We start from the raw sequence: 126027 nt of genomic DNA on the forward strand, positions 1-126027 counted from the left end.
ATCATATTTCGGTGCTCATTATAGTGTAGTATTGGGCCTGTAAATTCAAATATCTTTAGCTGTCCAGTGGTTAGGTGAAATCTGCCAGTTCAGTGTCTGCTCAGTGTTGTAGTTTTGAACAGGAAGAGCCTGTTTCCTCTCTCTGGCTGTGTTCCTAACTTAGCCTGACCATCAGGAAGCTCCAGCTCTCTGAGATTCCAAGGGGCAATTTAGAGCCCTGCTGTAAACATCCGCTTTGACCAATCCACCGATAATCTCCACTGGTCAAATAGATGTCCCACTTTCAGGATTAGGCCAAACATATTAGCCCTCAAAGGGTATGGGAATAAAGCTATACATGCACAAAGTGGGCTGAGATAAAGTTTACACAAAGCTGTTTTTATTATGATTCAAAAGCAGCAATCAGTACACAAATAAACATCTTGTATTGTTACAGTGTAGTAAAATAAGCATTTTGTTGGGAAAAAAAAACAGCTCTGCCCTTTTCATGTTTACCTCAATTAATCTTTAAAAAAAAAAAAAAAAAAGAAATATTTCATCATCAGTAATGTAACATAAAGAAAACATCCTTCAAATGAACAAATGTGAGGGGAGAAAAACAACAGCAACAAAAGGACTAGTTTCTTTGGTGAGTGAGTTGCCACCGCTGGTTGTGTCCGCTCATCCTTTCTCTGTAAATAACAAGTGTACACGTTGTAATTCCTCAAACTCTCCAAACCCAGTAACACTGCAGAACAACAGTGTGTAAAAGGTTGTTACCTGTGTGGACTCTGACCTTGGGGCTGCTTGGAGTTCACACGATGGCACAGGAGCGGGGTTCCCTGAACGGGTTGCTCCCTGTGGGAACACCAACCAGCAGAGCATCCTTGCCTGCGTTCTGCAGACAATACTGCTGGAGCTCTGCAGCGGCCTGGGACACCTGGGGACACAAACAGTTTAACACAAAGTATACATGCTGTGATACTCTGACAGTGTAAGCAGCCATGCATCATGCAAGTAGCATGCAAATATTTCGATTGGCCTACTTTGAAAATGTGAGCTATTGCTCTTTTGGAGAGCTGCATTGCATTCTACAAAGTATCTTAATCTGAAATACATCACCCTTTAATGTAGCAACTCAACAGGCTACATAGCATTGCAAAAAAAAAAAAAAAAAATTCTAACATCACTTCTACAATCACGATTTTTTTTAGTCCTTATAAAGTGAACACAGTATAGTTTAGTGATTTTCATTTGTAAACATTTTGAATTAAATATTGTGATTGCACACATTTTCACGTTCTCTCAAATCAAATAAGCTGCTGTCGCACTTGTAAAGACATCACTATATTCCTTCTTTGCTTCCCCCCCCCCCCCTGTTCGTTTCCGTTACCTTGATTCTCTCCACGCTGGCCTCCAGCTTCAGTTGTTCCACCAGCCGTCGCATGTTGGATAGATTGGAATTAGAGGTCATGTTGGTGGAATTTGTTTTGGGAGAGAAGAATTCCTTGTAATTGCCTCTTCAGTCTTGACACAGCAGCAGACTTCACTAATGGGCAACAAATGCTGACCGAGATTGGCCGGGTTTCCTTCCAAATGGCTCTGGTCTGGTCCCCTCCACCTTCCCAGTTAAAGGAACAAACAAAGAGAGAAGCACGCCGAGCTCCAACATTTGTTTTAGTCTGCTTTGTTTTAGGTCCTGTTTTACTACTTTGGGCGTGAAAGCAAACTGTATTTAGAATATTTGTACAACATTTAATGTAAATTCCTACTCGCCTCAGAATTATTTGGACATATTAACATTCTGTGTGTGCCGTTTTAGGCTTGCTCTTGTTGACTTTTAAAGTACTACTGATGGGAAAAAAATCAACAAGCACAAGAGAGGTTGTTACATGCTCAAATTGGTGGAGGTTAGCTGCAGTCTGCAGAAACAGACATGATGTATGACACTTTGATCCAGAGTGGCGCACAGGGACAGAGACTTCAGTGCCCCATGCATGGACATGCAGGGTTTTAACATATTGTTTATAGTCATAATTTCATTTTTAGAGATGTTGAGTATATTGTTTTTGAGTGAAAATGCTGAATGCTGAAAATCTTTATTTTTTACAAGTGTTTACTCTGGATCTCAGTGCAGGCTTGGGCAGAAAGCTATATCATAGCCAAGCCATACCATATTTAATTATAATAACACTAACAATAATAATAATAATACACTTTGTTTATATAGACCCTTTCCAAAACAATTAGGCCCGCAAAGTGCTTTACAGCAGTGGTTCTCTACCTGGGGCCCAGGGACCCCCTGGTGCCCTTGAAGGGGGTTCCAGTGGGTCCCCAGAAAAATGGGGAACATTTTAATTTCACTGTTATTTCATTAACTGGAAGTTAGCCCACTGAGAGAATGTGTAAGAAAGACTATTCAGTTTATTTGTTACCAGTCTTCACTGGTAATCTGCCCAGAGACAGTAAAGACCAGAGGCAGACTCAGACTGTTTGAGGGGCCTGGGCCAAAAACTAAAAAGAGCAACTGCTGCACAACAGGCGGTCCCACCTGTGCACAAAAAGCTATGATGCATCATGTATGATGAAATCGTCTTCATCCATGATTATGATTAACATTGTTATTAGATAATCCAGATTAAAAAGTAAAACGCTGGGAAAATACACAGGGAAGTGAGAACCTTTCAAATTTTTATTCAAAAACACCTCTGAAGTAAAACACAGAGGTAACTACTAACACACACACACACACACACACACACACACACACACACACACACACACACACACACACACACACACACACACACACACACACAACCCACTCTTAAATTAAGCAATTCACACTGAACTTTAAAGTTCTGTAAGTTTTTTGTTCAAATTACTCTAAAATAATTCCCTTAGGGAGGGATTTTTACATTTCTGCTTGATTTCCTAATGGAGGTAAGGTAAAGTAAGGTAAGGTAAGTTAAAGTAAGGTAAGGTAATGTAAGGTAAGGTGAGGTAAGCTAAGGTAAGGTAAAACTTAAATGTCCCTGTGGGGCAATTTGGGTCACAACCAGCAGTAAAATACAACATTCACATAAAGATAACAGTGTACAATATACAGTACACACAACACAGGACCCAAACATCACTCACTGGTAGATCATACAATAAATAAATAAATTTAAAAAAAACAGAGAGACCTGACATCAGTGCTTATTAAGAACAACAACAGCAGATGGGACAAAGGATAATCTATACCTCTTGGTGCTGCGTTTAGGAGGGCTGAAGCCTCACCCTGAAGGCAGCACACAGCACACAGCTATCAGCTGATCTGAAAAATAAATCGACAGGCACATTGCAGATTACAACAAAATGCTATCAAGACATTAGCCTAACTTTCTGGCCCTTTGGAAAAATGTATAGCAAACACTTAACAGCGTGTTTGGTGGCAGCGTTGGCCTGCTGTCCCGGCCTCACTTTGTAAAGCTGACCCTACACCACACCTGGAGTGGGAGAGCGCTCTGTCGCTTTTTTTCCACTGGTAATTTTTCTCTCCATTGTAAGGGCACTTCATGGTGTTTTCTCACTTGGAAGGGCAGGTGAGAGGGCACCTGGTGTGTTTTCTTCATCAGAAAGACACCTGGGGAACCTCATGTTTCTCCTATTGTCAGGGCTCCTGTCCTGCAGCAACACATTAAAGAGTGATTTTCTCCACTGGAGGGCCACCTCTCCATTAGAGAGGCGCCTAATTTATTATAATTTATTATCATCATTTATTTATTGCATGAAAGGGCAGCCTAAAGGACATCCAGTCTTTTTTTCCCATGTGAAGGGCAGACAATGGGGCACTTCATCTCATTTTCTGGCACTCTGGCAGGACTTTAGCCATGCTTTTAAAAACACGGGGGCAGCAGGTGTGCAGTACAGACAGTTATGGAATAACTACATCTTATCAGATGGGGATCCCTGAGATCACACCTTATGTTGAGTCAGGGTATGCAAGGTTATGTGAATTGTTTAGACCTACTAGTCACAAATCAGTCTCTGATTATGGTTGGTTTGCATGAAGAATCATTTGTTTGTATGCACTGTTGCTTTGTTTTATGCTGTGGCTTTTTTCTGGAGGGTAAAAAGAAAAAAAGGACCATGACAGACACAACATTTTACCAAACCAAAGCATAGATTTGGAGAGAAAAATTCTGTTTGTTTCTGTCTTCACTCTCTTTAACTGTGTCTTGTTTTTGTGCATTTTATGCTGTAATAATTTTTTAACAATAGTTTCCTCAGTACTCAAGAAACCTTTTATCATTTGCCAAATATTTGATGCGAAGCCTATTGTTTCTAAGCTCAACGCTACTTTGTCATAATTATTTTATTTTCTGCCAAATGTTATTCTGAGGCTAATAAATTATTTTGAAACTTTGAAGAAATCACAAAGATTGGCTTTTTGGACAAATAGTTTGTGTTCAACTAGAAATTAAACAGAACACTTTGCAAAAGAATTCAAAAGAATTCAGAGCCAGCAACACCAACAGACTTAATAAACTGATCAGGAGGGCTGGCTCCATGATTGGCTGCAAACAGGACTCTGTGGAGGCTGTGGTGGAGAGGAGGTCACTGAACAAACTGTTATCCATCATGGATAACCCCGATCACCCTCTCCACCACACACTGGACAGACAGCGGAGCTCCTTCTCCAACAGACTGTTACAGCTCCACTGTCGAAGGGACAGATACAGGAAATCATTCCTGCCACAAGCCATCACACTGCACAAGAACTCACATCTGTCTGACAGAGACTCACAACTCTCTGCAGTATAGTTCTATTTTAACACTCCATTACTCAGCACCTTAACTGTTTATTTATTATTCATTACCCAGCACCTTAACTGTTTATTTATTATTTACATATTATATCTTAGGTTAATATACATTCATACTATTTTTTATCAATTACAACCATCTGTATATTTCACATACCATTTTTATATTTCATATTTATTTACCATTTCATATCTCATATTATTAGGTTAGTCTTTATTGTATATATTTCTGCATTTATTCTATTCTATTTAATTTTTATGTTTCTATTGATATTTTCTATTGGTGCTGTAACATAAGAATTGCCCAGTTTGGGATCAATAAAGTAAATCTATCTATCTATCTATCTATCTATCTATCTATCTATCTATCTATCTATCTATCTAAATAACACACAAAGGGAGCCAAGATGTACAAGTGGAACATCTCAAAAACTGCAAATAATCACAGAACACCAATAACCTAATAATTAAAATGTACTGTTTTTCTTTTTTTTAGTCCACAGTTGTCTCAATATAACCTAAATGAGTGGACTGTTCTCTGCGCACGCGTCAGGCAGATGGCTTTGGCTTCTCCAAACACTGAAACGAAAATCCGGTCCTTGAATGCACCACGGGTTGCGGTTACACATATAAAGCTCAAACTTACGAGCTGACAAGCAGCGTGTGAAGGCATCTCGCCTCTGGGCGGGTTCGCTCCGTGAAGCCCACGTGGTAAACGAATTACAACAGCACCTCCGGCTGTCCTCATTGGCCAGCCGGCGATTATCGGGATTGCCCTTAAGTCGCTTTTGCAGAAACGTAAACAATATAGGAAATTCCAGCTCCTTCATAAGAGACCTAAACACACCTGACCGCCGCAGGTCAACTTTGCGGTCAGAGTTAACGTGGAATGCAGGCTAAGCCAAACCGGGGGGCTTAGCTGTGACCCGCCGTGGCTCGGGGCTGACAAAACTTCCAGGACTTGTAGAAGCTGAAGTGCGTTTCGGGGTTTGCAGACATGGTTGAAGTGTTTTCCGGGCGGACACTCTTGAACAAAGAGGGGGATTTTGTCGATCCCGAGGAGGCTTTGCGGAATAAAGTGGTCGGGATCTACTTTTCTGCAGGATGGTGCCCACCTTGTCGAGACTTCACGCCCATCCTGTGCGATTTCTACACGGAACTTGTGGAGGAGGGCGAGCCCCCTGCTCAGTTTGAAATCGTTTTCGTATCATCTGATAAGTCGAGCGATGACATGGTTGAATATTATCATGATATGCACGGAGACTGGCTGGCTCTGCCCTGGACGGATGACTACAAACAGTGAGTACAGATAGGGAGTAGACTACCAACCTCTAACAAAAAAAAAACAACAAACAAACAAACGAACGAACAAACAAACAAACAAACAAACAAACAAACAAACAAACAATAAATAAATACTTTCAAGGGAGTATAGGGTGCCTGTAATTATCAGTGAGTTATAGCAGCTTACTTTAGGATGTTTATTTCAATGAACAGTGTATTACAAAAATGTTTAACTCTCAGTGTTGCTGCCACATCTATGTACCTCCCAAAAAGTGGGCCTATTATAATCATACTGTAGACTAGTTATTTTTTTCTTAAGGGCAGGCACATTATACCCTTTATCATATTTAAACATTGATATAACATTTATAAACCCTATCTTTTGCTTTGTTTTAAAATATGATGGGGCTGCAGCACTTCTTTCTACATTAGTTCATTAGATTGCAATCCAGATTATGTAAAATGCTTAGGGCAGGCTTAGTGTCACCCTCGCAGGGATTAGGTTTTAAATACAGAGCAGACAAAGTTTCCTTCCACAAGCTAAGGGTGAAAGACTGATGCCCCTCAGCCAAGCACAAATAGGCCTCTTGTCCTCATTTTCAAATGTTGAAAATGAGGTCAAACACATGATTCCTTATCAAAATCAGAGAAAGTGAGAGGTTGATTTTGTGATTATCATTGTATTCAGTAGTGAATTTTTATATAAAACTCTCTCTCTTTGTGTTTCTGTCTGTCTGTCAGTGAGCTGAGGCAGCGGTACAAGATCACAGCAGTGCCTAAGCTGGTGATAGTGAAGGAGAACGGTGAGGTGATCACAGACAAGGGCAGGAAGCAGATCCGGGACAAAGGCCTGGTGTGCTTCAGGACCTGGCTGGAGGCTGCAGAGGTCTTTCAGAACTTCAAGGGCTAGGAAATGCGTGTGAGTGTGAGTGTGTGTGTGTATGGAGGGAAGACACGGGAAGACGTCAACACATGGGTTTCCTTGTGGCTATATAGGGCTACCATAACAACATTCGCTGACTTTGCAGGCGGAAGATAAACTAAACTGAGCTTGCTGGAGAAAACATAATTTTGCCACTAGAGAGCTGAACAAAGCCAAAGTAAAATCAAATCTCATTGTACATTCACCGTAGCTGCTGACTATTACAAAAAATCCTATGCATAAAAGACAGACCTCAGGCCGTGAAAAAAAGGTATTAGTGTGTAATGCTCTGCCCAAAGGAGACATGACGGTATGTTGAACATCAGTTTTCAACACCAGATTTTCATGACACAGACAGAAGCGGATACTACATACGCCTCCACCTTGCCTGTATCTGTCTACCACATGTTGACTTTACATAGAGCTTGACATGCAATTCCAAAGGTGTGACTTAACCATATATTCTAAGCTGCTTGTGTATTTTTTATATATATTTTCTTTTATATGAGTTTGTAGTACATGTTATTATTTTTAAAAAAAAGACTATGCTGTGATTTTGGACATATTTAATGCCATTGTCAGTGGTCACTGTGTTAATATATTGATCTTTACCTGAAAATCTGTTTGTCCTACTGTGTTATTGTGTTGCTATGGTGTCAAGGAGCCTCTGTAAGCTTCACAGAGTCTGTGTGCAAACAGAGACTGATTCCCCTGTGTCTTGTTAACCTGCAGAAAGCCCAGAGGACAGTGTCTCCAACATGTTAGCACAGTCACCTTGCTCCTAATTACTGTTTTCCCCTGTGTATGCTGTCAGTGCTGTAATTACTTTGTGAATAAAAAAAAAAAAAAAAATCCACCCAGCATGGCAGTGTGATTCTGTACAGGCCAGTCCCACCAGGTGAGATTTACAACATCAAGTGTAAAGGATGCAATTAACAAGCTGAACTCAGCAAAAAGCGTAGTGCACAGGGGCAAAATGCCAAATAATGATACTGTATGTAAAGAGCTGCACACCAAACAAAACATAAGTGCACATATAAATATTGTAAAAATGCAGCTGAAGATAACATTAAGTGGTGCAATTCTGCAGTGCTGCTTGCACAACACAAATGCAACACCATTAATGCCCATAGGCTTCACTCACATGAGAACTTGTTTCCTAACATGTTCACAAGAGGTTTGGCAGAGGAGCCAAGTCTGATAAAAATAATTGCATATTCAAGGGGAAAATGTATTTATTTCCTTTTCAAATTCAACTTAACTGTAGTTTGCATCATTATTACTTCAGAGCTTTTTCACAGAACTGTGGTAGGTGCGGTGCCAAACCATGTGGGGGCGCTATAATGTCATTTATTAGCGGACAAATGGCCACGCTTTCTCTCAGAGTTTTACAGCACAGTTCAGGCAGCATTTCTCCTTCCCCCGCTCACCCTCAAGTACAGATTGGGCCCAGGCCCAGTGATTAAATTAGGGCTGATTACAACGCTTAAAGCAGGCACGACGCAAACTGCTGAATCAATTATTTCCTCAAACACTGAACAAATGGGGTCTGGTCGATTTGGAGGAATTTCCTGTTCAGGCTAATCTAGATGTGCATGTACATAACTTCTTATGTTCCGCTGCCTGTTTAGTGTAACAACCCAGTGAACCTGGGTGCAGTGTTGTGGTCTCTCTCAGTCCCCTGCTACAGACTCCAGTCTAACAGGGAATGGGTGCAACTGCCTCACTATTCCTATATTTTTCTTGTATCTTCTTATGAGTTGTAAATATGTGGAGTGTTGCTCATCCCAACACCCCAACTCTCTTTTAAAGGTCCAAGAAACCACAGGAAACACTATCATCTCAAAGACCTCGGCTGAAAGATAGATAGATAGATAGATAGATATAGATATAATATTTTAATGTAATTTAACATGAAAGACTGCACAATTAAAGGCAGTATCCAAACTTCAGTCTTTCGTGTCAAGAACTGAGGTGAAGGAAATCTCACGCCAGCTCATCTAATATTTGCAGTGCCTTTCGACCACAGTCCACAGAGCCCGGCACGCACAACCTATCGGCTCATACGGGATGGATCCTCACGTCGACTTTAAATTTGGAGTGAGCCGGACTTCTTGCCGGCATTAGAATGAAAGGCAGTAGTGTTTTCTCGTGTTGTAACGGCGTGCTGAATCAAGTAACAAGGCTGCCTTTATGTGAGAGCGGGGAGGGAGGCGGAGATGGGTGGACCAGGAGACCCTGCACGGAGAGAGCGAAAGTGGGCTACAACAGGGTTAAAGCTGATGCACTGAAGAGCAGTACTTCCCCTCATGACTTTCAAAACAAAACCCGTTGTTAGATGCTCCCTCTACATGGGGGGTCAACTGCAGAACAGAAGCCTCATATGTAGATTGAAGGGAAATTTACAGTCTCTAATCCACCTGATGTAGGTATTTAGACTGTTAGAGGAAACCACAGAACCTACAAATAAGATGGGCTGGCAAAGGGGCGGCATGGGGTTTTTGTCGGGTCACTTAAGGGGCTAATGGGTCCGGAAAAAGGTCATCCTCTAGTTCCAGCACTGTAATGAAACCTAGGTTCTTCCAGCTTTGTAATCCACCAATTTTGAGCAAACCAAAAAGTACATTTAATGATAAATTCATACAGAAATGAATTTAAGCATGGCTAAATTGTTAGTGGTTCCCAGCTCACCAGTGTGGAGTGTGCTCTCCATGAGCTTGTGTGGATTTCTTCAGGGTGCTCCAACATCATCTGCAAGAACATACAAGACTATCAGAGACTGACTTGGGTGAGACTGACAGTGTGTGTGATGGACTGCCTTCCCCTCAGTGCCTGCTGTGGCAGCTTCCAGCTCCAGGTAAAGACAAGGACCGCAGGGTGGCACAAAAGTTAAAAAGAATGCCTTTCATTTTTAGACATGTATTTAGGTTATACCGTGTGCCATGTATATTCTCCCTGCGTGCTTCCTCAGCTGCTGCTCTGTAGCTGACGCTGACCCCCCTGGATGTGAAAAGAGATTTTTTTTCTCTTCTAAGGATCAATAACCTAAGGTATCACATCACATTGCTTACAGCTAAAGTCCATATTGCTGCGATTTCAATTCTGAGAAAGCCTGTTTTGTTACCCTGTACACCTTATAGACATAGACTAGTCTAACTCTTCTTTTTTATTGCCTCAGTTCTATCACTGCTGGTCCCATCAAAAAGCAAACTCAGACAACCAAACAATGTGCAGTCATACATGACACTGTGAGAGTCACTGGGAGTAAATAGATTAACTTTTACGCAAATGACTGTAATTAGATTACTTTTCCTGGTAATGAGGTAATGTAAGGGATTATGTTTTCATTTTCAGTAATCACATTACACTTACTTCTCTAATAAAACTCTCATTACTTTTATTACTTGAGCACAGGACAGATTTTGATTGTCAGTGGGGAAAATAAAATATCACGCACTGAGGCATCGGCCTAGTGTGCCTCCTGCCTGTTGGTCTAGGATCAGAATTTTTATATCTTATTTTTTATTATTATTATGTGAGGTACAGGACATTACAATGTAAAAAGGCTCGCCTTGGAAAAAGCCTGATCCCTGCAGCCATTGCTGCCTTAAACAGCAGGCCACGCTGAGTGCACAAGTTTGACTCACCTGTTGTGTGTTACTGGGTGGTGTGATGTGCTGTGTTGATGTGATGCTGTTGTGCTGTGATGCTGTTGTGTAGGCTATATATGTATTTTATTGCTGTTGTGCATATATGTACAGTGTTGTGAAAAGGAATTTCCCCTAGGGGACAATAAATCTAAATTTAATCTAAATCTAAATCTAAACTCATCCTGTATCAATGATGTGATTTCTTGTCCAGACTTGCATTCTCTTTCTGATAAGAGATAATCTGGGTTATAGAATGCTATACAAAAGCAAATAAATTAGTAATCTAGTTAGTTTTTAGAAAGAAGAATTTGTAAAGTAATGTTGTAGAAAGTAATGAGTAACTTCATTTGATTACTTTTTTTTTTTTTTTTTTTTTTTTTTTTTGGAATAATTTAGGATTAGGGGATGTAGAATCTTTTCACCGCAGGAAATTTGTGCCGTTTACGGTTTTATTTTGAAGGCAAAATTGCTTAATTTCCGGCGGTGTTCCTGCTATTTATGTGTGACTTGACACGCCTCGGCAGTGCATACCCTCACACCGGCCACCGCGCCTCTTCACTGCAAGTTGCGCCCGTAGACCGCGCGGAGCTGCTGGACCAAGCCCTTCAGGCTGACGCTCCGCTCCGCTCCGCCCGGGAGCAGCGAGCCGCTGGACACCCAGAGGTAAGTTGGCCCGGCACGAAGGTGACGCTGAGAGCCAGCAGAGGATGTGGCATGCCAACAACCTCCACAACATCAGCACTCCGCTCCTATAGGGGACACAGCAGCGTGTCTGTGGTACTCTGTGGGGAGTTTACAGTAACCTTGCCGTAACCTACTTTATCTTATTTTTTTAATCTTCTGCGGTATCACTACAGGTTTTCCCTTGGTGTAGACAACACGTGTAAGTAGAAACTTTGAAGTTTTGCTGTGGTATTTGAATAGCTCCCCTCGGAAATTTATTTCAAGAGAACTAGACGTGACGGAGGATGCAAGAATGTCCCCCATCACTTTTAATTAAAGCGGATCACGATGTTGCTGCTCAGAAAGGGAGAATCCTCGTTCATATGATGAGCACAGGTATACTGATTGTTTAAGAAAATACACAGAAGGGCAGGCTGGAGTGAAGTAAGTGACTTCAACGTTAGAATAGTTAAGACAGGGTGCAAGGTACAATGGCATGCGGAGAAAGTGTGTGTGTGTGTGTGTGTGTGTGTGTGTGTGTGTGTGTGTGTGTGTGTGTGTGTGTGTGTGTGTGTGTGTGTGTGTGTGTGTGTGTGTGTGTATGCCAGCTTGCGTGTGCTTGCTCGAGCAGACCTGTGTTGAAGGGTTTTTTTTCATGCGGAAAGTGTTTTGTTTTTGAAAGGGCTTGTCTGTTTACGGTAATGTGCGTGAGCAGAGGAGGGACTTGGGCTTTGTTACCCGTTTATTAGAAAGCTCAGGTACCAAGCTGATGGATCATGTTTTAGGTAGCCCAATATTTTCAATTTAATGGCAAACACAGCTGACAAGATGAAAAAAAAAACGCCTCTCCTTAAGGATTTGCAGATCGACAGATATTGACATTAAAAAAGAGTAAAAGGTAGGGTTCATGCTCTTAAAATCAAGGTACACCCGCGTGCACGCGCACAACTCGTGCACGCGCGTGCTCGCACACGCACGCACACCGCATGCTGATGGAGCTTGAGGTTTTCTCAGGGAAACGTTTATAATCCTACTTAGTGCGCTCACCAACAGCCACCTAGCACCCTGAAATATTTGGTTTCAAAGCTCTCGGTTGTTTTTCCACATATTGAGGAGTGGAACCGGAGATTATGTGGGATGGTTTGAATTGTTTAACAAGCAGAGCTAAAGGGCTGACTTCATGGAGTGGGATACATGATGCTGACTGAGGGTAAATAGTAAGAGCTTGATGTAAATGAGCACCAAACTGATGGGAAATTGGTAACTTATGATGTAATGTGTGATGACATACATGTGCTTTGTGTGCCTGTAAGATAAAGGCACCCCCTCTGAGATGCTTCTCTGGTGTGTGTGTGTGTGTGTGTGTGTGTGTGTGTGTGTGTGTGTGTGTGTGTGTGTGTGCGTGTGTGTGTGTTTTCTGCAGCACAACCCCTGTTTTCTCATGTTACACAGCTCATATAACAGACTCTCACCAGACATTTATCCAGTGACATTTTAACGGCGGTGATATAACATCCCTTGTGGTATTGACAACTCTTACCTCCGATGATATGACAGTCACACTGGCTCGTCGAGATGATGCAGTTTTATAGAAATCTATTAAACAGAGAGCCATAAATGCCACCAAAGGCTGTATTGCCTTTAGAGCTGCCTGTCGGTTTCACCTGCGATAACCAATATAAATTGCCTTATAAATAACACAGCGTAACAGAGCTGGGTATGTTGCAATTTCCCCCTCCCAGGCAGTCTAACTCCACAAACCTAATCCACTGGCCTTAACCGTGCATGGAAACAGACCACATTTGTTAAGTCCTGTGGCTCAGCGTGGCCATAGTAATGGTGAAGCCTGTGTGGTACTTGACTATCCAGGGAGAAAAGGGAAGTAATGAGCTCTGGACCTGACCGAATGTAGCTGGCACTTGTTCTAAGAGGCAATTTACTGGAAACCCGCCACACATTTTGCTAGAAATAAATATGTGGTGATTATTAGGGTGTGTGTGAGTGTGTCCGTGTGTGCATATGCGCGTGTATGTTTGTGTGTGGGCGGATGAGATTGTGAAATCTATTGACACACTTGAATAGAGCTCATGTTGTCTGCTACACGCTTTTTGGCGTGGTTGCCCAGACATTAACAAGAATTCATTTCTTTGTATATCAATGTCTGCTTCCATCTTTCGCCCACTTGTCATGTCCATTGTCTGCTTTTGCATAACGTTTGCCACTGTCAGTTGCCATGAAGCGACTGGAAGAGGGAGTGCCTTACCATACAAACTATATTTTGTTATGTTGTCCCCAAATTACATAGGGATGAGCTGTTTATCACAGTTATGATGTGGGTTTTTCATTGTGCTTTGCTCAATAAGAGAGTACCTACTAATTTCCCCTCTCCCTGTGGTCTTATAAATGGGACACAGTACAATTGGGTGGTGACTGGTTATTGTATTGTTGGAAGATATCAATCTTTTTGTGTGTGTGTGTGTGTGTGTGTGTGTTTTTCTGTGGATCGTTTCAGCTGGGGCATTGTGCTGGCAAACTACGCTTGATTCCTTCAGGCACTAACAGCAATGTTTGTATTCCCTGCTGTCCATTTTGGATGAATTTTCAGTGACTCGGTCATGTTGAGTGTTCTTTGTGAGCCGACTGCATGTTTCTCTATTTACTTTCATCTGTAAATGCTAACAGTGTGCAGCTGTTGTGCAGCAAAAAAAATTATAGGGATGCATGATATTGGGTTTTTTGCTGATATCCAATTTTCCAACTCTTGAGGCTGATTGCTGATTCTGATACCAACATATGCACATATTTTTTCCACCTAATTGCACAAAAAACATCAAGTCTCTCCTGTAGTGGAATTAACATCTTATTATGCCTACTCTTATTGTGACAGCCCGCTGGCAGATGCAGACATAAAACACAATGCTTTTCAAAATGTACACATTCACCACGCAAAATAAGAAACCTACCTCAGCTTAGGTTATGCAAAACATGCCCTGTTTTATTTTTATTTTCTTTCGAAGGAAAACTGTAAGATTCATCCTATTTAAACAGTCTTGGATGATGCTCTCCCTGAGGCAGTCCTGACACTCGCCACAACCAGGGCAAATTTGACCTATTTCACATGTCAGCATGTCATATCAGCAGAAATTTTCATTTTGTGCTGATAGCAACATTTCATTTTAAAGCCAATTTTTGGCTCATATCGATGATGTGCTGATATTATCATGCATCCCTAGTAATTTACAGTGCATTTTTACACAAATGTGTAAATTCTGCACATGTGCTTGCTTCTGATTATCTATTAATGTGAAAAGCTATAGGCATTTGATTCATGCTCAAATTTTCATCAGAAATGCTCTATCTCTATCTATCTATCTATCTATCTATCTATCTATCTATCTATCTATCTATCTATCTATCTATCTGTCTATCTATCACTGTGTTTGTCTGTCTGCCTGTCTGTTTAATTTGTTAAATTATTCTCTGTGTATCTGATCGTTGCGTTTAATCCACGAATTATCTTAAGTACGTGCTATTTGTTTTATTCCTCTCTGTAACCCATCCTCTGCTGCAGCAATGACCCAATTTCCCCATGGGGATCATTAAAGTTTCATCTGATCTAATCTAACCTAACTGCGAAGAAATGGAACGCGTCGAGAAAGTGGGACCGGCGGAGAAAAAGGGAGAGCACGGGGGGGACGAGGGGATGTTAACACAGGGTGCTTGTAGTGAAACAGAAGAGCGTAGTGTGCGTTTAAGGGGTTTCCAGATGGCACATCGGAGGGAAGGTTCCGGGCAAACCAGCCCCTAATGAATGGGAGGGAGAATCACCTGGGGGGGACCAGAGACATCAAAGAAACCTTTCTCTACTCCGCTCTACTTCTCTCCCTCCCACTTGCTTGCTTTATAGTGGCCTCTCCCTTCCTTTGCTTTGGCTTCTTTATTCTCTCTCTCTCTCTTTTCTCCATTAAAATCTCTCCTATCGCATTTACTCACTCAACATTTCCCCAAAGTACGCCCTCAGCAGTTTTAGTGGACTCCCAGCCACATTTCTCCACTCATTTAAAATTTCTCTTAATTAATGTTCCTCTCCTCTCCTCTCCTCTTCTCTCATCTCCACTCCTCTCCTTTCCTCTCTTGCTAGATGAGACATTGAATCCTCCCCATGCGCTGACCTCCCTGCAGGACATTCTTCATTTTTACTGTGAGGTTGCCAGAGGGCTAGCGCAGAACTGTCTGAGAAGAGGCTCTGATATTCATTGAGGGCACCGCATTCACATGCACATAAACAGCCCCTGACCCATAACAAATATAAAAACCCCAAGAGAGGAAGCAGGGCAGAGATACAGACATACAGCGAGAAGCAGAAAGAGAAAGAGCGTGTGGAAAGGAGTTGCTCTGCGGTTTATCACGTCCTTTGTGATGATCAGTGGCCGCTGCTTAAAGAGAAAGAGAGAGAGAGAGAGAGAGAGAGAGAGTAGGGCTGCTGCTTAAAAGATTTACTCGTTCATGCACTTTCACATAAACATGTGCACGTGTCTTTTTCACAGGAGCATTTGAAGCTGTGAGATTAAAGAGGCTGAGTTGGTGTTCTGTGGCCTTTTTGTTACGGAGATGGAGATATGCTTTTTTTATTATTATTATTTTGTAGGGAGACCATTCCCATAATGCGACGGCAAAGATGCCTAGGTCCAGTAAAATATCATGCAGTTTCTCTATGCATGTTCTCTGAGAATGACACCTCACAGCACAGTTTAAATGCCAGTGTGGAGCAAGGATAATTTACTCTTTGGTAGACAAAATATTAGATAAGTACTATATTTCTCAGATAAGCTACAAATATTAGACGGCCCCAAGGTTTCACCTCGAATACCTTAAAGGCTGACCTGTGCACGCTGGTGTACAGAGCCACACACAGCCACACAGAACCTGTCATCTGTGTGTGATTTCTGATGGAGCAGTGTGACTGTCGTCCAGGAATGGGACGGAGGATCGCGAATAAATGGCTTGCCGCATCTTTGCATCCGCTCTTTCTGTTTTCACTTCCCTACCGGTGACCTTACTCATCCTGTCACCTGTTGTGCCCATACAGGCTCCTTTCTCTGCGGCTTTTGAGCGCTCACTGTTACAACACACATTTACATAGACACAGACACACACATACAGACGCTTCGAAGCACAAACACACCGCTCTCGCCAGGTGCAAGGGAAAAGCTAGATACAATCACACATGCGTACACACATTCACACATGGATACACTTTTTCACACTCTCTCTCTCTCTCTCTCTGTCTGTCTGTCTCTCAGACACACACACACACACACACACAGAGCGAATGCCCTGTGGGCAGGAAGCTGCAGTAGGAGGTGCGGAAGTGATTTCTGTGTCTTTACCAGATGCTCCTGGAGCTCAGCTCTGGAAATGTCTCTGATCACCATCTACTACTAAATCATTCTCTTTCACTCCTGTCTTTCTCTCTTTGTGACAGTCTGATTGTTATTTATTCCGTCTCTCACTTTCCTTCTGACCCTCTCCCTTTGTGCGTCCCCGCATCTCGGTTTCTATTTCTAGCGGAGGGAATGAAATATGTGATGAGGGGACAAAAACACATTTATCAGCCGTGTCATTTCAGGAAGTGGAGAAAATGCATCCTCTGCCTTGTTTCGCTGTTGGTAAACAAGGTTGACAGTGTTTATATTGCGGTAAACTATCGCAGTGGGGATTTATTTTCGGTTATGCAAACAAATTTTAGCCAAAGCAAAAGGCAGGGAAACACAGCTCCATGAGATATTTAGTGGAATCTGGGACAGAGTCTGATGAACATGGTGAAAACAAACAGTAGGAAATTTAGTAACGTTAACAGTCCAAACGGCCATGGAGAAGTCACTGCACCAGCAAAGAGAAACAGGAAATATTGCACTATATTTCCATTCCATGTTGCAGGCACTGTGGGTTTTTCATCGGTTGAAAAAGGCTGCATATTGTAGAATATAGTGCCGAACAATAAGATACAAAGCTTTTCTTTCAGATTTGAAGCATGTATGTACAATCTTAATTGTGTTAACTGGATGAAGTTAAGGTGCAGAGTAGTGTTGATGATGATCCAACGACATCATTTCCTCTTTCTCAGCCAGTATGCCAGTTTGACTTACTAGAAGTCATGTGGAAATCTGTGGTCGTTTTGGTTTTGGCACAACGGTTCACCAGGCTCAAGAGAAGCTTATAAGATAACAGTGGTGGCTTAAATGGAAATGCACAGTAATTGCTGTATGGATTGCTTGGTTATTTATAATAGCTCTTTTATGTCATGTAAAAAAAGAACTGTACATACCAATCTAAATGTTTTGGAATAAATAATGACAAGATAACATGGGGATTGTATTGAAACATGTACAGTAAGCAGCGTGGAGCAGGGCATAACATATCCCGGTTTAGACGTTGCACCATCAAAAAGACATGATGATTTAGCCGTTAGTGTTCCTGTACTGTAGCCATGCCTATCCCCATGGGGAGTCAAATAACCCGGCCTGAATCAACTCATTCATATCCAGTTAGAGTCAGTGGTTTGGCTCCGAGTCTGCGTTCATAAATCTCTCACCAGCCTCCTTTCCGATGCCGAGTCTTTCTCTAATAGCTTTACAACAAAGATAAATTGCTTCGCCACAGAGACTCTTTACACTTTTTGTTGTTATGACACCTATGGTAAATGTTTCAAATTATCTTAGAAGTGTGTTTAAGAGATATATAGCGCTGTCATAAACAGTTGTGCATCAGTTATGTGACAGTATCTATGAGATTACTATCTATCATGTTGTATTATTGTATCACGTCTAGTATAAGTTGTGTTGGTAAGAATGTGCTATAACATGAAATTGTGTTACATTAACTTTGTTACCCAGTTATCAGTGGATAATCACATCAGATTATGGTTAACAAACAGAGTATAACTATGTAGGTAATTATCTTATGAAGGACTTCATGATGATATGTAGGGATGTGCATTTTTTCAAGGGTCACTAGTTAGTTGTGTGAGCAATTAGTCGGCCTCAGGAGAGACTAATATTTAAATTAGGCCGCGTTAGGCTGAAGATTGAGTTTCTTGACTGTGTCGATAATGAATGCTTATCAATTTCCTCGTTAATTAAGAAAAAGTGCGACTTTCTAATCTTTCCAAACGTGATCCTGTAGCCTCCGTCTGCTTTCCCTGCACTGCGTAATAATATATTTTAGATGAATGATGAAACTGTAGAGGGAAACGTTTAAAACAGCTCTCCACACAAGCCTTACAAAATTGGAGGAATTTGGGAAAGATGAATGAGCCATATCATTTTATTGTATGTATTGCCGCAGTACAAAATAAATAGAATAGTAAAGCGGTTGGCTGTTGACCACTTTGTGAACTATTGAGCTCTTTCTGGCCCATTCCTAGTAGTTTGTATATGATATGTGTGGTGATATGTCGTTCTGTTGCTAATTGAGAACAGATTGCCCCAGCAGAATATTAACTCTGCGCCTTAGTGCATGTGCTCCCTCAACATAAAGGCAAGCTGACCTTCACAATGTCAGAACTAACTACATCCACTCATCACTTACTCAGGCATCAGAGCTTGCTACGGGAAGCAGTGAAACCAGGAAAGTCAAAGTCATCTGGCAGAGGTGATGTAATGACTCGGAGGAGGAGGTCCTGTTTTCCTCCAAGCTGGTGACCACATGGCAATGAGAGCAATTAGAGCCACTGGTAAATGAATGAGCGAATGTGGTTAAATAGACGCCACAACTGAATCTTATTAAGGCCGTGGCCTATTTTTATAGGGACCGGCGCAATTACATCATGAACTTCTCGTAACCGGCTGCGAGGACGACGCTCTGCACAGCGGTCACGTTTTTGCTCCGCAGCTCCTGCTTTTTCTCCGAGCATCTTCTCGTCAAAGATTTTCTATCTCAGCACAGCGGAGGTCCTGCTGGAGCGACGCCCTGTCTGCCCTGATCCAGCCGTCAGTCAGAGCACAGTCCAGTATTCACTCCTGCCACATACTAATCCTTTCATTAGGACCGGCTTCAGCTTGGCCTGTCAAAGAGCTAACTGTGTGGGAAGTCAACAGAGACTCCGGCTGATACACACACACACACACACACACACACACACACACACACACACAGATACATTTACAGATACATACAGATACACCAACTCAAACACTGAGATGTAAACCCCACAAATATGGATACATTCAAAACTCATAATCATATGCACTCACTTTTCCTGCACATGCGTCACATATAAACCTAACATACAGTAAACGTCTTCTTTCTGTATATTAAGGGAATACTCCACTTTTCTGACTTACCCAGACCGACTCAAGATGTTGGATCCCATTTTCACCTAGCATTTCATGTTAGCTTAGCATAGAGACTTGAAGTCTATGGGAGTCGTTAGCAGCGTTGTGTATTTCAAATACACGCTGCAGTGTGTCAATGAGACAGCTTCGGAGTCGCTGTAAGGTTTATTTTCTTGCTTTGATGGAGCCAGGCTAGCAGCTCCCATAGACTTCAAGTCATTATGCTAAGCTAAGACAAAATGCTGCCCATAGGAACAGAACCACTGGACGTAATTATGGTATCGAACGTCTCGTCTCAGTCTGGATAAGTCAGGAAAAAGGGTATTTTGCCCGTAACGTTGGAGTATTCCTTCAATATTATATTTGTTTGACGTTAAGGCTGTGAGAGCAGTGTAGCCTTTGTGAGTGTGCTTATGTGTTTTTGGGTATATGTGTGCATGTGCGTGCGTGTGTGTGTGCAAATGTGTGTGCCGTTGCCCCAGTTTCTTTTCCATTGTATCCTTTGTATTTGCCTTAGATGCATACACACACACACACACACTCATGCACGCACACACCCTTGCAGATTGCCTCATATTCTCTCACATCAGTGACAACATTGTTTTTCAGGAGCTGTAGTCTTGGAGGAATGCTTGGCTTGGCTTACACAGTTAAAAACAAAATCTCGCCTCGCAGGCAGGCCATTGTAAAGTTACATGTCCGCGTGGCCTGGCCTGTTTTCTGACCTGTTATACTTTGAAATGATACAAATAATGATGAGTAGAGGTTAGTATGAAATGTCTCTCATGATAACCCCCTCTCTCTCTCTCTCTCTCTCTTTCTGTTTCTCCCCTCAGAGCTGTCAGAGACACCATGCAGTACATGAGGAGTCCACCGGTGACCACAGAGGATCTACTTTCTCATGGAACATAGGATTCCTGCCTTGTGCATCAGCCTGCTTCATCCAGGCTGATGTGTCATCACAGGCCTGCATCTCAACACTCAGCCGTTCCAGCACATTCAGCTCGTTCCCTCTGACACCCCGTCAGTTTCTCCACACAAGCAGGCAGACAGGCAGAGGACATTATGGACCGATGGTTAGAGTCAAAACACATGTGAACCCGATGAGTCATAGATGAGTGAAACGGTAGGTGATTCAACCAGTGTCTGGGACAGAGACGGCTCGCAGACTATGGAGCTGATTGGACCGAGCAAGAGAGTGTTTCTTGACTTCTGACTTGGGAAAATTTATTTTGCTGATGACACAACCCGATACCCTCCATGCCAGTGGAGAGGCAATGACCTAATTCCGATAAAATGACCTCACGCTGATAAAGTAGTCTGCCGCCACACTGGCTGCTCGACGATAAATCGCCAATGTAGTCTTATCTTTGTGGCCCGGAGGTTGTGAGGCTGCGTGACATTTCTACGTGTGTGTACATGTTGTGTGTCCAATCACATGTGTGGGGGGTTTAACTCAGAGGGCTGAGTGTTGATGTGCATGGTGATGTTGCGCCGCGGTCTCCTAGCCTGGGTCTCCCGTGCAGGGGGGTTGCTTGTGCTCGTCTGCTGCTCTTTATCCCTCCTCTATGTAATGACCTGCAGCCCCCCACACTCTGATGACCCCCCTCTGAGTCATGCTCTGCCCCGCGCTGTACCCAACCACCCTAGCCTGGGGGGCACGGGGCCGGGGGCTGGCGCAGGTGGGACGGGAGGAGCTGGAGCCGGTCCCGCCCAGAGTGGCGGGCCGCCTGGAGCTCAGTCTTACCAGATGCTCCTCCAAGAGCGCGAGGAGCAACACCGCCTCCACATTTCCTCCTTGAAAAGGCAAATTGCTCAGTTGAAGGAGGCCCTGCAGGAGCGCAGCCAGCAGCTGAAAGGAGTGCAGGAGAGCCTCAAGAGGGCAGCTGGAGCCGCAGGCCCGGGAGAGGCCCAGGAAGCCGGGGCTGGGTCTCGAGGAGGCGGCCTGGGAGAGGCCCAGGGAGCCAAGAGCCAGCAGGCCGACCTTCAGGAGTTTCTGAAGAGCCAGCTGTCGAAGGCCGAGGTGAGCGCCGGCGCCAGGCTGCCCAGTGAATACGCCGTGATGCCCTTTGAGAGCTTCACCCTGCAGAGGGTGTACCAGCTAGAGATGGGGCTGACACGTCACCCTGAGGAGAAGCCTGTGAGGAAGGACAGGAGGGAGGAGCTGGGGGAGGCACTGGAGACGGCGCTTCAGAGCCTCAACACGCCCCCGTCCCAACAAGGCAGCAGGGGCACCGCCGAGAAGGCCCAGACCAGCAAAGTCTACACGCCGTCTGACTTCATAGAAGGTGAGAACACACCCAATCTCAGGGCTGTCAAATTTTAAACTGAGTTCAGAGTGAGACTTTGGCGGCGGCAGCGGGGGTGGGGTTTGGAGGGTGAGGGTGGGGGGGTCCTCTTCTGTAACTACTTCAGCGAGCGTCTGCATCAATGTGTCAATTGACGTCTTCTGTAGCTGCTTCAGTGAGCGCGTGAATCAATTTATCGTTGGAATCAGATTGTAACGTTGTTGTAGCGGGAATATCTAAATCTTACCCGGATACAACAATGCTATTTTCTGATTGGCTGTTCGGTAGCTATACTCTTTTTATTTGATTAGCTGCTGCGTGGCAGGGCCTTCTGAACTCTACCTGGAACTCACTTGACTCCTCTACCTGTTCCACTGTTATAAAAAAATAGCAGTGCAACTTGGGCGTTATAATACAAGGTGTGGCGTGCGAGTGTGTGAACGTGTTGAAATGCTGAGAGCTTTGAAATCTGCATCCCACAGACTGCATGCGCCTATTATTTTGTTTGTTTAAGTTTCCCAACAGTAGAACAATGTACTTAAAATTTCCATGCCGGGATGGGGTTTTAATTTTGTGATGCGTAATGAATTCTTGGAAGGTCAAAAGTGTAATTGCGTGTACGTGTGTGTGTGTGTGTGTGAGAAAGGGGTGGGGCAGTAGAACCTTGTTATTGTTTCGTGCAATCCAACTTAAGCCAGGATATCCTCTTTGTTTGTTCTGCTCGGCTCTGATCACGACCGTAGGAAATGAACACAGCTGCTCCTCATTTGGAGGGTAGCATCTCTGCAAACATGGTAGCGCTGTGTGTGTGTGTGCACGCCTTTACGTACGTGTGTGTGTATGCATGTGACCTTGTTTCTAAAGGTCACCATCTTTAGTGAGCGGGAGATTAAGGTCTAACTGAGCAATGCAGGTGTGTGCTGAAGCTTTTACAATGTGTGCATGTGTCTGTCCCAGTGCAGTGTGTGTGTGTGTGTGTATGCATATAAACAGCCCATACCATGCTTCAGCAACGGAGGAGAGTTCAAACTGGACAACTGAAAGGCAATCTAGATGCATGCACAATAAAAGTCTCCATCTTAAGAAGTTATTTCGTATCTCATATTCAGTATTAATATTTTGTTTTGCAGAAAAAAAAAGCAAGAATATCTCCCAGTGGGATGAGATAATCCCACTTGTCTCCACTATTAATCATCTTGTTTTCAGAAAATCAGTGTCATTTTTGTTGCTATTTGCGTGCAGGGCTGCTTTATTTCACCATCTCTGCTCTTGTTCCCAGAAATTCCTGACACAAGTGAAACCGCACTGGAAACAAGAGGCAGTACCTCATCCTGCTGTCAGATTTTTTTTTTTTTAAGAAAAACAAGATTTTAAAATGGAATATGAGATGAAACGCCTTGTGGAGAAGGAGATTTTTTTTTTATATGAAAAACATCAAACACCGAGCACACACACACAATAAACTGTCATTCACTGCACTGCTAGTGGTCGAGGCAGATCCATCTCTTTACACAAGGAAATGGCCCTAGAAAGAATACAGTACAAATGAGAGAGAGAGAGACAGAGAAAGCAGCCAGACGAATAGACAGAGACAGGAAGTGAGGGCGTTTAGCCTTAATTGGCCAACATATTTACTGAATGAGAGCCTAGCAGCTCCCTCTGGGAAATGAGGCCTGGCATCACAGGAAGGGAGCCATTTTGATAGGAGGGCCTTGCTCGTTCCCCCGGCTGCCATCAGGCTGCCAGTCTGTGGTCACAGAGGGCTCTCTGCTCCCTCCCTCTGTCATTTGCTGACTCTTCTGACACCTTCTCCTCTTCATGTTTCCCGTTTTTCTTTCTGCCATTCTCTCTTGTTGCAGTCTATCCAACAGCTTTTCTTTTTTTTATGTTTTCTCTGTTTACTTCTTGTCTTTTGGACTCACTTCTCACTTCTATTTCTTTTCCTCTTGACTTCAGTTCATCAGTCTGTGCCATTCAGGAAACAGCATGGTAGGCTAATATTTAAAAAAAAAAAAAAAAAAGAGAGAGAGAGAGAGAAAAAAAAGCATGACTCTCTGGAGAAGCAGGCTCATGTAAGGCCTTCAACTCTGGGAAAATTGTTCTGGACTCCAGCATGACCTCTCTCTCTCTCTTCCTCTCTCTCTCTTCCTCTCTCTCTCTCCCTCTCTCTCCCAATGTGTGTGTGTGTGTGTGTGTGTGTGTGTGTCTCCAGCTGCTGCGGCTCTTTGCCCAGCAGCAGCAGAAAGTTGAGTCCACAGGGACAGTGTCTCCTGTGGCCCCGCCTGTCCCTCCCCTCTCTCTCTCTCTCTCTCTCTCTCTCTCTCCCTCTCTAAACATGCTGATATCCAGTGAAATGATGGTAGCAGTGTGAATTATGAAGGGAAAAAGGGGCAGATGTTTATTTTTTTATTTTGGAGCTAAAAATCCATATCTATTTTGAGTTAATGATAAAAGGCCTGAGAGAGAGAAAGACTGGCTCATAGGGAAAAAAAAACAAAAAAAAAAAAACAAGAAAATAAATCTTAAGGGGCTTATAAAATACCTCACCCAAGAAGGAACAGGAAAAAAAGTCAAGATGACTCAAAAAGACAAAGTTGAACAAGGCGCAGACACAAAATGCTCTGAAAATCAAAACTCCACACATAAAAATAAAAGCTCGTCTGAATGTTTTCTCAGTTCATTTGCGACTCATTTCATATTTTTCAGAGGCACAGCAACGAGCCAGCGCCATTTATCTCTCTGACGACATATGAAGCCACTCTGCAGTCACACTCTCTTACTTACACTCCTTTGTATTCATGCACCTCAGTTTGCAGCTTGATATACAAACATTTTATTGTTAAAAAGCCACTGAAGCTCACTCTAAGATGTCAGCACTACAACACACACACACACACACACACACACACAGTATACAGTACATATACTGTGCATGTGTACATCTGTGCATGTAGTTGCTATTAACCTCAACTTTATCATAGCTCTTACACTTTTTTAATACTTGTACCTGCTGCCTGCTTTATCAATTTATCTTTTTTTTTGTTTGTTTTGTTTGTTTGTGTGTATGTGTGTGTGTGTGTGTGTGTGTCTTGTGAATACCCATCTGTAAAACGCATTGGACTGACTTTTTGGATGTCTGCAAAGGAAATACTAAAAACCATACTTGAAAATACAGTTTGCATAAATCCTAGGATCCCACTCCTGCATCACGCATTGTCGCTGTCAAGACCAGTCATTTTTCGCAGATTTTCTTTTTCAAGCGCATTTTATTGTTGGACAAAATGTTTGAGATCAAAGTTTTAGGGGTAGCGAATGAGAAGGAAAAAGAGAAAAAAGAAAAAGAAAGACAAAAAGAAAGAAATAAAGGGAGGATTTTCAACAGATGTAACTTGTCTCTGTCCCGTCCTGCAGGCATTGCCCGGACAGAGAAGGACAAGGGGACGCTGTACGAGCTCACCTTCAGAGGCGAGTCGGCTCATGAATTCCGGCGCCTGGTCCTCTTCCGCCCGTTCGGCCCGCTGATGAAGGTGAAAAACGAGAGGGTGGACACGGCCGGCGTCCCCATCAACATCATCGTCCCGCTGTCCAGACGCACGGACAAGTTCAAGCAGTTCATGCACAACTTCAGGTCAGACCCAGTCACCCCAAACTCACCCCAAATTCAATAATCCAAGAAGGTGCCGTGAAGCAGATCTCAAACTAACACACATGACAGAGATGTGTTTTCGGCTCTGCAGGGATGAGTCGCTCTGTTATTCAAATCCAGTTTTGGTTTCGTTTTGTTTGCGATCGAGCAGAGAGGGACATAGACTAGGCGAGACTGATGAATGAGAGGCAAAGAAAATAAACGTCAGAGATGCTATCAAGAAGCTTCCATTTTAAAATGATGTAACTACACTCACTACACAACACTACACTTAATACATATTTTTTGCATGGATTATTATATGCTGTTTCGATAATAATTGAAACATGAAGTAGTGTGAAGTAGTACACACAGGTAGGCAACAAAGCTAGACATGATTGAAGGATTCTGGGTAAGAGGTGTGTAAAAAAATGTCATTAACCCTATGAAGCCTGAACTATGAAAGAATTGGCAGAAAATTCCAATTTTTTGAAATTGAACCCTTTATTTAGTCCTACAACAAAATATACATTAAAAAAAATAAAATAAAAATATGTAATTACACGACCTTTCTGGTGTATGATATATGATATGTACTTGAAGTGCCAATGGTATGATCCAGGGTGAACAGGGGAAGTGTTCAAAGGTATACAACAGTATTTTGGTCAAGTGTTGATTAAACTGAAAACGAAAAACGGAATTGAAAATGTGTATCATTTATGATTCAAATGGCTTTATAGGGTTAAAATGCAGAATGAATAAATTTAGCTGTTATTCTTGTACTAGTCTTTTGATCAATAACCTTATTGGTATCTGAAGAATCGTAAGCACGGGCATAAGATAAACAATTTAAGTATTTTTCTAAAGAAAACAGTGCAAAGCTCTGAATTTAAGTTAGTGGAGGTCTGCAAGGTGGAAATGATAATAACATGAATCATCATTATTTGATTCAAATTCATATTAAATGGAGCAGTCAAAACTCATCAGCACACACCAATATGCTTGTTACCGTGCAGCACTCTGTCACCATCAGTTACGGAAACATCTTAGCTAGTGTCTGATTTATTGCACTCCTGCTGCTGCTTATCACAGCTCTTTTTACTTGGTAAATCCTGCTTAGCAGCAGTCTTGTAGCCCATTAAAATGCCCCCCGGGCAGAACAGCAGTGGTTGATATACAGCATGGCAAGTGTTCCTACTTTAAGGACTCACTGAAGTTGCTGAGCCAACACTTTAACCCCATCCATATTAAAGGTGTACCAAAGAGAAGTCATGTGTGTGTTTGTGCGGGCGGGTACGTACGTGCATCTGTGCATATTTGTGTGTGTGTCATGTGTTCTTCAGTCACGTGACCGGTGGAAAATGACAGCTTTTCAGATGCACTGTGACATATTTGCCAAGCGCAGCATATAGGAATGGCGTGTGAACAAACATTTTTCAGGCCACAAAAACACACACATGCACACATTGAACCGACCAGCACCCAGCCCGTGAGGAAAGCTATTGAAAGCTATTGAATAGCCACGAGAATGGCCATTCAATCCTGCACAAACTGAAAGATAGCACATCCGACTCCAGAAGAGAATAATTTACTTCTGACACTGCCGCCGTTTAGCTTTTCACAAAGCGGCACAAAAAGCCAGCAACTGTGCCTAATGACAAGAGAAACTCTATTAGCCATGACGAGCCAATATCCTCTGCACACGGGCAGCCATTTGTTTGTTTTGAGTTTTATTAGCATTTCAGTGTTTTTGCAAAAAAATAATAATAATAAAAAAAAAAAAAAAAAATGTTGGAGCATGCTGCAGCTTCATCGTGACCACAGAGCACAATTTTAGCAACACAGACAGTGCCAACAGAGTCGCCATGCATGTGCTTCGTGGAAAAGGACAAGTGTGTGTGTGGGTGTGGGTGGGGGGTGTAGTTATGGGATTGAAGGTGAATGATTTTCAGTATGTATGCCACATTTTTTGGCATGTCTCCATCAAAATACCTGCAGCCTTCTTCTTTCACCAGCTCTCTCCTTTACAGTGTCTCTCGTTTCCATTTCTGTCTTTGTCCCTTTACTTATTATTGTCATTTTTTTTTTTTTTTTTTGCTTCCCATCGGCACAGCTGTGCTGAGTGTGGTGACAAACTAAGCAGAGTAAAAAATGAAACTTTCAAACATAGCCAGGGCCTCTAGTTTTTTTGTTTTTTTTTATAACCTCGTTTGATCACAGCACTCTTCCTTCCTACAACAACACCCCCCCTCCCCGTGGACCCGCTGGGTATGAGTCCGCTTTCATATATTGTTCCTTCCTCTGTGCATTTACAGGGAAGTGTGTGTGCGTCAGGACGGCCGGGTCCATCTGACAGTGGTGTATTTTGGGAAGGAGCAGATGAGCGAAGTCCGCAGCACTCTGGAGAACACGTCCAGGTGGGTGGAAGCGCGGCCAAGATCGGAGCCTTGAATTAGACACCAAACACAGAACATGGAATCTAATTATGCAATGAAATGAGCGCCGTTGCTGCTGCAGGCACATGTGGCCACTCAGTAGCACACACACACACACCCACACACCCACACACTTAACAGTCAGCGATATAATCTTCCGCTAATATTTCCTCTGCAGGCACCTCCGCAGACATACACCCACCCACCACCACATATTTCTCTCTACATTCAGACACAAACACAGTGGGGCTGAACAATTCATCAAAATATTATCAAAACCTTAACATGGCCAAGTGCAACATCCAAATCGCAGCAGCTGCAGTTTTTTGATAAAGGTAAAGAGCGTGAGAAAATATTATAAATGATGTATTGCGGTGCGACAGAAACGCCCCGGCCTGCAAATCGTATTTTTCCAGAAAAAGAAAAAGAAAAAAAAAAAAAAAAAAAAAAAAAAAACAAGACAAGTTTGTTTTGTTACAGCAAAAATCACGTCATCATCATTTTCCAACTAAAATCACGCATCATACCACAGTCTATCAAAATACACTGAACGTGATTTTTTTGTACCGTGTCGCTCAGCCGTGAAACACAGACAGACAGACAGACGCACCCGCACACACACACACCCCTCCTCGCGTGGTGTCCCGCCACGGCCTGTCTTCTGTCTGATGAATAATAGAACAGTGTGCCACCCATGCTGGGGAGCGGAGAGCCCAGCCACCTCTGCCACCGGATACACACACACACACACACACACTGTAATAGGCCTGCGGTCAGCCCCGGCTCATATTCCTCTCACACTGAAGCCCAAACCGCCAGAGATAATCAGAGGGAGCTGATCGGAGGTCAGATCCACTGTTGATTGAGCTGCAGATTCCCTGAGGGGGTTGCTATGGAGATGTTAGCCAGTTCCCAGCTCGAGGGTTTTGTGTGGCCATGCATCAGTTGGAGTATCTCAGATAACACGCCATCTCTCTTTATCTTTCATTCATTCTTTCTTTCTTTCTTTCTTTCTTTCTTTCTTTCTTTCTTTCTTTCTTTCTTTCTCTCGCTGGCTGCCTCACTGAGGATGAGAATAATGAGGGAGCCACTGTTGTGTGTTATTATTCAAAGGTTTCTCCAATAAAAGAACTCCCGACATCAGATAGACCCAAAACGTGTACGAGATTAACATTCCTGACCTGTGAATGTGAGAAAAAATGCAAGATGCGTGTGATATGAGGGCTTGTGCACAGTAACTCGCGTATTTACACAGCAAACCTGCGAAATGATTCAGGACGGCGTGTGAACAGCCTTAAAGGCGTGATTGTGAAGGTTTGAAAAAAAAGAGAGGCACTGAATGAGGCACGATTACAGAGAGGGAAGACAGACAGAGAGAAAGTGAGCGAGAGAGAGAATGGGTTCGATTCAAGTACACCGTCCAGTAATTTTTCTCACTGAGCCGCGCTGCCGCCTTGAACTTTTTCGAGCTTTTTGTATTCCGCACACAGCCGATAACAGCGCGTTCGTCGTGTTGCGTAACCGTTTATCTGAGTGTGAATCAGCCGCTCTAATCAAGCTCTGAACTCCTGGAAAGACACAGGCTCTTCCCTGCTCCTCACTCTTCTTTACTTCACTCTAAATCAGGAGTTGGGAGCCGGTTTCCGTCTTTACAGTATCCTTCAAGGGCCATAGAAAATGATCAAATCAGAATGCATCACAATCATTCTATTCATGTTTTAATGTCAGTGATAATTTATTTGTTAAATTACCATGCGTTTTACTGGTCAAACTTCACACTAAGCTTAATGTGATGCCTGGAAGTGCTTCTGTTTGGCGAGGCTCTGATGTCAGATGGCAGTGATGATGATGATGATGATGATGATGATTGGTTTTCCAAGTTTGGGTCAGTCGGTCTCACCGTGGCAGGTTGTCCCAAACAGAGATGCACTCCTTCACAGATTCTCCTTCTGAATGAGGTTTCAGCTTCTCAGCGTAAAACCTCCATGCATAACATTGTTTCTGAATGTGGTCTTCAGAAAGCTGCTCGTTGGCCATGCGTGCTTTATTTTGCGCGGCATTATCTCGTATGAAACGCCTTGCGAGCCAGATCAAACCGTCTGAGCCCGAGCGGCGTCTTCAGTGGCTGTTATCTGGCAACCCTGACTCGCATGTACGGATGGACACACAGATGCAGACGCAAACGCATACTGACACACACACGCGGGCTCACAGAGGAATGTGTATACACCGAAATGCCCTCCCCACCTCCTGCACACACACACACACACAGACACAGACACAGACACACACACTCCCACAAACACATCGATATCTGTTCCCAGCAGCATGTGGTGGATCATTAGTGGCTGATCTGATTCCACACTGCCCTTGCCACAAATTAGATCCACCTCTATAAACTGGTTTGGTTTGTGCCTAGTCCAAAATAACCTCCAGCTGTTTGCGTAGGTTTCCTTGTGAAATCACACTCTGCTCTCTGCTTTTCAATAACACACACACTGTCCCTGCCCACAGATTTCCATGCAAAGTCTGGATGACTAGTAATAGCTTATTTAAAACTGCGGGAGACAAATCTTGAGTTTCACTCGGATTTGAGATGAGGAAAATGATCAGTGCGCCGTCAGAAATGATTTAAAACGTCTAAACTCATCTCAGATCAAAATTGCCTTGGATATCAGCTGCATTTCTTACCCATATGCATTCCTCAGGGGTGAAATAAGTGTAAAAAGACGTTGGCTGGTATTTCAGGTGCTCGTGTTTAGGGCGTGCTGAACCAGTTCTACTGTAATGACGGCCAAGACCACAAGCACGTTCAGTGTAGGAGGCAGATAGTGGAACCCCAGCCTGTCAGTGCCTCAGTCTTCAAGCAATCAGCGAGACACCAGGCGTATCATATAAAATAGATAAACTCGGCTTCTGAACTTTCATGACTGCTTAAGTATATCTATTACGCATCCAAACTTCAAAGTCTGAACTTAGACTCAAACCGTTTGGGGGCATGAAAGCTCCTGCGCCTCAGTCTCTGTGAGACAGCAGGCTTATCATTTCAAACAAAGACAAGAATTATCATCCAGAGTTATAACGGAGAGAGACAGACAGAGAGAGAGAGAGAGAGAGAGAGAGAGTTTTGAAGAATGTACCAGAGCTGCGACAGCGTATGAAAATATTTATGTAATAGTGCCAGATATCCCTCATCCCCCCCAAATAAGAATAGCAACAGAGGCAAAGGCATAGACAAGAGAAGAACGGGCAAGCCTCTTACGTTACTGATATTAAAAATAGATCTGCTACTACTATGAAGTGTTGCGATCCTGAGATTATTGTGAAGCAGCGCACATTTATACTTAAAACTGATAGAACTGACATTCTGGACACACTCTCTTCCTGACCGCAAAAACAGTCAACTAAATAAATGACGAAATAAATAAAACACAGCGACAGTGCTGCAAATATGTGAATTGGAAAATAACACTTCTCACAGAAATAAAACCCAAGCTGCAAGACAGTGTGGAACTAAATGGGATTTGAAATCAAACGTTGAAACAGTGATTACATGAAAATGAAAAAATATTACAACCTCGACTTCCCGCGTCCTTGCAGACTTTGTTGTGTTAAAAATGAGGAGGGATTGAAAGAGAGAGAGAGAGAGAGAGAGTCACTGTGTGTAAAAGAGAGGGAGCAGAATGAGCTGATGGCTGTTTGAACCAGCCGATCAGTCAATACATATAAATAATTACAGACGAGATTCGCAGCAGAGAGAGGACGGCTGAGGATGGACAAAGTCAAAATGGGAGAGGGAAGTTGAGGCAGAGACAGAGAGAGGAGAGGGCAGGAGAGGAGCATCGACGGGAATCTTAAAGGGAGCGAGGAGAAAGGCGAGGCGGGCGAGGAGGGGACCTCGCATTTGACGGGGACGCTTGCGTGTGATCGCCGTGTCGCTCTCTCAGCAATAAGCCTCCCCGTCCAATTCCCTCCCGGCTTTTAATGCTGCCTCTAACCAGGCTTTCATGTTATTGTGGTGTTTCATTCAGTTCACGGACAGGTCAACAACTCTCAGAAGAGCTTTGATGGTGCTGTGGAGGAGGGAGGGAGGGAGGGAGAGGAGGGAGGAGGGGTGGCATGTTGAAGAGAGGGCGAGTGAGAGAAGATGATGGGCGGATGAAGTGATGAAGCAAACAACAGATGAGTTCGGACGGCTATTCAGCATCCACATAGCAGTTGGCGTGTGTCTTTATGCTCCATATCCGTCACATGGACACATCCTTGAAATTAACCAGAGTTAATTAGTCGTCTGAGGCTGTCTTGCCCGAGGGCTGAGTCGGAGCATGATCACAACAAGCCTGCATTTTTAATAACGTGAACTTCCGCCGCTCTGACATGAACAGACCGCTGGCCCCATCACTGTAAAGATCAAGATCAGTTTTTCTTTTTTTTTTTTTTTTTTTTCAGATGAGATTTTTTTTTATTTTATTTTATTCATAATTCTACACAGTAACCCTGCGAGGTCACACCGCATTCCCTTCTCTGCAAACAACAGGCAGATAAAAGACAGAGAAATCGACTGACATGAAAAATTACTTTTTAAAAACCGCTTACAGACAAAAGAATTCCCAGGTTTAAAAAAAAAAAAAATTTAAACCAACTTGGTTTGCACAAAAGATATTGCGATAATACTTGAATATCATAATTTTCTTTTTTTTTTTAATTATTTTTGATGTTTTTTTAACGACATACACACATAAACATTAATTAGTCATAATTTCCCTTTTAACTGGAAAAAATAGCAAAATAAGGATGATGTGATTGATGTGATTGTGGTGTTTGCACCACAAACCTTATATTGTTTTTTTTTTTTTTTTTTTAATGTTTGGACAATGTGATTTGTAGGCCAGGGCATCCTCATATATAACGGTCTACTGCCACATTCAACCTTTGACACTTTCATGGCACTAATAAAATTGCTTCAGCGCTATCGAGTATCAAAAAATGCCAGATACCGGAATTTCAGTAGCTGAGAGAGTAAATCTCATCGGCATCAATGAGCCAATAAGAACGCAGCATGCATGTACCAACATCTAATAACACTGCCGATTGGTTGTCTACAGACGTTATCAAATGGATTTTATAATGAAATTTCTCAACAATACTAAGCCCTTCTTATATTATATAATCCATATTATATATTTATATATGCATATTGCGATTTCAATACAATTGCAATTAATTGTGCAGCAATACCAACAAGGTTCCTGTCATGGTTAGGTACATAGCTGCAGGGATGTTGCGTCAGTGTGTCGAAGAGAAGCGCTTTGGCTTACCTGTCTGTAATTTATTTAGGAAGCACAACGGAGCTCGCTCGCTTCACGGGTCTGATTCATCTCAGTGAGAGCATGAGAGCTGAGAGAGGCCGGGATATACTGGATATACTGGTTACGGCCTGATTCAGTTGGAGCTTTTCACTCTTAATCAACACAATGAATGTCTGTAACCAATGATCTAGTCATAATGCAGACGCAAACACAAACAAGTGGCTACATGGAGACACACACACTCACGCACACACACACACATACAGAGACTGACACAGAAAGAAAGAGACACAGAGAGAGGAAATCTGGTTTCCTCCCTCCCCGTCCTAAGCAGAACTAACAGGATCAGGCCTGCTGCTAAGTGGGAACATGTCACACTGACAAAATTTCAACAATTTATCCTCCACTAGGTACGAGCTGTTACGCCCACAGTAAACAAATTGACTATTTTAAGCCTTAATAAGTGTGCCAGCAAGCCTGGGGAATAGAAGCAGAGGGAGAAAGAGAGGTAGGCGCAGGAGATTACGCTATTGTACGCTGGATATATATATTTTTTTTTTAAAAAGTATGCGAAGCTGTAATACTGTAGGGTGTAGCACTGAGTTTCCAGCTTGACTCACATTATCAGTGTCTGTACATACATATTTTAGCACACATAATGGAGACTCAGAGAATGGTTACACATACATACAGTGTCACTGATACTTTGCGCGTGCACACACACAGACACACACACACACACACATAGTTGTGTGCCAGAATTATTTAAACAGCTAATGAGATCAGCATACACACTGTGCATTTACGAGGATGAATAATACATAAACCACCGGCCTCAGCTCTCTGGAAAAACAGTGACAATTAACTTTTTTTCCCCCTAAGTAATATTGGTAATCATCGAAATAAGAGCAGCCTAAAAGTGCTAATGAATTATTTATAATTGTACTTCTTTTAGACATGATAGAGTCACAGGTAAGTGCACAGCTTAATTTATAATAGGAGATAGTAATATAGTGAGATGCTTTGGATAACCTGCAATATATTCCCATTATAATTTAAACCTTGATCATGCAGAATTTCATTTTATGACACACAGAGGAACCTGGCGTTCTTACACAAACAGGAAAAGGCAATATTTTTAGTTCTGTTTGTTTGCTGGGAGAAAATAACCTCCCTAATCCCACAGTCGCCTTAAATTTTGAACTGAATCCAAGCTCTTACATTTTGCATAAGTGAAATTTATGGCTTTGTAATTTGTTGCTTTGTAATTACATTCTGGCGCAGTGCTCGTTCTACATTACTGTAACATTGTTTGACACAAATAGTGTAATTTGTGCTCTGTCTCTTCAATCTGTGGACAGTTTAGTGCCCGTGGGTGGATCCCCCTCTCCTGGGACCCTGTGTGGGCTGTGGAACAGATAAACTGTGTTTGGATTCACGCACTGCAGATAGCACCGGAGGCTGGCCTCTATCTGCTGACATACAGGCCGACAGCACGCAAAAATACAATCAAGCAAGCACGTGCACACACACACACACACCGGGCCAACTGATAGGACATGATACAGAAATACTGTTGCATGTGTTTTGAGTGTTGTGAATTCTAAAAAGTTGTCACGCATGGGCAAAACACGGCCCGGGGATCCAACTCTCGATTTTAAATCATGTTAAATAATAGAATCTAACCCCCTTGCCCAAGTTATTTTTGATTAGGAAAGCAGTTTTTGTGTTTATTTCACACAGGTGCAATGGCGATGGCACTATCAGATGTGAGTTGGGTTCAGCTTGACATGGTCGGCCAGTCCTGTAGGCGCTGTGGGCGGCGCACGGCTGAAAATGCCACCGCCAAGTTTCATGCTGGCTCGCCAAAACCTGGAGAGCGCACTGAAGCACTCTGGGAAACTACATGCACCAGGCACAGTTTCAGCGTTTTGCTTATTTTGTTCAAATTGAACTGAACTGAACATTTGCGCGCCATACTGAGGATTTCCACTTCAAAAATGCGACTAGACTTGAAGAAGCTGAGAGGGAGACAACTCAGCATGAGACACCCCGGTGATCATTTCTGAATGTATGAAAAAACAATAATCAATCAACTGATTAAAAAAGGAAACATATTTTAATGTAACCGATTGCGTTTTGAAACAAAATGCATTGGTTTTGAGACTTGGTTACAATATATTTTAAGCTTGGAACGCGGCCCCTCACCTGGTCCTCAACTCTCTATCCGGCCCTTGAACTAAAGGTTGGCCACCGCTGTTCTAAATCATCAGAAATTTATGGGATGTGAAAAATTTGCCCTGCTAGGGGTGTTATACAGAAAAATACATACATTCAGTTTCATTAAAACAAGCTTGCAAGCGCCCATATGTTTATGTTTCTATAGGATTTAAGCTGCTCAGTGTTTTTCAAGGTCGTGTTCATGGGATGGGCTGAATAGCCGGATGAGAGAGAGACGAGTGCTTTTACACAGTAATACACGTAAATACCCTGTCTCTGTCTGTGTGATGCATCGCATTCGCAGACACTCACACATACACACACACAAACCCACACAGCAGAGAGACGGAAAGATGGAGAGGCTGATTCAAGCTGCCCTTGGCCAAAACAAACCATAAATTTCCTCTGCATATCCTGGTTTCCCTTAACAAAGCTGTGTGTGTCTGGCTCTGCTCGCCTCCCCTGTCCACCTGTTTTCTCTGTTTCTCTCGTGGCTTCTTTCTGTGTGTGATGTGTCATCAGACTGTCATGAAGGACTAGACTTGATCCCGTTAGTTCTGCCTGGGACAGAGAAGGGTAAACCGGCTTTTTCCCCGGCCGCCGTGTGTGTGCATGTGTACGTGTGTGTATGGGTATGTCATTGTTTGTGTCTGTGTTTGACCGTGTGCATGCCTCAGTAGAGGATTGGACACAGTTAATGTGCACAGTTACAGTTCAGTATAAAGCCCCAACTGTACAAGCCAGTATCCAGCTGTTCTGCCTCAGCTCTCAGCAGATTCTCATTCACAGATGCAGACCCTCAATTAGCTCACTAGTTATGTTTCTTCATAGTGTGGCTGAAATCAGAGCGGAAATCATAGAAAACTATAGTATGATGTCAAAACTGACTGCAGTACAGCCTAGACTATAGCTTATTGCCTTACCGCCTATTTAAAAAATGACATGACAACTAAAGTAGGTAATTGTACATTTCATAAACCCATGGTTGTCATCTAATGTAATAGTTGAGAGACTTTCATGACAGAAAAATGAATATTAATGGAACATTTTATATTCTGGCATCGATCAGTGCAATATGTCTCTAGACCAAATAATTCTGGTCATGTAGTCCTGTCTAACCAAAGTGGCATTTTGCATGTCTTGGCTGAAAAAGATGTTGAAATACCCTGCAGATATATAAAAGTTAGCATGCATTCCTCTCCAGCTTGTAGTAATTACCACAGACATTTAAATGCATTGTTGGTGAAATTTATTGACCAAAAAAATGACCAAAAATCAGTTAAAGAGTCACAGAATTGCTTTTGAACTCACGGATTAAACCAGGGTTTCGCCATTTTCGCCCCGTTTGGGATTTTTGTGGTCTAAACTGAGCCTGGCGGCGCTGAGATGGGTTGAGTGGCGCAGCTGGGTGTGTTTGTTATGCATATCACAATTTTAGTGCCACTCTGGCATTATATAGTGCTATCGCCCTCGCCCTCCCAAAAACAGGTCTTAGTGAAAGCAGTGTGCACTGTGCTGTTTCCCTAGCGGCAATTGATGGAGGCACAGTAAATATAAATATTTTTGATTATCAAATTGAATCATGCCCAGCCTATTTAATGAGAACTAGCTAATTGTTTAATGGCACTGTGTCAAAGGTTATATTAAGCAACAAAGCTTGTGTGAATCTGCTTCTGTTCAGTAACATTAATAAGCATGAGCAGGTGTGTAGTGAGCCGACAAAAATGTTTTCAGTAAACATACAGCCTTTCAGCCCCGTGCTCAGCTATGTGTTTGTGACTGAGCCACTTCATCTGTAATGGACTCTGAGTTTTATGATGATTGAAGGGAACAACTGTCTTCTCCTTTTCTCGTTCCATTTCCTCCCAGTTACTTCCTTGTGGGGGCCAAGAGTTAGCGAGGGGGGGAAGAGAAACGAGCTGAAGTGCAGCAAACAGCACACACCCCTGCTTATAAACAAGATACAGGGTCACTATGTGTTCAATTTACGGGTTTTCCTCTCCAAAATAACACGTTCAACTCAGCTAATATTCTCTAAGACCTGCCTTCTGTCAGGCACAATCAAGTGAAGCCAGCCGTTAGCAAATATCCCATAATGTGGTAAGAGGCACTGGAAAATGTTCTACAGACAGTGATCTCAAACAGTGAGGGAATACAGGAAATGAGCAAAAATTATCTCAGTTCATTCTCTCCCTCTTTCTCTCTCTCTCTCTCTCTCTCTCTCTGCAGGGAGGCCAACTTTAAGAACTACACCCTGCTGCAGTTGGATGAGGAGTTTTCTCGGGGCCGCGGCCTCGACGTCGGGGCCAGAGCGTGGAAGGGCGGCAACGTGCTGCTTTTCTTCTGCGATGTGGACATCTACTTCACCGCCGACTTCCTCAACACTTGCCGACTCAACACACAACCTGGTGAGAGTCGCACACACACACACACACACACACACACATACATGTTGCTGTCAAAATCACGGGTTAGTGGTCTGACGGCCCTCTTCCTCGCCCTCTCAGGTAAAAAGGTGTTCTACCCGGTGTTGTTCAGTCAGTACAACCCCACCCTGATCTATGGAAGCGCCGACCACATCCCACCTGTGGAGCAGCAGCTGGTAACACACACCCACATCTATTTTACACTCCCTTTGCTTTTTGCAGCACATGCAGCAAAACCGCCTCTGGACAATATCATGCCCAGTGCTGTGCGACACTGCTGAGCGGTAGAAATATTAACCAAAAAGTATTGGTACAATTTCAAAAGAACCATCTTGTAATCATTATTTGCATAGCTTTAATATAGCTGAATATTTTTAATTAGGCTTTTGAAACTTTCAACTTCGGCCTGTATCGATTTGAATCTTTAAATCGCCACTTGTGGCTATATTGATTTACTAATTATTATAAGCAGTGGATGCAACTTTATAATAGCCATCCAAATAATGTTTCTAGATTTTTATAGATAGATTTTATAGTTTATAGATACACCAGTTATTACCCATTAACACTATGTTATAAAATATCTGGTCCATCCATGTTTGTTGCTGCATAACAAGCAATTTCTTTACAGGTCTACAAATCATTTGGTAATCATTAATAAATACTTAATATGTGTATAAAATGTTATAAGTGTGCAACAATAAACTGTAGATAAACAGGTACCCATTATTAATAATCATTCCATTGTTTGTTAACTGTAAAATAGCTGTTAACCTAAGTTTAATTAACTATCAATTTACCAATGATGGTTATTATAAAGTGTTGCCACAGTATTTTCCCTTTCCAGTTACTAGGGCTACAAATTCAAAGCATGTTCCCAAGTATGTGCCTCCCTGCCATGTGTGTTTTGCTGTGGTTATTACTCATAAACTTACTAAGTCATGTGGCTTTTCCCCCCGCAGGTGATTAAGAAGGACACGGGGTTCTGGAGGGATTTTGGTTTCGGCATGACCTGTCAATACAGGTCTGATTTCATCAACATAGGTAAATATTACAGCACGACATGTACGGCACGCACAGCCTACAGCAGTAGACTTTCTAACGGTCCCACTGCATCCCAATGCGGAATACTGCAGGAATTTCTAATCAGTTGCTGTTGGGCGTTGATTATCAGCGCAGCTTTACATAAATCAGCCGGTCCACAACAATATGTGCTATAATGTCGCCATAGATTACATTACAAAACATTATAGCACTGCTGTATTAGTCTAACATATCACTTGTCTTTACTCAGAGGGGACTTTATTATATTAATCTGAACAAAATAGCTCTGAGCTGCTGCATGCGCTCCATATTCCATACCCTCATATCCTTTCTGTCTTTATTATAACAACGGAGGTGAGGAGTATTGGCTCTCCAGACTGATTTGCATCAATGTATTTTTCCTCCAAAGTGAAATCGATTACGTAAATTCAGAGGCTGTAAACAAATCCAAAGAATTACTTTATTGTGGAGGTCTGAAATGCACAGTCACACATAAGGCTCACACATTGTACACAACTGTAAAGCAAGGCTTCGAGATGGTACAAACATAAAGAAAGAGAGCTATGGTTTTAAAAACCTAATTTGGTTTCGCGGTTCTGTGTTTTTCTTCTCTGCAGTAGCGTGAGAAATGGTAAATTGCAACAGAATATATTATCTTTAGGCCGAAATTGCATGCACACACATACACAAACAACTCTTCAAATTCCAATCTTATCTCTGTTTAGCCCTGAAGCGTATCATCAGAGAGAGAGATAGAGAGAGAGAGAGAGAGAGCATAATCAAAATAAACCCAAACATGTCTACCTATGTCACTACAAGCCAAAGGCATACACAGACCACAAAAGATGACTTGCGTAAGTGGCTCAGCCTCTCTAAAAACGCAGGTTCAAATATGTCTGGTCACACGCTCTCGTGCGCTATCTCATCGTTTCTGCACCACAGCATCATCAAACAACAAACCAGGCAGTGTGAAGGAGAAATTGATTGCCATCGCTTATTATTGTAATCAGGACTCCCGACCCGCATTCCTCTTAGAGTCGGTGAACGCAGCAGAGAAGACATCAATGACTGAGAAAATGTTTGCATTGTAAAAGGGTTTGTAATCTCCGGTTCAAATAGCAGCACTAAAGATGCTGTGTCAAACCTCGACGCCGACGAGAGCCCGGCCTTTGAATACATGCACAGAAAAGTTTCAAGTCCCTCTCCAGCGATTTATCGAGCCCATAAAAAGTAATCTCTGATCATCACTATTACATTTTTTTCCATGAAAAAACAACCCACACTACCGCAAAACTGCCTAAAAATGTTTTCCCTCATTAAAAATATGTAGATCTATGAACATGCAAATAGCCTCCACCCACCTCCCTGCCTGCTGGCACAACCAGAGCTTCACAGAACGCTGAGTCCTGTCCCACGACATGGTGAATATAGTGCTGAATTTAATAACCTAACCATGAGAAAACATATTTTTTTCAGTGTATCTCTTACTTACACTAATATTGCTCATTTGAAGCAGCCATTTGAGTTGGCCTTTGGAAAATAAAACACTGGTGTGGGAAAGAATACACTGACAGCGACCGCGAATGGTATGCAATAACAAAAGCATTTGCGTCAGATGTTCTTAGGGGACATGAACATAAGAAAAACACATTTTTGAGTAGCGGGGGACTTTGATATTTCTTGCAAACTGTGTCAAAATCCCCTGATTGAAAAGCCATATTTTCACTGCCCTGTCATGCCGTCTGATCTCCAGGAGGTTTTGACGTTGACATCAAAGGCTGGGGTGGAGAGGACGTCCATCTGTACAGAAAGTATCTCCATAGCAACCTCCTGGTGGTCCGCGCACCGTCGAGAGGCTTGTTCCACCTGTGGCACGAGAAGCACTGTGCGGATGAGCTGCCGCCAGATCAGTACCGCATGTGCATGCAGTCCAAAGCCATGAACGAGGCTTCGCACGGCCAGCTGGGCATGCTGTTCTTCAGACATGAGATCGAAGCTCACCTCCGCAAGCAGAAAGAGCAGCAAAACTCCAACCCCAAGAAGACCTGAGGACTTCCTGTCAGCCAACTACAAGACATAAAGTTGTGCTGGATTTACAAAATCTTTTACTCCAGAATGTGAAGACTTGTTCTTTTTAAGGGCTAAAAACCTGGCTGGTGTGGTGTTGCTCTCAAAGGGACAACAAAAAAGTTTTACTTAGGAGACTTTTCAGGGCATTCACCTACACAGCAACTAAATCCGCTGCAAAGTGTGGATTTCTCCTGGACAAATAAGCAAAGGATCTTCTGTGTCCGATGCTCCCGTCTGTATATTCCTCTGTACCTATAGCCTGGCCTTTCACGAGAAACCATGGGGCCTAAAAAGTCAGTTGCTCACTAAACCATGTGCCTTGTATGACTAATACCTACAACAAGATCTCTTCAGGATGGCCAGTGCAAAATGAACTTATTCACATTTTAATCTGTGTAGACCAGTAGAGCCCCCTAGTGGACAGAAAGTGAACAGTATTTTGACAATAAAAACATATAAATAAAAAATGAAGGACTTGTTTAAAGCTTGGATGGCCTTGTAAAACATTTTTTTTTAAATAAATTATTGCCCATTAATCTTAATTTGTTGTATTTATGTTTGTTATTCTTTTGCAAATTTTACGATATGAATTATTGGGTTGTGCTATGTGATATCTTGCCTGGGCAGTATTATTCTGTTGGCCATTCCCCTGTATAATGAAGTGAGAATATTATGGAGTAAAAAAAAAAAAGAAAGAAAAGAAAAAAAAAACATGCTATATGAATTTGAATGAACTATGAATTATCAGCAGGTATTTCTCAGCATATACTATGATGACTTTGCTGTTCTCAAAAGCCTTCTGTTTGAAGAAGAATGAGTTGGATGTATGCCAGTAATATGTGACGATTAATAATTAGGACGTGAATGTGGTTAATTAAAAAGACAAAGTCCGCATACCAGTTTGTGGACACAAATGATAGAGTGAATAAAGGAACTTTTTTTTGACGGGCGGTAATGCCATTTGCTGAGCTGACAGATTGACGATGACTTGACAAGTCTGAATGAGCCTATTCAATCTAATATTTCTTATTCTGTCAGTCTCATGCCACTCCTGTGCACACAGCCATAAATACACAGAGAGAGAGAGAGAGAGAGAGAGAGCTGAAAAAGTGAATATTGTGGTGTGATCCAAAGTGCAATATATGAAAAAATAAAATGTGACATTGTGCATAGTGCATTGCTGATAGGTCGCAAAGACTGGATCTAGCTCCCTGGCAGCAAATATTTAAACATGTAAAGCCATTTTTTTTTTATCAACTGCCAGTTGATTACAATAACTTACAGTCATATTGTTTCATGTAATCATCATGTTTTTCTGTCTTAAAATCTGTTTCCTGTACTTCAGTCTTTAGAAGGAATCAAAATGAGCTGTATTTTTGGTGGATTGCCAAATCTACAAAAAAGGCACTTTTTGAGTCATGTTTTTCTTGTTAGCCATTGAAACCTTTCTTGAAATGTCTTTAGGTTTGAGACTTTTTTCACTTCACTTGAATGACTTAAATAAATCATTTATTTGTACACTGTGTCTCTTTTTTATGCCGGTGTGTTTGCTTATGTTAGTCATAATTTTTAGTTACTAGAATGCTAATTTATACAATTGGCCCACAATATACACACCTTAAGAATGAGCTGGAAATCACAAGCTACATCAAACTCTGGGCTCCACAACCGTCCGTTATGGTTCAGCTATAATCGGATCTGGTGATTTTGGAGGACACAGGAGGCACACAACCTCATGAAACCAGTCCTTTTTTGGCACTCCTGCTTTGTTAGACAGGAACAGTGGAGAGAGACAGGAACGGCAGGGCAGAGAGAGAGAGTGGGCTGATGACTGGCGGTAAGGCCTGTCATCGCCTGTTTAGCCTGTTGAGCCTGTTTAGTCTTAACCGCAGCAGCTAGGCCAAACGACACTTCTTTCAAAATCCAGTACACCACCACAACAGAAGAGCTTGGCCTCAACCACCAAAATATTAATTGGTATTAGCACTTTACCTCTTCCTCCCGTCTGCCATCAACCCTCAGATCTCCTCAGCCATGTGGAGAAACTCTGGTAGTTGCTCAGTTTAGACAGGATGCAAGGGCCTTGGAGATAATATAGGAGAGGACCAGCAGAGTGGAATTCAGAGATATGTTACTCCTCTCATATGCAGTGGTGTTTGCAGAGCAATAATGTAATAAAGGAGCCCAAGTTGGGCACAGGATCATCAACAGGAGGCATCTAGAGGTAATGAAACTTGACTTCCACCCACTCTACAAGCTCAGGAAGCCAGTTTTTCTGCAGCCATCTAGGAATCAAGATGTCCTGATGTGCCTGGGGGTCCTCCCTCTTTTTTGGCGCTGGTCACGTGTAGGGTCTACAGAAACAATAACTGAGTTTGATGGCTAGAAATTGGTTGGACATGTGGCAGACTATGCAGTTTGAAAGGGGAGGGCACACCACTCGGGTTCATGACAAGGCTAATAACCCACAGAATTAATGAAAACACTTTTAAATGCATGCCTTGCACCCAGTGTTTTGGTGTCAAATGTACACAAAAACATAAACAATGGAGCAACATGCTTTTATATTTTAGGTTATGATGGGGTAAAAGAGTTATCTCAGTCACATGCAAGTCAATCATCGAAGATTTTATAGTGAAAAAAAAAGGTTGCAACTGAAAGCTGCACAAGCAAAAAAAAGTGTTCACTCTGCTTTGTTCATGATGCAAGAATTGACACAAGCTGAAATGTAATCTCAACACATACCTTAACATAGAGCTGTGAGCAAACACCAGTGTCAGTGTAGCAGACACTGGTATTTGCTCACAGCTCTGCTACTTCTGTCTGAGTGCCCACTCTGTGGCTGACTACCTCTTTCACTGCTTTGCTTTGTAGCTCTCCTTTCTTTGTGATGAAGAGCCTTTGAATGTTTGAGTTCCCTTTCATCATCTGACCTCTCTTTCCATATGCTTTTATATATGTAAATATTCAGTCATGCAGAAGTCACTAAAAGACTGGGAGTAGCTCACAGATACCGACATGTGTAAAGAAAAACCCTTGATAGTGTCATATTACTCTACTTTCAACAAAAATCACATCTACTCAGTCATTCACACAGTGTAAACATCTCTGCCAGTATCAGCCTCAAGTTGACTAGCTACCTAATATCTTGCTACTTAATATGCATTTATGCATGTTTGCGCACCGCAATTTTCTATGCCACAAAAAATCAAGATGCTTGTACCTACACACTCAACAGGAATATATAAGGAGAAGCTGCAGTCCCAGAGGATTGCAGCGAGAGGATAACCGTATGCATTGTGGATCTTTAGTGGGGAGAAAGGATGATTAAGTATTTGTTCTGACTAATTTACTAACTACTGATTAGGAATAAATAACTACTGATTAGGAATAAATGTTTCCATGATTTAATTGTTCATTGTCTCCTAGGCTTTCCTTCAGTTCATGATACTTCAGGAAGATGTCTGTGTGGAAGTAAAATGGTCTGCTGACTAGGCTATAAGATTCACAATATTGCTCTAAGTTTACATGTGAAGCAGAAATTGGGTCCAGAATCTATAACAACAGTGAATTGTTGCTAACAGAAGCATCATGCAGGCTGTCACGACCACAGCCAGTACCTCTGCTGCTAAATCTAGCTTACCTCTGGTCTCTCTCACTCACTCACCCTCTGCATTTTCTGGCATTTGCTTTTGCATTGGCATGTATGTAATTCGATTTTTGTGCTCTTGTTTTGTTTTTTGCATTTTTAGTCGTCTTATTTTGTCAGTGTATGTGAGCTTCAGGATCTGTGTAGTTTTTCAATTAATAAACTATATTTATCTATGTATCTGCACACCTGTTTGTCATTCCTGTGTCTCTTACCTTCCTTCCATGTATTTGTTTCAGCTTTTTGTCCCATCCTAATTGCCAATCGTCCTCTTCTTGATCGTCTTAGCCTGTTTCCTAGTTTGTTCCCACCTGTCTGTGTCTGTGTCTGTTCTGCCTGTTTGTGATTCTGACCCAGTTTTGGTAGTTTGTTCTTCATCTTTGCCTCCTGTTTGGGTACCTCTGCTTGCTGGATTGCCATACTATTTATGATCAATTACCTGCCTCTCACTGTGAAGTGCCTGCTGTCTTCAGTAAGGTTTTTGACTGGATCCCTCCTCTGCCTCCTCTGTCTGTGTCTGAGGGTCTTAGGCAGCCCTAAAACTCAGAGTTCTGCCTAATACCCTGACAGCAGGCGTTGCAAAAAGTTTTTGCAATGTCTGCTGTCTACCCAAAACATCCATGTATTATGACTTTTTTAGACATTATCTCTGCAGTAAATCTACCTGTCAAAAAAAAAAAAAAAGAAAAAGCAACTGTACTACTCCTTTCTCCAATTTCTTCTCTGCCTCCTCCTTTCTTTTCAATTTAAACCCATATGACACACTTCCCATTATATTAAGGACATAAAAGACTTCTATTTTAAGTTGCAGCCGTTAAGTCATGATGGATGAGTTAATACCCAGCAGCAGCAATCAAAATTGATACTGACATTTCAACTTCACCAAAGACTACTAATAAATACTTTTCATGAATATGTAATGTGTCTTTAGGACAAGGTGATTAGATTTTTTGGGACCTAATCCAGGGCCATTTTTGTTTAATAACCCCAATTAATTGAGTGTCAAAGTAATATAATAAAACTGGAGATACAGGAGAGCCTTTCAAAGTTTGGTGCACTGTCTACTTGTTGCTGAAGCACCGACAGTTTTATTTTTGGTGGCTTCCTGTTCAAAATAAACGTAGGCTGGAATTCATTTTTTTTACCTGCCTCCAGCATACTTACAGGTAACATTTTTAAGTAAGTATAGATACCTACACAAAATATTTGCCCATGTATGGATATCAGTGGGGTTAACAATTTTTCTGTGGAGAATGGCGGAAATCTAAGCTTCTGATGGTCCATTGAAATGGCATGGTTTTTCACTGTCCAGCCCTCAGCATTGATATGCAATGATATAATTGCTCTCGTTGTTAAATTAATTTTATAACCAGAGGAAGTCCCATAATTATTTAATGTCTCTGAAAGAGGTGGGAGCAATATATCAGGCCTTGTAAGGTATTTTACTCTTCAGAGTTAGGAGCGCTGTAAAATGTACAGAGTTTCATAATAACTCATGGAGGTAGTATTAATGTCACTGGGGTTATTACTGCAAGAATCATCTGGTTTGATGGTGAGTATTGCAAATTTGTCATGCCTGCAGTTCGCCTGCTTTGTTTCCCTATTCACACCATTTATGCCTCATTCTCTTTATTTTATTTTCAGCCTTTTTTGTCAACACTGGATTATTTGAGAGGGACAGATAATTGCCTATGAAAGAACCAACAGAGAGTAGTGGTTTACAACAAGCTGGTTACAGCTGGTTATCTATGTCAGCGAGGTCCCCCAAAGAGAGGCTGCAATGAGCTAAGGGTGATACATAGCCCACCATGTGGTTCATTGTAACAGCAAAGACAGGATAGTCTTCAACTGCTCCTTCAACCACAAGGAGAGCGGTCTGCATGAACATCTCCAGCACAGATCTACTTCAGCTGTTCCAGGAACGTCCCGTCACTATCAGCAGTCACATAATGAGGATGTTCCACCAGGTGCAGCTCATCCCAGAAGTTCAACCATTTCTTAGGCTTTTATAGCAAGCTATGAAGTGCAGGACCCTCCTCAGGATGTGAGCATATGAAGCACCTGCTGTGCCATTTATGGACCACAGGTAACGTGTGCTTTTTTTGTGAGAAATTGGTGTCAAATATCTGTCAGCAGAGGATTTCAGACAAGCCGAGCAAGAAGCCCTTAGAAATGTTCAGAATTTGACTGAGAGGCCAAAGCAGTATAGGTGGAAGATGCCTTCATGAGTACAAAGATCTTGGCTGAGACATTCATCATCCACTTGTGCTGGATTTGGCTCGCCCTGGCTGGTTTGCACCATTATGATGAGCAGTTGTATCACTGTGGTCCAGAGTAGGTTTGTGCAGACACCAGGAGACATTTTTGGATCCTATAAAGCAGACAGGCAATTTGCAGTTCCAGTACAGCAGCCTAGAGTGGCACAAGTGACACAGGAAACCAGATATCCCCATAATGGCTGACCTGCATCAGTCCAGCCTCTTTCAGCCAGTCTTTTACTCAATAGGTATATGGACTGTTTTGGATCATTCTGTGTCCAAGTTGGGAGATGAAATGAGCTATTTGGGCTTTTTTTCTGCTTAAATACAAAAGCAGAGCACAGTGTCCTGCTGACAATTATGGGTGCAGACTCATTTCTAATGTTGCTGCGGCTATTCATTGCATGGACAGGCAAGTCTGACAAGCTGCTCTTGTTACCACTGTGGTTACCTAAACAGACACCACCACCTGAGACACAGACATCCCAGCAGTGTTTGAGACAATACCCTTTGTGCTTTCGTACAGTGGATAGTGTTCCCCTTGTGCACCAGCAATTCAGGCCTCTCAGTTTGGCCATTTCAGGACTTGCCAAACTCACAACTTTTAAAGCCGATACACCGCTTATTAACATACTGCAAACTCACTGACAAAGCTGCCTTTGTAATTGAGATTCGGATACTTCAAAGTAAAAGTTCTCTTTCATTTGGTGTTTATTTCATTTTTTTCCAGCCTCTAGTATATTTAGTTAGTTACAATTAATTACAGTAATTATGGCAATCTATCTATTTAACTGTTTACGTATCTGCCTATATTTGTGCAGGCTACCATCAATAGCAATTCCCCCTATTGCTGTGACCATGAACTGTGCACAGTAATTGGTGCTAACAAACTATAGATGGCAGCATTGTGTTGCAGTAGCTAAAGCAAAAAAAAAAAAAAAAAAAAAAAAAAAAAAAAAGAACAGCAACCCTGCGGCTATTTTGATCATTGTGTCAGAGATATGTTCTTGCTGCCGGGCCTATGAGTTTAATAATTGTCTCAGAGCAGCTCTGTGGAATTCCAAACCCCGAACAGCTGAGTATAACCTAAATAGAGAAGTGACTCACAGTAAGTATTATTAGAAGAAGCTGACTCACATGGCTGTCATTGCAGGTACAAAATTTAGTGGCATAAAATGAAAAAAAAAGTTCATCACTTCTCAAACTTTTAAATGTTATATCACAGAAATACCTCTTCTCATAGAAACTTGAGGGAATGAAACCTGAGAGTTATATAGTTTCATTAATAGATGTTGTTGCAATTTATCAACTTAATGGCCCAGATATATGACAATCCATAAGAGATGATCAGCCATAGCAACATTGTGGAGCTTATCTGCTGCTATGCCTCGTAAATTCCTTTGCTCTTGGGAGAAATATGTTATTTGTCCAATTTTTATGGGTGAAAAATAATCTGAGGATACCTTTTCAAGAAGCTGACCCAACCCAGATACTTGGGAGCTTGTGGTGTCTCTGTGGAGCCAAAACCTGTTTATCAGTGCAAAATGCCCAGTTGAGTGGGTTTTAAGTGAGACTCTCAGATGGATGGTAATGGGAGTGATCAGCAACATCAAAATAGATTGGCATATTTGCTATCATTGTGGTATCATCCCAAAACCATCCAAAGTTCTGAATAATGCCTTTATTAAATTTTCATACAGTATTATTAAAATACTACAGAGGAAATCTTTTACAGATGGTCTTCCCCATCATGTCCTATTTGGTTAAACAGCATCTTTAAGGCAGATGCACATATGCTTAAGAATGAAAAAATTGCCAAAACCCGGTATAATCACAATTAGCCAAACAATTTCCAGATGGGATTTTGTCTCATAGGAAAACCATTATAGAACACTGTGTTATTTGGTTACCACTTATCATTGTTACATTTTTGGCAGCACCACTGTCAAAAAAAGAAGTGGATTTGTGGCTCCCACCTGGTTGGACATGAACTTGGCTTTGCAGACAATCAATCAATATATTAAAAATGGATTAAAGCTTAGACTGCCTATACTATGTCTGGGCTCCTACAACAAAAGCAAAACATCAAATGCCTATGCAGACATTTACATTTTTCCTTTTTAAGAACTTATTAGACTAATGACACGATTAATAACACTAATGAAATTTTGCATAATGTATTTTTCAAATCTAGGTTAAATCCAACTTTTGATTATTCCTATAGCAATAAAATTCGCTAATATCAAAGCATGTAATATATGTGTTTTATATATGTATTTTCAAAAGATTAAGACATCAGGATTATTGTGCCACTGAAGCGTTCACTGCTTGTCAAATTTACTTTGTGCTGTGCTTAACCTCCGAGGCGGTAGATGGGGATAGTGAGCCAACATCGGCGTCCTGAAGAGGAAAGGGGATGGGTTGGAGGATTTGCTGCATTCACTACAAATGGGAACTGCTGGGGTTGGCTGCTTTCAGAGCCGACATCAAATGCATGGATTACTCGAGGTACAAAAACAATGCAAGGGTTGAAGAGCTTCTGTGAAAGTTTAGCACTAATATAAACTGAACTACTTCGCCTCATAATTGTAAAAGTGTCCATCTGCATTGGATCTTAAAGTTTGTCACAATTACAGACTTGGAAATGCTATTAAAAGCTTAAAACGTACTTATTAATTTTGCCATATTGAAATAGGTTTATAGGACCCAACAAAACCACGTGTAGGGGAACGTGGTGGGACTTTTTTAATTTTTCCGACCCGGCACTGGAATGTTTCCCATTTCCCAGCTGCACTGAACACATCATTGATAGTGCGCTGTTTGGCCGCCCAGATGTAGCCTAATAAAGTTGGGGCTTTACATGAGCGTATACATTAACGAGTGCAGGTAAAAGTGCGTTTTGGTAGTAACTTTTCTACAACTTGCAGGCTAATAAAACATTTGTTAGAACAAGCATGCCTACATGGATCTGGTGTTGTTTATTGTCTTTCATACATCCTCAAATGTCGCCATGCAAGCTGTTGAGTAACACTCACGAATCAAAGTGGTGCACATGAAGGCGATTTCACTTTGCAAGAGGGACATTTGCAGGCTGTGTTTTGGCCATGATTTGATCGTGCTGGCAAACTGTGTGGACCCGTCAGCTGCTATTATGAAACCCTGCTGTTATGATGCCTTCACGGTCTCCTCATAAGATGCTCTGTCGCTGCTGCCACTTGGCTGGGAAATCCATCGGCCTTTATATTTTACCAAACATGTTGCCACGTTGTGCTGAAGCTGCATGATGGATATGTGTATCATGCACACTGGATAGGCATTTTTACTGCTTGTGTATGATGGTGTATGACTACCACGCCATTTCAACTCGTGTATCTTCAAACATCTCGGTTCGTCTTTACCCCCCCTGTTACGGCTCCTCGTGTGCGCGAATGTCTCAGTGGCGATATTTCCGGGTGCGTTTGAAGGCACCAGCAGGCCTTACTCAGGACGCCGTCGGAGGGGTTCGGGTCCGCCAGACTGCCACCGATTACACCCGTCGGCACTGGGCAGGTGTCCGTCCAAATGCTCGCCCCTCCGTGACAGTGAGTAGGCTTATTTCAGGAGAATTACACCCAGGCTGGCCAGGCATCGGCCCCGCTGTGAATGAGTGCCGCTTGTCTTTTAAGCGGGGATACGGGCTCACGCATTGTGTTTCTCCTGTTGACCCAGGTCTGTTAATTTGTAACGAGGCCACCGCGCTTCGTGCTGTTTTTTTGTAATTAAATCTGCTCTTATTTTGCCGATCTCACTCATTTCACGGAAACGACTGCGACGTCCCAAGGAGGAGCATCCCGTACTGTTTATTACAGGCGAGGACGCGCGGCTCAGGGACAGAGGGGCAGAGAGAAACAGCAGCAAACATGTTCGACACCAGAGGGATCCCCTTTATCCTGCTTGACATAGCCTGTCTTATTCTAGGTATGTACTTAAACACTCACTACGGACTGTTATTGACTTGTGACTGTTATTATTTGTATCCTTTTATTTGTGACCGGAGCGATTCCTGCAGTGTATATTATGTCCTGACAGCTTGCCATCACGTGAAGGGAGTGGTGTACTACAGCAGCCGCGCTGATCAGCTAAAATGATTACAATAATTGCATCCCCGTAGAAACTTAAATTATGGCTGTCCTATTCCGAAGTGAAATTATTGTGACCTTATCGTACCTTTAGGCTTGGTTTGTTTATCTCCCGTTGCAGACTTTGCATTTGGGCTGTATGCTTGTACAGTTTCGCAGGCTATAGGAATACTAATGGCAGCCAACGAGGAAATTAAAGTGTTTTTTGTATGTTTTCAAGTGTCTAATGAAAAAAAAAAAAAAAAAAGCATGCCATCGGAAGTTATGGCATGTTTAATGATTGAGACAATGCTACATTATTCATAAGATAAAGATACAATGTAACAACACGCCTATATTCACTGCATGACCCAGATTAAAAAAAAAAAAAAAAAAAAAAAAAAAAAATATATATATATATATATATATATATATATATATATATATATATATATATATATATATCTATAGGCTACATCTATCTACTCTCATTTTTTAATATTATTATGTGTTTTCTATATGTAACTTCTGGCCAGCACCAGTTTCCATGCATCATTATCATATTTTCTCTCAGCTTCAGTGTTTATAGTTTCATTCAGTTGAAAAGCCAAATTGCCTCTATGACTGTAATACATATAGGCCAAAATATGCCTGTATTAACACACTGATTCATTCTGCTGTGGGCCAAATGTAGATTTAGACCTATGACTAATCTCCTGATCCTACTCTGAGGGGTGTTGCTCAGAAACTATGTGATAATTGATATCATTCCCTTGCAGGCTATGTTTTGAAAGCATGTACCAGTGCTGCCACAGCCCGTATACCCACCCAACTTTCATATTTCATGTAACTACATGCCTTTGTCTCAGAATGTAAAACCATTACCTGCCTGCTTGCTGTCAGCAGTCTTCCTCTCACTGCTGAGTGGCAAGAGATAATGTCTGCGCCTTCTCGGTTTGTTCCTTCAGAAAGGAGCATTGGCTCCCCCCGAAAACACTTTGAATCAAAACATAAAGCTGAGGTCTGTGCTCAGGATGAGAAGCGATGATATGTAACTTGTGCTTGTTCTGCCAGTGAAGATAAGAAGCATATTATTTAATTAACTGATTGTTACTTATTCAGTGCTTTTTCTCATCCCGAGTGCAGGCCCCTGCTGTGTATATAAATGATGCTTTCCCATATTTTTGCTTGTTACGACTTAAAGTACTTAGAATATATCTGTAATTTATGTCGATACTGTTTTTACAGGTTAAATAAATTATTATTACAAGGGCTTAACAACAGATGTGGAAGTTCAGTGTTTGTACAAAGTTGATCTACCTCAGTTTTTCTTCGCTGGTCTCAAAAGAGATTTGAACATATGTGACACTGCATCTTGAATTATTATAAGGCTGTCAGGTGTCGGTTTTGCAGAGTAGGCATAGGCATAGGCTCTGGGGTTTTAGTGTAGTTCAAATCTGATTATGAATGGAGGAGATCTGCCGTGACTCATAAAGCTATAGCTGTCCTTGCACACGCCTCCAAAAAGAAAAAAAAAAAAACAACACACACTCCCACGGCTATTGATGTATATTGTATGGCACAGTTTGCAAATGGCGAAAGCTGGATCGCCTAGAACTTGGATGGTTGATGAAGTCAACCCGTTTCTGTCCATAATTAACTATAACCAAGTAGCTCTAACCATCTGCCTCTAGATTGCATTAGTTTCCCTCACTGAGGCTGTGCCCAATTTAGTGACAAACATGTCACCGAAAATTCACATTAAAGTAATGAGGTTTTCTTTTTCCTCAAGAGGATTTCTTTTCTTGGCATTTTGGTGTCTTCACTGGGCAGTCGCAGTGGAGAGCGACAGCACAGGCATGGCAGAGAGAGAGAGGCGATGACATGCAGCGAAAGGGTCCGGGCCAGAATCGAATCCGGTCCACTGCAACAGGGACTTTGCCTTAATGATGCTCACTCTACCAGTTGAGCCACCAGGGCGCCAAACGTAATAAGGTTTAACCCACAAGAGCACAGCTTATTAGGCATGTATGGGAAATCGTACTATTTTCTGAGCTGTGTAATAAGCAGAGATAATGTGTATTTGTTCTGGTTTGCTTACACAGCTGACTCCATATGGTCGCGATTAAAATTACTTAGTAGGCTGCCAATAAATCCTTCATCATCTTATAAATCTTCCTCTTATCAAGATTCATTGTATGTGTAGCGTGGCTATTCATGTTAAGACGTGCACATTTGACTGTGTGTCTGTGTGTTTGAGAGAGAGAAAGTGAGGGGCAAGGGGCAAGTGAAAGTGCGACGCCGCTCAGAAAGTGATTTGGGAATCCAGCGTCATGTGCTGTTGTACAAACTTGCATCTGCTGTGGCCAGTCAGCTTACCATAGCACTTGTGACAGATGTAGAAACACCAGGCAAACAGAAACACCAGACAGTGTGGAAGAAGTCCCTCAGAGGCAACATGTGAGTGTGTGTGTGACACTGTGTTTGTGTGAGTAACAGACCTTCCCTTGCAGCATTAACAGCATCACAGTCGGACATTGGACGGTTGAAATTAATTCGTACAATCTCTTATCTTTATGGTGTTTTGTTTTCAGAGGGAGCGGTTAGCTCTGTCTGTAGCATCAGGTCTCGGCCGCAGAGCTTTTCAATACTCCTGCACAGAGATGAGCTCATTTTCTATGATAATGAAGTCACCGCTATTTAATGTTTTCCTCACAGGGATGTTTCTGTCACAGATAAATGATGTTGATGTTAAATGTTTGACTGACCTTTTGCTGAGGCTCATCCTGTACCTAGCGGGTAAAAAAAAAAAAGTCTTTGAGTCTGGTCAACAAATTACCAAAAATCTGTTCTGACACTTGTTTATACACACAGTGTGTTATGAGGTTGTGTCCTCTGATAACAGCTCACCTCCCTCTCTGAAAGATGACAGAATTGAAATGTGACCGCAGCCCCTTTGGTTAGGGGCTGTCTCTTTCTGTGCCATGTTGTTTTGACCTCTGACCTCTTCCGCTGGTAACCCCTCCTGGTCTTTTCCTCCACAGGGGGCCTGCCTCTGGCGGCCTTTAACCTGGGTAAGATCCGCCCTTACCAGAGGGGCTTTTTCTGTAACGATGACAGCATCAAGTACCCTTTCCACCACAGTACAATCACCTCCACAGTGCTCTACACTGTGGGCTTCACCCTGCCCATTAGCTGTGTAAGTAGAGAAGAGTCAAGATCAAAGGTGTAGAAGTTCAGGAGGTCCAAGTCTGTAGCCACGGCGACTGTTCTTGCCGTAGCTACAGACACACTGGACCTGCTCATACAGCTGGCAGCCACTGCACATGAATGAACAAACAAATATCCTGTGCTTAATTTAGAGGGGACAGCCGCCAGTTAGATGTTATAAAAAACCCCTCAGCTGTTCATTTGATGTTACAATGGGAGAGTTGTTTCGCATCGGTATTAAAACCAAATATGTCTTGTTCTGTTCGGCCGTCCCGTCACTTCCTCGTGTGAGGTCGGCACAGGGCGCTGACGTTACCGAGAGCGGTGAATGAAATCCGCTCTTACAACACTTGTCAGAAAGACAAAGACAAAGGAGGATGTCCACTTAAAAAGAAACAAAAGAGAATTTATCTCCTTAATAAATGCTCCATTTCCTTCCTCATTCCACCCACTGCAGCAGGCTTTGCAAAACCTCAAGTGAAAATTATTTTGATGAATTGAGCCTTGCGTTTTCTATTAATGCCTGTCCTGCACTGAAAGTGCTGGTTTGGTGGGAATGTCAAACAGGGAACAGGCAGAGATAGGATTTAATTCTGATCATCCTCTCGGTCTGCAGGGGATACCAGCGGTCACGGTGGCAGGCAGGGCAGAAGCCCACTCCAGCGGGCATACACATTTTGACAGATTTACAGATTTCAGTGTCAGTCCAAACATGACGCACCAATAAAACCATCCTCCCCTCTGCGGTTATTGACTCAATTTATGATTCACACATGCCTTCTCAAAGTCAGCCTCGTACAAAAGATTCATGCCACCTATTAAGCCGAATGTTGGCTCCAGTGAGGAGAAGAGCGGCTGTCTTTTTGTCCGACTTTGATCGAATATGAGAAACGCGGAAATTAAATGAAGCGAAGCCATGTTTTTATCACTTGTACTTTAATATTGAAGTGGAATTTGAGAGTGCTGTTGCTAATTAGTGCAACAGACAATGCAGGCTGCCTCTCCGTCCCTCTGCTCCCTAAAATAGCTGGAATGCTCTCCTGGAACACTGTGATTAAGTTAACTTGATGCAGATTGTATTCGGAGAGCCACAGACAGAAGTGCTGCTGGCACACTCTGGATTTTTGATGAGTGTGTGTGTGCGTGTGTGTGTGTATCTTTATGCCTTCAGGAGCCCTCTGTTACTAGCTATTGTCTACGGCCCAGGACTGAGGCCACAGTTCAGTCAGAGTGTGTGTGTCTGTGTGTGTGTGAATGAAATCAATAATTTATCTCTCCCTTCCTGGTGTCTGTAGTCCTTCATGTATCATGTGCAGCCACTCTCCTGAGCAGCAACAGTTTTCATTTTTAACCCTTTATAGAGCACTCATTGAAATACTTTGAAATTCAAAAAAACAACCCTAGACTGATATTAGAGAACATGACAGGACTTTATTACTTCTATAAAATTTTTCTAAAATTTTCATTTTGTAATAGAAAATCAAAGCCAATGAGATTGGTCAAATGCCACAATCATGTGACCTGGGATGTAGAGCGATCTTTGCTGATTGGCTGGGTGAAGACCAAATGATTATTGAACTAACTGAGACAGGGGATGGGCCTGATGTGTAAAATTTCTGAAATTACCAAAAATAGTCACTTGCCCTATAAAGGGTTAAAGGTTGTTGTGTCCTAATTTTTAACAACTCCTTACTGTCCTAATGTAAAAGATGGCTGCTCATTTATTTATGTGTGCAGCAACAGTGACAGTATCTAAACCAGAGGCACGTTACTGTGAAACTTTACCTTGGAGCTTCTGTCCAAAGGAGGACAGAGCAGGGGACAAGAGCAGTTGGGGATGGAGATTGAGTAAAACACAGTGGGCAGGTGTGTAGGTGGGCCACAGGCGAGAGAAAATGAAGCTTTTTCTGGAGGAGAGACTAAGAAAGAGAAAGCCAAAAGGTCAAAATCGAGGTCACAGAGATGGGCTGAAAGAGAAAGTCGGCGTGTAACGTGAGAGTGCGTCAGTCACTTAAGTGCGTCTGTGTTACCACGAGTTCCCCTCTTGCTCGCTGACAGCGTGAGAACGGCGTGGGTCCGTCACTGAGAGCTGAATGATAGGAACAGGAACCAGCCCAGAAACACAATCCCTGATCGATCACAACACGCCTGCTACTTCTGTCCCAGAGAGAAAGACAGAGAGAGCCATTAGCACTCAGACCTGACCGCACTAACGAACCTGCACAGAAATATCCGCTCAACCACTGCAGACAGTTGCACTCGAACACTGCAAAGAGACCAGCGAGGATGATGAGAAGTCCAATTTTGAGTCAGCCAGTTTCATTTGATGTGCAGAGTCACCATGCAGCACGGTCCCAATCAGACTCACTGTACTTTTATATTGTTCTTTAGTTTTTGTTTTTATTTCCATTTCCAGAATGGATTTGCTTGTTTGAGTTTAGTTTGCATTTTTTTAAATGTTAAGTTTTACTTTACGTTTTTATTAGTTTCAGTATCAGTTTTCCTCTAAGACAAATTGGGCCAAATTGACAAAGACCAAAACTAAAGACATTTTCTGTAAATTTTTATGTTGTTTTAGTTAGTTGTGTAAGTACATACTATCATTTCAGTTACTATCAGTTAGTTTTAGTTTTTTTTTTTTTTTTTTTTTTTAAATTTCCATTAACTAGCATATTTTTTTCAAATCTAGTGTTAGTTTTTAGTTTTAATTCATTATAATATCATTGGTCACAATATATACTTTCCAATTCCAAGTACAAAACATACAGTAAACAAATAGAATAATAAATATTAAATAAAGAAAAAAAATCAAATAAACATCAATAAACTATATAATTACAACAATTAGGGCAGAACATACAGCAAGCAAATAATTAAAATAAAACAAACTCATTAAAATAAAATAAAAAAAAAAAAACTCATGTTGAAGGAATGTTAAAAAGGTGTGGAGCTGGCCAAGTTGTGGTGTCGGTGCAAACTCTGGGTGTTGGTGTCGGGGCAAACGTGTTCACCTCCGCTTTGGGTTTTCTCTGTTAACACCCTCTCTTCACCAGCGAGGAGCTGTCTGTTGCCATGCCAACATTAACCGTTTCCTTTTCACTACTCATTCCTGTAAGGTGGCGAGCCTGCGTCTTTTTCCGACTCCCTGCTTGTTCGTATCCATGAGGCGAGGAGGGAGGATGCAGATTTCGCCAATGCTCTCATCTTTTTTTTGTGGTGTTGCATTATGGGTAGTGCTCTTGTAACCTGTATTCTCCTGTTGTTGTTTTTTTCTCTCATTGCTTCTCTGCTAGCTGGACTCCCATTTGCAATACTCACAGTGCAACACAAACCTTTCCAGCGGGGCTTTTTCTGTAATGATGATTCAATCAAGTACCCGCTTAAAGAAGACACCATTTCCTATCAGTTGTTAGGGGGCATTATGATACCCATCACAGTACTCACTGTAAGTGCATCTGTTTTGTTTTCTGCTAACACCCAAACATCCTTGCTCTCACTCTTTATTGCCTCTGTCTCTTATACACAGTCTGTCACTCCTTAGCTCTTTTCTCCAACCCCATGATTGCTGCTAAATACATTATTTCTAGTAATAATGTATGTGTAATTTTGAATTGCTTGATTTAGTAGTCAGAATCACTCACTGTAAATGTTTATTTGCTTGTTGCATGTTAGTCCTTATTTTCAAAAATTAGAAATGTCTTCCACCTTGCTTGAAAAAATATAGAGAAGTACTATAGTCCTAAAAGCATGCCTAGCTACCGCAGCTCCTGCAATATTCTACAGTGGTAAACTGCAATGGTTAAATTCTGAAATGTCTGAAAAAAAAAATGTATAAACAAGTTCTCTAGTTAATATCCTAGAGAGAGACTGGCAGTCATTCAAATTCACAGAAGGAGGTCATGGCTTAGTGCCCTGATCTTTCACAGTGGGGTTTTACAAAATGTTTCCTCGGCTTATTTTGACCGTTATAAATAAAGGGAACAGAGATGAAAGCCAACTTCCTGTTTTTTGCACATGTTTAGCCGCAGGAAGTGTGTCTCTCGGTCCCATATCGTGAATGGAAATAGATACACTCTTCGGTGGCGTCCCCATTACCTCCTGATGCTTTTGAATACCTTTTTTTTGGTCATTCAATAATTGCCCCGTCGTCTCTTTTCCATATTTGAGGAGTTTACAGTTCAAAATAGTTGTTAACTCTCCAATTCATGGATACATAGATACAGCGATTGTTAATTAGCCACATGACAAAGGCCGGCCGAATTTGTTTTCAGTACAGCTTGTAAAACCCTGCAGCGCAATACATAAATGGATAACAGCAGACGATCCACATATTAACCCGACATAATGCAGCGATACAGTCACAAAATTCAGTGTTTTCGAAACGCTGTAAATTCTAGAGAGGCAGCAGTAAGAAGCTGGCAACAACGTTTTAGTCAGAGAGCAGAGCAAGCCCTCCAGGCCTGTCGTTTAGGAGCAAAACAAGCATATTCACACACACATGCACACACCTTAACCACAATGTTCACATCAAAAGGAATTGAAATCCACAAGAGTTAGTCGGCTGATGCGTCATAGGTGTGGACGTGCATGTGCACATCTTCAAACCCTCGAGATCTTAAGAAATATGTTTCAGTTTGAACTGATAGATCACAGCGTAAATAGTGCGTATCGTGGTGTGTGTCTGTTTTCCCCTTTAAAAGAGAGAAAAAAAAAATATATATATCATTTTAAGTGGACATCTTCCTCTGGCCATGATCTTTTCCCTAAATTCAATGATATTTACAATCTTAGGGGTGATAGAATAAGTAAGAACTGCACTAACTTTGTCAGATGGGCACTCCTCCATCCTGTCAAGAGTGCTGTTTTTCACGCCTGTTTCCCAATCTTCTATCAAAGTGAGTATTTCCTAATATGACTTTAGAAGTTTAAAATGTTGTAATCGGCTGTATACACAGTTACCCAAGCCCATCATTTTAGATCATGTAGGAGGAAAATACACAGTGAGAACAGGGACTGACACTCTAGGTGTTAAGCTCATGTGTTTTTTTTTTTTTTTTTTTAATCTTTATGTGATGTCTGATATTTGTGAACTAACTTTATCTGTCCTGTCTGTCCTCCTTTGCCCTCCCTCCTCTCACAGATGATCTTTGGGGAGTGCCTTTCCGTTTATCTGAACCGCATCAAATCCAAGTCGTCTTTCTGCAACAATTACGTTGCCTGTGTTTACAAGGCAGTCGGTACCTTCCTCTTCGGTGCCGCCATGAGCCAATCATTGACTGACATAGCCAAGTACTCCATCGGCCGCCTCCGGCCGCACTTCCTGGATGTGTGCAAACCCGATTGGAGCCATATCAACTGCACACTCGGGGATTACATTGAGGACTTCACCTGCACTGGAGACAAGAGAATGGTCAATGAGGGCAGGTAACTAAGGTTATTAACCTAGATTTGCATAAGATTCCCAAAGTGAATGGATGCATGATGGTAACGTAACACTAATATGGTTAGTTGAAATTAGTAACTCATTTATCTTGTTGTTTCTTGTTGAGTTGTGCAACATGTCACACACACACATTTGAAACTGACGAACTGCCAATTTGAGCCTGCTAAAGGCTTTCCCCCTGTACTTTGTCCTCTCCGTTGTTTTGCAATATCCTGATGGAGTAAGTACAAAGTGCAAAGGTTACATCTGACAATTACCCTTAAATAATGATGGTAATAAAACTAATATAACAGGTCCCTGTGTAGCTGCGTGATAAATAGTTCCTGGATCATTGAGTCTCCACAGACAAGGCTCATGTCTTTGGCCAACACCTTGTCACCGTCTGCGCAACATAGGCTCGTACAATCCCGCAGGAACGAAAAAATGTTATTGTGATAGGAGCGCCTATTCTTTATCAGCTCGGAGCAGCAGGAAGTATAGAGGAAGGAGAGGATATCCACGTCACATTCTGATTCACTCATCAGCGTCCAAACCAGTGATAATTATAGCCGCAGAGGCCTAAACAGACACATCAGCTGTGCCTGTCTTATGGAGGCTACACTTTTCTGCTCTGCTCTGTTCTATTTTGCAAATAAAACAGCTGTGGACACAAGCCACACCTTACCGGCTGATGAGGCCGAGATTTGATTTCACTGACCTTTTGACATCACCCACAATCGCTGACCTTTCATCCTAGCGGCACACTTAAAGGCCAGGGACAGATATAATGGCGTGACTCATACACTGGGTCATTCATGCATTACTGTATATCCTCCTGTGCGCTGAGCGTCATCCGTTTTCTTCCTCTTTTCATGGGTGCGAGGCTGAGTCCTAAGAGCTGAGCGGTGATGTGTCTTACCTCCATGGTGGGCTGTGGCCTCACCAACCTTCTGTCTTCAGGGTCATCTACTGTATATTTACCGGGGTGTGGTGCACTGGCATTGATGTTTCCTGGACACAGAGACTTTAGTGTGCTGCTCTGGTGGTGGTAGAGTCCAGGTACATGCCTCTGGATCGGGGATCAGAGGTTTTTCTTTTTTTGGCAAACCGAGCCAGGCATTTACTAGCAGAGCCACGGGCCAATGTCTTTCTCGAAAGCATTCACAGGCCAGGATATATTCTCAGCTCCATCTGTACACGTGTGTGTGTGTGTGTGTGTGTGTGTAAAGCTGCGCCTGCTAGTCATTATTAGTGCAAATAAGTGCAGCAGGAGAGGAGGGCAGAGGTCAGGGTAACCCGACCTGGATCATCTTACTGTAATGTGAGCCCTAGCTTAGCTTAGCTTCCCTTGGGGAGAGGAGGCCTACTGTCAAAGCTGTGTGTGTGTGTTTGTGTTGATACATAAGAGAGGGAGGCTGATTATGTACTTAAAGCCTGCGAGTGTGATGAAACCCACGCCAGTTGCCTTGTTAGATGAGAACCCATGAGAAACAGGCTTACAACGGATCGCGCTTCCCAACCCAAGGTTTTCAAGGAGGACTGATTGTTACCCCCCCCCCGCCGCCTGCCGATCCCTCGCAGAGCCTGTGTGTATCCCGTCTGACAGTCCTGCACTTTTAATCCGTTGCCACGGGGGAGGTATAGAGGTCTGTATTGTTATTGCATTGGCCAGCTGGGTTGTGTTACCGTGGGCTGTTTGGTTAGCCCGGGATCCCCACCAACACTGTGCTGGACCTCAGGGGACCCCCACCCCCGGGTTGACTTTCCCCGCTGTCTTTGCTTGTATCAACATTTCTCTCGTAATGCGAAAGATCAGGAGGGATGCGGCGGAAGGAGCAAAAAATGAATTTTCAGAGGGAAGCTTGAAAGGAGGCAAAATCCCGAGAGGGCATGCTTTGACAGAAGAGTCCTGGAAGCTGTGTTGTACGTGTCTGCTGACTCATTGTTGCCGTTTCCACTGTACAGATGAGTATATGTAGCCAAGACTTAAAGGCTAAGAATAGAAACTCACCTGACCTCCCTATACTGTGACTCACATCCCTCACTTTACCCTCTCACACACTATGCACATGCTCCCACAGAGGTCTCCAACACCACCCACAAGGTGTTGTGATGTTTGCAGTGCACACACTTATCAGCTTATCCCTCTCTTACACAACTCCTGATGGGTGGTAAATATGAGTATAAGTATGTTGGAGATTCTGAAGTATTATTCAATGGCGAATACACAGACAGTTCATACGGCGTCACGGTAGAATGGATAGTCAGTGTTTACAGTAATGTTATAGCCGACTCTGTGTGTGTGTGTGTGTGTGTGTGTGTGTGCATGTGTCAGTAACTGTAGACAAGCCATTTTGGATCAGACACAGTCCTGCAAAAGCACAGCACAGCACTGCTAATATAAACAGGAAGTTACTGGGAGGACGAGGGTCTGCTTCTCATCCCTCAGCGCTCTCCGTAACTCCGGCAGAAACAAACACGCTCAAACGAGAATGAAGATCAAGCCAGACACAAGATGATTTTCTTTGTGTGTGTGTGTGTGTGTGTGTGTGTGTGCGCATTAAGGATTAAGCGTCTGCCTTTCCTGTTCTGCGTTTCATTGTGAATTTGTTCAAGTGCTGAGCCTCGTCTCTGTCCTTCTGTTGCAGGCTCTCCTTCTACTCGGGCCACTCCTCTTTTTCCATGTACTGCATGATGTTCCTGGCTGTAAGTACCACCATCACTTATCTGTGCCATCACTCATGAAATGAATCAGATGGCAGGCGGTGTTCAGTGACATGGAACAATAAAAAAAAGCCCATTCAAAGGGCATTTTTGTGACGTGTAAAAAGTGTTGCATCAAACATCTGAGTGAAGATAATATTCCTTTGATCGGCCCAGTTAGTTCGGCATGCGACACATGAGACTCTCAGTGTCTTCCGCAGGGCCTTTGATGATCTTCTGACAGTTAGCAGTGGCACCGTTCCGCTCCGAGGAACCCAGCTGCTCCGAATATCCTCTGTTGTGTTTGTCCAGAGCTGCTCTTGCTGCCCGGCCCAGGCGACTTTATAGGCTGCTGACTCACAGAACTGCCAGCTGATATAAATAGGCACAGGGACAAAGTCCTGGCACCGACAAAAAAAATCTCTCCCTCTGCTTTAAATGGAAGTCCAAGTGTCTGTAAGAGCACCAATCACGGCACAGTGTTTGCGGCTGAATTAAAGGCCGAGAAACCCCGGGGCCTTTGCAGCGCCTCTGCACTCGCTCGTTCCCAAGTCAAACAAAAAAGAACGGACACACCCACCACGAAAACAAACAAAACGACCCTTAAGGGCGACAGATTTGCGCCACCGAGTACGGGGTTATTTTCGTTGAAGATTCCAGCGTGATAAGGCATCCTGTTGGCGAGAGCGCCGGCACTAAGGCGGCGTAATTGTTACTGAATTGTTAGATTAGATTAACACGGTGCTTTTTTAGGCAGGGGACAGGCTATGCTGAACTGATTACATGTATCAGCGAAATTGATTATTTCAAGGTCACAGTCTCCATGAGTGAGCCTGTCTTTGACTGTAAATTTGATGGCCCTGTAATTTGTTTGGTGAGGCAGGAGGCACCGTTACCCGTAAAAGGGGAAGTGAATCGGAGAGCTCGGGGTGACAAGTTAATCGTGTTCCTGGTTAATTGCTCAAGTGCCCTTACATATGAAAATTTTGAAATGTCCGTTGGTTGACCATCAGATAGTGAGTCATGCTGATCACTGTAACTCATTTGCACCGTTTCTACTGTCTTCTGCTCTTTCGGTCTTGTGCTCTTTCTTGCTGTTAGAAATTATCCGGTGACATACACTACTCACAAAAAGTTAGGGATATTCGGCTTTTGGGTGAAATTTCAGGATGAACCTAAAATGCATTCTAACCTTTACAGGTGAACTTAATGTGACCTTCTGTAAACTTTTGAATGCACATGTCCAACTGTTCAGTGTTTCAGTACTTTTTGCACAAGTTGCTGTTCTCTAACAAGGAGTTGAACGGCAAAATTCACATCAGGTGTTTGATGCTCCAGCTCATCGAGGTCGTATCATTAGGGAATGGCTGCTGGAGACTGGGGTACCTCAAATGGAGTGGCCTGCACTTTCTCCAGACCTGAATCCCATAGAAAACCTATGGGATCAGCTGAGTCGCTGTGTAGAGGCTCGGAGCTCTGTACCCCAGAACCTCAATGTCCTGAGGGCCGCCCTTCAAGAAGAGTGGGATGCCATGCCTCAGCAGACAATAAATCGACTTGTGAACAGCATGAGACGTCGTTGTCAAGCTGTAATTGATGCTCAAGGGCACATGACAAGTTATTGAGACATTGACATTTTTTGTTGTGGTATATCCACCACTGTTGTTGGCTTTTGTTTCAAGAAACTGTTTGAGATGAGGAAATCACCAGTGTATGCTTCTACTTAAATGCCCTACTTTCATGATATAATATCACTGTAGCGTGAACTTTTTACATTTTCCATAAATTTCACCCAAAAGCCAAATATCCCTAACTTTTTGTGAATTATGTAACCTGTAACCTCAGACCGCTTTTCTGGATTTCACACAGCAATCAAACAAACCGAATGCTCATTGCTCTGTGTCTCCCTCAGCTTTACCTCCAGGCGAGACTGCAGACTGAATGGGCCCGGCTACTGAGACCCACACTCCAATTTTTCCTGATTGCTGCATCGGTGTACACGGGATTGTCCAGGGTTTCAGATTACAAACACCACTGGAGTGATGTGCTGACCGGCCTCCTGCAGGGTGCTCTCATGGCGATCCTGGTGGTGAGTGCTGTATCTTGCCTTCACAGTTTGGTTCCGGATCCATCGTGTGCTTGAGGTTAATTACTAAATTGGATAAAGATGGAAATAATTCCTGTTTTGCGTTTGCACCATGCAGGTCTTCTTTGTGTCAGACTTCTTCAAGAAGCGCGTGGAGCCCCAGAAGGAGGCGGAGATCCCCCACACCACGCTCCAGGAGACACCAACTAATGGAAACCACTACGACAGCCCCAACTAAGCTAAAATCAAAGGGGAGGATACCTCTGCGCTATACAAAAAAAAAAAAAAAAAAAACGCACATCCTGGATGCCAGCTCTCAAGCCTTTCACCTGACGCATATTCTCATCTAATACCCTGCATGGATTCACAGTGTGGAACACGGTTGTAAATGTGCTCCCATCATCCTTGCTTCTTAAGTGGCGTGAGAGAACGGATGAGTGTGCATCTCAATGACGTGGGTGCGAGAGGAGAGATGCATGAACTTTTCGGAAGCTACACCCCAGACTGGTTTAAAGCCGACTTAAAAAGCCTTCAGAATTACAGGCGAGTTGCTGTCTTGCCTCCTGCTTTCCCCATCCTGAGGGAACGTTGTAAGATAAGCTCTCACCTATCCAACCGTTTCAGATATACTCAAATGCCAGATGTAGGTTAGGGGCTAAAGATTTTTTTTTTTTTTTTTTTTCATGACGGGAACCATATAGCATGTACCTACTGAGCCAGTGGGAGACATAAACTGCATGCACCCACTAAAGGGTCTGACCACTGCTGGGGGGAGAGAGGAGGGTGGGGAACCTGTGAATGTAACCCTGCTTTGTGCTTTTCCTGACCTGGAGTCAAGTCAATCTGCTCAGATGCTGCTCTAGAGTCAGTGTTAGGTTAACTCCACCACTGAGTTTCGTAAATTTCACAGAGAATGTATTGTCTTTGGTCCGGTGTTTAAGGGCTAATTATCAAAGTAAAACTACTCGCTGATTCTAGACTTGAGGGCAACGCTGCTCTGCATCTGAAGCTGCTGACTCCAGGATGTTGTCACTGCAATCATATTCTCCAACCTTATAACCTGATCTTAAAGGAAGAAGCCTGTGTGTGTTTTTGTCATTTGGTTACAGAGCTGGGAAATAAGATTGTCGGTTTGAGTCCCGTGTTGCCTTTGCTGGACTGCTACTGCTGCTAGCACAGCTCCCTGTGTATCTCAGAACTATATAAACATCAAATTATCTCTAAAAGCAAAAAAGAAAAAAAAAAAAAACTTTTGTATAATCTGTATGTACAAAGAAATCACTATACAGACCTTTATTGAAAATTGTTGCAAATATGTACAAATGTCTTGATGTTCTGCTCTGAATGACAACTAAAATAAAAAAGAAGAATAAAGCCATTTTGCTTAATAACATGAACTCAAAACGTGTTAACGTGTCATTTCAATTTAAAGCATGGCCTGTACTGTTCACATGAATTTGTCATACAATGTACTTTTCTTATTTAAGAAATGTTCAAAGTGTTTTCGTCACAGAAGATGCATTTAGTGATAAATAAAAAAAAGCCTCTGTATTCTTAGGCAGATTTAGCCCCTTTAAACTGTATAATACGTTTAGCTTGCATGTCATACACTTTTCCCAGTGCTTTGAGGTGTGGCAGCTGACTGCAAGGTATGCAGCATGGAGCATATGCCGAATGCATACACAGTTCTCCATTCAACAACACACATCCAGGCTCTCCTGGATGACAACAGGGTCCAGACATGATCAGAAACATTAAGAAGCTCGGGGGACAAGCTGTAAGTAGATACTGCTTAAAACAGAATCCAAACATCCAAGTGACATTTTTTCCTCAACTACGAGGGTTTCAAATGGCATACAAAATACAAAACCAACCCATTTAACACTTGGAAACTACATAAAAAATAAAAAAAAAAAGACTAGTCCGACAGCAAAGAACTGTGGTAGTGGTGGCAGAATGATCAATATTTTACACATAGTCTCTTTAGAAAGGTCAAAAACAGGTACTTATGTTCCCACAGCCACTGCCCATCCCGTGTTGGGCATCTGGGAGACACTTATAGGTAGAGACTGGCAGCAAACACAATGTCCCTCTTGATTTTGGTTATTCCTGTAGAGACACAGAAATGCATACATGAATGAACTTTGAACAACATGCACAGTCGAGAATGCTTGTTCGCTAATTCAGTCAATACCAATTTTAAAAACTGCTTCACTACTTTTTTCCCCAAAGTCTGCGGGTGGCAGTGTGTTTTGTCCTGTGTGCATGAGGACTCGTGTTTGATGGCGGGGTTTTCAGGCCGTATTACGAGCTTTCTTACCTTCAGCGAACTTGTTCTCCAGCTCCGTGTTGCCAATAGCTTTGGCTGCAGAGCACATTTGTCTCAGCACCTCCTCCAGACGACGCATACAGCGGATGATACTCCCTGCAGAGATACGGAACCACGCGATGTTTAGCGATGGGATACACAAAAAACTATAAAAAAAAGACAAACTATTTAAACTGGATGCTAAGGCCAGGCTTCGTTATTTATTCACAATGGGAGACTACGGAGGTCTTGGACAATATCCAACATTTGGCTGTGGTTCACTGTGGACTCAAACTAAGCTCGCTGCGGCTACTAACCACCGAATCAACCCTAACTTGTTAAACTCTTTCCCAAATCCCCGATGCCAAACAAACACGCACACAAATATGAAGATTGTTTTGAGTTAACAGAGAAATTTGCTTCCAGCCAAGTAATAAAAGCATTTATTTCGAAAGACTGTGAAAGACTGTTATACAGAAATGTCTGTTCTCATTCTGTCCTCCCCTCACCCACATGGCCAGCGAATAATCCTTTGTTTTCTTAAATCAGCATCACCCCCTGATTACAACACATCCCATAGTTTACAGCTGAGGTTCTTGTTGGGAGTTAAAGCTGGGAAGCAGGATGAGGATAACACTGACCTCGATCTAGATTTCAGTTAACCCTACACTGCTCAGTAAACACACGAGGAATTCTCTCACAGCCTCTGGGTGGCTGCAATAATCCATATAAACTGTTTGTATTGCAGCTTTCAGACAGGGAATGAGGCCCAAAGTGCTTTACAGTGCACAAAGTACATTCCCTGAGTGTATAACCATACTATATATAATACTGTATCCCCATTTAACAACAGTGAGGACCAAGACACACACAAATCTCTTACAACAATGACCATTGAAGCAGATAACTCTGGTGTACTTTTAGCTGCTGGTTGGTATTAATATGAACAGCATACCTTCAAAGACGTCAGTCATTTTGCAGATCTGAGCGAACGAGGCTCCGTTAGCCCAGGTGTAGACAACGTCCATCAGGTGGGGCTTGAACTGGTTTAGATAGGTCTCCTCATCCACCTCCAGCTTGGCGTCTGCAGACACCTTGGCTATGCGCTTTGCACACTCCTGAACACAACAGCAACAGGAGATTTCATTTTTTTTTTAACCAAATCCTATTAGTATCGACTAATAGACTCAGTTTTTGGGATTGTTTTATGTTGTGTTACCTGCATTTGTCTCAGCGGTCCAGCTAGTTGTTCAGTTAGTTTTGGCATCTCACTGGCCTGGAAGAAATTAGACGTAACATTACCATCACCTAGCAAAACACACTCTGAATGACCTGACAGCAAAACACTGCCACAAATCCACATTTTCTTCAGTATACGTGCTCCTAATGCGAGAGCTCTGCAACAACTGAGGCTTATGAAAACTTTTCAAAACCAACTGGATGAGTTGGTTGCTAAAACAAGGCTGATTTTCTTAGTTTCTAAAAAGTTAAAACTTTGGAAATATCAGATTTCCCCCTGAAAGCAATGATATAAACTAAAGGCGCTAGAAATTGGCTAAATTCAATTCCTAATATTACATGTGTTTGTGATTGCAATAGGTCATTTTTTTAAATATTAAATCAGCCCCAATTGTATCTCTTCTATATACATTTAAAAGTATACCATTAGCTATGTGTGCACTCCTTAAGTTTACTGTGCACTTACATTAAATGCCAACTACATCTCCTACATTGCACTACCACATATTAGTTTTTCTGGTCTATATTCATAGACAAACATAAAATACATCCCTGCCTGCTTTCACTCTAGACATCCGATCATTGACTTAGTCTTGAGATACCAAGTGAACACATTTTACTGGCTGGCAGGTTAGAAAACCAGCAGGGTTGTGGTTCCAGGACCACAAAACAAAACAAAAAAACAAACTTGTACATTATGACTACCCTGCCTGTTAGTATGTGTTACTGCTTCTCTTCCATACCCTTGTTATCTCTATGCAACATGGAGGCATTTACTATGCAACAAGGATGAGAGAGTGACTACTGTTGCAGGCACAGAGACTCCGACATCCACAGTTTTAGACCAATACTTCTAAACTGGTTAGATAGGGTTAAGATTAGGAATGGGGACATTAAGGTTAGGGTGAGAGTTAGGGTGGCCCTAATTTACCTGCTTAAGGGCCTAAAACTGTGTCTAAAACTGTGCTGGTTCTTGTGTCTGCCTGTCTGGGCTGGTTAATAATGTTATTTTGTCAAAACCCATGTAAGTTTGGAGAGCTGCTGCCAAAGCTCTCTCAACTAGCGACAGGTGGAAGCACCCTTTAGTGACAGACAGCAGCTGCACACACACAGGCCTTTGTATGGCTATGACAGTCTGACAGCTGTCTGTCTCAGCTCCTCCCCGCTGACAAAAGTAAAAGGGTGCGAATAGGAGAGGGCAAGACACCGAGAGAAAAAACTGAACAGGGAGAGAGAGAGCAAAGGAGAGAAGGCACACAAACACATCTGAGGAAATGAGCCAAAGAAATTCTATGAGACAAAAAGCCTAAGTCTGGCAGCGAGAGGAATTATTGAGTTCAGAGACAGAAATGTGTCCTGTTCAGAGGGCTAAGAGCTGATATGGAGCCAAAGCAAAGGTTTATTGAACCATCTGACGCTGTATTGCCTCATTGGGAGAACAGACTTGATTAGTCAAGATAAACACACTTCAAACTCGGGTTTCTGTTTTGGTTGCAGTGGATGGAAAAGCCCAAGAATGCATTTTGTGCTCAGATGTGTGGGAATAGGAATGGGCTGTTTATCTCGGCATTCAGGAAGGGAAGGTCTCAGTATTTGTTTGTATGGAGAATTAAGGGAATTACCCTGTGTGCCTGTGTGTGTGTGTCTGTGTGTGAGATACGTACGTTCTCCTGGAAGACAAAGCAGGACAGCAGGGCGGTGGCTTGTTCAGCTGTCAGATCGTTGAAGAGGCCGTTGAACACCATCTCTGTCAGAAGCAGCTCATCAGCGCTGGAGACACATGCACAATTAATTAACACGAGGCGTTTTATTAGTTCAGCAAGAAACACCATGTAAGACATGTCTCACTTGTTCCATTAAACTTGGTTGAGCAACGACATAGAAACCTGGCCGGGGAGTCAGTTTGAGAGCAGAAGTCATTAGCCGGCTTTCCACTGTCATGCCACTGTGTTCTCGGGCTATCTTCGAGGCAGACTGTCTAATGGGCCGCGGCCTAAAACCGCAAGAACAAAAACCATCTGCGTTTCCACTGTCATGCCAATAACACCGCAGTCTTGCCCCATAACCTGCCCATCACATGCAGCCTCAGAGTGAACGTCACACATACCACCCATGCACGCAGTAGGAAGTAGGAAGCGACTAACTACTGCGGAGTGGACTGCTTTAAATGCCTTGTATGGAGACTTCAGTTTTTTCAGTTTTTGGCGGACCTGTCCCATTGCGTGTTAGATTACCACCACTGCCGAAATACCACTGATCTGACGATGGACATTATCCTCTGCCCAGATAGTGATTAGCGCCCACATGTCCTCGTTTGACCAGGACTACTGGTTGTTCTCAATTTTTTCTTTTCTCCATTACTTTTCTGCTACAAAGGCAAGCTGCCGTGCTGACATGTGGACATCTGTACCAGCTGCAACCATCTCGCCGCCCAAAGCCAGGTAAGCCCTGCCTATGACCCTTAACTCCACCTGACCTCAGTTAACCTTGTCGGTCTTTGCACGTACTTTGCATATGGTGTGACAGTGGAAATCCGGCTATTGGAGTCAACATGTGAGCATCTGCACTTACTTAGAGTATGCTTACTCGCTTTCACTGATAAGACAGTTTCATAATCAAAGACCTACAACAGACTCACTGCACCTTGAGTTAATCCACAATGTGCATATTCAAAAACTGTGAGTTCATACACAGCTGGGAGTTGGACCCAATTATTTGGGAAGCAATCACTTTCTTATCCCATGCTTCAAGATGCAGGGATCAATCACAAGCTGGAAGGGGGGGAAGAAAGAGTGGGAAAAAGTTGGGGGGGGTGGGGAGTAAATAATAACTAGTAATTTAAATAACTGAAATAAAATGAAGCAAAACAATCAAATCAAACAAGTTTATAGTTATATGTGATTTAAATCCCACTGCATGCATTATGGATCTTCAACAACCTTTTACCATTTTTTTTAAATATGCCCAGTAGATTTTAGGTTTAGTACTCCACTGATGTTAAGATGTTAATCCACAATGTCTCATCCAATAACATCCAAAGTCGACATCAATTTCATCAACAGGAGGCTTACAGAGCCAACTGAGCCTGCTCATCATTTCTGACACCTCACTGTGTCAGCAAACACCACTTTAGTGACGTAAGTCTTCATTTATAGTGCATTGTGTGTTCCATCCATCCAAACCTGCTAATTTCACAGGCGACCCGTCCTTTCATCTCGATGACATCAGAGGGAGTGGCGAAGCCCAGCCGTCGCAGAACTCTTTTCCTGCATTTTAGCTTGTCCATCTGCAGGACCGTCCGTGCCTTTTTCAGCTCCCGCTTGGCTGTTCTGACATCTGCTGCAATCTGACACACACACACACACACACACACACACACAGTGTGTAAGTACTGTTATACCATGCGGCACTCAGGTAACTCAGGGAAGCCCATTCTGTTTTTTCTCGTGAGGCTTCATGTTGTGGATTGTGACAACGTTTCCATTCAAAACCTGACGTGAGCTGCTTTCAGTCAGTCCAGAGTCCAGTGAGCACAAATCACTGAGTTGTTGTTTGCCAACACACATTCATCCACCTAGCTATCTGCACTCCACTAACTCCATTAGCCGCTTCACCCTTAACCCCTAAATCCTTACAACACACCTCAGTGCCAACTGCATCAATGTTATGGCAACATTAAAGGCATGACTGAAAAAAATATTTACACTATAAGATTTCAGATAAACAATTATGAATAATGTGGATTTGATGACCAAGCAGGTCGAGGTAAATAATATAACACCTAGAGCAGTTTAAGTTCAGAAAATTGCATCCCTGTATTGTAATGCAGCCTTTAAAACTTGGAAAAGACATTCATGGCATATCACAATATTATGATATCTAAAACCTTAGACAACATCTAGTCTTGTATCACAATATCAATATAACATTGACATATAACCCAACCCAGGTATACAGAGAGAATACTGATATGCATCATCTATATTATACAAATGCTGAACAAAAGTGACAAAAATCCCTAATGGTTCTTGAAAACAAAAAAATTTAAAAGAAGTTGATGAAAATTAGGTGAAAGAGGCTGTCATATCTAACAGTCTGCGCATCACACAGGGCTAAGGGATGGTGAGAAAATATGTAGCATCTTAGTCAAAGGTGCTAAAAACCAATGTAACCAGGAGACAGAGCTCTCTCTCAGAGATCTGTTTTGCTAAACAAATATGGTGGTGGTTGTAGGAGTGGTGTGAGTGGAGCAGGTAAAACGTGGCTGGAGTGGGGCACAACTGGAGAAACGATATGGAGGATTCGACCCCGGTAACTATTCAGGGAGTGGAGAGACACTAATGCAGAGGCAGGTTCATCTTTAACACTCTCACTCTGCCCGTCAAACAGAGCAATCCAGTTTAGACTGAGCAGCGGAACGTCTCACAGCACACACACACACACACACATACACAAGGAACCAGTTTGACAACCGGTTCTTTGATGTATTTGCATCTCAAAATTAGGAAACTGGAGTGACAAATCTAATCTGTGATCAAAATATTCAGAACAAAAGAAAACAAAACTTCGAGCTGATTTTATCTCTCTTCGAAAACCTTTTATTCTCTCCTTTCCTTTTTATCCAATCCAAAGAGGAGGAGCTCTGCTAGGTGACTATAAAAGTTGCCGAGGCCCTCTTCCAATACGGCTCTTGCGTTTTTCCTGTGTTTGTTGTAGGAGCACACCGCCACAACCCTTCCTGCTGGGCAGGAAAAGGCATCGGAAGGTCATTTATTATTAACAGGTGCCAATTTGAATCAGTAACATACACAGACACACACAGAGTTTCTCACCAAGGCTTTCTTCTCACAAAGTGAATAGACATTCTCCAGGTTGGGGTCGCTGTGCAGCGGGTGGGAGTACATGCGGTGCTCAAAGGCTTCCATCTTCTGAATGACTTTCTTCAGTCCAGGGTCTTTGATGCCCATGTCGTCCATGGGGTCCAGCAGAGGAACGCCATCTGGGAAGCGCTTCTGCACCTCCTGCAGGCGAGACAATTGGGCAAAAGAGAAAAAGGAAGAAACAAACAAAAGACTGTTAAGGGAAAACAAAGAAAAAAACATCCTGGATAAGGATGCATGTTTAGCTGAACCTGTTTCAGTACGCTGTTTTCAAGATAGCTGTTTTTACCTGTACAGACTTCAGCATGAGCTGTCTGTTGTCGTAAGACCTCAAGTCTTTGGGAATGTAAAGGCGAACTGAGCTGATGGAAGACAGCAGGTGGAGCATCACTGGTACCACCTGCACAAAAACCAAATAGTGACAATAATCATCATGACACTGACAACAGACATATACAGTCAGATGTGTGTGATGTATCAAAGTGTTGTGTTTGTTGAGCCCACCTGCATCTCTCCAGTCTCTCCCGGGGCAGCCGGTTGGGCAGCCTCTGTAGCAGCATCCTTTACACTCTCCTTACTGCAGTGAACCAAAGCCTCCACCACATACAGCGGCTCTGAGTCTGGACCAGCCTAGAGAGGGAAATTAACATTGCTTACACACACACATACATGCAAATACATGATACTTGCAATAATGTGACAGAAGCATACCTTCACATTAGCCTTCTTAGAAAAGTTAACCACCACGCCCCATCCAAAGTCAGCATCTTCATTTTTCACCTGTGGGATTCCACCAGAGAGCCATTAGTTGATACTCGAGTATCCACTCCGGCTGTTTTGTCATGACAAGCATGTGCATGTATGTGTTACCTTGACGAGTCGCCCAGGCTGTAAGAATGGCAAGCAGTATTTGGGTTTGTGGATGAACTCTTGGATCTCTTTACCCAGCCTGGCCAGCTGCTGTCGGATTTTGTAGTAGCTGACCACACTCTCCTCATTAGGAATCTCAATGGCATGATACTGCTCCTCCAGCTTCTTGATCTCTGTGTAATGTATACACATTGTATGTAAGTTTAAATAAAATCTACTTCAGAGCACATTTTTGATAGAAATACTAGACGTTTTGTGTCCGTGTCCTCCTCCTCTCTGTTGCATCATCAGATGCCATTTTAATAGAGCACAGGACATTAAGCAGCATCAAACACTGGAAAACATATTTCAGAAAGGAATCTTCCAGCGACCCATCAGGTTATTATCCACCTCATTACACACAACTAGAACATTTGGTTGCTCACAACCCTGTGGGTGTATCACCCAAATGAATTGTGAAATAGTTTTTACCAGACTTGTTTCTGTCCAAATTTTTAGCACCTTGGGGTTTTTGACAAATTACCAAATTACCATAAATTGCCAAAGGTGAGAAAAGGGACATTTCACACACAAATACACACACAAAATTAATTAAATTTTAAAAATTTAAAAATTGACAAGAGCAGCAGCTAATGATTATTTCCATTTTCAATAAATCTTTTGATTATTTTCTCAGTAAATTGATTAGTTATTTGATCCAGAACATGGTGAAAAATGTTGATCATAATCTCCCACAGCCCAAGATGACGTCCTAAAATGTCCCAACCAACACTCCACAGCCCAAAAATATTTAGCTTACTGTCACAGGGGACAGATAATATTCACATTTCAGAAGCTGGAATCAGAGAATTTGGACTTTTTCTTCTCATGATGTTGATTATATTAAAAAAAAACAGTTTAATTCAGGAGGAGATTAATTTAATAGCTGGATTATCCAACTAATTATTGCTGCTCTAATTATGACCCCTAAGGCATTCAAAAGGGGTGTGTGTGTGGGGTGGTTATAGTTTAGAGCACAAAATTGCACTCTGCTCAGGCAACACTGTTGCCATAGCAATGACAATCGATAGGCTATGCCCTGTTTATCTGCTTCCTCTGTAATTTGTATGTATCTGTGGTGTTATGAGTGATACGCCTGGCTTTGTCCCATGTCTGTCTCTGTTTGGGTCCAAGTTATGTTTCCAGCAGAAGTTCTAGTGTTAAAGATGTTTTTAATTACAATAAAATCATTACATCCAACCATCTGGACTACACTTATTTTAGTTTTAGATAATAATAATAAAACTAAATTATGTTATATTCAGTTTCTTTCAGGTTCTTGCAGTAGTGGTGGCACTGCTGCCAAATGAAAAGAGGAAACACTGGGCGTAGTGGCCTAACCATTCCATATCCATACCAAATACTGAGAGGATTGGCCAATCTGATATTCATATTTTTAAAAATTTCAGAAGGTCAAACATAAACTAAGAGCCTCACAACTTTCATTTACTGATGAAATGTCTGATCAATGACATTTTCTCACCATTTTTTACATAATGCACAATACAGTCTGGAAGCGGCTGTCTGTCTGTCTTCATAGCTTTTGCCCACTGTACAGCTGAAAATAACTACTACACACACCAACAAAGAGTGTGTAGCATGCTAGAAAATTTGGAAATGTCCTTACTCTCCACTACACCAGGTAAAGCCCTGTAGTGCTGGAACTGGTAGAAAGACTTCTCCAGCATGTACTCTGGGTTGATCTCCTCCACACGCAGCAGGTTGAGCACCATGTTGTAGGTCAGGTGGAAGGCGCTGTTCAAAGGGTCTGCTGAGCCCTGCACAGCACAAGGAAACCAAGAGGGTTACATCTAAAACCTACATTGTTATTTTAGCAATACCAGCTCTGACTAAAGACACATACTGTCAAAATAAACAGTAAACATTTTGCTAGGGGGTCTAGTAGAGTGTAAATAAATACAGGCTAAGGCCTGTCTCTACCAGGACGCTGAGGGGGGGCTTAGCAATCACAACTTTGAAACCCCAGAACCACAGATATGTGTTAGCCAGTTTTATCCCAGAGAGCCTGGGAGCGAGCACTGTGACGATGCCAACAAGCAGTTTTACATTTACACAGCCTCTTTCACAATCCATGTAACTCTGACAGTGCAGCACTGTCGAAAGCCAAGGGCAGAGAGAAATGAAATTTACAAACTAGCCAGTTAATTCATTCAAATGACACACGTTTCTCCCCCAGAGCCATAAATGTGTCGAGCGAAGGACCAAGACAAACCATTTCTTCCCCCTGTGAGCCATGTCTGTGTCGGTGTGTGTCAGGCAAATTCTAGTTAATCATTCAAACTAATAGCCAGTGGGAGAGTTAAGGTGTTTCAGCGATGAGGTAGTCGGCCTGTTTTGGCAGTGGGAGCGCTGCAGGGAACTGGGATAGATACTGAAATGCTAAAAGGTGGAATGTTCAACACCTTCCAGAGATAAAGCAATTTTGCCATTTCACTGACGCTGTATCATAGAAGTGGTGTAGAACATGTGCAGTATGTTAACTCACTGACATCCTTATCTGTGACTTTTAATCCAACATTATCACACGTTTGGACTGACAGCTCCATGGCAGACAGATGCAAAGTACCTTGAGTAGCTGTTTGCCAACAGCCGGGCTCATCTTCTCATCCACCATGAAAATAACAATTCCTCTCTTGTCCATTCCTCTCCTCCCAGCACGCCCAGACATCTGGATGTATTCACCTGATGTGATCTAGACCATGTGAAAACACAAATATAACACTAAAAAACAAAGCCATTTGTGTCACATGCATTTTTATAAATGGAGTTTGAGGCATTTATGTGGTTCTGACAAAGACGGCAAAGAAAAGCCTATTCTCCTATGAGAAAAACTTGGATTAGATTAAATTACTTAGATTTCACAGGCGTACAAACTTCTGATGGTGGAGGGAAAAAACAAGTGTACATCTTTGAGTGAAAATGGAACTATATGCTGTGCTAAATATGAATGGTATTTCTATAGCAAACTTTTTTCCCATTTACTTTAATTATGGTGGAGACATTACATAACAAAATCAAGTGACTTAAATATTGTGTTGACAGTGCATAACACAACTACTCTATTCACTAACCACATATGCATTATAAATGTACATACATTTGCATTTACAAAAAAAAGATGTGAATAATACATAAAACGAATGTGGATCCAGAAAAAAAATTGATCGCAGTCCATTTAAACCTACTATGATCCAGATTATAACTTTAACCACGCCCCATCCATATTTTGAGTTCTTTGAACTTTTAAACTATAAAAATATAATTAAATCTTATATAGAATTGTGTAAAATTGTTGTTTCATTCCCTTTTTTCCCCCTTTCTTCTCCCCTCTCCTTCCCTTCTTTCTCTTCCCCTAGATATCAATACACGAGATACAGGAAAGAACATATTGTGGCTTATTCAGTGTTTAAGATATTAGCATATAAATCTACAAGTGAGCCTGTATGGACAAGTTGGCTACTGTGGACCGAATTAGCAGGTTACCTGGAGAGTAATACACAAACCATGCATCATGTTATGCTAAATGAATATATCCACGACATAACTTGTGTCCACTGCAGCAACACATCCACAATCTCCACAAAATGTAGTTATATACTCTACAATTTGGCTATAACTAAAACAACCCATTTTAATCCAGATTAGTGTATTATTTTTGTTTTGTAAAATTTTAGAGTAAAAAGTTTGGGCACTCCACTTTAGCTTGTTAAGGCTGTGGCTTGTTCACAGTCATCATTAGGAAAGGCCAAGTGATGCAAATTTCAAAGCTTTATAAATACCCTGACTCCTCAAATCTTGTCCCACCAATCAGCAACTATGGGCTCCTAAGCAGTTGCCGAGCACTCTGAAAATTAAAATAATGCCCACTAAGCAGGAGATGGCTATAAGAAGATAGCAAAGTGTTTTCAGGTAGCCATTTCCATAGTTTGTAATGTAATTAAGTAATGGCAGTTAACAGGAACAGTGGAGGTCAAGCTGAGGTCTGGAGGACCGAGACAACGCTCAGAACGAATTGCTCATAGGACTGCTAGAAAGCCAAATCAAAACCCCTGTTTAACTGCAAAAGGCCTTCAGGAAGATTTAGCAGACTCTGGAGTGGTGGTGCACTGTTCTCCTGCGCAGCAACACCTGCACAAATATGACCTTCATGGTCAAGCAGAGTCAGCAGAGGAAAACTTTTCCTGTGTCTTCACCACAGAATTCAGCATCAGAGGTTTGCAAAGGAGCATCTAAACGAGCCTGATGCATTTTGGAAACAAGTCCTGTGGACTGATGAAGTTAACATAGAACTTTCTGGCCACAGTGAGCAAAGGTGTGTTGAGAAAAACAGCACAGAACGCCCCTTCGACTGTTAAGCACTGGGGTGGATCGATCATGCTTTGTGCTTGTGTTGCTGCCAGTGGCATGGGGAGCATTTCACTGGTAGAGGGAAGAATGAATTCAACTAAATACCAGCAAATTCTGGGAGCAAACATCACACCGTCTGTAAAAAAAAGCTGGAAAGCTTTTTTACAGACAGTGAAGCTGGTGAAAAGGGGATGGCTTCTATAACAGGATAATGATCCTTAACACACCGCAAAATACACAATGGCCTACCTCAAGAGGCGCAAGCTGACTTAAACATCATTGAAAATCTGTGGATAGACTTCAAAAGAGCAGTGCAGGCAAGACGGCCCAAGAATCTCACAAAATTAGAAGCCTTTTGCAAGGAAGAATGGGCAAAAACCCCCAAACAAGAACTGAAAGACTCTTAGCTGGCTACAAGCTTGACATAGGGGGTGCTACTAAGTACCGAACATGCAGGGTGCCCAAACTTTCACTTCAGGCCTTTTTCCTTTTTGAAATTATAAAAGATAGAAATAAAAAAAGTAATCTTGCTTAAAATAGTAAAGAAATGTATCATATTTAACTTTATGCCTTTTGGAAACCAGGTCATCTTTTACTTGCTTAGCTAATCAGTTATAGAAATTTTGGCCAGAGGTGCCCAAACGTTTGCATGCCACTGTAGATGATAATATTGTCTTTTCTAATGAGGAAATGACTGAGCCAGTTGGTTTGATGCTGGAAGCATTCTCTGCTCCGCACATGGCTCTGATTGAGCTCCGTATCTCCGCTGGTCTTGGGGCAATAAAGATGAAAAAAGGAAAAAAGAAAAGAAAAAAGAAGATCCGATTAATTCAGTGTTGAAATAATCTGATCCTCATTCCAGGCTCTTGAGCTCAAATCATGAATTGGAACAAAGTGTGGTGGAATGAGAGTTTGTATGTGTTTTGAGTGTGTGAGTGCCTGCGTGGAGCTTTGGCACCAGCTGAGGCACCAGATGTTCCTGATGAACCTCTTGGAGGGCAGTTTCTCTCTTGCATTCTCTTCAAGTTAGTGTTAGTGTGTGTGTGTGTGTGTGTGCGCGCACGTGCGTGTGTGTGTGAACTGAAGTCCATGTGTATGAAGTGAAGATGAAGGGTGCTTCTAAGTGACAGCAGCTTGATCCATGGCCCCCAGTTCATATAAACAACACGTGGCTGTTTATGTGACGATAAGCTGCGGGGCTCCAAGGCCTTATAAAGGCTTCAGAGCAGCAGCAGCACCCCTACGCTGCTCTCGGGTCAGTGATGCGGCTTTAAAGCTCAGAGTCAGGGTGAAATTGTACGGCAGGGGAACTAATCCAACATTGCCGCGGAGGAGGAGGAAACTTCCTCTTGACCGAGTGCCCTGAATAATTAACATGTAAGTGACCATATCTCCGTGTGTGTTCTTACAAATCGGTGGTTCTTCCCGTCAAACTTGCGAGCGCTGGTGAAGAGCACAGTGCGGGCTGGCATGTTGATGCCCATAGCAAATGTCTCCGTGGCAAACAGGGCCTGGGTTAAAGATGAAAAGCTGCCATTAATACGACTTCATCTCAATATTCAGTTAGACATCAGAAAAAAATGACTAAATCTGGACATTTTGATCCAGCTGCATAACTTGTGTTTAGATTAAGATGGGAAATGTCTGGACTGCATCAATGCCAATCAGTTCTCAATATTACTGTGTGTTGTAGTTTTTCATAAGGAAAATATCCTGTAAGAATATAAGAAATGAAGTTGGTATGCATATCACATTACAGGTTACGTATACTACACATTATATTAAGTGTGACAAAGAGGCTCATTCTCTTCTAAGTAAGAGCCATCCTGTTGGGACTGGAAAACAGCAGCACATTGAGAAAATCTCTCTCATTTCGCCATGCTGAGGCAACGGTTTCGTCATGCTTCAGGAGTCAGCGCTCTGTGACAGGAAATCACTTTTCCACAGGGTTCCACAGGTATTGTATTATTGAAACAATCCCCAAAGCAGCTGTGTGATGAGCACATCTGTGTCGTGTCCGTGACACCAAGCCCGTGGTTTGCATCAGCAGTCAAACTCCTAATTGAATGGCAACAACCTTTGAACACCATTTGCCAATAAAGTCATCAATTATGTAAACGTTTATGAAAAACAAAACAAAAACATCTACATCATAACAGACGGGACTGTTTCTCCTTCAGCCTGTGGGAACTATGTTTGCTTATGATGATGATGATGATGATGATTTATGCTTTATTGTCAGCTGGGGCTGAAATCGGCTCCATTTGTAACAGCACATATTATTTGGACAGGAGACAAAGATGTATACATAACTTATTTACATAACATAAAACTCACTGAGGACAATACGTAGTGCAGATATCAGGGCGCTTCAGCCAAAATCTGATCTGGGATTGCGCACTTCATTTAACTTTATGACTGTCTGGTACACAAAAGAGAGCTTCAAGGCGACCTTATTAAAATGTGGAACCCTGTGTCCAGTCTGATGGTAGCTCTACATATTCACCGCTCTGAGGATGATTGGTGTTCCAGACACTCGCTGCTACATGCACACCAATTTTCCACTATTATTCCAATTATGGAAATATCACGAATTTGATACAGCTCATGTAAACAGCATATTCTGTTTGGATAGTCCTAATGAGGCTTTTTTTTTCCAAATGTAGCATTTTCCGATTAAGACGTGGGATATGTTGATACTATTCAGCTTTTAGGAGCATTCTTTGGACATGTATGCAGTACAGTACCTTCGGACTATGCTGTCAATTGGGGGTTTTACCACAGTTTGCGACACATGGCCTGTTTGTGTCACCTGTTTAGGCTGTCTCTGAATGGCATTTAGCTGTTTTTGCAAATTAACTCTTCATTTTTTTTGTTTCGGTGTGTTTTGGAGAGGGTCCACATCTCCTACCTTGAGTAGACCTTCAGAGAAAAGGATCTCTATGGTCTCTTTCAGGATGGGCAGTAGGCCTCCATGGTGGATACCTATCCCCCTCTTCAACAGCGGCAGCACATGCTCCACCTGGACGATACACATAAGAAGGAGTAAGGAGGTATTTGTTTATTTGTGTGTGTCGTGGTGCATATGCACAATTTGCAAGACCAAGCAATAAGACTGAAACAAGAAGAGATGAGGAAAAAAAATGACCATGCTTCATCCAAAATAGAAGCATCAAGCCATGTAAGTGAAGCATGATTTGTGGTTGGCTCATGTTGTAGTGGTTCACCCACTAACAACCATTACCTCAACAGGGCTGGTTTTCATAGAGTGACTTAACACAGCACGGTTGCACAACAGAAGCCCAGTGTTTGAGCTCTTATGCGGCATGTGTGTAACCCTTTACACAAAGCCGCCTCGCCACAGTAGAAACTGACTCAGAGGGAAATGGGGAGGCTTTTTTTTTCCCCCTGAGGGCTTACAAGGTAGCACAGATGGGCTCAGCAGTGGTTTTAAGTCAGAGCAGAATGGATGATTGTAAAAACATCACTTGAGATGTGACGAAAGAGAGTGGGAGTGCACAAGCGCGAGTCACGTCCTCCTGACCTGAGGTAGCTTCTTGTCTTCATCGGAAAGACAGTCCACGGCGTTGTTGAACACTTCCTCCACCAGCCGTTTCTCCTCATCTAGAACAAATGACACACACGGTCCAGAAACAATTAAGGTGAATGGCTCGCAGTTCACGTTTTGCCGTAGCTGTCAAGAAAGCTTCTCAGTGTTAGCGCAACGCCAACGCAGCATATTTCATATAATTCCTGCACCTGTGTGGTTCTCAACCCGGCCTCCAACACACACACACACACACACACACAAATCTTACCATGACACATTTTTTGTATTTGCTCCATCTACTGACTCTGTGGGACAAATGGTAAAGATGTCTAAGATACAGGAATCCCCATGTTGCACTCTCCTGGACATGGAGCGAGTAACCTCTGATGTAATTCCTACCTCTTATTTCCCATTGCAATTTTGCAGCATTTATTAATACCAAGAAATAGTGCCTGGTTGCCTGGCGTGCTGCCTGGTTGTTCTTTTCCTGCCGATTGTTCACGTGGGTTTTAACCTTAGTCGTATTAGTACAGCTGTTTCGAGTACAAATCTGGCTTGGATATCATTCATATTCATGAACACATTATCTTTTCCAACATAGATGTTCTTCACCTTTGGCCTGAATCAAATGATGCCGATGAAATGATTTATCAGAGACCTGGCTCAGGTGAGGGCATCACTATTTCTGACTAGAAATACTTTGGCTCTGAATCTTGAGATGTGTGGACTTGTCACGTTACAGTTGCTGGTTGTTACCGATGTCCTTCAGCTTTTAGTGACACTCAGTCCTCACTGATGCATCTTTTATCAAACCTGAAGTATAAATTCGGTCCGCAATTTAATCTGCAACTGGCATCATGTGTCAAATGATTTTTTAAGTTTGGTGATTTGCATCACCCCGAGTGATTTTCCTATCCACCACAATCTAAAACGTTCTCAGAAGTCATCACTAATTGATGTAAGCCTGGCTAATATTCCTGTTGATGTTTTCTTTTTTTGCTAAATGCATAAGTGATCGCTACATAATTGCCTGAATTAGATGTACTAAAATTCCCAAGGCCAAGCCGCACATCATTTTAAAGGTTTGCAGCTTACTTTATCACATTTTCAGTGAAAGAGATTTTTCATACTGACGATTTGAAAAATGCTAGGGGAAAATTTTCAGTGATGGTTTTATTGAAATTGCAGGCTCCGTTTCCCAAGAAAAGAGTGAGGGGCCATGTAAACACATGATTTACAACCAAATTACCAAATTTACTTCATGAGCATGACAGTAAAAGAACAAGCAATAGAGCTGACTTGTTTTTGACAAATGCATCATTAGTATATCTACAATTACAAAAAAAGTAATAAAGTTTCATAAAGTACATTTGTTTATTAAAGGTTATAACATAAAATAACCCAGGACATTTTGGAAAGCCATAAAGCTCTCACGGGTTGCCTGTTCAAAGGGCCGAGAGACCCTCATGTATGGGTTAGGAGTCCCTCAGTAGATCTGATAAATCTGAAATGCTGGACTGTTTCAATGAGCACTTTATTACCTCAGGCTCCTTGTTGAATTTTATTCATCCTTTTAAGGAGAACTGTGCTGCTGTTCCCTCTGACAGGTATTTTACTCTTCATCAGACATTTTGCTTTGCACTCTTTACTTTTTGAGAGTCAAACATGGCCACTGAATACCTTTATCTTTGAAAACCTCTGACATAACCTACATATGTGTCTATATCTACCAGAAATGTGAGGCACAAAAGAGATTAAGGTTCAAGACAGGGCTTAACAATTCAACAATTTGAATTGGTAATTAACAATATGGATTGGTAATCACCAAATCAGAGGAGCTGCAATTTTTGATAAAGGCTGAATAAGTGACAAAAAACACAGTTGTAAATGAAGTGTTGTAGTGCTACAGAGCCCCCTGGCCTACAAATTGTATTTTACAGATTTAAGAAAGTTTGTTTGATACAGACCCCAGCATTGTTTTTTTCCTCTATGAAAATTAAAATTATGTTGCTAAAATGATAATTATGATGATAAAACGATTAAAATTGTGAATTGTGAACTGCAATCACATTATCTGTTGAATTAATTGCAATATGATTTTATTTACCGTATGGTTCAGCCCTAGTTCAAGAATTGTTTACATTTCAATGCAACTTACCTGGTTAAATACATGTCAAAAAACACATACATGTAAAAAACTAGGACCATGGCTGCAGCATGGGAACATTACACCAAGACATCTGCCTTAAATGTTACGTCTGACAATAACAGACACAGAGCAGGGCTTCTTGAGGCTCAGAGCAGACTTCAGCCACACAGCTAAGCACAGTAGTCTGTGGAAACATTCACCTCCACTTTTACTGCTCCACATCAGAGCCACAACAACACAATTTGGACCCGTGTCAGTCTCTCTCTCTTTCTATGTGACAGCACTCTTCCTCTATAGTATCTTGTCTGTCCGTGTGTGGCTGAAGTTCCTTAGTGTGTTGGGCTGTAGGTTTGTGTCCTGGCACCAGCCAGTCCCTTGAGTCCAAGGCAGTTTTAACATTCCAAACACACTGCCCAGAAACTATGTGTCACAGCGTGCGAGAGGGAGGGAGAGAGGGAGACTAGCAGCACGCAGGGGAAAGAGAGTAAAAGATATGGAGGAGAACATGAAAAGCAGAAAAGAAGGAAAGAGCAGGGGGGTGGGGGGTAGAGAGAGAGAGAGAGAGACACAAGGGGAGCCACGTGGCTCCCTCTCCTCACGGTGACCCTGCTACACACACACACACACACACACACACACACACACAGAAGAACTCCATACCAGCAACAGCCTGCCTATAAACACACAGAAGTTCGATGATCTGGCCTGTGAGGGAGCTACATTTCTGAATAATGGTGTATTGATGAATAAATTAATACTTTGCAGAGGAGAAAACAGAGGAGCAGAGTGGCTCATTTTCAGTTTCTGAGTCACAGCCACGTCGTTCAAAAGTGTTTCAATAAAATGAGCCCCTTAGGCTACTGGAGAGCTTAGAGAACTATGAAATGCTCAGTTATGACATGAGGTTTTTTGCTTTTCATGAGTGCTTACAAAAAGTATTTTAAGGAAGTGATGTTCACAACTGACTTCTATACATTATTCAAAGCATTGTCAGTGGTTTGGTCACTAGAACAGTATCAGCTGTCATGTGACCTGCAGTACCAACAAAACGCCATAATGGGCAGTACTAGGTGTCTAGCTATGCACATTTATCCATCATAATGTCATTTGAGTTAGGATGAGGCCACATAGAATTGCAAACAAATTATTGCAAGAACTGAAGTGTTGTAAACAAACAAACAAACAACACCTTAGTTTGCAATACCTTTCTTTTCTTTGCAATACTTTTTGCAGAGCTCATTTCTTTTCATTTCACTTTGAGGTCTCTTCTCGACGTGGGGGCGGGGTCAGCGGAGTGTGGCGTGTCCGCAGAGGAAGAGATGGGATTTGGCAGTTGTTCTGACACATGCTGATGCAGGAAACGACTTCAGAGTCCTGCATCAGCAGCCGTGTGTGTGTATGTGTGTGTGTGATCAGTCATGCTGTGGTGTGTGAGCATGGTCCGTCAAGCTGACGACCTCCAAATCCTGTCTCTTCCTCTTTGGACACACCCCACTCCTATAACGCCACACCCATATGGAAAAGAGACTAAGTGAAACACCTAGAAATAGAATTGCAAAGAAGAGAGAATGAGACCTGCAAAAATAAAAAAAAAAAAAAAAAAAAAAAAAAAGCAGAAAAGGTTGCAAAAAATACTGCAAATACAACAAAAGCATCTAAAGTATATCAAGTTCTTTGTTTCTTTTTGACAATACTTTGGTTTTAAGTAGAAATTGTTTTTGTCTTGACCTCTCATAGTCCCCCAATCATATTCATTTTTCCAAAACAACTTTAAAATAAAAAAATAATAAAAATAGTTTTATTTCAATGTTTTTCTGAAAATAAAATGTCCTGATCTTAATAATAATAATAATAATGCAGTCATGTTTTTTCTTCCTTTTTTTTAATGTTTATACAAAACTGAAAAGGGCCTTTGGAGTATTTTTACAGCTGGATACAAAAGGAAACCCTCTTATTTTTGAGCATGCCAAAATGCAAATAAATCAAATAAAAAAAATGAGTGGAGCATAATTACTCTGAAGAAGTCCTCTTAAGTATGTTTTATTTCACTGAAAACACCTAAAGCAGATGGAGGTGAGCCAAGCTCGGTCTGCTGGTAAATTATCTGCCATCATGCAGAGATCTGTCCTTCTGAAGCATCTCCTCACTCTCCACTGGACCAAACAGCATGAGCAGCTGTGCTGGCACAATGCACCATATTCATGCCATCCTGAGAGGGGAGGATTCGCCCAGCCTGCCTTGCCAACAATTTAGCATTTTGGTGAGCTGCTCCGCATGGTTAATTTCAGCTCTCCTACTCTTCATTGCCCACTCTTACAGAGCATTTTGTGACAAAACGAGTATTTATGCCAGCACTTCAGCACAGAAATGCAAGGAGCTCAACAACTCTTCAAAATCTAACCAGAAATAGTCACATTGTTTAATGCACCTGTAGTGCTACTTTGACAGCTGCTATGTAGGCAAAGGATGGCTCACACACAAAAAAAGTTTCATTTTAGCCAAATAAGAGGCACTTCATGTCAAGCTGACATTTGATAATTTCTAAGCAGATGGGGACCCAAGCAAGGTTTTTCCGTTGCTGGCACATGTGCAACAGAGAAAATTATTCATTTAGATTTGTGCCAGTCACCCAAAATTTCATTCGGCAGCCACTGGACTGTCACATCTTACACCTGCCAAATATTTCCTTCAGGCCACAATTGCCAGAATTTACACTTAATTAAGTGCATGAAATTTTTGGCCCATTTCACATTTGTTTATGGGTACTTCTACAGTACTGTACTATCATAATTTTCTCTGAATCTGCCTGACAATGACAGACACAGAGCAGGGCTTCCTGATTTCTCTGGAAATAAGTGGATAAATGCCTACAGAAATACATTAGTTGTGATACAGGCAGAAAGCTTGTATCATAGGTGGCTATGAACAAAATAAAGCACACACCTGTGTTGAAGTCCAGCTTGGACACTTGCAAAGCGTAGGCCTCACACTCCTTCTTGCTGAAGCTGAAAATAATGACAGGCTGGAAGTTTCTCTCCATGATCATCTTCACTATCTTGAACACACTGGATGGACCTGGGGAGACAGTACGTGCATGTGCGAGCACAAGCACACACACACACACACACACACACACACACACACTTACATTTAATAACTGAATTTAAAAACATTTATGTTAATGTCTGGAGCAATATAACCTTGAAACTGGCAAACACACCTTTAGTTCCTCCTCGCCGTCCTCTTGGGTCCCACTTGCCCCCTCCTCTGCTGCTCCCAGGATCCCCGGCATCTCTAAGCACCTGCATGGCTGTGTTGAAATTGTCTTCTCTGAAGTCTCCCTGAAGAATAGTATGCAAAAACACACATCAGACTAGAGCTATTCTTCACATCTGGCATGTAAAGACCGGTCCCAGTTGGAAGCATGCCAATAAACATAAAGCAAACGCAAAGTATGTACAGGCGACCTGGCATATAATCAGATCAGATTAGTTTTCTCAGTGGAAAAAACTGAACAAGAGGCTGATGATAGACTTATGACAAAAGTAATAAAATATTCATAAGCATTCCCAGACATCAGTGAGCAGGTTTTCTTACGTTCTCATCCACCACCAAGTGGAGTCCATCGCCCCCTGCTGGGAAGATGTAGTGTTGCAGAGGAGTTGGACGGTAGTCTGTGTAAACCACATGGCACGGCTACAGGGAGATATGAGACAGGAATACTTTATTACTCGTGTAAAAACTGGCACAAAAACAAGACAAAAATATACCGAAACACTAATGAGATTAAAAAAAGAAAGAAAGAATTCTAAAAAGTGTGTGCTTCACAGTGATTCTTCTCACTCTTTCCATCTGCCCTGACCTGCTTGTGAAGATGGCAGATCCACTCAGCAAACTGTTTGGCGTTGGGGATGGTGGCTGACAGGAAGACATAGTGTACGTTGTCAGGAAGCAGAATAATGGTCTCCTCCCACACCACACCACGCTCTGAAATATGAAAAAAAAATCAATAAATCAATAAATCAAAGGGATTTCACACATTTCTGCTGACAAACAGCCTCATGCATGAATAATTTTGAAAATAAGTGTGTAAACGTCCTCTTACAATTAGAAGTACTAATAAACAACTGCCACTGTATTTGCAAAGTGTTTGAAGGTGTGGGGTTTCCATTGTATCCATGTGTATGTATTGATAAATCCCACACGTTTGTACATTACAGGTGCATTCATCAATTACCATGTCACAACTTCAGAAACAAAATATTAGGCAAAAAGAATGCACTCATTTATAATCTTCTAGAGCAAGAAGGCACTAAAGATGGTGCAAAAGCAGGAACAGCTTTGCAGCCCCACAAAAAGCTGATGTTAGGAGGAAGATCTCAGAGCAGGTCAGCGCTGCTGCATCCTTGCAGAGAACAGTTCACTAAAAAGCATCTCTGCAGCCAACCAAAGGAACATCAATGAAGAGCCTTTTTTACCAGCTGTGGGAAGTAACAACTGCTGGTTTGTGAAAGCAAACCAGCAGATGACTATTGTCTCAGATGAGAACAGTGACATCATGCCTGGCACTGAAACTGTTCCTCATCTCAGCTGTTGTTTGGGTTTGGCCTGACTGGTAGGAAAATGTCTGCGCCCTGCTGCTCTAATTACAGAATGAGCAAAACACTGATGAGTCATTAATTGAAGTAGAACTGAAAGCAAATGATTTTCTTCAAATAGGCTATTGCTTTCTTTATGATGATCTGGGGAAAAAGCAGCGGACTATTTAGCCAACAGCCAACCAAAGAAGCTCAGTGAAAGACAAGAAGGAAAAGATGAACTGTGGAGTTTACACACATCCTACATGTGGTCTCAAGTTTTTGTTGTTTGAACATCTGAACAAACTGGACTCCCGAAACCTTTGATGAAACTTCAAGCATCACCAAGTGATTTTAGACCATAAATAAATTATAAAGTCCATATCTACCATCTACAGCTTGGACCATAGAAGAAGAGGAGGTTTGTGCTGGGAAAGCCAGCTGCACATTTGGTGTTGCAAAGCAGGGAAACTTAAGGTTTCTATGATTATGAATAACTTGTTTCAGAGTCTGACATCTCTTGAGCATCATAGACAACTGACAATTTCACCAATGATTCAATGAGTGCGACTGACCCTGCAGAACTAGTGAGGGCTTGACACTCAGTTATACACAGGATGACAGAACGCTAATAAGAAATTTGGAATCACTGATTGCTCCTTTAATTTTTATCTGCAAATTTTAGCACAAAGGACTTTTCAGTCAAAAAAAAAGTTTGCATGTAGCTTGATACGTGAGGTGCAATATTCCCATGCACAACGGTCATGTGGCAGTCAGTTGTGTGTGTTTAAATTGCATGGTAATGCTTCATTTTACTGGGCTGCGAATTTCATAGCGAGTAGGTGATAATTAGCAAGTAACATATTTGAAATCGATGACATTACCTCTGAATTACATGAACATTTACCTCTACATTTATTGAAAACTTAAACTTACTAATAACATGCAAATAATGTTGCAAACTGAATTTCTGATTTTTATTCGATGGTTTTCCTGTAGAACTCCAATATCACTAAGCTGCACAGAACTGAAGTTGCATTCAAGCTGCACATGTAAAGGCAGTTTTAAGATTTATGATATTCCAGCATTTCGATGACCAATAGAAACCCAGGTTTTATTTTTAAGATCTAATGCATTTCAGACACACATCTAGAATGAGTTGGGTGACACAGTAAAAGTAAAAGTTTTGGTTTTCAGTCAGTTTTGAGGAAAATGTTTGGGGGTATTTTCAAAGAAAGTTCAGATACATTGCTTGCTAATTATCACCTACTCACCATAAAATTTGCAGCCCACTAAAATGAAGTGTTAGCAACTGTACTCTTTACACACCTGCATCTCTCATGTAATGGATCTCGTCAAAGATGACCCAGGCCACCTCCCTCATGATCTCAGAGCCTCTGTACAACATACTCCGCAGGATCTGTGACAACAACAACAAAACAGTCAACAACAGCAGCATGGCAACATGTCAAACTAACGCATTAGTTCTGCCTCCACGCCCCCACTGCACACAGCACATTTTGATAAAACCCTCCCCCCGGCCATTCACTTGTTACAAACTGAAATTATTTTTTCTGATGCAAAAGTTTAAAATACAAAATGTGTAATGTTTAAGCTTGCCCTGGTTCTGGCAATTCTCACTTTCCCTGCCATCGCAAAAATCTGCTGCTTTCCCTCTGCCTGGTCACAAGCCTGTCGTACCTCTGTGGTCATGACAAGGCAGGAGGCCGTGGGGTTGATGGTGACATCACCGGTCATCAGTCCCACATCCTGAAACTCCTCATACATCTCTCTGTACTTCTGGTTGGACAGAGCCTTGATGGGACTGGTGAAAATCACTCTCTGCTTCTCCCGGAGGGCCAGCGCGATGGCATACCTGAAACAAGAGGAAACTTAAATAAATCTGATAACTTCGCTGATGAAATCAAAATTCGTGATTCAGATGATTTATTCAAATAGCAGCGTGTATTCTGATGATACTCACTCGGCACAAACCGTCTTGCCGGCAGAGGTGTGTGCAGACACGAGCACCGACTGGTTGTTGTCAATGCACAGGATAGCCTCACGCTGGAACGGGTCAAGAATAAAGGGGTATTCCTGCAAGAAAGAGAAATCATATAATAACAAAAAGAAAAATGATGGCTTCACTGCCTGTTTTAACCCAACCAGGTGAGTGCACTTTCTACATGAACTCTTCATAAATCATTACTGTGTTTTAGGCGAACAATGCTGCTCTCATTTCATTACAAAATTATCTTACTTTCATGAACTATAGGCTTTTTAGTAGTGAAAGTTGTTGAAAGCGTTTAAAATGCCAGATTTTAAAAAACGGAGAAACTGAAAACAAACTTCGGAAGACTTTGAAATTTTTCAATTTCAGCCTTACTACATGACATTAACATATTACAACATTTTATACAGACTAAATGCATTTGGGAAGCTTGTTCTTACATAAGTTTTGAAATCATGCTGCAACTTATTTGAAGATTTGAACCTGCTAAATTAATCCCACCAAAGAAAACAACATGTAAAGACCTACTGTACCTTGGCTGCTTTCCCCACTCGAGGTTTCAGTTGTTTGTACTCCTCACTGGCAGGCAGAGCCACCTGTTGGGGGGGCAGCAGTTTAATCGTCTGACACATGACAGGAACATCATATATCGGTTTCATGTGCTTCCTTTACCTCATGTGAGCATCCCTCCACAGTCTCGACTTGCTCCACCTTCACTTGTGGCATGAAATCTGAAAGACTGAGTAGATCAAACGTGCGTCACCTACACATCAACTTCAGACACAAACGCTGCAGCACAGGCCAAACCTTCAGCTAACCACAGTTTATAAAGTAATTCATGTAATGACTGTATTTTATTAGCCATGTCAGGATCTGGATCTGCTACGACAGATGGGGTGTAAAACTGAATTATAAAAAAACTAATCCACAATACACCCTACAAAGTGCAGTATTACACACACATGCACTGTATGAGAGCCATCTAACCACACTGATGAAGTAATCAATATACTGAAAATATTTTTAGGTTTGTTTTAGATAGTCTAGGTCGTAACCTGCTTGATCTTACTTTATGTCACAAGCTGAGGCCGCCTCATGTCGAGGTTTCTTCATGAACACCACATCCTCCGGACCATCGCTGTCCGCCTCCCTCTTTAACCTGGCAGCTGGGCCGGCATCCCTGTCGTTGTCATTTTTCCCTGCGGCTTTCCTGTTTGGGAAAGGGAGAGCAGACAGATCCAGTGTTGCTGTTGCCTGATTTATTCAGACAAATACAATCCAACCTTGACCAACATTTAGGCGTTTGATTTTCTAACCACCTCTGCAAAGGCTGAATCGACCACAATACACTCTTTGAATTAATGTTAGTCAATCTTCAATGAACATGATCATTCCAGGACCTTTATTTTATTAGACAGTGTGACTCAGTGCATCTCTGATGTCCTCTGGGATAGATATTGTCTTTTGGTTAAATTTCAGCCTTTGATTATGTGGACATAACGGAATAATCAAGGAACTGGATTGCTATACCTCAGACTACACAGCTGACAAGGTCTGAATTTTGCTCTTGTAACTATATTATCATAACATTAACATTAACTAAGTGTTGTATTAATGCAAAAACTTCTTAATTACAACATAATTACTGTTTTTGGTCATTTCCAAGTATTTGACATCGGATCATATTCCAGTGTGACTGGGCTAACACGAAGCACCAGCAAACTGAATGGCCTAACTCAACTTTTATTCTTCCCTGTAAGACCTACAGCCTTGAGAACACCGTCCACTGAACGAACCACAATAAAAACAGAAGAAAAAACAGGACTTTGCTGGAGTAATGTGAGTCCATTTTTGCTTAACATGACCATTTCAGGGCCATTGTTGAGCTCTCCTGAAGAAGTTAGCTGCCTGGTTTGGGAAAGAGCCCCCCACACCGGGCTGCTGTCGCCGGTCTGGCCCACAAACACGCATGATGCTCCGTACATGTCAACTTTTCTCTCCGCGCCTCCACATGCCGGAACTTGTTTTAACGGCGCTACAAGGAAAAAAGCCGAACAACTCACCCAGCCTCTGTTGACAGCGGGACAAGTGTCTTTTTGCTGGGTGTAGTTTGTTCATCATCAAACACGCTGAACAAACCGTCTCCAAACGCGTCGGCCATGATTCCTCGCGTCTTCGACACAAATCCCACAATGCAACACGATGCCGACCTGTGATACTTCCGCTACGGCAGCGGAATAGTCCAAAAATCATTCCGCCACTTTTTTTTGCGGCATGCGCCTCACCTGCAGTGTGGTGTGCCGCTGCCTGTGTAATTTTTGTAGCTCGTTAGCGTCAAACACATGACCTGTCACCGCATTCATTGTGTTGTCGGGTAGTGTGGCCTCGGTCCTGCGACTCAATGGGCGGAAAGAAGAAGAAGTCCGCCGCGGCTCCGGCTCCGGCTCCGGCTGCTCCTGCTGCGGCTGCGGCGGCGGGGAACGGCGTGGAGGAAAACACGTCTGCCGGGAGGAAACAGGCTCACAACAAGCCAGCCAAGCCCGTCAAAGAGCCCAAATCCAAAGGTGAGGCTGGCTGACAGCTGATCCCGCTGACTGCAGACTTTGTTTGGCCGCACATCCACACATGTTGTGCTCTCTGTGATCCGCTTCACCCTGTAAAGACAGATCACTTGATCAGTCCTGTAGGGATGTAATCATACTTAGCCTAGATGTGTGTTTCACCTCACCAATATACCCTTGTAGTTGCGACGTGACATAGTAAGGGTTAATGTAGCTCATTTTGCACTTTCTCATACAAACTGACCCAGTGCACAGGTAAGACCAAGTATTTCACCTCCACCAATCCTGTTCGCTTCTCCTGATTCCAAGCAGATTAAGGTTAAGTATAAAAAAAATCTCATGTTCGTCTATTTTGACTAAGTAGCAGTGCAGCAGACATGGGCTCTTCCAGAACCTGTGGGTGCTGTCTCACATGGGACCTCAGTCCAGTCCTTCTCATTTTCCTCACCAAGGAGGTTATGATGTAGAGCAGTGGGACTCAGCCTTCTTGGTGTCAAGGACCCAACTGATATTAAATAAGATATTCCCCATTTTTTGGGGGGACCCCCCTGGAACCCCTCAAGGACCCCTTGGGGTCCCTGGACCCCAGGTTGAGAACCACTGCTCTAGGGTGTAGCCTGTTCCCTGGTTTGAATAACTCTGGTTTGGTGCCTGTCTATTTCCTCTGACCTGTTTGTCCACACTATTCAGATATATTTGCACTAAATCTGACTCTACATATGGATGCTGCTGTTATGTTATGTTATTTATTTATTTTTTTTAATCTCATAGTCTATACTTTATTCTTTATTTTTCTCCCTATTGTTACTATAGTTTTTATGTCACTGATAACGTTTTTTGTTTCTGAGCTGGCCTGACTCATCTCGCACATTTCATTGTTGTGTCGATGTGGCTAATACACATAAACTAAAAACCTATTTTGATGTTAACTTTTACTCTGCAGAATATTTGACAGTATGTCTCAGTGTGTCTCTCATATCCTCTGGACAGAGATATAGTCCTTTGGTTGAATTTCAGCCTTTGATCATGCTGACATTTCCAATTATATGGAATTAATGTATCCCATCATTATTCTAGTGTGGTTTGGCTAACATGAAGCATATTTTTCCCTGCAGCCCCAAAGACCTACAGCCTTGCGAACACTGCCCAGGTTGACACCAGCGGAGTCTCCGACAAATCGATCCTTAAAGTAAGTCATCGGCTCAGAAATGGGGAATACACTTATCTTTTCTAGCCGTTAGTTGGAGCTATAGCTTAGTGTTGATTCCAGTGTAGCACACTGATTGATGTTTACCTGTAACCCAGAGGATCAGGAGTGTGTCCGGGTCAGTGTTTAGTGTCAGGAATCTTTTCAGTGTGTTGTTGGCAAACTAACTTTGACTAAAACTTTTTCTCTTTTGCGACAGGTGGTCATCCAAGCGGACCTGGAGAAGAAGATCATCAAGCTGATCAACGACTTCAGACAGGAGAATGGAGACAAAGGGCCCATATCAGGAAGACTCACCAGCAAGAAACTACTGGTTAAGATAAACCCATGACTCTCACTGTTTTCATAGACAGTGTACAAATAAATCTGTTGTTGTGACTGGTTGTTGCACTCATGGTGTTTTTTTTTTTTACCCCTGCAGGACCTGTACACAGCTCTACAGAAATTCAACTTCAAGACGGAGCACATAGAGGAGGCGATGAAGAGCAGCGTGCTGTATGGAGGGGATCTTCACTCCGCCCTCGACTGGCTCTGCCTCAACCTGAGAGATGGTACGATACACCGATAGACCAACTCACGTGATGTCTGCACATGAGTTACTATAGTTTTGTATTTTTCATTCGTTTTTATATATATACTCATTTTCAGAGGAGCTCCCTGATGGTTTTAGCCAGCAGATGCATGAGGAGAACCAAAGGAGCAGGCCGCGCTTCCAGCCTCCTGTCCAACAGAAGCCAGCTCCCCCCAGCCCCAAAGCACCCAACAACCCCCCTAAGCAGGTTGCCAAGGTGTGTACATTATGTGAATGAACTAATATGTGTTGGGGTGGACGGATTTGTTTATGTTGTTATGACATGATCTCAAAAACACGATGTCTGTCAGGTCTCAGAGAAGGATGAGGCTGCTAGCATGAAGGACTGGATCTTAAGGTATGCGGAGCAGGCCAGTGAAGAGGAGGAGGATGAGGAGGACGAGGAGGAAGGTGGAAAAAAGACTGGATATAATCCTGAACTGGATGAGAAGTTTGACCCGGTAAGATGAGTTATTTAATACTGAAATACAAATATAAAAGCTTTATGAATGATGTGATCAAGTTGTTATTGTATATTCCAGTGATGCAACTGTGATATAAAAGCATGTGGTGTGGTGTTCCTGTTGGGTAGAATGACAGGTATTTGGTGCTGACTGCCCAGCTGTATGATGCCAGGGAGATGGCAGCTGCTGCCAAGTCCAAAAAAGACAAGACAGGCCAGAGGATGGCCCAGGACAGGATCCGCATCATACAGCAAGGTCTGTGTGCCTCAACACCTAGACTCCCCTCAAAACTGTCTGTTTTTTTTTTTGTTTTTTTTTTACTATGAATGACAAATGTTTTTATGACTTTTAGAAATGAAAACACTGGAGTCCCATCCCATGTTCAATCCGGCTATAAAGGTGGTGGACACGCCTCAAAAGGACAAGAAACCCCCGCCTGTCACTGAGGATAAAGAGGATCTCGGCTTCAGCCTGTTTGAACAAGCTGAAAAGCCCCCACCTGCAGAGAAAGGTACATCTCTCAAATAGACACTTTTTGTCAGATAAGTTTGATAAATTAGATAAAGTTTGACTTTTAAAGTCACTTAAACAAAACAGATTCAAAGAGCTTCATAGAGGCAATTCCAGACTAATAATCTTTAAGTATGTGGACCAAATATATAAGATGTGTAAGGCCACGCCCTAAAGTTGGTTGAGAGTGGTCTGGGTGATCTATCAATATTATATCAGTATTGTGATTTGAAGCTGGATTTTCTGGGAAAATCTGGGATTTTAGATAAAGTAATGTTGTGATTTGACATAAGTATTGTCTTGCCCTGGGTTTAAAAGCTGCATTACAGTAATGAGGGAACATTTTCTTAACTTATTAGAGTGTTATAGCTGCTCTGTTATTCGCCTCTACCTGCTTGGTCATCGTGTCCAGATTATTCATGTTAATATCAATCAAAAATCTCTTTTTTAAATATCTTATGAAAACAGCAATAGTCATCCCTACATTATCAGTGCAATATCAATATTGAGGTATTTTGACCAATATATCATGATATCATTATGTTTGATTTTCGCCTAGCCCTTATACAACTTACCCAGTTTTGCTGGAAAACTATTACAAAGTTTAACTCAAGCAATTTTGTCTTTGATGGTCTTAGTCAACAGTCCATCATGCTGGACTTTGGTGGTCCGGTTGGCAAATTCATAAAGCAAACACAACATGTGTAGCAAGTCATCGTCACAATCATGATGTAGTAGTAACAGCCTTTCAAAGTCATTATGTCAAATTTCAAGTCTCTCTCAAGTTTGTACATAAAAGTGTACATAAAATGCTCTTTGCCTCCTCTCAGAACGAACTCTTGATTTGTCAGCAATCTTGTATGCCTTCTTTTTTAAACAAGTGACGTTGCTGACTTTAAATTCTGCCTGTTTCTCTGCAGTTGTGAAAAAGAATGAGCCAAAGGACATTCGCAATTTTGACTACACAGCTCGGAGCTGGACAGGAAAGTCTCCCAAACAGTTCCTCATCGACTGGGTCCGCAAGAACCTGCCCAAGAGCCCCCCGCCAGCTTTTCACAAGGTAGCAGCTGGGAGATACTGGAGATGCAAGTAAGTGTGTGTGTGTGTGTGTGTGTGTGTGTGTGTGTGTGTGTGTGTGTGTGCGCGTGTGTGTGTGTGTGCGTGTGTGTGCGCTCATCTATGTGTTCATGTTTAGCTTACTGTGTATGTCATGATACACAAACTTTGACTTGCTTGTTGCAGATAACAGCTAAAATAAACAATATTTGATACTATTGATACATGTGGGGGGGGAAATGACAAAAATGCCTCAAAACAATCTGTTTATTTTATCATAAATTTGATAATGTAGTCTCAGAAAGTTTCACTTGAACATAATAAAACTTTCAACACTTCATTAATCAATAAATCACTGACAACACCTTTGTTTTTGATGCAAAATGAGAAAGTAGTCACTATAATAAAGGATGGATATGTCACATTTTAAAGTTTCCTTTTTAAAGCCTGATTGTTACCTTGTCAGAAGCTTCATAAGCAAAGTTTCTCCACACACAGAAGCCACAGAAGCTGCTTTTTACTTTTTCACTGAGTGATGTTTGATTTCATTGAGTGTATTTGCCACATGCTACAATAGCTTATGTTTAGATAAACCCTTAATTTGCTCTGGCCTCTGACTGTCTTCCTGTTATTAATTAGCTCTGTTTCTCTATATTTCTGTGCTTCAATGATTAAATGGTAAAATAAACACAACCAAATCTATTTTTTATGTAGCCCGTAGATTTCAGTGCTTTTGATATATTTTAACTTCATCATTTTGCATAGGAATATTATCAAATTTATTTATAACAAAGATCTAAACCATTTTAAACTATTCTATCATGTGTCAAAGTGTCAGTATTTCAGTGTCACTGTTTGTGGGTGCGCTTGTACTGACACGAGGTCTGTGCCTCCCTCAGGGTGCGTGTTCAGAGAACAGATGACGTTCTGGAAGTTTGTCCCACCATCCTGACGGAGGACAGCATGCAGGCCCAACACCTCGGGGCGACGCTGGCCCTCTACAACCTGGTCAAAGGACAGGTAATGCTTCCAACCTCTAGCTGAGTTTAGCGCAGTTTTTTCTAAACTGCTTGGCCTCCGAGGTTGAATTTTTGCTCCGCTCCATGTCTTACAGTCCGTTCTCTATCCCCTCTCCTGTTCTCTCGCTCTCAGTCAGTCCATCAGCTCCTCCCTCCAACATACAGGGATGTCTGGCTGGAGTGGAGAGATAATGAGCAGCAGAAACAGGAGGAGAGCCGCACCGCCGCCAACAAACCGCGAGACCAGTTCATCTCCCGGCTGTTGACCAGGCTCAAACAGCAGCAGAACCAGAGACTCAACCAGAGCCCAGAGCAGCAGTCTGGGTCCCAAGCTCACACGGGGCTGCACAGGACCGGAGACGAAGAGCCTGAAGAATCCTGGGAGAGCCTGGCTGGTCTGGATGTTGGGGAGGGAGGAGAGGAATTAGAGGATCAGAGTGAGAAGAGAGGAGGGAGGAGAGACGCAGCAGCAGCACTTCAGGCGTCCAGGGAGCTGCTGGTGAAGCTGCGGACGTCCCCACTGGCCCGCAGACTGCAGGTAAATACACTTGAACATATTAAATAATAATAATAACCTTTATTTAACAAGTCTGATTGATATTAGGGATGGGCAATATACAGTGGTCCCTTGTTTATCGCGGGACTTACGTTCTAAAAATAACCCGCAATAGGCGAAATCCGCGAAGTAGTCAGCTTTATTTTTTACAATTATTCTAGATGTTTTAAGGCTGTAAAACCCCTCACTACACACTTTATACACTTTTCTCAGACAGGCATTAACATTTTCTCACTTTTCTCTCTTGTTTAAACTCTCAAAGTTCAAACCTTCGTAGAAAAATAAGTCCTGTATTATAGAATGAACGCATTCTGTACTGTACAGAAGACACGGCACGGAGGAGATTGATTGACAGTGGTCTACAGTCCCTTAGCCAATCAGGACGCAGAACACAATGCACTGTAAAAAAAAAAAAAAAAAAAAAAAAAGCATGCAAAATTGCACTAAAAAAATCCGCGAAACTGCGAGGCCATGAAAGGTGAACCGCGTTATAGCGAGGGACAACTGTATACATATTATATCAATATACATAAATGGTGTTCACATATAAATATTTTCTGAAAGCACCAGAAGTCATCCCTACAGTATTACTATATCATCATGATATCAATTTCAAGGTATTTGTCAAAAATATTGTGATATTTCATTTTCAGCCGTAACTGAAATTAAAAACAAACAAGGACCACAAAGATAGGACAACTTCTTGAATACATTTGAACTTTTTCATGCTGTGCAGTTTACCGTATATGTTGCACACCCCTGCACGTGCATAACCTGAACCTGAAGTTAATTGAGAAAATGTCCTACTCTCAAGGCAGAACGAGAGCAGCTCCCAGTTTCCCAGCACAAGCAGCGCATCCTGGAGGCTCTGCAGCGCCACCCTGTGGTCGTGGTGGCTGGCGAGACAGGCAGCGGCAAAAGTACCCAGATCCCTCAGTTCCTGCTGGAGGAGCTGCTGATGGGGGGCGGCGCGGCACAGCCCTGCAACATCGTGGTGACGCAGCCGCGCAGGATATCTGCCATGAGTCTGGCCAGCAGAGTCAGCCAGGAGCTGGGCTGCGAGGACGGACCAGGCTCCAAGGTAGGGCTGGGTGATTCATCACATTTTACGATTGTTACGAATGTTACGATTTTGGTCATTGACAAATATAAAAACAAGATAACTGGGATAAAATCATTATTGTGCCGTACTCCGTTTTGCAATGATGCTCTCGCTTTTTCTTGTGTTGTAAATTCAGCACACCCCTTTCCTTTGTAGCGGTGTGGTTTTTGTTCTCCTTAAAAGCTCACTTGCAGCCCAGCATGTTTATTTTTAAAGTTTAAGGGAATGCAATGTTAAAAAGACGTATTTTAAAAGAAAGATCCCAGGCTCTATCAGCATAAGTGCACAGCTGTATGTGTAAGATTTCAAAGTGTGTAAGCTATTAATCTCACATTTATTCTAAAATATCTTATGGCTTGGAGCCTCGGTATGACCTAAAGCACACATTGTACTTAGCTCTCATATATGTGATAATGCAGATTGACTGGATGCAGTAACTGACGCTCACTCTAATGAAGTCTAACAGTGTAACGATGTTTCAGACGTCGCTGTGCGGATACCAGATCCGGATGGAGAACCAATCCGGGGAGTGGACCCGCCTGCTGTACTGCACTACTGGGGTTCTGCTTCGGAAGCTCCAGCAGGACCAGCACCTCAGCTCCCTCACACATGTCATCGTAGATGAGGTACGGCACGGGATCTGTGTGTTCATATTCTGATCCAGATTGACAGTATTGGCAAATTTAAGAGGCTATTTAGGAATGTCACAGCGTTACTCACTCTGTCCCTCCATCTTACTCAGGTCCATGAGCGTAGCGTCCAGTCGGACTTCCTGCTCACCATTTTGAAGGACGTGGTTATGAGGAGGTCGGACCTGCGGCTGGTCCTCATGAGTGCCACCGTCGACTGTAACAAGTTCTCCAGTTACTTCAACCACTGTCCTGTGGTCAGCATTCCTGGCAGGACGTTCCCTGTCGAGGTGAGGGGGGCTGCAGAACCCTCTAACAGCACATCTAGTCATTTTTAATAAATTCATCGTACACCCACCAACCTCTGGTAGGGAAACCTGAGGTGACGTCATGGTCAACCTACACCCAGCCCCCTAAACTCGATTTACATTTACCTCTTGATGAGATAAAGCCACACCATGCCATTGTTTGCCCATCTTTTTATTTACCTCTACATCAGAGCTATACTCAATGACATTATGCCTACAACTCACTGATATTGCCCTTACATGGAGCCCGTAGCCTGAGCATTTTGTTTAACTCAAACTATGACAAAGTGTATTTACTCTAGCATTCTCAGTTTCCAACCTAGAGACACTGCCAAGAGGGAAGGATATGTTCAACGTGTTATTTTATTTTATTTTACTTTATTTTTTTCTTCCCAGGTGTTCCATTTGGAAGACATTGTGGAGCAGACTGGCTACGTCCTTGAAAAGGACTCGGAGTACAGCCAGAAGATTCTCGAGGAGGAAGAGGATGTTAGTGTCTCTGTCACCCAAAAAGGCGGCAAAACTCTACAGCACCAGGTAGTACTGGGTTTTTGTGGGGCTGCGGTACCTCCCTGTCAGACACGGGTGTGTGGAAAGAGAGTGAGAGGATGAGTCTTGGTGGTTTATGTAACTCATTTTCTGTCTCCACTCGTCCACCAACATCTTAGACAAATGTTGGCATGTCTGAATGGCTGCAGTCATTTTAGCTAAGGCTCTTATCTGGAGCAGCTCACAGTGAGAGAGTGTGTAGGGTTTCAGTGTCTTAATCAAAGAGTAAGCACTATAATAGGACACATGTTCTTTTTTTTTTTTTTGATGAATCCAGAATGCAAGATTGTGTAAACCGTGCTTTTCTAAAACGTGGGTGTTTTTATGTTTGCGTTTTCCAGGAAGTGATAGTGAGGGACTCTTCCGCTGGCTGGGACCTCGGTCCTGACCTGGACCACTTCAGCAGCAGGACTCGACAGGTGCTGCAGTACATGAACCCCAATAAGATAAACATGGACCTGCTGCTGGACCTCATCGAGTACCTAGGTACCACACTGAGTCACACACGTCTCACACTGGTAGTTCACACAGCATGGCTGATATTACAGCTCAAGTCATGGTTGTAGTTATGTGAACACCATTTCTGTATTTTCTTTGTGTGTGTTTTGGCAGATAAGGCACCTCAGTTTTCGATGGTGGAAGGGGCAATTCTAGTCTTCCTCCCAGGCCTGGCCCACATCCAGCAGCTCTATGACATGCTCTCCTCTGAAAAGAGGTTCAGATGCAGGGACAGGTGAGACACACACACACACGCTGGCACAGAGCCGCACCAGTTTAATGTAGATACAACTAAAATACACACGTGGCAGACTTGGACCCATCTGGAAAACAAACAAATAATGAGGCATATAAGACACACACAGCAAGTTCTCCCTCCGGCTCACTGTGAGTTGTGTCCTCCACCCCAAGGTATCGGCTGGTGGCTCTCCATTCAACGCTCTCTGCCAAGGACCAGGCTGCTGCCTTCACAGTGCCCCCTGCTGGGGTCAGAAAGGTACTGCAAAGTGTGGTATAACAAGAGTTGAGGATAATGCTGGGCAACATGGACAAAGTTGAATATCACCATTTTTGACTGAATACCTCAATATTGATATTGTGGCGATATTGTAAGGATGACTATTGAGGCTTTTCACAAAATGTATGTAAACCTACGATTTTTGCTGAAAGTCATTAGTAGTGCGGATAAACTGACCAATCAGATAGAGACAAATAACAGAACCATTAGACAAGTCTTATAAGTTTAGGTAACTTTTTTTATATTTTTATATTTTTATATTTCTATTTCATGGCCTGATCCTTCACACTGTTTTTTAACCTAGGAGTACACTATTTAGTTTCTTTTGTACTCAGAAGAAATGACCTTTGACCTTTGACCTTTGCATCTTTAGTGCAGTTCAGCGTTTAAAACCAGGAAAAGGCAACATTTAACACATATTCTCACATAACAGTATTGATTACACTATTACACGGTTGAATTGTAATTGTATTATATCAATTGGCAATAAAGGGGAGTGAAGTAGAAATTTATTATATGAAAAAGCTGAGGGTTATTACGTTCTTTTTTCAGTGGAGAAGAAGTGACATCAGCTCACCACACTGACAGATTCTAATCCTAAAACAAGACGACTCGTTAATATGGAAAGTCTTTTATATGTGGTTGTCCTCCATATTGCTCTCCCCTTTCTCATGTGTCCTGGACATAATGTAGAGTGTGTTTCTTGTCAACGTCAACATGGTAACCTGAACAAATGGGCAGGCAGTTGTAAGTTTTAAAAATCTTAAAAATCAGCTGCAGCAAACTGTCACAGCGTGTTTTTTCTCTCTTGTAGATCGTGTTGTCGACCAACATTGCTGAGACAGGTGTGACTATCCCCGATGTTGTGTTCGTCATCGACACCGGGAAGACCAAAGAAAACAAGTAGGGGCTTAGTAACAGCTCCCTGAAACGTCTTCCACACTACAGAATGTACATTCTGTGTATTACATGGTTGCAGATTGTTATATTTATGGAAGTAAAACATCAGACTTGTTTGTTGGCTTCTGTGATATCAGCTGTCAAATATCTCGTCTGTTTGAATGTTGGTACCTGGCAGTCAGACAAATAATCAGAGCAGCAGTAAAACATGACATGATGTGATTGTGTACAGACTGATGTCCAGTCTGCTGTGTTCCTCAGGTATCATGAGAGCAGCCAGATGAGCTCCCTGGTCGAAACTTTTGTCTCCAAGGCCAGCGCCCTGCAGAGGCAGGGGAGGGCCGGGCGTGTCCAACATGGCTTCTGCTTCAGACTCTACCCAAAATACAGGTATGGATCATGAATACACAAGTGCCCATTACACATAAATGGGTGTCATTAATTTAGGGTTTGTACAGGTGTTGAAAATCCCTGAAAACTATTTTTCAAGTTTGAAAAGTGCTTTGACTTTGAAAAAAGTGCTTAAAACTGCCTGAAATTGTAATTGCATTACTTCCATAGTAAATCACTGGGTGGGTGACACATTTTGAAACCCAAAACTTAGAGTTGTTTTCCTTTTAATTTGTCTCCCTTCTATTGAATGTTCTCAATAAACAAAATTTTGGTTGTTTATAGCACGATAACATCTGGTTTAATGTGATGAAGAAGCAAAATAATCTTTCTGAGTGTATTTATACAAGCTGCTGGAAAAGACTGAACATGCACCTTGAAAAATGCTCTAATTTGACTTAAGAAAAGATGTAGGAACCCTTTTAATCCCAAAAGATTCAAATCCTAGAAAAGCCCTGAGACATCATATTCCTGTTGATGATTTTATCCTTTATGCACCTTGTACAGATCAAATCTGTTTTGTTGATTTTCATCTCCCCTCACCTCAGGTTTGACAGCTTCATGGATTACTCCATCCCGGAGATACTGAGGGTCCCTCTGGAGGAGCTCTGTCTTCATATTATGGTACTCAAATATTTACACACAGTCACAGCCATAGAAACTACTAACCTTTCCACCCTCCTGTGGAAAGGTTAGTAGTACGATTTAAGGGGAGCTGCTGTTTTAGATGTCTCTTATCTCTAATCAGAGCACAGACAAAAACATACACACTGACACTAAACTCTCTCACTTTGCCCGTCCTTGGTAGAAATGTGAGTATGGCCCCCCAGAGGACTTCTTGAGCCGAGCCCTGGATGCTCCTCAGCCCCAGTCGGTCAGTAACGCTGTCAGCCTGCTGAGGAGGATCGGGGCGTGCCACCCGGACAGCCACCTCCTCACCCCGCTGGGACACCACCTGGCCAGTCTGCCCGTCAACGTCAAGATCGGCAAGATGCTCATCTATGGAGCCATCTTCGGCTGCCTGGACCCCATAGTACGTCTTATTACCACTCTGTAACTCTGATCCTTTGCTTTTTGTGTTAATATCATTTTTTGATTTTTTAATTTAATTAATTTATTGGGTAACATATAAATAGACATTACCCCAGATACAGCTAAAGGCTAATTTTCATGTGTCGCCTGTGGTTGGGGGACCTTTGCATACTTCAGAATGTCAAAAATACTTCATCTATTAAAAAAGACAGATGAACAAATATACACACACATTCTACACAAACAGTTAAAAAAAAAAAAAAAAGAATTGTAAGTCACATCATCATGGTGCTTCATAGCCTTTTACTCCTCTTGATTGTAAAACTTATTTGCTCAGTATTGCATGTTTTATTATTATTTATGTTTCAGATTTTTCCATGAGTATTAATAAGATATTTGTTTCAGGCAACCATTGCGGCAGCCATCACGGAGAAGTCTCCCTTCTCCACACCAATGCACAGGAAGGAGGAAGCCAACCTGGCCAAAGCTGCTCTGGCAGTGGCCAACTCCGACCACCTGACCATATACAACGCATATCTGGGGTAAGGGCTGTTCTGAAAGTTTGTCATTCGAAATATTTTCTACAAAGGGAAGGTTTGGGATTTTTAGAGGCCTCCCATATTGATCAACCAAGATTGCTTTCAGGCCAAGCCATTTCCTTAGTAGCCTGAGAGCTGAGCTGTGTGCTGTAGTAAGGAGCAGAATAGGACAGAAAGAGTCCCAGGGTCTGTTTTTACTTTTAAGGGAAATTGCCAGGGGCCCATTGATTTGCTAACAGGAGACTGCTGCCACTTGCTAAAACAGTTTTGAAATTTTAAATATTTTGAAATGAGACTTGATTAATATTTAATTAAATACATTTTCTTAAGTTGCAGTGCTAAGGTATGTCAAAAGTCTGTGTTGGATTGGTCTGTCTGTCAGCTAGGGCTGGGCAATAATCAATTATAGCAATATCATGATATAAGACTAGATATTGTCTGGGATTTTGACTACACAAATGTGCTGATGATGTGAGAAATGCCATGTTTGATGAATCAATTAAGAGGGAAGCACATTTTAATTTCATTATACAACCTGTTGTATAATGCCGAATAAACTTCCTTGTATTCCTTGTATTTTGGATATTGTGATTATGGCATAAGTTTTGTCTCTTCGTAGTTTTAAATGCTGCAGTACACGGATGCAATTTTCTGACCCTGTTAAACTGTTTAAGCTGTTCTGCACCTACGTGGTTATCATATCCTCATCAGTAATGATTGTTTATCAAAAATCTCATTGAGTAACTATATCATGAAAACACCAGCAGTAACCCCAAAAATACAGTGGTAATTGATTTGGTCCATATTGCCCATCCTTACTGTCAGCCTCTCTGTCATTGTCTTCCTAATAACTTGACCTGACTCGTCTTCTTCTCTTAAACTGTTATATTTTTAGGTGGAAGAATTCCCGGGCTGAAGGACAGAAAACCGAGCTGTCCTACTGCAGAAGACACTTCCTCAACCGCACAGCTCTCATCACAATAGAGGTAACACACACACACACACACACACACACACACACACACACACACACACACATGCATGCACAGTCAGAGAGAACTTCCTTCAGTTAATTAAATGTGCCCTCTCTGCCCCCTACAAGATCCAGTGTTTGATTCTTTCATAGCAATTCAACAGATCCAAGGAGACTCCATTTGGACTAAAAAATCCCAAACCTCCATGAAAAAATCTGGTTCACAGAATAAAATAAATGCTTTGACACCATGGCCTTCATCAGGTCAAAGAACCAGAACTGGTACGTAAACATGTATGTATGTTTGATTCCTTATTTATCCAGGATGTGAAGCAAGAGCTGATGAAGATGGTGCAGCAGGTCGGTTTCTGGTCGCCTCGCTCTTCCTCGCACTTCAAATCCCAGACAGGCGCTTTATCCAAGCAGCAGATCTCCGTCCTGAACGCGGTGCTGACGGCCGGGCTGTACGACAGCGTGGCCCGGGTCCTCTGCACCCCGTCTGTGGATGTGCTGGAGAGGGTGGCCTGCACCGTGGAGACTCCCCAAGGCAAGGCGCAGGTCCACCCCTCGTCCGTCAACCACAACCTGCAGACCCACGGCTGGCTGCTCTACCAGGAGAAGGTATGGAGGACGGAGGTGTGACACGGTGTGTGTAGGTAATGTTCACTGATGTGTCTCACTTATGTTTATGAATGTCCGTCTGCAGGTGAAATACACTAAGATCTACCTGCGAGACACAACTCTGATATCTCCGTTCCCGATGCTGCTGTTCGGAGGCGACATCGACGTTCAGCACCGAGAGCGCCTCATCACCGTGGACGGGTGGATTCACTTCCAGGTCAGAGGGCGTCTGGGTCGCTTGGTTCAGTTTTCTGCAAAAGCTAAAGAAGTGGATCCTCTTGTTAATTTCACTGATGTGGTCTTCTAAAGGCTCCGGTGAGGATTGGTGTGATCTTTAAACACCTGAGGAAGCTGATGGACTCGCTGCTGGAAAAGAAGCTCGAGAACCCGAAGACGAATCTGGAAGGTAAAACTCAAGCCTCATACCTTGTACACAAACGTCTTTTTCCCTCAGAGTGAGTAATCGAATAGTGAAATGTAACTCTGCTGCTGAAAAATCTAAATAATAATGAGGGTGCAAAGCGTCATGAATAGGAGTTTCAAGTACATTGAAACACAGGGTTTTTAAAGATGTGCTTTTCGTAAATCTTTTAAATGCAATCCTAGCAAGCTATTTCTGTTTTCTAAAATAATGTCTTCTTCAAGTTAGACTAATTTTTCTGAAATTTCACTATACATACTTCAGGTTGAAGCTGGGGATGTGGCTCAGAAATCACGAAAAAAGAAAAAACGATCATTTGTTTGTTGCTTTGTTTTGGAAGTCAGGACGCCCTTCCTTCAGCTATTTGTGTTTTTGGCATTTAAAATGATCTATTCTTTGCCTCAGTTATTTCAGTGATTTTAGCTGAAATATTAAACTTGAAGGAAAGTTATTTGAGATTTTTTATACATAATGACAACATTTAAAAAATTGGTTCTCATGCATTCGCTCCATCATTGCTGTCAGCATCTGATTGTGTCTCTGTCCGCTGTAGATGAGCGGACCATCCAGCTGATTCTGGATTTGATCAAGATGGAGCATGCAGTGTGATACCAGGCCTTATGTGCAGCTCAAGAACCTCGTCTTACTCCATCGACCAGCCTTCTCCCAGAACCCTGTTGACAACGTGCTTCCCATTACAGCCCTGGCATCTGTCATGCCGGTGTCCAACCACAGAGCGTGGCCGCGCTGATCAGGTGGTCAGGGCTGCGTTACAGCGACTCCCAGTGGAAAGATGCCGGCACCCTACAGACGCTCTGATCGGTACTAGAGCTGGTACTCACACTGAGGAGGAAATGTATGAAATGTAAAGAGGAAACATATCTGACATTCAAAAACAAACAAATTGTGACATAAAGTTGTTGCCAAATGTGATGAAATAAAGTCGTATTAGTTTTATTTTACCCCTTCATGTTATCATTTTCTGATTTCACAGCATATTAAAGAAGCATACCAGTGATTTTACATTTATAGCGTAATCTTTTCTACTATATAAATGGAGAAATTTCTGTCTGTATGTGTGTCTGTGGATCGATTATCTGTGCAACTGTACATTGAGTTCAAACTTGGCAGGTGTGTTGCTGAGGACCCTTGGCAGTGCAGTGGCAAGTATGAGTATTTATGGTTCAAAAGCTGTAAAAATCCGTTTTATAATGTTAATCTTAAAGTTATGTTGACTGGGAACGAAACGCAGGGCACACGCAACATATGCAAGTATATTTCTAGGCTTTCAACCACAGATTCATGACTGTGTGTATGCAAAAAGCCAGAATGTGAGTGAGAATTCTTTTGGTCAGATTAATATAAAGCCTTGCACCACTGATTGACTGCAGGTGTATAGTGCAGCAGCCTGTTTGAAGACACAACCAGCAACCTACGACCAGAAGTTGTCGGGCCTCTTTGCTCCATTTAAGGGCTTCATGCTGATTGGCTGAAACAGATCTACCTGAACAAGGCGTGCATGAAGGTATGTGCACCTTAGCCGGATCAGGTGTGCAAGAGTAGAGCTGGAACAAAAACCTGCGGGACAGGAGGCCCTTGAGGACTGGTTTGGGAACCACTGTTGCAGCCTATGAAGGTATTGCAGCTCCTAATTATTCCAGTGGGGGGCGACAGTGTGCAGAGGCCAGAAAACTAAACCAGAGCTCTTCTCACTCTGCTGGTCAGACAGCAGCCCTCCATCTGTCTGTCAGCCTGTGTTACAACAGAAACATTTGCCAAAAGGGTTGATCAGGGGTCATCGAATCAGCAGCGTGAAAAGGAAACGTCTTTCAGTTCAATTCTTTATTGTCATGTCAATACAGTCGATAGGAATTTGCCTCAGTGCAGCTCTTAAAAAAGACAACAAAAAAAACAAAACACAATAAAGTAGATCTGTGATCAGAGTTCAACCAGAGCTGTGAGTGAGATCAGCCCAGACTGCATATGGAACCCATTAAAAGAACTGTTAGAAGTTTTCCCTTCCATGATAATCCCTTTTATTTAATTATTTATTAATTATTAATTATTTATTTATTATTTAATTAGTATTATTTAATTAGTTAATTCATAGTTTCATTTTCCATCAGTAAGTGTTTCTTTGGAACAAACTTAAAGGCAAATAAGCTTATTGGTTCAAAGTGGAATAAATTCTGAAGTTCTGCCTTCTTCACACAGACTGGGGAGACGATTCATATACTTAACATCTCATCTTTTCCCAAAGCAAGCAGTTATATTTTAGGGCTCCAGTATCATTTTTCCCACCTTTCACCCAGCCCTTGGTTTGCATTCATTCCAGTACGATATGAAAATGAACTCTCAGAGACTTCAAACTTCACACCAGTATTCCAGCACCGTAATGAAGTCGTCCGCATTCGTTTTCCTAAAAGCAGCAGCAAATTGGAAAGAAAATAGTCCCTGTAGAAACTTGCTTTCCACAGCCAATTATCAGTTCTGTGGTTTATGAATGGTGACGACAATGTGGGTGTTTTGACCAAAAATTTAAATTTGAAAATTGAGGAATTTCAATTTGGGTCTTTTAGTATCCCTGCTATATCTGCACAGTGATTTATTGCAATGTAAAACATGGGCAAATTGTAGTAAAGCGGCCAAACATTCAAAATCACTGGTGTAGTCCTTTTTATATAAAATGAGAGTACCATCTATAACTACTCTGTACAGCTTGTGTGTGTGTGTGTGTGTGTGTGTGTGTGTCCTTATTTGCAATGTAGAAAAGATGCTGTTATGTAACACACGCTGCATGGCTGACAAATGCAGATTCTGTTTGAGAATAGAGGAAGAGGTGAAGAGAAAACTTTCCAGCACATATGGGCTTGTATTAACGAGAAACTGAGGCACACGTAAGAATTTGTGCCAAACTATGAGATTCAGCCCAAGTACCAAAGCTGTCATCACACCCAGGGATACAGGTGACTGACCCGACCTGACCTGCCACTCCTCTGGTTTACAGCATGTTCTACAAATCAAATGTGTGCTTAACCATGCATAAATAAAAGGAAGTAAAAGTGCCATTATTGCAATAACAACGGTCCTCTGTGTGTTTGAACAGAGCTGTATATGGAAATGCACGTAAAATACTTCTAATTACTGTAATGTCAATCTTGGGTGTTGGTAAGCTAAATTTGTGCACATTATTATTGAAATGTTCTGGTTAGCATTTCAACCTTGCTCAGCAGGAGAATGAAGGAAAGTGATTTTGAGTTAAGTGGAAATTCTTTGCATGTGTTTTGTTTGTATTTTTTCTTTGTATTTTAGGATTTATTTTTGCCACGATGTGGTTTCCTTAATCCACACGACTACACTGTGACTAAATGAAGTCGTTTGAGTGAGCCGTAACAGTAGCTTCCAGTCATGAGACCAGTGTCAGTCACTTGACCGCTACATGCTGCGCTCACAATAACCAAGAGGAAATGAAAACAGACAAACAGATGACACATTACATCCTTAATCCATAAACTGTGGAAAATCACAGGCTGAATTTTGTAACGTGTACACAAAAATAAATAGATATTTGTGTATAAAGTAAGGTGCGGCTTTGCTGAATAAATATTCTTGTACAGCATGCATCAACGTATAAATCAGGAAATGACTTAGCTTCTCCATGTGTGTGCACTTCATTAGGCCTGCTCTACAGACTGTGGCCATGATCTCTGAAATGTATTATTATGTGGAAGTCACTATTTTTGTGATTACTACTTTGTTTTGTGTTGATTCACTGTGTGATCTGCATCACTGTAAGAAATATCTTACCATCAAACGTTTACTGTACTGTTTAGAACACAGTTATGTCTTCAGTGTTACCCTACCATTAAAATAGGTAGGTACTTATTTACACAGTTAGGACAGACAGTGAAGAATTAGTCATCTGGTACACTTAATGCGTGTAAACTTCATGCTAAATTACAGCACTGCACATCATATGACTTCTCCGGCAGGTCTGTGTTAGTAGCGGATAACGCTGTACCCCTGATCTTGCACTGTTGAGTAGATTGTATCATCTGCGGGCGAAGCAAATGGAAAAGCAGAAACACATAAATGATTAGAATCTCAATTATGCAGTGTGCAGTGACCACTTCGCTGACGACACTGCCACAGGCTCCAACCCCACTGGCCTACTTCCTGTTGTTTTTCTAATAATGGCACGACATAAAGTGACTTAATTATGGATTAAAAAAAAAACAAAAAAAAAACAGTGCATCTTCATTTCATGCAGCTTATCATAAACTTTAGATGTTGTAATTGCAATAACATGACGTACCTCTGCTGTCATTGGCTGGAGTAGGTAATGGTCCCCTCCTGCAAGATCACAAAACAAGGTAAACCATGGGACTGCAACTCCAAAAGATTATTATAAGAACAGCTGCAGAGAGAGATGGATGGATCCTCGTGTCCCTTTCTCTCCTTACCTGCCGAATGGAGGGAGCTGTCTCGGGGGCGGGGCTAAACCTGGAGTTTTCTGGCCACTGTAGAAGTTTTCATACACAACTAGGGCTGTCGGAGCAGAGTGAGCCAAACGGTGATATTAGACACAACGTTGTTTACTGGCAACTGAGAAGGTTTTGTCGCAAGCCAGTCACCAGAATAAAATGTTGCCATTTCACGTTTTACTGTCACATTTTTACATTTTTTTCATTTGAAAAAAACAGAGTCAACATTTCGGACAATTGCATGAAACTACATCAACATTTCTGAACCAAGACTTTTAGCCATTGTGATGGAGCCTGTGTCAGCGTCATGTGACTGTTAACATTCACACATGCATGAATACTACCTAATGCTTGTCAGCTACTTTAGCTATGCACTTTTATTTGCCTGGTTAGCTGTTAGCCACCAAAACCACTAGGAAAAGGTCATGTTTACATAAATTTCCATCGTCATGGTCAAGGTTAAGAAAAGGTCTTGGTTGAGGTTAGGAAAATGTTTGCTGTCTTGGTTAAGGTTACACAAATGTTCCTGGTGATGGGTAAGGTGAGGAACAGGTCATGGTTAAGGTTAGGAAAATCTTTGTCATTATGGTTAAGGTTAGTACAAGGTCATGTTAATGTTACAAAAATGTTTGTAGTCATGGTTAAGGGTAGGAAAAGGTCATGTTAAGGTGAGCTAATGTTCACTAATTACAGCTAGTGAATGAAAACAAACATGACATGAGACTTGACCCCTGGTCTGAAGAAGCAAACTCATCCATCTGCCACTCTGCCTACCTCATAAAACAGTGATTTTGCTTATTTTATTCTACATCATGAAACTTCATCATGAAAAAGTGACATTTCATTTCAGCAACATAACATACCGATTTTCCCTGGTGGCTGTTTTTTATATAGCGGTTGGGCTTGTGTGTGTGTGTGTGTGTGTGTGTGTTGTGCTGTGTGCCACTACACAGCATTTGGTAAGCTGTAATATCACCTGTGACTCAGTCTGCATTCATACCTGGTGGTTTGTCGCCAGTCTGTCTGAGGTTTACAAAGTGTTCAATGTCTTCCTGGATGTCACACTGCTCCAGCGACTTCCTCACTTCCTCATACAGCTACACACACGCAGTCACACCCAACACACACACACACACACACACACACACACACACACACACACGCACACACACACACACACACACACACACACACACACACACACACAAAGACAGTACACAATGTCAAAATTTACAAAGAGTCATCTGTGTGGATACTGTGAGGTTTCTGTGGTGGCAAGTTTAACATTTAAAGTTAAAGTTAGAATCTGAAAGTATGATGCTACACAGTTGTTTGTTTGTTGGTTTTTTTGGTATTTTGCAAATGACTTAGAAATTCCCGTAACTGTGTGGGCATACCTCATCACTGGTAACACACTGCTGGGAGAGCTGGTTGAGGTGAGTCCAAACTGTGTTCCTCAAAATGCTGATCCGCTCCATGGCCTGTTTTTCAAACATCTGCAGGTAAAGCATGGAGAAACGTTCAACTCTGCATGTGTTATGCATTATGCATGTTACGTTCAAATGATTGCGCTCTCGTGGAAATCCCAGGTTTAAGCTTCATTTTTGCAAACTGTCTCGAGGCTTGAGTCTTACCTCACAGGCCTTGGCATGTTCCTTCATCCAGTCCTCACTAATTTTTGCCAGTGTGGTCACATTCTGCAGGTATATCCTGTCTGCCAGACAAACACACATCCAGCAACAGCATGAATACACAACCATCTGAATACGTAAATACGACAGATGCGGCAGATGCCTTTTTCACAATTGCACTGGCCAATCAGTAATGTTAATGTTGGTATATATATATATATATATATATATAAAAAATACTGAAAGAAATGACAAGCTATTGTGCTTACAGTTCATTTATCTTTAAGCTGACCTTCATTGACCCTCATTAAAGTCCAAGTGAATTCCAGCGTTGATCACATGATTGACATTTCAACAATATTTCCGATCAAATCGTGGCAATGAACACGTAATCAGGGTGAGTTTAGTGGTGTGTGTCAGAATCTGAGCTGTCCCCTCACACTCACAGTGTATTGCCAGCCAGCATGTGATCTGCTAAAGATTTACAAAGTTAATAATAAGGAACTTACCAGCTTCTTCTGCATTCTGTTTAGCTTGCTGCGCTTTGGAGTGGAGCTGAAAGACGGCAGGGAGAGGACACTGAGTGTATCTTAAACAGTGAAATATTCATTGCGCCATCTTAAAGCTGCACAATTAATATTCAGCATCTCCAGCCTCAGTGGCAGCTCATTTCACTCGTTTGCTGCCGTACCTTCTCTATGTGCTTGGTGTTGTTGGTGTTGGTGTTTCGGTTCACATTTTGATCGGCTTCTTCTTTATCTCGACACTTCTGTTCGTAGGTCTTCTTTGACTGGGGGCATCAGCAGGGTAATATTTAGCATTGGCGTCAGAGTACATAAAAGCATTAAAAGTTTGTCTATCAAATTTTTTTTTTACACAAAATAAGTGTAGTGAAATAGGTGGGAAAGGAGGGTGGCACTAACAGAACATTTGACACACTCAGCCTAAACAAAGCCCAATCTCTTGTGAAGATCTGCCCATATTGAGGTTGGCTGAGCAGAAGGCCATATTCATAAAAAAACTACTTTGCATACCCACATGCAAACAAACAAGACAAAGCCAGAACTGCCTCTAAATTTACACTGGCTGTTTAATCTTGTGTGGGAGGTTAATCTGAACATGATCACAGCTGCAACACAAATATCAAAGTGTCATGGAAGAATACATTGCCCCCAAGAATTGTTTGGAGTTTTATCATCTAATATGTGTTTGCCACGCTCTCCACACTCCACACCCTCCCTCAGTCCACCTGTTACTTTTCCACCTTTGTCCTTCCTCTCTTGCTCTACTCACTCTCCACTCTATATTGAAACTAGAGCATGTACATAATCCATAATCAGCATGTTCTTATTCTGCATATGAATAATCCATTAGAAGTAGTTCCTCTTTTGGCGAGGGTTTTTATGATGGCTAAAGATGCCTTTTGGTTCACTTCCCAGAGTGGTCAAGAGAACTTCTCTTTCCGAAGAGGAAGGACCAAAATGGAATAAGAACGGCGATGTCACTGTTGTCACACAACATCTGAAATTAGTCTTACAGTAAATGAAAGATGAAATATAACACTTTTGCGTCGCACAGTGTGACATTGTTGAAATACTTCTGGTTTCCATTCTGTCCTCTGTGTTTCATTCTGTCATTCGAGAGGCCAAGCCACCTAATTAAAACCATCTTTGTTTTGGATGTTTATTCATAGGCTAGAGAATATATTTTAGTTATGATATGACAGTTTAACCATTTCTCCTAAGTGATGCATGTGACTGATGCAACTGTCCCTCAGGAACAGTGGTAGAGTGGCCACGTAGTAACTTAAATCTCAGGTTAAGCCTGTATCAAATACCTTCAGATAACACTGAAAGGTCTGTTTTAGTAAATCAATGGCATGCTGTGCAAAGTGCAGTAAATGGGGCATGGTGCAGGCGCACTTTGGCAGTTTTTTTGTGATTTGGTGGCCATGCATTTGGAAACCGCTGGGTTAGAGGGAATACATTATCTGTGGGTGTGGCGGGCCTGGCTCAGTCATAGCCAATCAAATCACCTCTTTTCCTATCAGGCCACATGCAAATATATGGCACCTTAAATAAGTCTGGAACCCATTAGTATTGAACCCGAGATAAAGAAAATTGCTAAGGAGAGTAGAAATCAGAAGCAGAGGTCATCTGTGCTCTCAAAAAAACAGTTTGGCTTATCTATTAATTGCCTCAGTGTGTCCATGTTTTATCTTCGCTAGATGCACTGCAACTTATTTCAGAGCAGGGAACAAAACAGTATTGCACAAACTGGATGCAAGGCGAGCTGTTTCCTGTTATCTCAAGTTTCCACTAACTGGAAACCAGGTGCTAGGTCTATGCATGTAATGCTTGGTAGAATGACGTTAAACTTAAATCAGCTATCAAAGGCAGATGATGCTAAAATAGCTTGAGAGGAGATCACACATTTGGTTAACACGTTTTTCTGTTCTTATGAACCAATGCCCAATTTAGCGAACAGTTTGCACCAAAAGCCACAAAAGTGCATAGAGCATGCCTCTACTTAGCACCATGCACTTTTGACTTGGTCTGAGCAGGCAGCTAAGGTCAGTGAAAATCCTAGTAATCTCTATACCAAACCTGCACTGCACTGTTTGATCACAACTGAAACACTCCCTCCTGCGCCTGCTCTCTCACTTCGGTACAGTCAAGTTCAAGATGAGTCATCAAAAATCCAACGGGTGCAGGTGACACCTAAGAAAAATGCCACTTCATCGGTACAAAGCCATGCCATTCACCACAGGCAATCACAAAAGCAGAGCCCGAATGCTGTGAAAAGCACAGAGGCCTTGTCCTCCTACTTACATCCATGGTTTTCTTGAACTGCGACGCCTTCTGTTTATGGATAACATCCATCTGTTGTTCGATCTGTAATGACAGGGTTGCGTCTTGTACGGTAACCAAACTTGATGTGTTGTACTGGCAAAAACACCATGATCACCACAGTCCATGACAGTGCTGGTAAATCCACCCACCTTTTTCCTGGCCTCTTTTTGTTTTTCTCTGAAATCCTCCAGCTTCTTGGCCTCCTCCCTCATGGTCTGTGCCAGTTGTAGGTGCGACAGACTCACATGTTCAGTCTCTACAAGTGCAGAAACATCGTGACCGTCAACAACATGGACTGGCACTATGAATAATGGCAGCATGCTGAATAGGTAGTTGACTCAAAGACTTACGGAGTTTGAACATGTCCAGGGATCTCTTCAGTGTGCTTGGAAAACAATATCAAACAATATATTATAGGGGGAAATTGACTTCATACAACTTTGTGTGCTAACTTGCACACATACATACCACTGATTCCAATGCTTAATCACAGAAAATAAGCACACACTCCTTTGTAAACACTCAACAAAATGATTGCACACTGCAGCGCGGATGTATCAGTAGGCTCTTGAACACAGATTAGAGAGATAATGCTCTCTCCATCACCCAGCTCCCCTCCCCCTCCCTTCCTTCCTTTTCCCATCACTTCCAAATATAAACAGCTAGCTCTAAACCACAAGCCCATGTTGATCATGTGTCCACTGACAGAATGAGACAGAGACATGCAAATACACTTCAGATGATACAGGAGGACAAACATAAACCGTATTGTCTGTGCAACTGAAGTGAGCATTATTATGCCAATGCAAAGCGCACAATAATACATTCACGGTTGAGTTTTGTCCATGTAACAAAATGAAACACCAGCTGAAGTTTTGCATTTGCGTGTTTATATTCTCAAATGTATACAGAGTAGAACATCTCACTATCTACCTTGCACTGAGTACAGAATTAATGGTGACCCGATGTGCTTTGATCTCTTTCTGCATAATCCTGAATCCCATATAACATGAAACAAAAGGTTTTTCATTTCTTTTAATTTCTTTTCATTTCTTTCATTTCTTGGTCATTTCTTTTCATTTCTTGGTCATTTCATCATATTTTCTGCTGCACAATGTAAGTAGAGCTGGTTAAACGGAGCCGCTTGAGCCGTGAGGTTGCTTACTTCATTTCATTGTGACCGCACACCTTCTTGGACAAACCAAGGAGATCTTTGGCGTACTTCTCTTCGATTGCTGCCCTGCAAGAAAGAGACATACACACACACGCTGGAAAATCCTGATCAGAAGTAAGCCATCGGCATCTCGAATAGTGCATGAGACGACAGGCAAGCCCTTTTGCATGTGAATTTTGCCTAATTTGCATGGTGGAACCGCACTGGCATCAGTAGGAAATACTTCTATGCTGGTTTGCATACACACACAACAGAGCTCTCAGAGGACGGCTGCTAATCTAGAAACACTGAGCACGACGCTGCATCAAGGTACAGGAAGACAAATCAGGATGTCACTGTCACAGCATTTGGCCATCAGAGCCTGTATTCCCTCACATTGTATTGGGTCTTTTATAATCAGGAAGTCCACAGGGCTCTGATAAGTACTCAAATGACAACTGATGGCGATAACAATGGCGACTGGAGGTTTGGATAAACAGGTAGGTAGAAATAACCTGTCCAAACATGCACGGTCTGTACAAACTGCAAACTCAATATATCTGATGGCATAAACAGTTATTTACAATGCATGAATGCCTCGGCACTTTCTGTTCATATACATGGCTCTCTGTCAACCTGTCAACCTGTTCTCTAAATCTGAATATGACAAATTTTTTCCACATTGTATATTATATGCTTCACTCTTTCCCTTCACTTTCCCATATTCTTTTTCATTTGAACATTTTGCATACATACTGAATATCTCAATGTTTTTGTAAACTAACTGCTTATTTCCTATGGCATATATGTCATTTTCAGCATATTTCCATAATGTAAAGATATGTCATTTTTTCATTACTTTTGTATTACCTTAAATTTGACTGCTGTTGTTTTGCACACCCCAATAATGTTGTAACTTGTACTTTTCCATACTGTAAGTCTTTTTAACAGCTGAACTGTCAGTCATGTTGTTTAATATCCACTATTTATTATATTTGTGCTCATATTCATATTCTGTTATTTTCAGAAATAAGTTCCTCATACCTGTACCTGTAGTGTATACCTGTACCTATACCTGTAGTGCAATCCAAATAACTGATTAATGACTGTGTGTGTCTGCCCTGCTTGTGTGTGTGAGAGAGAGAGATGGTGAGGCAGATTAATGATTATATGAGGAAGGAGGAATTGGAAATTCAAATATCATACTCCAGAGGTAATTGCACCATAATCTGTCATAACAAGCATTTGGAGATGACGGCTCAGACTTTGGTCAAAAGCAATCTTTCTGTTCCTGCTCCGGTGTCTTTACAAGTTCTCAGGCGGTGTACCATGGCACAGTGTTGTGCTGGATTAAACTCTGCTCTGCCAGTATTTAAGTGTCGCTACAACCTAAGATATCGTTCACTTTGTATAGTTCTATTTAACTTTATAAGCATTTGTAAGCATGAGTAAAAATTCTTTTGAAATTTTTGGAATTTTGAGTGGTGGTTCTTTGTTTTTCAGCCTAAACTTGCTATTAATAGCAGACTACAGTCAGATATTTCCATCAGTGGTAAAGTTTTGCTCACAAACTGTTGCCATATTGATGATGCTGATATAGCATTTCTCAGAGATGCTATTTTTATGCTTGTGGTTTGCAGCAGCTTTGTCCCTACTGGACAACTTTAGCAAACAGCCACATTTTGGAGCAAATACAATGTGCATTAAATGTTTTCTGTAAACTTTGATTGAGACCTTTAATTTTGTCACACCAGCATATATCATCAGTTTATACTGCGCTATAGATGCATGACAAAACAGATGTAGTGCAGTCGAGTTGTAGAGCTGATCTCTAGCTGAAGAACTTCACTAAAGACAAGATATTCATATATGATTACACCGATTGTTCTTTCTTGTGTGACCCCTTGCCTACAGATAATGTCGCTCCCTGGGTTTTAAGAGCCTCAGTACCTAGCTTTCATGAAGTCCTCCACCTCCTTGCATGTCCTCCTGCCATCCCCGAGGAACTGGATAATGGCATCATATCCTGCTGTGCTGGTCAGGTCAGAGTTCTGCACAGAAGATGGAGATACATTTTTTTTTTTTTTTTAAATTACAGTGTTCTTAGTATTATAAATATAAGATTATGTGTTTAGGTTGTGTATCTAGTTTATACATGAGTTAGAAGTTGGTTTACAGCATATTGGTGTTACATTTCACAAGTTAATACACAATATGTTACACTATTAGATAAAGCTTAAGGGTTTTGGAGAGCAGGTGCCACTTAGTCAGCGTAACACCAAGTGGTTTCTCTGAGGTCTTCACCATTTTTAAGAGAAGTAGCTGAACTGCCCAGAGGAAGGATCTATCTAAATGTGTCAATTTCATACATGTGAGTTTCCCAGACACCTGCACACAGACATAAAGATCTGTGCTCAATTAACAGTGAGCCAACGCAGGTAGCATCTTTGAGAGGGAATGGAAATTGATGTTTTGAGAGCTGCAATTCCCCATAATTTGGGTCTGCTGACAGTGACAGTCTATAATCATCCAAAACTAAACTGGTTTCTACTATTACACCAGGTTAATGTGGCATAGGAATTACTATTTTAAGCAGTTGTTTTCTTAATTTACATATTACATACTACATACTAGAATGAACCAAATTTAGATTTTTTTTTTTTAAGTCAAGCATCAAGAGAAGAGGAACAGAGATCACAGGAGAAAAAAAGTTTAAAGAATTTTGTAAAAAAGAAAAATACAAACTGCTCTGTAAATTTTGTCAAAAATCATCATGTTGTGACACTACAATGGCAATAATAAAACAACAACAACATAATAATAATGATATGGCTTACCCAAAAGTAGTCCTTGAAATGAAGGTTTTTCATAACTGAAAAAAGGGAACAGCAGGAGCACAGATATTTCCGCAGTGTTGCTGAGCACTGAGTGCGACAGTGCGGGCAGGGAACTGATGAACTGTGTGCTGTGTGTGTGTGTGTGTGTGTGTGTGTGTGTGAGAGAGAGAGAGAGAGAGAGGGAGAGAGAGAGAGAGAGAGAGAGAGAGAGAGAGAGAGAGAGAGAGAGGAGGTCTCTTTTTTTCCTAGATTGCAGTGATGATCGACACTTGGGCAAACTGCCGTCACTCAAGTGCAGTTTCAAGGAAATAGGCCACTATTTACGAACTGACGCCTTGACCTCAAGTCATCAAGTCACACCCTCCGTGAAACCACAGTGTGTGTGTGTGTGTGTGTGTGTGTGTGTGTGTGTGTGTGTGTGTGTGTGTGTGTGTGTGTGTGTGTGTGGCTACCAGGTGTGCACCATGTGCCAACCTGCCCTGTAATTTCTAAGAAGTCATTGCCTCTGGTACACAGGCAGCAGGTCAAAGCAGGAATGATAATGATAAATAACCAATCTATTTACTGTTTCTGATTTTTGTAATGATACTCATAACACACACTAACCTGTTCTATGGCGGCTTCTCCACCACTATAAAAAGCACATTCATCATAGGCAGTGTGAAACGGTGAGGAATGGAGAAATAAGTAGCCTATAATAACAGGTGTACGCCATACCCAGTCCTCATATTTCCTCTTATTGCCTGTGCCGCCCTCTAGTGGTAACTAAAAGTATAACCAGTGAAATGAAGGCCAGCGTTATGATGATCTTGCTTTACAGGTTTTCCTGCTGATAAGAAAAAAAACTGGTCTGTCATATATTTGGAGCTGACCTGTTCTAAAATGCCTCCTGGGCTTGAGCCCTTTCCTCAACGGGTCCAAACTAAGCTCTAATGAACATCCTCTACTTTTATATATCCTGTGTATTCAGATCAGTGAATATAATGAGGTATAGAGAGAAGGCAGGGGGAGCTACTCTTGAAGTGTTGATATGCAGCTCACAGCTTCCTGTTCCTACAGTATAGGATCCTTATGGTACCATCAGTTTCACAGATCTGTGTCTGCAGTAGTTTCCACTGTGCAGAGACTGAAAGATACCAGAGGGCCACAAAAACAAACACTAACTTCATTTTTCGTGTGATAATCAGTGCATTGTAGATACTGGACATATTCAGTAACCTACGATTTATGTAATTATTAAATTCATGGTAGATTTCTCCGAATAGGGAGATTGTAATGCAAGAAATGGCAGTTTGAAGATCAGACTTAAAGATAAGCAGATACGGTCAGGCAGCATAGTGGTGATCCTGCAACATGCAATTCCTCCTCAGGCAACACACTCCAGCACTGAATCTCACCGGCAGGGGTGGACTGGCCATCGGGCACACCGGGCATTTGCCCGGTGGGCCGATGTGCTAAGTGGGCCGTCAGTCCCCCGACACTTTTTTTTTTTTTTTTTTTTTTTTTTTTTTTTAAATTATTATTGAAATAGCTGACCGTAAGATCAGTAGATCAGCGGCCCGATTGACACTGGGCTGGCCCAATCATATTGCTAAACAACCCGTTTTGCTTAGTTTGGTCCCGCCTGCATAATGATTTCGGCAAATAAAGTCATTGCAAGAGTTTGTTTACTCAGCACCGGGCCGGCCCCTGAGACACGCTGCTCTGCGGCCCATTGGTTATTTCTCTTCACTGACACGGGGCTGGCCCAATCATATCACGAGCCTGTGGGTCGGTGAGCCGATGTGCAGTGCAACGCGGGTCGAACGTTATCTCATAGGATCTACTGAGATGGAGAGGAAACGTAAAAGTGGCGCAGAGAAACTGCGAGAAAAAAAGCGGCTGTCAATTTTCAAACCGATCGGACTTTTTCGCTTTTTCGTAATTTATCAACATGAATGAAGAACAAGCCCAAACAATGCCGAGGGAACACAATTCCCGATGGTAGAGCGGATAGTGCCCCCGTCTGCCATGCAGGAGATCTTCGGTTCAATTCCCCACCCGGACAAAAGTGGGATTTTACTTTATTAGCCTACCTCACTTTGTTGTTAACCATGACAGTGAAGTGATTCCAGTGATTCTGTCACTGGCTAGATGACACACACAGTGGCATTTAGGGTTTCTGTAATTTTCATTTCTGTACTCTTTTTGTGAATTTGTAACCCAGGTGCTAAATTATTATTATTGTTATTATTATTATCATTATTATTATTATTATTATTGTTATTATTATTTTGCCTTGTTTTTTTTTTTTTTTTTTTTTTTTTTTTTTTTTTGCCTTTTTTAATGCCTTGTTCTAACTTTATGGGGAGATATATATACCAATCGAAACAGATTCAGATTTAAAGGATTTGTGTGGTATACTTTGTTTGTCGCCATGACCTTCCTATGTGCAGTTTGGGCTCATTCTCCATTCATGTTGATAGGCACCTGCACTTACTGATCTGAAATAGATGCCCAAAAGGTGTTGGCCAGTTGTGGCCTGTTCAATAGAATAAAAAAGTTCAATTCCTATTCATCTATTGTATTTTATTGTTCCACTATAGTACTATAGTCCAGTATGATTGGGGCAGCCAAGTAATTTGACATATTTGAACAATTTTTTAAAAAGTAACGTAATAGTTACTTTTCCTGGTAATTAATTACTTTTTAGTAGAAGTAACTAGTAACTATAATTAATTACTTTTTCAAAGTAAAGTGCCCAACACTACTGATGACAGCTAACTAATTGCATGGCATTATGGTTTTAAAGAGTTGCACAGTTGGTAAACACATTTAAGAGAGCAAAAAGACAGGAAAGGTGTGCGTTATCGAATGTGGTGGGCCGGTCTGGTCCAAAATGCCCGGGCCGATTTTTTGTCCCAGTCCGCCCCTGCTCACCGGTGAACAAGTACCTCTGTGTAGCTGTCCCTCTGCGTCTGTCTCTGCAGAAAAAAAAGGCTGTTGTCGAGCTTTGAAATTTAAGCTACTGTTACTTATAGGTTTACAGTCACTAAGGCCTATGGATCAGTGGCTATATACAAGTACACAGGTGAATATGTCAGTATCACATGTAAAAGAAACACGCTCAGTTCAACTGCACATGCTTCAGAATAGACCAAATTGTGTGTGTGTTAAAAATGTATTTAATTGAGCCATATAAAAACATATAATGTAGTATGGTTATTAGTTGCACGTACTAGGCTACATGGCATTTTGCAGTCAGCTGGAGAATTACTGGGTCACTGATGCTTTGGGGCTGTTTTGCCACCGGTGGTGCAGAGGCTGCCACCCATCACCACTGCCACGTGTGCACACATACAGTATGTATACATACACAAACGCACACTGAAGCCTGTTCCAGTCACAGGGGGTCTACGAGTTCATTCCTTCATTCAAAAAATATTTTCAGAAAATTCTTACATAAGATATTTTGATCATCTGTGCAGAAAAATGTCAACACTTTGTTGACATACAAAATATCACATGACAAGACATTGAATAACAGTGATAAGAGATTCATAACAGAAGCATGTTTGGTTAATCTAAATTGAAAAACACCCTGTGCTCTTCACACTACCATTAGGATGCAGTAATAAAACACATAGTTAAACTGCAAAGGAGATAAGTTTTACAACACTGCTATCAGCAGCAAGGCCCACTTAACTCTGTGACCATGTGGGATCATGCAACTGCAGCTGAACTCGGCGGCATGTGATCAGACTGAATTTCTTAATATCAGGGGGTTTTCTCTTGGTCCAATAAAGCACCTTGGAATCCTTTCTTCTTATCTTTCCATCATGGTTACCTCTATAATAATACTGTGATACTTTATTGTTCTCAAGGAGGAGGATGATTTCCCTTTCCAGCCTCCACTGGGACAGCTTCAGCTCCAGAAGGGCACCACAGGTAGGGTTTCACTGTCTTGCTCAAAAGCACTTCAGCAAGACGGATGCTTGCCAATATAAAGGCTCGTATCTGGGTCCCCCACATGAAGGAGAGGCTACCTAAACACTACACCATCCTCCCACCCACATCACATGTAAGAGCGTAGACAAAACTACAGAAAACCAAGTGTTATAGAAATGAAAAATATAATAACATAAATGCATTCAAACAAAATGACAGAGAATGAACTGATAGTGCTAGAAAATCAGATAGGTATTTGGCCAGCAGCGCTGATATCACCTGACTGCAGACAGCCACAATATTCATATGAACTGTACTTCCCTGTTAGGAAGGGATTTACCACTGCAGGGCAAGCCTCAACATGTTGATGGTGCCTGTGCTACTTAAGGGAACTGGGCAAAATATCATGCCTCATCCTACTCTGATGGGATGCATCTAGGAGTTGGACTGAAAATTCACACACTCTTCATTTTGGACACTGCATCACAAACCATCTGGTCATTTACTCATTTGATGGAGTGTTGCTTATACCAATGGGTTCTGTGTTGTTGAATCCCCTCGGTGAAAACTATTTGGAAGGACATAAGTGTTATGACAGCGTTGTCTAATCTGGAAAGCAGACAGTGTTCAAATAGCTTATCAAGCCAGTTAGGACAAAAAACAGGGACTGATGCTCCTGCCCACAGTTGTTGTGCATTCCTCAAGATATTAGGCCTTATACTGAGAGAACCAATAAATCTTTATGGCGCTATTATGTAAGTGTGTGAGTTCTTCTCAGTGTAAAATTCAGCCTCTATCTACTGAACATATCCTGATCAAACCTTGCTCCACTGACACTGCAGCATCACTGATACAGCGTTGGACTTGAGGGTTTGCATAGTGTTTCTTCATCTGCCCGTGGGTCAGGGTTCAGAGGGCATTCTGTGACCATGTTAAAATAAACAACTAAAATAGACAAGAACATAACTGAAGAGATTTAAAAATCCAGTTTTAACAGATCAGTCATGCAATACCATAATCATTCTCACTATATAAACATGGTAATTTCTCACTTTGTTAAATCTCCTCTTACTGAAATATAGTTATACATTTCCTTAATGAAGCCCATTCACACCAGCATATTGTTGTTGCAATAAGACTCCAACAAACAAAGTGTTCAAAAGACTCGGGACAAAAAAATATGACACATAAACATGCATTATGTACTTAAATGGTAAACAGCATCTGACGTCAAACATGTTGGTTAAGGGAACGTATGACAATACTGTAAAATGGGAAGTAGGAAGAACTTGGCAGTGGCAGACGGGGTTTCCACAGTCGCGCAGTTACGTCACGAGCCACTATAAAAGCCTGCATCGCTATCAATAGTTCAAACCTGTTCCTTCTTGTCAAGCCAGCAATACAGAGCTATATCAACAACTGGCAAAGGACTTGTGCCTGAGAAAGCAACCGAACTTCGAAAGCCGTCTGCTCTTCTGTTTCAGACAGATAAAGCATTTGTTCTAAAAATGACCGGCCCTGGTGAGTAACTTCCCAGATTTGATTGACCATATCCGATGTTTAAAACTGTTTAACCTTTTGTGAAGTGTGTGTATTCAGTCTATAGACTCTTATATGGACTTTAATCTTCTGTTCTCAGAGCACACCGCCACCGTTATGCACTGCGCACACGAGCTGCGTAAAGTTGGAGACGCACTTGACTGGAGATACAAACTACTGGAAATACTGACCAAGAACTACAAAAATGTCATCAAAGTCAAATGAGACTTTTTGTCAAACTGCATGTCAAGAGAAATTGGATAATGCTGTACAGAGAGGCATTCAAAGATGCAGCAGGGGGGGGTCTTGGAACTGGACGCTTCACTGGTGGCAAATTCTGGACACGTCCTGATCCAGAGGACAAGTTGCTGGAGGTATACAGTGGACTGCTGTCATAGAAAGGATGGAGCCCTGCGTTGAAGCCCAAAGCTGTGGGATGCTGTTGATCCGCTGATCCAGGTCCATGGGGGAAATCCACCAGGGACAAGCATCTGAATGGAAATTAGGCCCATCTGCTGGAGACGCTGATATTGTTCCTTTCCAAAATGGACAAACATATGGACATACAGCATGCTATACAGAAACAATGGTACCTAAATCTTTCTCGATTAACCATTTACATTGAGATGTGAAAATTGTATGTCTTATTCTGTGCATTCCCTTTACTGGGCAATGGTAGCTGGAAATATATAGTTGCAATTAA

The 126027-nt window shown here is 42.1% G+C and overlaps 7 protein-coding genes across 13 annotated transcripts; 4 read left to right on the top strand and 3 right to left on the bottom strand.

Moving 5' to 3' along the window:
• Positions 1-401: 401 nt before the first annotated feature.
• gng10 (guanine nucleotide binding protein (G protein), gamma 10) lies at positions 402-1546 on the bottom strand. 2 transcript variants are annotated; one of them, XM_030064986.1, is made up of 3 exons: positions 1373-1546; positions 776-919; positions 402-671 (listed from the first exon to the last, which is right to left on the bottom strand). In XM_030064986.1, exons 1-2 carry the CDS (start codon positions 1451-1453, stop codon positions 794-796), a joined length of 207 nt encoding a protein of 68 aa, XP_029920846.1. In that variant the 5' UTR covers positions 1454-1546; the 3' UTR covers positions 402-671; positions 776-793. The 2 variants fall into 2 exon arrangements, with proteins under 2 accessions (XP_029920846.1, XP_029920845.1); XM_030064985.1 differs by having other exon boundaries at positions 760-919; positions 1373-1544.
• A 4241-nt stretch (positions 1547-5787) lies between these two features.
• nxnl2 (nucleoredoxin like 2) lies at positions 5788-29361 on the top strand. Of its 3 annotated transcripts, XR_003929059.1 has the most exons (4): positions 5788-6089; positions 6816-6986; positions 11818-11866; positions 29350-29361. XR_003929059.1 is itself a non-coding variant. In XM_030064984.1 (3 exons), exons 1-2 carry the CDS (start codon positions 5788-5790, stop codon positions 6982-6984), a joined length of 471 nt encoding a protein of 156 aa, XP_029920844.1. In that variant the 3' UTR covers positions 6985-6986; positions 12669-12697. The 3 variants fall into 3 exon arrangements, 2 of the variants coding, with proteins under 2 accessions (XP_029920844.1, XP_029920843.1); XM_030064984.1 differs by lacking the exons at positions 11818-11866; positions 29350-29361 and adding an exon at positions 12669-12697; XM_030064983.1 differs by lacking the exons at positions 11818-11866; positions 29350-29361 and having other exon boundaries at positions 6816-7852.
• On the top strand, positions 11185-42582 carry csgalnact1a (chondroitin sulfate N-acetylgalactosaminyltransferase 1a). 2 transcript variants are annotated; one of them, XM_030064981.1, is made up of 8 exons: positions 11185-11309; positions 20482-21933; positions 25345-25561; positions 27874-27975; positions 37752-37930; positions 38030-38124; positions 38911-38992; positions 40746-42582. In XM_030064981.1, the coding sequence occupies exons 2-8, from the start codon at positions 21120-21122 to the stop codon at positions 41039-41041; spliced, it is 1785 nt and encodes a 594-aa protein (XP_029920841.1). In that variant the 5' UTR covers positions 11185-11309; positions 20482-21119; the 3' UTR covers positions 41042-42582. The 2 variants fall into 2 exon arrangements, with proteins under 2 accessions (XP_029920841.1, XP_029920842.1); XM_030064982.1 differs by lacking the exon at positions 11185-11309 and adding an exon at positions 11510-11529.
• Positions 42583-50422: 7840 nt separating this feature from the next.
• Positions 50423-65795, top strand: plpp1a (phospholipid phosphatase 1a). 2 transcript variants are annotated; one of them, XM_030064871.1, is made up of 7 exons: positions 50423-50550; positions 50790-50926; positions 54111-54265; positions 59417-59700; positions 62347-62404; positions 64314-64490; positions 64606-65795. In XM_030064871.1, the coding sequence occupies exons 2-7, from the start codon at positions 50869-50871 to the stop codon at positions 64723-64725; spliced, it is 852 nt and encodes a 283-aa protein (XP_029920731.1). In that variant the 5' UTR covers positions 50423-50550; positions 50790-50868; the 3' UTR covers positions 64726-65795. The 2 variants fall into 2 exon arrangements, with proteins under 2 accessions (XP_029920731.1, XP_029920732.1); XM_030064872.1 differs by lacking the exons at positions 50423-50550; positions 54111-54265 and adding an exon at positions 57570-57721 and having other exon boundaries at positions 50565-50926.
• On the bottom strand, positions 65766-92661 carry mtrex (Mtr4 exosome RNA helicase). 2 transcript variants are annotated; one of them, XM_030064869.1, is made up of 27 exons: positions 92542-92661; positions 91548-91688; positions 91151-91217; positions 91012-91074; positions 90452-90564; positions 90169-90343; positions 89797-89887; positions 87753-87877; positions 87488-87586; positions 87111-87231; positions 86834-86965; positions 81736-81815; positions 81103-81213; positions 79601-79702; positions 76411-76536; positions 75451-75601; positions 73785-73957; positions 73626-73694; positions 73419-73544; positions 73204-73314; positions 72867-73055; positions 71217-71380; positions 69699-69804; positions 68015-68071; positions 67751-67913; positions 66808-66912; positions 65766-66596 (listed from the first exon to the last, which is right to left on the bottom strand). In XM_030064869.1, exons 1-27 carry the CDS (start codon positions 92637-92639, stop codon positions 66544-66546), a joined length of 3111 nt encoding a protein of 1036 aa, XP_029920729.1. In that variant the 5' UTR covers positions 92640-92661; the 3' UTR covers positions 65766-66543. The 2 variants fall into 2 exon arrangements, with proteins under 2 accessions (XP_029920729.1, XP_029920730.1); XM_030064870.1 differs by lacking the exons at positions 65766-66596; positions 66808-66912; positions 67751-67913; ... (1 more) ...; positions 69699-69804; positions 71217-71380 and adding an exon at positions 72647-72772.
• Positions 92662-92744: 83 nt separating this feature from the next.
• dhx29 (DEAH (Asp-Glu-Ala-His) box polypeptide 29) lies at positions 92745-107924 on the top strand. The gene is made up of 28 exons (XM_030066002.1): positions 92745-93042; positions 94155-94228; positions 94446-94559; positions 94668-94797; positions 94895-95034; positions 95129-95278; positions 95410-95536; positions 95634-95792; positions 96712-96880; positions 97747-97867; positions 98000-98404; positions 99237-99503; positions 100007-100150; positions 100267-100443; positions 100858-100998; positions 101352-101496; positions 101623-101743; positions 101920-102004; positions 102840-102928; positions 103187-103315; positions 103864-103939; positions 104124-104348; positions 104753-104889; positions 105782-105872; positions 106184-106480; positions 106566-106697; positions 106790-106886; positions 107455-107924. The coding sequence occupies exons 1-28, from the start codon at positions 92880-92882 to the stop codon at positions 107508-107510; spliced, it is 4161 nt and encodes a 1386-aa protein (XP_029921862.1). The 5' UTR covers positions 92745-92879; the 3' UTR covers positions 107511-107924.
• A 1479-nt stretch (positions 107925-109403) lies between these two features.
• On the bottom strand, positions 109404-119959 carry pstpip2 (proline-serine-threonine phosphatase interacting protein 2). Its single transcript, XM_030064642.1, has 14 exons — positions 119859-119959; positions 118972-119072; positions 117034-117108; positions 116219-116253; positions 116018-116124; positions 115848-115910; positions 113708-113806; positions 113526-113571; positions 113020-113099; positions 112783-112881; positions 112386-112482; positions 111365-111449; positions 111217-111254; positions 109404-110956 (listed from the first exon to the last, which is right to left on the bottom strand). The coding sequence occupies exons 1-14, from the start codon at positions 119889-119891 to the stop codon at positions 110901-110903; spliced, it is 1014 nt and encodes a 337-aa protein (XP_029920502.1). The 5' UTR covers positions 119892-119959; the 3' UTR covers positions 109404-110900.
• Positions 119960-126027: the final 6068 nt, after the last annotated feature.

Source organism: Myripristis murdjan, chromosome 12 (assembly GCF_902150065.1).
Source record: "Myripristis murdjan chromosome 12, fMyrMur1.1, whole genome shotgun sequence".
Taxonomy (NCBI): Eukaryota; Metazoa; Chordata; class Actinopteri; order Holocentriformes; family Holocentridae; genus Myripristis; species Myripristis murdjan.

Bases quoted from the DNA above. Each gene is read 5' to 3' on its own strand.
- gng10 (XM_030064986.1), bottom strand. From the start codon at position 1,453: ATGACCTCTAATTCCAATCTATCCAACATGCGACGGCTGGTGGAACAA. The intron at 920-1,372 runs GTAACGGAAACG...TTGTGTCCCCAG, and splicing joins CCAGCGTGGAGAGAATCAAG to GTGTCCCAGGCCGCTGCAGA.
- nxnl2 (XM_030064984.1), top strand. From the start codon at position 5,788: ATGGTTGAAGTGTTTTCCGGGCGGACACTCTTGAACAAAGAGGGGGAT. The intron at 6,090-6,815 runs GTGAGTACAGAT...TCTGTCTGTCAG, and splicing joins TGGACGGATGACTACAAACA to TGAGCTGAGGCAGCGGTACA.
- csgalnact1a (XM_030064981.1), top strand. From the start codon at position 21,120: ATGTGCATGGTGATGTTGCGCCGCGGTCTCCTAGCCTGGGTCTCCCGT. The intron at 21,934-25,344 runs GTGAGAACACAC...CCCGTCCTGCAG, and splicing joins GCCGTCTGACTTCATAGAAG to GCATTGCCCGGACAGAGAAG. The intron at 38,993-40,745 runs GTAAATATTACA...TCTGATCTCCAG, and splicing joins GTCTGATTTCATCAACATAG to GAGGTTTTGACGTTGACATC.
- plpp1a (XM_030064871.1), top strand. From the start codon at position 50,869: ATGTTCGACACCAGAGGGATCCCCTTTATCCTGCTTGACATAGCCTGT. The intron at 50,927-54,110 runs GTATGTACTTAA...TTTCCTCCACAG, and splicing joins CATAGCCTGTCTTATTCTAG to GGGGCCTGCCTCTGGCGGCC. The intron at 59,701-62,346 runs GTAACTAAGGTT...CTTCTGTTGCAG, and splicing joins AGAATGGTCAATGAGGGCAG to GCTCTCCTTCTACTCGGGCC.
- mtrex (XM_030064869.1), bottom strand. From the start codon at position 92,639: ATGGCCGACGCGTTTGGAGACGGTTTGTTCAGCGTGTTTGATGATGAA. The intron at 86,966-87,110 runs GTGTGTTTGCCA...CTGTCTCCCCAG, and splicing joins ACGGCGAGGAGGAACTAAAG to GTCCATCCAGTGTGTTCAAG. The intron at 66,597-66,807 runs GTAAGAAAGCTC...GTGTCTCTACAG, and splicing joins GGAGAACAAGTTCGCTGAAG to GAATAACCAAAATCAAGAGG.
- dhx29 (XM_030066002.1), top strand. From the start codon at position 92,880: ATGGGCGGAAAGAAGAAGAAGTCCGCCGCGGCTCCGGCTCCGGCTCCG. The intron at 94,229-94,445 runs GTAAGTCATCGG...CTTTTGCGACAG, and splicing joins CCGACAAATCGATCCTTAAA to GTGGTCATCCAAGCGGACCT. The intron at 95,035-95,128 runs GTGTGTACATTA...GATGTCTGTCAG, and splicing joins CCCCTAAGCAGGTTGCCAAG to GTCTCAGAGAAGGATGAGGC.
- pstpip2 (XM_030064642.1), bottom strand. From the start codon at position 119,891: ATGAAAAACCTTCATTTCAAGGACTACTTTTGG. The intron at 113,807-115,847 runs GTAAGTAGGAGG...TGATGCCCCCAG, and splicing joins AGTTCAAGAAAACCATGGAT to TCAAAGAAGACCTACGAACA. The intron at 110,957-111,216 runs GTACGTCATGTT...CTTCGCCCGCAG, and splicing joins TCCAGCCAATGACAGCAGAG to ATGATACAATCTACTCAACA.